The sequence below is a fragment of the Gopherus flavomarginatus genome, chromosome 6, assembly GCF_025201925.1.
Source record: "Gopherus flavomarginatus isolate rGopFla2 chromosome 6, rGopFla2.mat.asm, whole genome shotgun sequence".
In the NCBI taxonomy this organism is placed as follows: domain Eukaryota; kingdom Metazoa; phylum Chordata; order Testudines; family Testudinidae; genus Gopherus; species Gopherus flavomarginatus.
The window spans coordinates 32,772,005-32,915,555 of record NC_066622.1 but is presented as its reverse complement, the minus strand read 5'-3'; the positions used below and the strand labels follow the sequence as shown (position 1 = coordinate 32,915,555).

At 48.4% G+C, this 143,551-nt stretch overlaps 2 protein-coding genes across 2 annotated transcripts; one reads left to right on the top strand and one right to left on the bottom strand.

Moving 5' to 3' along the window:
- Positions 1-49,933: 49,933 nt before the first annotated feature.
- SCYL1 (SCY1 like pseudokinase 1) lies at positions 49,934-78,852 on the top strand. The gene is made up of 18 exons (XM_050958869.1): positions 49,934-50,108; positions 51,805-51,945; positions 53,204-53,326; positions 54,499-54,719; positions 55,627-55,717; positions 57,048-57,203; positions 57,964-58,122; positions 59,094-59,201; positions 59,807-59,920; positions 69,452-69,607; positions 70,119-70,307; positions 70,540-70,615; positions 70,713-70,895; positions 73,182-73,321; positions 76,492-76,593; positions 77,640-77,942; positions 78,303-78,369; positions 78,452-78,852. The coding sequence occupies exons 1-18, from the start codon at positions 49,992-49,994 to the stop codon at positions 78,574-78,576; spliced, it is 2,571 nt and encodes an 856-aa protein (XP_050814826.1). The 5' UTR covers positions 49,934-49,991; the 3' UTR covers positions 78,577-78,852.
- A 4,008-nt stretch (positions 78,853-82,860) lies between these two features.
- On the bottom strand, positions 82,861-142,615 carry CDC42BPG (CDC42 binding protein kinase gamma). Its single transcript, XM_050958868.1, has 36 exons — positions 142,459-142,615; positions 120,486-120,577; positions 119,995-120,078; positions 119,528-119,623; positions 118,877-119,025; positions 118,612-118,705; positions 118,136-118,336; positions 116,674-116,922; positions 116,328-116,407; positions 115,683-115,798; positions 114,826-114,947; positions 114,315-114,557; positions 112,716-112,826; positions 111,902-112,101; positions 110,610-110,703; positions 107,705-107,829; positions 106,971-107,085; positions 106,585-106,733; positions 106,017-106,105; positions 104,933-104,985; positions 104,242-104,346; positions 103,778-103,846; positions 101,875-101,980; positions 101,408-101,541; positions 100,821-100,960; positions 94,288-94,369; positions 93,577-93,793; positions 93,106-93,168; positions 90,860-91,447; positions 90,344-90,441; positions 89,808-89,892; positions 88,573-88,693; positions 87,603-87,720; positions 87,047-87,161; positions 86,537-86,622; positions 82,861-84,014 (listed from the first exon to the last, which is right to left on the bottom strand). The coding sequence occupies exons 1-36, from the start codon at positions 142,613-142,615 to the stop codon at positions 83,949-83,951; spliced, it is 4,812 nt and encodes a 1,603-aa protein (XP_050814825.1). The 3' UTR covers positions 82,861-83,948.
- Positions 142,616-143,551: the final 936 nt, after the last annotated feature.

Below are 143,551 nucleotides of genomic sequence, written 5' to 3'. Positions count from 1 at the left end.
CTTGTGGTGCATGCACACCTGATTGTAATAGACATGAACAGCACATCTCGAAGAACAACAGTTACAAGAAAGTGAGTAACCATTTTTTCTTTTTGTTGGAAAACACTGATGCATCAAAACTGAAACTTTCTGTAGAAAAAGGGCCATTTCAACCAATGTTTCGACTGGAAATTTGTTGAAGGGTTTAAACGGGAACAAGCAGTGATGGGTTGGATCACAGAAGCCCCCTGGAATCTGCCACTTGATGTGCCAAGGCTACTTCTGCCCCTGCTTTCCTGCCCTGTCAGCTTAGGACTTCAGTGCCCTGTCTGGTTTGAGCCAGTCTCGCTAGCCAGCTGCAAACCCAGACCCAGGTCTGAATCACGTCCCCTAATAGCTGTAGGCTTGACTGAAAGCAGCTAACAGAGGTGTTCTTGTCTTTAACACTCAGATGCCCAACTCCCAATGGGGTCTAAACCCAAATAAATCCATTTTACCCTGTATAAAGCTTATACAGAGTAAACTCATAAATTGTTCACCCTCTATAACACAGACAGAGAGATATGCACAGCTGTTTGCCTCCCCCAGGTATTAATACATACTCTGAGTTAATTAATAATAATATTTTATTAAATACAGAAAGCAGGATTTAAGTGGCTCCAAGTAGTAACAGACAGAACAAAGTAAGTTACCAAGCAAAATAAAATAAAACACGCAACTCTATGTCTAATCAAACTGAATACAGATAATCTCACCCTTCAAGATGCTTCAGTAAGTTTTTTCCTCAGACTGGACACCTTCCAGGCCTGGGCACAATTCTTTTCCCTGGTATAGCTCTTGTTCCAGCTCAGGTGGTAGCTAGGGATTCTTCATGATGGCTCCCTCCTTTGTTCTGTTCCACCCATTTATATATCTTTTGCATAAGGCGGGAATCCTTTGTCCCTCTCTGAGTTCCCACCCCCTCTTTCTCAATGGAAAGACACCAGGTTAAAGATGGATTCCAGTTCAGGTGACACGATCACATGTCACTGCAAGACTTCATTACCCACTTGCCAGCACACCAGGGTCGGCGCTTCCATTTAGGCGGCCTAGGCAATCGCCTAGGGTGCCAGGATTATTGGCGGGTGGTGTTTTGCCGGAGGGAGCGGCAGGCGGCTCTGGTGGAGCTGCCGCAGTCGTGGCTGCGGACGGTTGGCTGCTCCTGCAGCTCTGGTGGAGCTGCCGCAGTCGTGCCTGCGGACAGTCGGCTGCTCGCGCAGCTCCAGTGGACCTCCCGCAGGCACGACTGCGGCAGCTGCACCAGAGCCGTGGAGCAGCTGACTGTCCGCAGCCACGACTGCGGCAGCTCCACTGGTGGACCAGCGCGCAGGGTGGCGAAATTGCCGTGCGCCTAGGGCGCTAAAACCCCTAGCGCCGGTCCTGCAGCACACCCATATACGGGAAGACTTACAGGTAAAACAGAGCCATCTGCAGTCAATTGTCCTGGTTAATGGGAGTCATCAAGATTCCAGACCACCATTAACGGCACACACTTTGCCTAATTACAATAGGCCCTCAGATTTATATTTCATATTACTTGTTTCAGATACAAGAGTGGTACATTTATACAAATAGGATGATCACACTCAGTAGATTATAAGCTTTGTAATCATAGACTTTACCTTACAAGAGACCTTTTGCATGAAGCATTTTCCAGTTATATAATATTCACTAATTAGTATATTTTTATAAAATCATATAGACTGCAACGTCACGTATGCCATGATCATCTATGTATCCAGCACATGCATTGCCTGCCCCAGAGTTAAAACATAGTCCAACTGATGGCCAGCAAGCCGGAATTCCATCTGGTCCCTGAACATCATGTTCTATTGAATGGTGTCCCCTGCACAGTGTGATCTCATATGCACCATACATGCAAGGTTACACTCTCTGGAGGATGCCATTTTATAGAGCATCATAAAAAGGCTTGCAAGTATAGAACTGAATACACAGGGTTTTAACGGCGACTTTCCATTACATAAGTAAAGAAGAGGACATCTCTCTTTGCATGATTCAGTGATTCAATATTTATTAATGAGCCATCATGCCTTTGTATGTTTCTGGCAGATATTAGATTAAGTCCACTATTGCTCTCTGAGGTTTGCATTCTGATACCATGCAGCTACTAAAATTTCACACATGCACATAAAATCAAATAGATTATAGCTAGAGAGAAACATTGTGGAGTTTTTGAGGCGAGTTAATCTAGTGCAGTTCTGCATGGGGGACTAAAAATGCATGCAAGTGTAGAACTGAATCGTCCATGATAGAACAGAGATATCTTTGTATCTGTCATCTAAAAAGTTGTTGCATACCTTACAAAAATGTCTCCACACACCATTAAAACTGTTGAAATGAAGGATTTTGATGTTTTTAAAATGAAAAATTCCAGTTTTTTAGTTTGAAACAACTTTTCAAATAGAAACTTAAGCTACCTGTAGAAAAATATTTTAAAAATGGTCAAAATAAAAAATGAAATGTTTCAAATGACCCAAAGCACAAAAAAAGTTTGGATTTTCAGTTCATGTAAATTTTTGAGATTTTGACTTTTCATCCTGATTCAAGACAGGAACACTTTCCCATATCTTGAAAATTTCAATGGGAGGGGAAAACATTTCTCACCTAGGTCTTACGCTCAGGTCACATTTTCAAGCTTTGATCTGAAACCATGAGTCCTAGAAACTTTTTTTTTTTTTAATTGAAGTTAAGAATTTTGCTTATTCACATGACTCCAGGAGTTGGAAACATACCAAAGATTGAGACAATAAAAGTGCTAGAGCTGAGATCAAGTGATGCACAGGGGAACAAAGGGAGGTAGAGTGCAGAGGAACGCAAAACAGCCAGGGGGCAAGGTGGCTTCTAGCTCCAGTAATATAAGAAACATAAGAACGGCCATACTGGGTCAGACCAAAGGTCAATCTAGCCCAGTATTCTGTCTTCTGATAGTGGCCAGTGCCAGGTGCCCGGAGGGAATGAACAGAACAGATAATCATCACGTCAGGGCCGTCCCTAGCCATTTGGGTGCCCTATGCAGGCTGTATGGGGCCCCAGGCCTCCCCTGCCCAGGGTCTGGGAGGCAGGAGATGTAGGGAGCCACTTTTGGGGGCCCCACAGGCCCAGAGTGGCCTGGAGGATTAGCGGGGGGCCGGAAGCAGCCCGCTCCACTTCCCTAGCCTCAGCCCCAACTGTGTTGCTCGGGGGAGGGGGTTGGGGGAAGGGATCCCTCACACAAACTCACTGGCAATGGCGGCAAGCAGAGCAACCCTGCCCCAGCCAGCTCAACTCTGCCAGCTCCTAGCCACGGCGCTCCGCTTCCTACCGCCGATGAGACCCAGAGGCAGTCCTTTCCCCAACCCGAGCGACATGGCTGGGGCCAGGGCACGGGAAGTGGAGCGGGCTAGGGCTGCATCTCTCCGCTTCCTGTCACCGGTGAGTGTTGGGGGTGATCCTTTCCCCGCACTCACTGGTGGTGGGAAGTGGAGTGCCATGGCTGGGAGCTGGCAGAGTAGAGTGGGCTAGGGCCGGGTTGCTCCACTTGCCGCCGCTGCCGGTGAGTGTGGGGTCGCTGGGGGAAGAGGTGGAATGGGGGCGGGCCAGGGGTGGAGCAGGGGGAAGGGTAAGAGGCAGGGCAGAGGGAGTTGTCTGGGGCCCCATACCCCCTAGGGACATCCCTGCCCCTTGCAGGGGGGGCCGGCCAAGGGATAGGGCTGGTCGCCAGGGCTGGTGCTGCCACATATGCAGCACGCAGCTGCCTAGGGCACCAAGAAATCTGGGGCAATTTGGTGGCCCAAATTTCATGGTGTCCTACGCACCTGCATATGCCTAAGGACGGCCCTGCATCAAGTGATCACCCCCGTCACCCATTCCCAGCTTCTGGCACATGCTTAGGAATATGAGCAGTGGGCAACCATGCAAGGGACTCCTGGGCCACCTAATCTGCAACCCATAGCTAAAGAGCTCCATGACACTAGCCACGAGACTAGCCTTCAATGCACCTCTATGCACAGAGGAGGGGAGTGTACAGCAGGGGTTCCAGGAGAAAGCTGCCCACGTGTGGTGGCCACAGAAGACTTAACTGCAGAGATCAGATTCCAGATCCTGGAGACATGAGAGGCCAGGGTATTTGGAAGAGGGCAGGGGGTGTGTGCCTCTCAAGGTGTTATGCTGGAACCCACTGGTTGCTCTTCCTCAAGGGACAGACCGGCCTCCAGTTAGACAGCTTCAGTTGACAAGTGGTGGAGAGGGAGCAGAGGAAGAGAGAGAGAGGCAGACCCACATCTTATTGGATGACAGCAGTCCCTAACAGAGGTCTGCTCTCACATCAGGTCTTCTGGGTCCTGGGCCCTGAGGGGCACATATGATGTTACAGAATAACCACAATTTGGCGGCTCTGCTCATAAGAGACTCAGGGCTGGGGTAGCAGGAGGCTCTGGAATGGGATTGATGATCATCAGCAGAGCTGGGAGGAGGAGCCCAGGACTGGAGTAACAGCATTTTGAGTTGGGACTGAAGGGCACCATCAGAGCTGTAGAGGACAGCGGCTCTGCAATAACAGGGGACTGCAGGTCAGGACTGACTGAGAGGCACTATCACAGCTGTAGGGGGAAGCCAAGGACAGATAGCAGGGGAGCTGTGGGTCAGAATGGAGACAGAGCTCTGTGTGGGAGGAACTCAGGACTGGAATAGCAGTGGAAGTTGTGGGTTAGGATGGGGCCATCACAGGGCTGTGTGTTGGGAGCCAACAGATATCAGTATTAAGAGCCCTTTATATCAATATAAAGGGCTTCATTATGTGGACGGGTGCAGGGTTAATTCGGTTTAACGCTGCTAAATTCGGTATAAACGCATAGTGTAGACCAGGCCTGAGAGAGGCTGTGGGTCACCAGCAGGGTTGTATATGGGAAGTCCCTCCCACTGCTTGAAGGTTGTTACCTTTAGCACCAGAGCATAGAACTCTACTGCTTGAACTTAAAGGATAAAAAGTGACTTAGAGGGTGTCATAAACGGATAGTTAAGGGTTAATAGAACAGAAGTACTTCATGTCTCTTTTGCCTGTAAAGGGTTAACAAGTTCTGTGAGCCTGGCTGTCACCTAACCAGAGGACCAATCAGGGGACAGGATACTTTCAAATCTTGAGGGAGGGAAGTTTGTGTGTGTGCTGTTAGTTTTTGGTTGTTGTTCACTCTGGGGGCCCAGAGGGACCAGACGTGCAACCAGGTTTCTCTCCAATCTCTTTGATACAGTCTCTTATATGTCTAGAATAGTGAGTATTAGGTAGATAAGGCGAGTTAGGCTTATGTTTGTTTTCTTTATTTGCAAATGTGTATTTGGCTGGAAGGAGTTCAAATTTGTATTTTGCTGAAAGGATTTTACTTTGTACTTGTATACTTAGGCTGGGAGGGTATTCCCAGTGACTATAGCTGAAAGACCCTGTAACATATTCCACCTTAAATTTACAAAGATAATTTTTACTGGTTTTTCTTTCTTTAATTAAAAGCTTTTCTTGTTTAAGAACCTGATTGTTTTTTTATTCTGGTGAGACCCCAGGGGACTGGGTCTGGATCCACCAGGGAATTGGTGGGGAGAAAGGAGGGAAGGGGGAGAGAAAGGTTAATTTCTCTAGGTGTTAGGATTACTTTCTCTTTCAGGGAGAGTCTGGGAGGGGGGAAGGTGAATTTTCCTCTCTGTTTTAAAATTCAAGGAGTTTGAATCACAGTGATCTTCCAGGGTAACCCAGGGAGGGGAAGTCTGGGAGAGGCAACAGTGAGGGAAAGGGTTTACTTTCCTTGTGTTAAGATCCAGAGAGACTGGGTCTTGGGGGTCCCCGGACAAGGTTTTGGGGGGGACCAGAGTGTACCAGGCACTGGAATTCCTGATTGGTGGCAGCGCTACAAGTACTAAGCTGGTAATTGAGCTTAGATGAATTCATGCTGGTACCCCATCTTTTGGACACTAAGGTTTAGAGTGGGGAGTTATACCATGACAGAGGGTTAATGCAAGGGGATTACAACAAGGTGCAGCTGCCACTGCTGTTCTCAGGGGTCAATGAGCTACTAATCCTTCCCAGGTGCCTTTAAGCAGCTTGTTGGCAAAGTTATAAAGTCCAGGAGATGCAGAGGTTAGGTTAAGAAAACAGGCAGCTTCCTTTGCAGGCAGTGGAATAAACACACCTGAGGAATAAAAACTCTGCTCACCAATGGCAGGTGTTGGGGTTTTGTTTAGAAGAAAAAGCAACAAGTAAATGGCCTGAAAATTGCACCCTGCCATTGGAGAAAGCTCTCAAAAGTTACTTGTGTGTTGACATTAGCTGGCTGGTCCCACCTCTTTGCTGATGGAGCTGGAAAGACCTCTCAGGGAAGAAGGCAAAATTACAGCAGCTCTTCAGGGTGCTGCTGAACCCAGAAGACGGGTCTGGTAAGATTTATCTGACTAGTATCATTGCTTCCAGGACTAAAACAGCAGAACGGACAAGCTTACAATCTTGGCCCCATAGGCTTGGATGTAATAAAGAGTAGGTTGCCATTTGACACCTGCCTTCACAGAGCCTGGGGTTTTTGTTTGTTTGTTCACCACATTTTCTGTGGAGAATGGGTTGACTTTTAATCTTCATAGTGTGTAAAGCTAGAAGAGACCATTAGATCTTCTAATCTCACCTCCCGTATAATGCAGACCTTTTAATTTCACCCAGTTATCCTTGAATTGAGCCCTAAATTAGGTAGATTGTCCTTGTGGCGAAGGTACTTTGTTCCTCTCTAGGTAACACCTAAATGCCCTTAACATGTTGCTTCCACTTTAATTACTGGGGCACTGTGTGAAATGGGATGAATCTGTTTCTTTGAGGAGGGAAGTGAGGCAACTGGGAAAGCAGAGGAGGCTGGGTATAAGGGACCTGGGATGGGTGGTAGGAAGGAGCTGGAAAGCAAGGGCTGGGAGGGATGAAGTATTTGATACTGCAGTGATGGCCACAGTGCAAAGTTCTAACTAGGATAGGTGCACAATGCCAATGCCTACTGAATTGGGCCTAGAAAATGTAAAATGACTGCCACCACATCAATACCAGTGCCCATGGAAGTGTGCCTAGCCAAATTAACATGGCTTCCTGCCATCACATTGTTAGGCCTGAATAAAGATATAGCAGACAAAACCAGGTATGCCAACCTGACCAAAGTTAGGCTAACAGAGTTTTGTGGGTAATTCCTGAGTGAAAAACACTAAAAAGCAGCAGCATGTCTTACAAACGCTGAAAAAAAGTAAAATAAAAGCGAAGCTGCATTTCTGGCATAGTACCAGATGTGCTGTGTTAGGGTAGCTCCTTTAAAAAACTAATAAAAGCCCTAGTTTTCCAGCCTCCTTGTTTTTACTCCCTGGTTTTCTTTGTTGTTTGTTTTTTAACTCTCCTACATTTTTAACTTTAGGCATGCATGTATACTAAAGGTGTCTAGTTTCTAGTTGTTAGAAAAAGGGGGTGGGTTGCTCCAGTAAATAATTTATAACGCGACGGAACTGTCTATATAGGCTTATACTAAGATGTAAAAAGCAGGCTGGTTCTCTCGGAAGACGAGCTGCTCTCTATTGGTGCGTGCACTTGTCAATAAAAAGCTTTTAATCGAACCTTGCTGGTGTTGCCTGTCTCTCTCGTGGTCAGACAACAAACTTTGCCGTCAGGGTTAGAGTCCCTGACAACATGACAGTGGCCATTTTAGAGTTTGTTCGGGAGTGGGCTTGTCTTTGAAATGCACTTTCCCAAACTGCCTGTGCAGCTGGAACATTTGTGTGTAGAAAGGGAAAGCACTTAATTAAGCTACCCTGGGTGTTTGTCCATTAACTGACTGATCAGTTTCTGGGGCCATCTCAAGATAAAACTTCTTACCTACCCAGATTGCTGTGCTCTATTAGACAGGCTTGGAGACTTTAGCTATATTTACTTGTGACCAGATTTTTTTAAAACTGCTTTCACTTAACGTTTTTTTTTTTTAATTATATGATTTTCATGGCATGTCTTTTTCTCTTTGTTGCTGTTTGCAAAAAGGTGGTTGTCTCCTTAAGGTCTAGAGAACTGGGGCCAGCCTTACTTGCTAATTCAGCCAGGATTTCATCACATAATTGTGTGGATATCTCCTTTTTATTCACATGTTGGCCACAAGATGGCTCTAACTATTGGTGATTTGAAACGGCTTTAGCCTAAGCAAGTAAGATGGTGGTGGTTTTTTTAAAGTGAGTATATCTACAATCTCCATTTTATTTTCCTGCAAGTTAGACTTGCTGTTTTGTTTCTGTGATCCTTTCAACTGCAAGCAGCAATTGGCAAGTTAGACATACACATTTAGATCTTGTGTCCGAGGCACTTTTTTGGCCTTGGTTGTGTACACATATTTCAAGACCAAAAGGGACCACCATTAGATTGTCTAGTCTGACCTCCTGCATAACAAACTCTAGTATGGTCTGAATACAATTTTTGTGCTGATATAACTGTCAGTTGGGGTGTTGTGTGTTTGTTTGTTGTTTGTTTTTTTTAAACCCATATTGTTACACAGGAACAAACTGTAGTGTGGGTACAGTTAAACTGCAGCCTTAGACCAGTATAACTTATTCCCTTTCCTGCATAAACCAATATAATTTATTCCCATAAAGAGATAAGGTAGGTGAGGCAATGTCTTTATTGGACCAACTTCTGTTGGTGAGATAGACAAGCTTTCAAGCTTACTCTGTCTCTCATATTCTGTGGCCAACATGGCTACAACCCTACTGCAAATATATTCCCAGGACTTGGCTACACTCAAAACTCCAAAGCACTGCCGCGGGAGCGCTCTCGCGGCAACGCTTTGAAGTGCGAGTGTGGTCGCAGCGCCAGCACTGGGAGAGAGCTCTCCCAGTGCTGCAGGTACTCCACCTCCCCCTGGGGATTAGCTCGCAGCGCTGCCAGCGCTGGGGCACTGTTTACACTGGCGCTTTGCAGCGCTGTAACTTTCTCGCTCAGGGGTGTGAAAAAAAACACACCCCTGAGTGCAGCAAGTTGCAGTGCTGTAAAGCGCCAGTGTAGCCAAGGCCCCATAAACACACTTATACCTGTATACACCATGCTGTGGGCAGTGGTAAAGCCAAGTGGCTAGTGCACTGGACTAGGACCTGGGTTCTATTCTAGTTCTGCCCCTGGCCTGCTGGTTAACCTTGGGCAAGTCACTTGCCTCAGTTTCCCCATCGGTAAAACAGGGCTAATGATACTGACCTCCTTTGTAACCTCCCCCAATTGTGCACAGCCCAAGGAGTTGAAGGACAGGTGACTTTTTGGCTGCATGGTAAATTGTCCTGCTTGGCATATTTCACAAAAGATCACAAAACCACAGTGATAGCACACCAACATGAAAGCTCCCCTCAGTATGGAGAAGCATGTGGCCATCACCACATGGAAGCTCCTCCTCATTGCTATTGGTCAGTATCAAATCAATTTGATGTGGATAGATTGACTCTAAGGGTGATTATCACAAAGGTTGAGATCTTAAAGCGCTCTACAAAGACTGTCCTTCACCTCCTTGTATAGAAAAGGAAACTGAGGCTCAGAGAGATGAAGTAACTAGGACTGTGAGCTCTTTGGTGCAGGGACTGTTTGTTTGTTTGTACAGTGCCTAACACAGTGGGGTTTTGGGCCATGAGTTAGGGGCTTCATGGCCAAGTCATTGACAAAGCCAGGAGTCCTGACGCCCTTTCTGTTGCCTTATCCACTGGGAACACAATGCCCTCTTTATGCCCCCTTTACAAATCAGAGTCCATACCACTGGAATTAAATGCATCATGAAGTTCCTGGAGAGAGTGACAAGGTCACAGAGCAAACCCCAGGCCTGTTGCAGCTAATCCAAGGCGACAGTTGGCAAAGTCATTAATATTGGAGAGCCACTGCTGGCCTCAACATGGTAAACATAGCAGGAGGGGTATGTGGTCTCTGTGCTGATACTACTCTGTTATAGATAGCCTGCCCTCTGTATGCCCCTCTGCAAGCCACACTTTTTAGGTGATGTGAGCAAGGAAATGTAAACTAGTGTAACATATTTCCTGTCCTTTAGCATGTCAGTAACACGAGGGTGGTAGCCTGCCCTACACCAGTATTGATGTCTACAACATTGCAAACATGCCATTATTGATGTGCCTTTACACTCCTCCACATACACCACCAGCTCTTAATATGGACAGTATCTGCATATAGGTCAGGAAGGCACCTTCCTGTCTCTTTACCATGCAGCACGACTGATGCTTTGACAGTTATCCGGTGTATTAATAGCCACTGATCTTCAAGTTCTTAACATGCGGAATAAATAGGCTGTAGTGAAAGCCTGGATACCAGAACCAGACAGACTGTTGACCTCTTCTGATGGGTCAGTTCCCATTAAATAGAGAGTGGTTCTGGAACCAAAAGAGGCTCCTAGCATAGGTATTCAGCAGCTTGGGTACAAACTACTAAGGGAAGACGCTACAGAGAGATAATGGTAGAGCTGTGCAAATAATGGCTATTTTCATTGTCTGAGAGCTCTGAAAAATTGGAAAAAAAATTGTTTTGAGTCGAATCATATCCAAAATTGTTGGTGAATTGAGAAGTCAAAAAAAATTGTTTTGGGTTGAACTAAATGTTCTTTTTGTTTCACCTGAAACACGTTTCTTTCATATTTTGAGCACTCTTTAACACTTTTAAATGAAATTTCTAAGCAAAGTAATTTTGAATAAAAAAATAATGGTTAGAAAATGTCAAAACTAAATATTTTGATTTTATTCTCAATTTGAGGGATTTTTAACCAAAACAATTAGGCAAAATGACACAAATTTGTGAAGTGTTTGCATCACCAAATCTGCACTTTTTTCTTAACACAAAGTGATTGAAAAACTTCACCCAGCTCTGGTAATAAGCCTTTTTGCAGCTGCTGTTGTGGTATAACTGTGACAGTGTAGTATTTGGAGGATGAGGCACTTGGACTTGGGACTTGTGTTGAAAACTTTTGGGGGCAGGGACTGTTTTCATTTATCTGTGTTTGTACAGCAACTAGCATATTGGGGTTCTAGTCCATAACTGGCACCCTATGTCCTACTGGAATACGAATAATAATCCCAGCTCTGGAAGGAGAGTGTAGGCTAGTGGTTAAAGCAGTTGGACTGTGAGGCAGGACTCCTGGGGTCTATTTCCAGTTCTGGGAGGGGAGTGAAGATTACCACGTTTGATGTAATAATTTGAACCATCACCCAAAGTCCCAAACTTTGCAGATTTCCTATTTCAAAATACAGATGGACTTGCTCTGTTAGGTGCCAGCAAAACCCTAATAAATAGCCAGTTTTCTGGGCGTTATCTGCTGTGTTTGGGGTTTTATCTTGATCCTCTCAGATCACATAGCTATCCAACAAATTTCCATTGCTATTTTTAACTTTTAGTCCATTGTCTATTTAATCATTAACAGTGCAGATATGTTTTCCTAAATAACAGTCTGTCTGGTTATGTTACTTAGTGCCAAGCAGCACAGGGGACAAAGATCAATATATGAGCTTGGTGGAAATTTTCTGATTAAATGATTTTCTGTCAGAAAATACTATTTTGCTGAAATTTTCTGCGGGAACATGTTAATTTCAATTACATTTTACCTTTTTTTAATTGGAAACAAAGTGTTTCAATAAGATCTAAATGTTCCGTTTTGACATTTTGACACTGGTTCTGATGCGCAACTGCAATACAAATAATTTCAGAACAGAGCATTGCAATGTTTTGTTTTGAAATGACTTTTTGTTTAAATATTTCATCATTTTAAAAAAGTAAATAGTTGAAATCAAAATATTCAGACTGAAAATTTATTTTGGAAACTGGCATTTCTCACAAAATGGAAACTCCAGTTCCTGCACAGCTCTAATAATTTCCCCCATTTTAGAGGGGAGGAAACTGAGGAACAGAGATGGGAGGAGACTTGCTACCGGTCTCGCAATGAGTTGATTGCAGAGCGGAGACTATAGAAGCCAGGATTATGTGACTCCTGGCCCAGTGCCTGACTGAAATCATGCTGCCTCATCAGTATAAATGAACTGCTGACATTAGAACATGCAATTGATGCACTATTTAATGACACTTTTGCAGAAAGAAATGCTTCTTAACTGAATGTAGTCTCCCTGGATACTCCTGGGGAATGCATGTAAATAGTGCTGTAATTAATCGGTCATGTGACAGAAATCTAGGCTCTGATTCCTCCAAGGACACTGTTCTCACAACTGCACCATATTTCACCATGGGCATGTTTTCACATGATGTTCTCTTCCCACCCCCACCTTACTAATTACATATAAGGTTTGGAATTTAGGTTTCTGACCTGAAACATGTCATACTTTGGTGTGGGTTGAGGATTAGGAATGTGGTGAAAGACTGCTGCCCCTGTTCTAGTTGTAATCCAGACTTGGCTGGCGGTAGAGTTGCCAGGCATTGAAAAGGGACCCTGGCAGCTCCAATCGGCACTACTGACTGGGCCGTTAAAGTCCATTCAGCAGCGCAGCAGTCAGGGCTAAGGCAGCTCCCTGCCTGCTCTAGTTCTGCGCAGCTTCCGGAAGCAGTTGCCAAGTCCTTGTGGCCCCTAGGAGCATGGGCGGCCAGGGAGGCTCTGCATGTTTTCCTCCACCCCTAGTGCTGGCTCTGCAGCCCCCATTGTCTGGGAACTGTGACCAATGGGAGCTGCAGGGGTGGTGCCTGCGGGCACGAGGGCAGCGCACGGAGCCTCCCTGGCCACCCATGTACCTAAAGGCTGCAAGGACCTGTTGTCCACTTCCAGGAGCCACGATAAGTGCTGCTGGGACCCTGAACCCCCTACCATACCCTAACCCCCTGCCCCAGCCCAGAGTCCCCTCCTGAACCCAAACTACCTCCCAGAGCCTGCACCCCTTAAACTCTGCCCCAGCCCTAAGCACCCTCCTGCACCCTGACCACTCATTTCTGGCCCCACCCAGAGCCCACACCTCCAGCCCAAAGCTCATACCCACCTGCACCCCAGCCCAGAGCCCACCAGACCAGTAACTTGCATATGAATTGACAACGTAGATCAGATAACTCATCCCAAGTCTATCTAGCACAATATCCTGTCTCTGACAGTGGCCAAAACCAGGAGTTTCAGAGGAAAGTGTAAAAATCTTGCAGTAGGCAGATGTAGCATAATCTGTTCCCACATAGGTCTTAACCTCTTTTCTACAGGTATGTCTTCACTGCAGAGTTTACCTGGATCTGGGAACCTGAGTGTCCAAGCTTCCACACTGCTAAGCCACACTTTGGTCATACCTGTGTAGCTATGTCCATGCAGGCATGGGCGGCACATATCACAAGATGGGGAAGGCTATGCCTCCCCAAACAGCCCTGTGTGGGCCCGCCCATGCTTTGCCCTGAGGCCCCCTCCTGCTTGCTGCTAGTTAGCCTAGCCCAGACCAGGCTGGCTGCTCCTCTTCTGGGAAGCCGTCTGGGGCTAGGGCAGCCAGGACTTGGCGGGGCTGGGGCTGCCTGGCACTGGGGCCGTGATGCAAGTACTCCGTGACTGAGGCCATGCCACCTGGTGCTTTGGGGCTGGAGGGTGGTTGCAGGCCACCCGGTGCTCTGGGTCTGAGGGAGGTGTGGGAGGTTCTGGGCTGTGGCAGGAGGAGGGGGGCAGGGACTCAGGCGGAAGAGGCACCCACCACCCATGCATGCAGGTGCTTCACTAACCCTAACCAGGGCAGCGCAGAGATCTCAGGGGGACATATCCCCTGGTTCTTAGTGCTGTACTAATATAGAAATTGGTAGGTGACTTCAGTTGCAGAAGAAGGGAGCAGGTAGAAGGGCAGGAAAATATTGGCATCTCAGTTCTGAACCCCAGGTTACTTGCCTGTGTCCACATTACCAAGTGTTTGGGTTTGAGACAAAGTTAAAATGGAACCAGGGCCGTAACTTGTACTCCTAGTCAGCTAAGTGGGCCTGGGTTTGAAGCACAAATAAATCTGGGTAACAAGGTTTTGCATGTGTCTGGGAGGAGGATTAGGGTAAAACCCAGGTAAAAGTCTGGGTTACTTCAGCGAAGACATAACCTTATAATAGTTAGAGATTGTCTTAAGCCCCAAAACACAAGGTTTAATATCCCTTCCAAAATTTGTTAATTATAACTGGATATTTTATATCCATATAAATAATAATAATCCCCATCTTTTCTACAATAAACCTGAGTGCTTTACAAAAGAGGTTAGTATCATTACCCCCCATTTTAAAGATGGAGAAACTGAGACACAGAGGGGTGAAGGGACTTGCCTAAGGTCAGCCAGCAACAGTCAGGAATGGAATCCAGGTGTCCTGAGTCACAGTGAGCTGCTCTGTCAGCTAAACCACACCACTCCCCAGTGTTCAATCCCTTTAGGAGACTTGTTAAATTGTTGTCTTTAATGACTTCCTGTGTTCCATAGGCCTTAATCATACTTGTAAACTGGTCAACTCTGTGCTGCAATTACTTCATGTGGTAATGAGTTCCACAGGTTTTTAATGTCAATTTGTAAACTGACCTGCTTTGTTCCTCAGTTTTCCTCTCTGTAAAATGGGGATAACCATACTGACCTCCCTTCAAAAATCACTTTGAGACCTACTGATTAAAAGCTCTAGATAAGAGCTAGAGATTATCATCATCTCCAAAGACTGGAGAAGCTTGGGTTTGTTTTGTTTTTTTTAATCAACCAAATCACCTGCCTGTTGCTTATGAGAGGGTGTGGTGGCAGGTATACACTTATAGCTGTATCCTTCCATCCTTGCTCTGGTAAAGCATGCCATTTGCCTGAGTAACAACAACAGCAAGACATGATCTGCATTAGCTCACCAACCCATCACCTTTCTTCCTATCCCTCTGGATCCGTCTTCCCACAGGCCGCCCTGGCATATGGCTTATGAAGAGGACTCTGAGCCATTCTCTCTGTAGCACTGGTAGGAGAAGGAGCTGGCATGAGGCATCAGCAGCAGACTCTGCTTCGTGACCAGGATCCATTTTAAGCTCTGTGACTCATTCTACACCCAGCCCCCAGTGCTGAAGCAGCTCTGCAATCAGAATCTTTACGTAAAATAATGAGCTGCTGCTGTTTCTTCCTTCATATCCCCATCCCCTCCTCTTGCAGCTCTGCCTGTTTATAGCTCTGTTGACATCTGGCCCTGAGAATGAAACAGCAAGGCTAACAATTATCAATATAACTGCGCTATTATCATCCCTGCCCCTCAAGCTGGTTTGGAAGGGCGTCCTCTGCAAAAGCTGCAGTGCCAAAGATGTTGTTTTTGGTGGGGTGGGAGATTCTAGTATCCAGCTGACTGCAACCCACTCCTGATTCAGATTCTTTTTCTTAGTAGCTAAGCCAGGGATAGGGGATGTGTCAAAACTAGCATCAACCTATCCCTGGTAGAGTGTAGTCCTATTAACTGGTTAGGGTTAGGGCAATAGCCTGTGATTCACAAGACCCAGTTTCAATTCCCTGTTCAGACATGGACTTCTTGTGTGACCTTGGTCAGGTAATTTAGGTTATCCTTGCCTCAGTTTCCCCATGTGTCAAATGTGGCTATTAGCACTGCCCTACTTGACAGGATGTGCTGAGGATGAATACGTTAAAGACTGTGAGGTGCTCAGATTCTATGGTAATGGGGCCATATATGTACTTAAAATAGTTTGTCTGAATCATCCCCCACTGATGGAAAAGTAGGCTAATCAAGATGGAGCCCATGCTCTGATTCCTGGGAGCCTGGTGTGCAGGCAAAGCGAAGGGAAGCCAGTGGTCAGGCAGCTGATATGGGATGTATCAATATTTAGATTGTAAGCTCTTTGGGTCAGGGACTGTTATTTTGTTCTGTTTGTACAATGTACGGCATAATGGAGGCCTGGCCCATGACTGGGCTCCTAGGTGCTATGGGCATCCAAATCATAAATTAATGTGGGTCAGGAAAAGTGATGAGGGAGGAACAAATATATGGTAATGCTGGTGGGATGTCCTAATGTGGGCCAGACATTGGGGCATGGGAGACACAGAGTGCAGGGGGACAGCAGGGTGTTAACCTCTGTTGGCATGGACTGGGTGGAGCGCAGTCAGATGGATATGGGAGTAGGGACCACAGGTCTTGCACAGCCCATGGAAGAAACAATAATATTAAAAGGCCTTTACTGGAAATGCATAAAGATCTGCAAAGGCATCAGGCATGTCAGTTCTGCGCAGATCACTATGGCAGCCAATGCCATGGTGACAAACCATTAATGGGGAGGGGAGAGAAACCCAGGCTTCAGCCTAGCAACAGTGAGCAGACCAATCCTGTTGCCAGCACGTTGTCATAACAGCCAGAAGGCCTGTCCAATGAAAAGGATGGTGTGGGATGAGATTAAGGAGAACAAAGGGACTGTAATAGTCACGTGGCTGGTGCGGTCCAGGCATGTTTAAGGGCTCTGGGAAATTCCAGCGAGTTCTGTTGATAAACGAGATCCGGCACCTCTCTCCCTCCCTCTTCCACCTCCCTGCAGCTGGGAACCAAGAGTGCTATCCTGCTTCCTACTGAAACTATTGGGAGTTTGGCCACTGATTCCAGTGGTAGCAGGACTGAGTCCAAGACATCATGTGGCCCATCACCCTGAATTATCTTATGTAACATTATGGAATGACTCTATTAAAAACAACTGCACAGCACAGATATCACTAGCTCCCTTCTGCTCCTCATGTTACTGCAGCATTCAGGATGGCAGGACCTGAAATAATTTAACAAAATAATCTCATTTCCTTTTCACTGTGTTGTTTGTTAAAATCTAATCTTCCTCCTATCAAATATCAGTAATAATCAGTCAATATAGCGTCTAGGTGCTAAAACAGGACCAGGGCCGCCCAGATGGGGGGACAAGTGGGGCAATTTGCCCTGGGCCCCACAGGGGCCCCCACAAGAATATAGTATTGCAACTTTTTTTATGGAAGGGGCCCCCAAAATTGCTTTGCCCCAGGCCCCCTCAATCCTCTGGGCAGCCCTGACTAGGACAATAAAAATAGATGTTTAATTTATAGACATTCGTGTCACTTTTACAGTACTTTCTGGCATTAGCTCAGTGCTGCAGTGATCTGAGTTGCTTTATTACTTGTTTTAAATCAACTTGTTTCCTGATAATGTGATTTAAAAAAAAAATCCAATTAACTGGGATTAAAAAAAACACTTTTTTAATTCTTGGATTTAAGTGATTAAATTTTAGGCTGGGCGTTAGTTGGGTGGGGCAGGGGTTTTGTGCTTTAGTTTCTTCATCTCTCACAGTTGTCCTTGCCTCCTCCTGTGCGGTGAGCAGACCAAAAGGAGGTTGTGTGTTTTAGTTTCCTCATTTTTAAAATTGACGAGCGGAGATTGTATAATACCCACTCACTGTACAAGGGAGTTCAGATGCTTAACTTTCTATAAAGTGCTTTTAAATCCTCAGATTAAGGAAAAGTTCTGTCCCTTGCCCCATATCTATACATTGCTGGTCCCGAGAGCATTTTGGTCCCTGGAGTAGCTCATAATAAAGCTGCCTTTACATCCTTCCTCCCCCTGGGTTGTGCCTTCTCTGCTGCAGCACAGAATCTCAACTAAAAGGTATAAGATTGAGGGAAATGTTATTATACTGCCTCAATCCTGCAAGAAAAACATAAGCCTGTTCAAGAGAAATGAACGTGATGTTACAAATTCAGCACCATCAGGAGGAAAACTGGGTGGCAAGAGGGATGAGTACAAGTCTCTTTCAAGACCAGAGAGAATGCTGCCAACAGTCTAAAGTGAGGACTGGAGAGTCAGAAGTTTAAGGTTTGATTTCCAGTCGTACCAATGATTCATGCATAAATCTCGACCTCTGTAAAATGTGACGTTTCACATGAAGTTTTGTTAGATTTAGTTTTTGCAAAGATGGAGTTTTTCTACCCACGGGAATTCATTTAATCTATCATTTCCTTTAGTAACCAGCACTATAGTAGTAGCACCAATGTCTGATTAGGATCCTGAAGCTAGTTTATTGGACCAGTTGAAGCAGTTTGAGATGGCTCTTCATTTCTGTGTTCTTGACTTTGCTTGAGGAGGGGTAGGAGAAAACAGGAAATGAAAATTTACCTCACACACAGAAATAAGACTCTGGATCTGGTGAGTCTTTAGGCAAGCATTGGAGGTGGTTGTTAGCAAAGCTCAAATGTGGACAGACCAGACTAAACAAGCAGGAATGCAGAGGGAGAGGCAGGCCTCTCCCATGTTTATGGTTTTGTAATCATTCTTGAGATCCGAACTCCTTTCATTGGCTGTTACCACAGCAGCCCTTGCAGGAAGAGGTCAAAGGTCGATGAATGTTGGCAGGTAAATGACCCTGAGTGATGGATGATCCTATGTCTATGTTGTAAACAAAGCTTGAGATATGCCTGCTTTGCTGTGTGGGGGAGGGACTGTGTTTAGCTTCACAGCACTGTATGACTCACATGGTGGTGTAATGCAGAAGAGAGGGACTTATATAGAGCAGGAGTTCTGAGCCCGTCCCCCAACATGCGACACAAACTTCACGGCCCACCTGTGCCACAATAACTAGTTTTCTGCATATAAAAGCCAGGCTAGGGGATAGCAAGCATGGCAATTGCCTGGGGCCCCATGCCACAGGGCCCCTCATGCACCTATATTGCTCAGGCTTCAGCTTCAACTCTGGGTAGCAGGCTCTGGAACCTGGGCTTCAGCCCCATGCAGTGGGACTTCGGCTTTCTGCCCTGGGCCCCAGCAAGTCTAATGCTGGCCTGCTTGAGGCTCCCTAGGGGGCCCCAGAACCCTGTCTGAGAACTACTGATTTAGAGCATTTAACCTTCAAAATGCTTTACAGTCCTTAACTAACACAGTACTATCTCCATTTAATAGATTGACCTGCCCAGAGGTATAGTGCTGCCATTCTCTTGCCCAGACTACACCTCTCTCTTGGGAAGAAGCTTCGTTCTGAGATTAAAGCAAATATACGAGTCACAAGTCTGTTTGCTCCCAGCTCTGCCACTGACTCACTGTGTGACTTTAGGCAAATTCCTTGGCCACTCTGCACCTTAGTTTTCCCATCTGGAAAATGAGTCAGATGGGGTTGGGGATAATGACAGAATAGTGTGGTGCTTTTAAGAGAATTCTGATTTATGGCAACCATCTATCTCAAAAGATGATGGTATAAGTGACAAACAGTTCAGATACTGATTAAATTGCTAGAGAACAACGACGTGTCATTTTCATTATAGCACTTTGTGATGAGTATTGGGTATTTTCTAGACTTTAGTTGGAAGCTAAAGCCAGACAACTACCAATTAGAAATAAGGCACACATTTTTAACTGTGTAGATGATTAACCACTGGGGCAAAAACTACCCACAGAAATGGTGGATTCTCTCTCTTGTTGTCTTCAAATGCATTTCTAGAAGATGTTTTAGTCAAACACAAATGTGATATCCTCAGGGCCATGCAGGTAGTGTATGTATTGTATGGATGCGGCCCACATAACACACACAACTGCATATGCAACCCATGATGCTAAATAGGTTGAGAACCACTGAGCTATATCTTCAATGTGAGAAAAGAGAGAGGCCAGTGGGAAAAGCTCTAATTTTGAATACTGTGGGGCAACTTGTGATGGGATATGTACAAGGTCTCCTGGACTTTTGTTTGTATACAAACACAGTTTTGTTCCAGGCTAACTGCCAGTAGTGCCTTGGTTACTGACATCTGGAAGTAGCATGAAGGTCAGATGTAGGTATGTCTGAACCACCTCTACAGATTATTAGAGAACTGACCCAAACAAAGTTGAGATGTGGGTTCAAATTTCCCCCGAAGTTCGGACCTGTTTTGATCCATGGATTTTATGTGTGTTATCTCTAGTTATTATTGGGGTTGGGAGACCAAACGTCTGAAGGAATATAAGCACTTACATAATGTAGTGATAAGACTCTCATTTAGTTCTGTGGACTTTGGATCAAGTGCCATGTGCGTCAGTAGGGATAGGTGGCTTTAACGCTGTTGTTCCAATCTTACAAGACACCATTTGAAAAATGAAAAATCAGATTCGCCTTTTTTTAAAGAGGTTTCTTTAAATAGCAAGAGCTGCAGGCTGATTAGCTCACCCAACTGCTCTCACTGCATTGCAGCACAAGGAGGGGGAAGGGAGGTATGCTGCAATGTTACAGATACTGTCCTTAGCTTAGACAAGACTCTAAATTGAGAGCTCCCTTCCTCCCAGGGGTAGCTCATCCCATCTCTGTCACTTCTTCATCCTTAGTTAAGTTAATTTGTTTGAGTTATAATGAGGGTGGTGTTTTATGATGATGTCTTTAAACTGTAGCTTTATTATATTAGACCAGAGGTGGTCCAACTACAGCAGGCCCGCAGGACCATCCTGCCCAGCCCCCAAGCTCCTGGCCTGGGAGGCTACCCCTGACCCCTCCCCCACTATTTACCCTTCCCTGCAGCCTCAGCTCACTCCACTGCCGGTGCAATGCTCTGGGCAGCAGGGCTGTGAGCTCCTGGGGCAGCACAGCTGCAGAGGCCGGCCTGATCTGGTGCTCTGAGCTGCGTGGTGGCGGTGGCAGGGTAAGCATGGTAAGGGGGCGAGGAGCAGGGGGGGACTGGATAGAGGGCAGGGGAGTCTGGGGTGATGGTTAGGGGGTGGGGGTGTGGATAGGGGTTGGGGTGGTTGTGGGGAGAATAGAGGGTTGAATGGGGGCAGGGTCCTGGGGGAGGGGGCAGTCAGGCAGGTGGGGGGGTTGAATGGGGCGGCAGGGAGCAGTCAGGGGACAGGGAGTGGGTGTGTGTGGATGGGGCAGAGGCAGGGCCGGCTCCAGCAGTTTTGCCACCCCAAGTGGCAAAGCAAAAAAAAAAAAAAGGTGATTGGCACTTAGGCGGCAGCTCAGACACACCCCTTCAATCTTCTGTGGCAATTCGGCGACAGGGACTGAGGGACCCACCGTCGAATTGCTGCCGAAGACCTGGACGTGTTGCCCCTTTCCATTGGCCGCCCCAAGCACTTGCTTCCTCCGCTGGTGCCTGGAGCCAGTCCCAGGGCAGGGGACCCGGAGGGTCCATCAGGGAACAGTGGGGGTTGGATGGGGCAGGAGTCGGGGGTGCAGATAGGTGGGGGCCAGGCCACGACCCCCTCCCCTAACTGGCCCTCCCTACAATTTACTAAACCTGATGCGGCCCTCAGGCTAAAAAGTTTGCCCGCCCCGTATTAGACAGTACCTTGTTCGGAAGTGTGCTTTATAAATAAAACTATTATATTGTAGGAATGATCTATCTATCCAAGCCCAATACATATCTGTACAATCCTATTTGTACAGGACCAAAGTTTCAAAAGAGTTAAAGTGCTCAGTTTCCACAATTGGGCTCAGATTTTCTCCAAATAATTCTGCCTCCCATTTAGGCACTTAAATAAGGGCCTAGCTTTTCAAAAAACACTCAATATCCTTCTATTCCTGCTGTGACCCGTGTAGATGGATTTATTCTAAAGAGCTCATCTCCCAGTGTGCTGATCCATTTGGGAAATCTGGCCATGATTATGGTTGCTGAGCCTGGCTCAAAATTTGGCCTACATAGCCAATCACTGCGCTCTCTAGGTCCTGCAGCTCTTGCTCACCTGAGTAGCCTCAACTCAGGCTTCAATATAAATGAGTTGTATTGCAATTAAGGCAAACCCTTCATGTCCAGTCTTCCCACCAGCTACTTAGTATTAATGGACGTTGGAGGGAAAGTCCACCGTCCAGGAAGTTCTGCAGAGGTGCTGCACCAGCTCTTGTAGCTCCCACTCCAATCCCACCTCTGCTCCAACTTCCACCACCACACTTTCTCCCACCTATTTTATTCTGTATAGGTTCTTATATGTCACTCATCACAGCCTCATGGTCTCAGACACCATCCGATGGTCCAGAGACATCTACACCGAACACATCACCAGACACAAGCAGTACCAGGAGGAGTGAGCCGGAGCGACTTCATGCATCAACTATGAGAAAGGGACTGAGAGACTTTTTCCATTGGACCATATGAACTGGAACCATAAACTCACTGAACGTTAAATCTCACCAAATGAGGGTCAATCCATCCTCATCATCGTATCCACTCGTTATACTCCACACTTGAACATAGCCATCATATGAACAACATACCCTCCTAGCTCAATGTCTGTACTTTGACCCGTTAACCTTTTACCCCCAATCAGGGATATTGCAGATTATGTATTCCTTACGCCATCCGATTTTAAACTAGACTTCACACCTGCTGATAATCTGTACGTTATTCCCTGATAACCAGAAACTTCTACGCTTAAACTCTGTACCGTTAACTTTTTTTTAAAACATCATCTGAGTCACTTCTAGTAGTGCAATGTGACTTCATATCTGTCATGTGCGGTTTGTTCTCTAATCCTCGCCCCAGGGAAAGAAGCATGTGAAGTGGAATGTCTTGACAGTGTTTGTTTCTTTAAATCCATTGCTGTGTATTTATGTTAGAGAAATGCACTTGCAGTTGGAGCAGAAGACAGTAAAGCTTGAGATGGTCCTTAATTCCTTGGGGAATTAATACCACAGTCTCGGTCGGACCAGCCTCCCAAGAATGTTCTGTCTCCAGAACAGATGAGCTTTATTCTTACTGTGGAGAGATCCATCTGACCAGAAGAGTGGAGTTGTCAACAGTCTTCAGGTGTTTTTTTTAGATATTTTGGGCCCAGGCCTTCGACTGTTTCAAAGATAAAGCCTTATCCACACAGTTATACAATAGGCTGATGTCCACACATACACCCCTGTCAAGGTTCCTTCCCCACTCTGAACTTTAGGGTACAAATGTGGGGACCTGTATGGACACTTCTAAGCTTAATTACTAGCTTAGATCTGGTAACTCTGCCACCGTCCAGAAATTTTAGTGTCTGGATCACTTCTTGTCCCCCCTAAAACCTTCCCCTCCCTGGGCAGCCTTGAGAGGCTTCACCAATTCCCTGGTGAACACAGATCCAAACCCTTTGGATCTTAAAACAAGGAAAAATCAATCAGGTTCTTAACAAGAAAGGTAAAAATCATCTCTGTAAAATCAGGATGGAAAACACTTTACAGGGTAATCAAATTCGTATAGTCTAGAGGAACCTCCTCTAGCCTAGGTTCAAAGTTACAGCAAACAGAGGTAAAATCCTCTCAGCAAAAAAAGGGACATTTACAAGTTGAGAAAACAAAAATAAAACTAATCCGCCTTGCCTGGCTGTTACTTACAATTCTGAAACATGAAAATCTGGTTTAGAAAGATTTGGAGAGCCTGAATTGACGTCTGGTCCCTCTTAATCTGAAGAGCGAACAACACCCAAAACAAAAAGCACAAACAAAGACTTCCCTCCACCAAGATTTGAAAGTATCTTGTCCCCTTATTGGTCCTCTGGTCAGGTGTCAGCAGCTGCTACCAATATTTAGTGAGGGTCTTTCCCAAAAATACTCCCCACCCCCATCCTTAGCCTACAAGAAGCCCAATTTCTTGAGGGTGCTTGTGCTGACAAGTTGAGGGATCCTAGTCATTTATTTCTCCATTTAATGCTTTCTTAGGACCACCTACCCAAGGAAAACGCAGCACCCACTTTGCTGAGCCCCTCCATATACTGAGCACATTAATGAACACTGGGTTGTGTCATCCTGTGCTATCTGAAATGGGAATGAAGGTCTTGTAGGGCAGACCAGGAATCCTACTCCAGGAAATTGGTATAGGAATGCTTTTGCCTGTGGTGCATTGCAGGAATTTTTCTTTCCCCAAACTGAGCTGCAGAGGCAACAGCTGTCAGGGGCTGACCCCATCAGAGGTGGGGAAATCACCCCAACTTTCCCTTCAGTTTTCAATGGAGTTTTAATAAGCAGTTCTCTTTTTCCTACAAACCACCTCCATCACAGAGCTGGTTAAGAAGAGGTCTTACTGTGTAGTTTAGTATTTAGCAGTACCTCTAATTCCCAATTCAGTTACTGAGTCCGAAACTGAGTTGAGACAAGGACCATTTAATGGTGAGAAGTGCGGGGCAACTGACCCAACTTACAATTTAAGGTCAAAAGAACGTTCTCCTCATAATCCCTATTTTTCAGAAGTGAGTTACTACTGCTGCAGAAGAGGGAACGAGGGTTTTCTATAATACCTTTCATGCTCCAGTTGCTGCTGCAATGCAGTGAAAATGGCTGAGCCAGCCCTAAAAGGAAAATGCTTGATAAAGTTCATTATTTTATATGCACTAGAGCTGGGAGGGGAAGGGGAACTGAATCTCTGAGGCACAAATGTTAGAGATGAGGCACCCAGAGATATGGCATGGCATTTGTTCACGACTTTGCGTTCTGTTTTCATCTAGTGCTGCCAACGATTGACATGCCCAGGTGAGAGAAAGCTGAATGGGGGATGGGGAATCTGCAGACTGGGTTTCTGGTGCCTTCCTGATTGACAAAGAGTTATTGATTCAGCAGCAGAGCTCTCTGCCAGTTCTCTCCTCCCCCTCCCCCACTGCATCCTGTTTCCTCCCAACTGCTGTTTGTCTTGCCAGGTTACTCAGTTTAATCGTGTTTATAATAATGGCAGCTCCATTTTCCCTGCTATTAAATAATTAATGAGCATAAAAGATGAGGTCTTTCTGATCATTCTAGTGGTCTGCTTAGAACAATATCTTTTTTTTTAGGGGCTATAGAATATTTCCACCAACCTTTCAACAGAGTACAATTTTGACAGCATTATTAATTCTAATTATTTTTTTTGCTTTCTACAAATCAGGTTTCAGGAAGGGTTGTTGTTTGTTATAGATAGGAAGGTCAGAAAAAGACATAAAGATTGTTGTGACAAAAAGAGTGGGCTCTGAGCTCATTGTGCTGTAAATAAAGGATCCTTTGTTTGCTAAGCACAGTTTAATCTAGTCTAAGCAGTTTCTGTACCAATTTAACTATTGCAGTTAAGAGTGTGATTATGTAATTGAAAGAGTTACACTAGTATAAAGGTGCCAAAGAGCCTCCTTCTTCATGGGAAACTTAGTAGTTACAGGTTTCAGAGTAGCAGCTGTGTTGGTCTGTATCTGCAAAAAGAACAGGAGTACTTGTGGCACCTTAGAGACTAACAAATTTATTTGAGCATAAGCTTTTGTGGGCTACATGAGCTGTAGCCCACAAAAGCTTATGCTCAAATAAATTTGTTAGTCTCTAATGTATCACAAGTACTCCTGTTCTTTTTAGTAGTTACAGTTATACAGGCATAGTTATGTTGATATAACTCATTGTGGAAACCAGTATTTCCTGTGTGAAAGTGACTTTTTTTTCACTTTAGCTTAAATCTTTCCCCAAGTGATGTAAGCAAAACAAAAAAAAAAAAATTATCCTATACCAAAATGAGTATCCATATGGGAGGTTATAGCGATATAACTACTTATGCTGGAAAACCTTTCCCATTTACACAAGGCCTAAATTGTCCTCAACATGCTCGTAACACTTGTAGCTCTGTATTATAAGAACTATAATCTATTCTCATGCTTCAGAGCTTCAGCTGGTCACCTGCAGAAGCTAGGAAGGATTTTTTTTTTTCTCCTGATGCACACTTGTAATCTAGGTGGTTTGTTTTGTTTTCATCTCCCTTCTGAAGCATCATCAATCAGATCAGCCACAGCTAGAGACAGGTTACTAGTAAAGATGGACCAGTGCTCTCAGGTGGTACAGAAAATCTTCTGTCTTGGATGCCTAGCTGTGGGTCTTGCTCACATGTTAAGTGTCTAACTGATCTCTGAATTTGGAGCTGTGAAGGAATTTTCCCCAGGTCAGACTGGCAAGGTTCGGGGGAGGTAGAGGGCTTCTGCAGCATGAGGTGTGGATTGTCTGCTGTGACCATCTGGGAATGCCTCATCTAATCAATTCTATGCTATCGCAGGAGCCTTGGGCATTTGTGGTGCCTTGGTTTCTCCTGTTCTCTACCTGTGGCACACACCAGTTTAGTCTCTTAAGGACTAATTCTTTAGTTTAAGTGAAGTCATTTGGCTTGGTAGGCATAAAATTGAATGGCCTGGGTTTAGGCAGGAGCTCAGACAAGATGATTTAATGGTCTCTTCTGGCTGTAAACTCTGTGAAACTAAATGTATGAGCTCACATATACCAGTATAAACACCTTTTAAACTGGTGTACTAGATCCACACTAGAGGTTTATACCGCTTAAGTATACTATACTGGTATATTTGGAACAACTTTTATGAGTAGATGATGTCTTATCTATATTCCATATAAATGTGATGTCATCTAATTATTTTACTAGTGAAAAATACTTTCACCAGACATAAAGAATCTGAGAAATGAGGCTATAAAAAGAGTTACACTATAGGAATTAATCCCACTTAATTTCAGCTTTCCCTGCATGGATAATTTGTGTGTCCCCCAAATTTAGGCTGTGGCAAACTGAGACCTATGGCCCAAAAGTTACAGCCCAGACACACTTCCACATTAACTCAAAGCCCCCATGGTCACTCTGCCTTGCTTACTCTGTCACCCTGAAGACCACCACCCAGACCCGGTACTGCATTCTCTGTTTATTTTTTTCCTGTTACTCCTTTATGATTAGTAAATTGTGCAGGGAATCTTATAGGGTTTACAGAGAGCTGGTATATGTGAATATTTTGGAGACATCTTGCTCTAACACTGAGTAGAGAACAGGTGGGTGTATATCTAGTAACTGCACAAGTAGCTGGGATTGAGTTCATTCTGTCTCCATTTAAAAAGACCAAAACCATAGTGAAGACTGTAAGCATGCAAGTTACATGGGGTTAAAGGATCATGTATTTATTAAAATAGAAACCAGTTTGGAAAAGCTGAGCAGATTAAAGCAGAGGGGAAAATGGATGACGGAGGTCTGAAATGATTTGCAACAAAATCCTGTTGAACATTGGGCAATACCAGGAGGGATGAGCTGAAGTGCAGATGAGAAGTGCAGTAAGGAAAGTAACTGAAATACTTCCCAGATGGATTGTATTTTCCAAATGGACAGCCTAACCTAATTCTCAGTTACTGAGGGACAATCTTTTCTCGTTGATATTTTGCTTTCCACAACTACACCTCTGCACAACTTTTCATGAGTGATGTACCTGAATACTTGGATGCTAATATCTAAACTATATTCTTAAATTTATTCACCTAAGTTTTGGTTATTGCTGATTATGTACTATATGTATCATATGACTTTTAAATTTAAACTTTGTATTTGTGGATAATCTAAGCACTATCCCAGATGTACAGACACACTTTTGAGATTATAATATATACACACACACACACACATTTTTACTAATATGTGTGAACAAACAATTCTTACTAAAAACAAAGCTATTATAAATGTTGCTTTTGCCTAAACCAAATGGGCTTGTTAGTATAATAGAAACTGGTAAGAGCAGTTAAAGAGTTACTGAGCATGGTGAGAATGTAATATATGAGTGCACACTTGAAGACTGCCACACCTCCTTATCTCAAAGCAAGGTCAAGCAACGAGTCGGGAGGGGCAAGGGTTTTTAAAAAATCTGTTACACTGAATCTGAGTGAAAATATTTACAGTAAATAACAAAATGCCTGGAATTTAAGTCTCCTGTGGCAGCTAATGTTTGCATGTTGACAGAGATGTAAGTCGTTTACTGGAAGCTGGGGAGTTCAGGAACAAAGATTTGCAAGTAGAATTCGGAAGATTCTGTTTTCTTTGCAAATGTGATTTTAATGTTTGTTTCTCCCTGAGTCAGTAAAAATGGAATTAATCTTTACCCTCCTGACTTGGTGTGTAGCAGCAATTGTTTAAAAAGGCTAAAACTGCAGTTCTTACATGGTAAAAACTGTGACTTAATTTCATAACCATTATGAATGTGCTTGCAATTTTGCCATTAAAAGAATGAGAAATTAAAATCTAATGCTAATGTGCTTTACTGCATGATAAATAAAAGGCTCTGATCTACCCTTCGTGATTTTTCAATTATGCTTTTTCCTCATCCTCAAAATATGCCTTTAGCTCCCACTGTTCCTTTCAGAATTCAGTTCAAAGTTATCCTCCATCTTTTTAAAACCATCCTTTGGTTCAGCTGACTCTGCTCTTCTCTAGATTCATGTTAGAAGAAATCAGAATTTTCTTTTCTTTTTTAAATGAGTTTCTAGCCCTCATAGTTGCAGTGAAAAGCTTGAAAATTACAAACATACCCTAAAGGCTCAGAAACCAAAAGGCAAATAAAAAGAACCCAAAATGTATTTGTCTTAAAAATCATGGTATTTTTTGTTTTTTAATTAGTCTAGTGAGGTGGCTTTAGGCCTGATTTGTGAGGCTTTTGTATGCTTAGGATTGGCAATACTGTGAGTAGCTAGCATGGTATTGCTTGCCTTCTACTCCAGCTTTAGGAGAGCTTGTATGGCTACAATGTATCACTCTACACCCCAACTGGAAAAAAATGTTACTTGGCAGAGGAGCGGGGAAGGAGAATGTATGTATTGAGAAATTCTGCGGCACAATCAGATGCTTCATCTACTAGGCCACATTGCATCTCAGGAGATCTGGCTTCTAGTCCTGACTCGGCCACTGGCCTGCTGGGAAACTGAGGCACAGAGTAGGGAAGCAGTTTCCCCATTTGTAAAATGGAGATAATGATATTGACCTCCTTTGTTAAGCACTATGAGATTAAAAGTCCTATATAGGAACTAGTGTCCACGATTTATCGTATCTGGCAATATGTTTTTGCTTGGGAAAAATTATTTTTCTTCAGGATTTTGAGAGAGGAAATGCATCTATTTGGGGGAACATACTTTTTCTTGGAGAAATGCTCTTCTGGAGCAATTTGAAGTTGGGAAATACTTTCACTTGGGGAAGGTGCTTCAATTTGGGCAAATGACTTATCTTGAGGGGGATAATGCGATCTTCAGCACATTGTGGGACTGAGGAGGAAATGTGTTTACTTGGAGGTCTGGGAACTGGTGCAAATGCTTTTTCTTAAGGCAATCTTTGAGCAAACGGCTTTTACTTGCAGTATTCTGGGGGGACATTTTGAGGGAAATGCATTTGTTTTAGGTGGCATTTTTTAAATGCTTATTTTCTACTGGGGAGGGGGGGATGCTTATTGTGCTTTATGGGCAAACATTTGGATCCCACTCTCTGATTTCAGCAGGGAGAGAGGAGGTTAAGTTCCCTCTCTTGCCCTCCCCCCCCACTTCCTGAGTCATTGCAGCAGGGTGGGAGAGGAGCAGACATGCGCACTGCTTCACTGCGCCACTGCAGCTGTTGTTTTCAGCAAGCCAGGAGCAGGCTAGGACCGGTTTGAGCCGGAGAGAACCAGCCGTTCGACTCCCCCCGCCCATCGTCTGAAATAGCTACTGCGCCACAAGCAATTCGTGCTTCCTCTTGCTAGATATCCCTCCGCCACTCAGTCTCCCTTCCCCCATGCCATTCGAGCGAGACTGAGTGTAAACACAGCGCGCAGGCCATAATCCTGAACTAAAGGCCCACATTTCCGGGGGGGGGGGGCGCGCGGGGCTCAGGTCCAGCTCTGTATCAGATTTATATAAGGCTTATGCTCAATATCAGAGGGGGGGTGGCAGGGTGTATTACCTCAGAAAAGACTCCGAAATCTCATTGTTTGGTTCGTTTTGAACTAATATAATTCTGTTGTGAAGGGGATTGAATACCTTTGAGGCCTGGTCACTTAAAAATGGCAACTATGCTTGTGTATGGAAACCAGGGAGTATATTTTACCTCAAAACTAAAACTCTTGTTTTTTTTTTGGTTTGTGGGCAAAACTTTAGCTTATTGTCAGGGATTTAAAAAAGTTTGAGGGAAATTAACTCCTTAATTACTCAAAACTTCTGATTTTTGCGGAGATTTATTTTTGGCTGATTGAATTTTTGTGAAAGATTTTACAGACAACAAATGTTTGCAGAGGGGGTGAAATGCTTTTAATTGATGGGAATCAAGAATTTGAGGAACCTTGTCTTTTTTTTTTTTTTTTAAGTGACAAATGAGATTCAAATTGGATCATTTTCCTCAGAAGTAAGTCTGAAACCATCACATTTTGGAGTTCATTTTGAGGATTTTGTGAGAGCTTTAATAATTTACTGTCTTAGGTGCCCTTGAGTGTTGAAATGATCAACCACAAGCAACTGGAAAATAATGTTTTGCCCTAGCAGTGATTTTAAAACCATCCCATAAAGCCCTAGGGTTTACTTTGTGATAATTACGAGCAACGTATCTAGAAACAAACACATATATTAGAGTCATTTTACTAATTTGTAAGTGTTAAAAAAAAATGCACAAACAGGATTCAAACCAGAGAGAGAATTCACACACACACACACACACACACGCTGCTTTTTGCTTGGAGGAAATCAACATCAGACATAAGGGTTTACGAACCTTTATACAAATGTTGATTTTCCATACCTTGTTGTTTTCCAGCTATAATAATGCTTATCAGCCTTAATTTAAATAAAATACCTTTTCCAGAAAAAATGTTTAAAAAATAACTCCCAATTTGAATTAATAAGACCACACCTCATGCTTTTTGAAAGCGTGACCAGAAATTAAAACTGGAATTTTTTTTTATTTAAGCTGCAGAAATTATCTACACTCTTTTTGTGCTGTTAAAGAATTTGATGGGTTTTCACGATTTTTACAAATGAAATCTACAAGTCAGTATTTAAAAGTCTCTTTGGGTGTATTCCTTTTCTCATCAGCAGTCAAAATGTTTGTCTTGCTTAAAAATAGTAAAAGAGAGACAGTATCGCTGATATTAACAAATACAAAGAATTAGTTTCCTCATTTAACAAATTCCTTATACACATAATCAAAGTTACTAAATCTACATAGTGTCTTAATTTACCATTTAAGTTTTCAAAAATATCAGTCTTTTCACAAAGCAACAAAATAAGGTAATGAAGTTTTTAAAATTGAACCAGTGAGGTTATTTAAAAAAAAAAAATCCTCCATTTGTTTGCGATGTATTTATTTTGAATAACCTGTTGACAAAAGTCCTTGCAACATACATACTTGGTAATTTAAATATTGTAAATCATGCCTTATAATGAATGGTACAGCAAAATGTTTTAAAACACAAACTTAATGGAGAACTTTTCTGCTTAAATATCAATGGCATTATAAGGACTCAGTGGGACTGTGAATTTTTATTAAAACTCATAGACTTAGATTTATTTGACCAGATACCAAAGTCTTATAATGGCTATTGCAAGCAGTAAACAAGGATAACTATTCAGACACATAGGTAGGTAGACTGGAAGTAAAATTATTTTCAAATGTAAGCTACATAACATTTCTCTGTTTAGTTGGAATATGGAATATACACCTTTGATCAAAACCTTTGTCTAAAGGATTGTATTTGGCATTGTAGATCTTGTTTTTTACAAGAAAAAATTTAAACTTTCTATATAGATCAAAACTTACTGTCATAGACACCATGATGCTGCATAAGAAAGATTATGTTCAGACTAAAACTGTGTATGTTTTTATTTAAAACATTATAAAAATAATTGAGAAGTTATTTTCATGCCTGGCATTGTACGGAGGATTTATTCCACTCACCTTAAAAAAAGAATTCAGAAAAATGATTTAGGACCTTGTTACAAATTCATTAGGATGGCTCAGTCTAATAAACCCATTTACAGAGCAAAAGAAACTAAATTTCTCCAGTGAACTAATTTCTTTCTTTATTTCTAATCAAAAATGAATAAATCCACTCCACTCCTTTCAGTCAATGGACATTGAAAAACTTTACAGAATTTTCAGGGATTATTTTTTTGTTTGTTTTCCCTCCCCCTTAGCAGAGGAGGGGCGGAAGGAGATGCTATGCTGCAGTTAGTGAGTCTGTCACCAGTCTATAAAATGTCCTCCTCCCCACATACTGTTAGAGTTGCAGGCAGGAGAACTAGGGAGGAAGGGCAGGTGGAGAGGGAAATAAAACAGGGAAAGGAACCAGCGCAGGAATAGTTTTAAAAGAAAAGTTAAACTAGATTAATAATCTATTAGAAACTATAGCTAATATTTTTTAAAGTAAATCAGTAAAGAGGATTTTACTCTTAAAATATTAATTATAGTTTGATAATTAAAAAGATATGGTTAATTAGTGCGCCGCTGGTTTTTAAACCACTTAAAGTTCTTAAAAACAAGAAATATGAAGATTTATAATATGAAAGGCAATTGGAAGAGGAGAGAAGAATCAGAAGTATTCAATAAGTGCAGGAGGGTGATCAGTGGAGGTTTGGGTAAAGGTTGAAAGAAAAGGGGCATTTTAAATGCCTCCAAAATAAAAATTTAACCAAGAAAACCTTTGAAGATAAATTTAAGAAAAAAATTGAAGATTAAGAAAATGCTAAAATTTGAAATATAGATCTTACATTTAAAAAAAAAGCCAAAAGAAGAATTTAAAATTTGAAGATAATTGGGAAAGAAAAGAAAAAAACAAGATTTAAAAAATGAAGTTAATTTAGAAGCAAAACAAGACAAAAATAAAATTGAAGATAAATTGAAACCCCCAAAACATGCTTTAGACCACTTTGGGGTGAAAAAATAAATTAAGAAGCTGGTTGTTTTAAAAACGCCAGATTAAGTCTGCTTCAAGCAGAAGAAAATACGAAGAAACAAAGAATTTATTTAAAAAGAAGTGATTTTTAGAAAAGGAAATATTAGAAACACAAAGTTTGGGAAGATTTTCAAGACAGGAGACTGAGAAGAGAGAAGGTTGTGTTGTTTTTTTTTTTTTTTTTGGTAATATTAGAAGTCAGAAGGTAACTTAGAAGAGGACCCAGGAAAAAAGAAGAGAGAAGGGGAGTTGCATTTTAAAGATGAGCAAAATATATATCTATATATAGTAGATGGGTAACTGTGCCCTTACAGATAGTTAAAAAATGTGAAGACAGGAGGGTGAAAAGGACTTACATTGATACTTGTAAAATCTAAGGAGTAATATTTGCTGAAGAATTTAATCTCAATGCAAACTAGCTCAGTTTTTGTCATAAAAATCAAAATTACAAATTCGTAGCATACTATAACTAATTCAAAGGACTTTGTGTATGAAAATTATTTCAAGATCAAGAATAATCTTTAAAAGATGTATTTTTTGTGTTGGACTAAGTGGAAAAAATGTGTCTTGGGCTAAAACGTTTTAAAAAAATAGCTGACAAAGGACTAGAATAAAATCAGCTATTTTACATCTGATGCATTGACCAAGGTGGAATGTGGATTCAGTGAAGCTAGAAAGACAGGATTTCAAGGAGCCAGTGCAAATTGGTGAAGTTAGAGGGGAAAAAAGAGCCGGTGCAAATTGGTGAAACTAGAGGAAAAAGAATCACGGAAAACAAGATCAAGCAAGAAATTTTTGAAAGAATAGATTAGAGGCTTCTAGATCAAGATTCCTTTGTGAAAGGCAGAAGTGGAAAAATGAGTGAAGACAGCAATAATTTAACCTGTAGTTGGTAACCTACTTTCTCCTTGATTTCTTTAAAACACTATTTTCTTTGCTATACTCTTTATTAATAGTAATTTGTAAAAGTGCCTATTGTTATGAGAGGGGGTTTGTTGGAGTGGGTCAAGTCGTGGTGTGTCGTAGGTTTTTCTCTTTGCAGGCTTATTTACTCATTGCATCTTGTCTGGAAGCTAATGGGCAGTCTGCCAAGGCCTGGAGAGTGTGGTCATCTTCCCGAGTGTTTAGAAAACTTCTGGAATTTTCCTTTCGGCTTTAGGAGTGAGTTGTAGCTAGCGTCTATATTGCTGTAACCCTACCCAAATTGGGGAAGTCGTGAGCCTGGTGGAGCGACAAGCATCTCTGGTGACAGTGAAGTGTAAGCAAATCACATATAATTTTTTTAAAAGATTATTGCCAAACAGAAGAACAAACTTGTTTGTTCACGTCTTAAAATATTGTAGGTAATGTATATTATTCCCCATGTATTCTTGGTGTTCCTAGCAAGAGGAAATGTATTTTTGTCACGCATTCTAGTGGGAGGGGAAAGGCTGTTGTTAGTCTTGCTCAAAGTGTATTTTTTTCCTTGAAGGGAGGGGAAGGGAAGGGGACCAGAAACTTCTTCAGTGTTTTTCCCCCCTAGGTGTGTCTTAGATCCTAGAGCCAGACGACTGGAGAGGTGACAATGTAAAGGATAAAAGAGAACCAGTAATCAGGATAAAACCTCTATTGTATTGATGATGGCAGTGGTTTAGAAATGTGATTGACCGGTATTGCAGCTGTAGATATCAATTGAAGTGTGTGAAGAAACGGGCCAGACAGAGGGAAATGCAAGTTAATTATATTCTATTTTTATAAGTTTGGATTCTTCATAAAGTAATTTACAGTTTTTAATTATCAAACTATAAAGATACTACTTTTTTTTGGGAGAGGGAAACATTTTTGTATATGTTGAAAAGGGTGGTGGTGGTGGGTAGGGGTAAAAACAAGCTTGTTTCTAGACTCTTTGCAGATACTATAGTTCCTATTGGCTTGGTTAGAAGTGTGGTGGTTCTATCTGCTGTGCTGTTGGGAGAACATTCCCCAGAGTCGGAGCAGCTTTTGCCTTGGAAGAAAGGACAGTTTACCTAAAATGGAGTTGGAAAGTTGGATTGGAGCTTATATTCAGGATTCATGGTCGTTCAGTCATCCTCTAAGGCGAATTTAAGAAGAGCTTTGCTAGTCCAGAACTTGAAAGTTAAGTTTTCTCTAGTAAACAAACAAAACAGACAGTATGTGTGTTGGGGTGGAATTTTAGGTGCAGTTTTATATGGCTTGACATATTTGCGGGGGTGGGGCAACATAATCGTCTATATGTTCTTCAGATTCTCTCCCTAAACTGCAGAAACATCCATAACCTTAGGACTGAAAAAAAGAATGTTCAGCTTCAATCGTGGCAAGTAATTCTCATAATGTAGCTTTAAATTGTTCTTGAGGAGGTGCCCTATTGAGTAATCGGGAATGTTCACACAGAACTCATATGCATGTGTATATAATTACAGAAAGCACACATAATGCTAGAAAGAGAATAGACAAGGTTAAAACTGTAACCCAGACTAACACAAAGTAGCTTGTTTAATTTTTTTTTTTCCCTGTAGCATAAAACTTACTGAAAATACTCTCTCAGAAGTGGAAAGCTTCCACTAGTCCAGATTAACATGGACTACAGATAAAACACATATTCAAATCCTTCTGTAACTATTAGGGTTGTGGTGTCTAGACGCATATTCTGGTGCATATATGTATTTGGGGGAATAGGTTTGAAAACTTGGATATGGTGGTGTGTGGCTTTTTCTTCTTTTGGCATTTTTTTCCAGGTGCTTAATATAACTTAATGCTACTGTAGAGACTTCAGAGAGAAAGAAGTTGCTTAATGACCCTGGTGTGATTCCTTCTGATGGTAGCTTGTGTATTTTTCAAGTAAGATTCTGCTTTCAGTTGTCTGTAACCTAGAAATGTGGGTTTGTTTGAGTGTAGCAATTACACATTTTTTTTTAGATTTTTTTTGTTTGTATTAAAAAATGCAACACAGTATGTTACACCATACTTAAAATCCTGTAAAACTCTCAAGTGCACTTACTGTCATAGTAAAAAAAAAAATAAAAAATCAAAAGACCCAAGACCAGATCAGTTATCAATGTAAATACGGTAATTTTAAAATTAAAACACAGTAATTAAAAAAAGTAAGAAACCTAGTTGTAATGTGTTTAGTTTGAATGTGTCTTTCTTTCTGGGGGTGGGGCATGGTGTGGGGAACAACTTTTGTCTTGTAGACATTTTTCAGATACGCCATCAGAATCATAGCCGCCATCAGAATCATAGCCCCAACGAGCCCTGAGAAAATATGGCCTCATAAATGCAGAGGGAACAGCTTGGCGAATGATAAGTAAAGGCAGAAAAGATTCTAATGTTCCTTACTACTTGATGGAAAAGGATCCCAGATGTTAACAAGTGAAAATCCCAATGTGTCAACGGAAAAAAAAAAAAAAGCCATAAGCAATGAAACTGAAAAATTTGAAGTAATAAGCATTGACTATCAAATATCTGATCAGAATATTTGCTCTAAGAAATCTCAAAATTATATGCAGTGAAGAGCAAATGTCCTCCTTGAAATAATAATTTCATTAAAGCAGTGAACAACTACTTCCACATCATTGCAATTAAATTGAAAGAAAATACCGGCAGAAAAAATGCATATGCAAATACATATGGCTTCTACCAAACTATTTGGTATGAATATTACTACCTAAATCTTATGGATTTGAAGAAAGAATATGAATTATTTTGAAACCACAATCTAATTTGGGATCAACTTTCACTACTGTTGGATTTGAGAGGAGGCTTGTGCTGTGTTCCACTGTTTACCTGAGACAGGTTTTCTGCACTATTAATGAGGAGTTTTGCTTCATTTCATCTGGGAGCTGAAAAAAACAAGCAGGCATCTATTACAGATAAGTTTATCAATTATATCCGCAGATATTGCATGTTAGGGAAATGTACTTTTTAAATGCTGTGAAGCAGTGGAAGCCTTTAAACATCTGAACTGGCATTTCCCATTCCTAGCTTTTAGCAGTGTGTGGAATGGGTATAAGGGACTTAACCTACCCCTATGCCTAGTCAGGGCTGCACTTCCACTTTCTAAATCCCTTTGTCCTCTGTGCACAGGCCACAGTTGGATTTGCCCATCACCTACAGGCAGACAAGCATAGCAGCTATGCTGTGGTGCTTAGGAGCAAACATGCAATGTATAGCCTCCTTTGGAGGCTGAGCCTACTCTGGGCCTACAGTTTGAGAGCCTGAAATGCTATACCAAACAGCACATTATGCTGCCAAAAAAACCACCATTATTTTTCTGCTATTTTGTAGCATTAAAATATATGCAGAAAACATGGGATTTAAAAAACAAAAGGCTATAAAGGCACTTGTTAATAAAGTTACTGATGTGCTCCAAGAATAGACCGTTTGTCTCATTTTTATTAATAAAAATGTGCTGTCAATGTTCTTTGTGTGTGGTTAGCTCTGGGGCAGTGTGTTGGGGGGGATTCTTCTTTAATCTTTCAGAATCTTTCTCCAAGAACACCTGATCTTAATTGGACGGGAGCAGGAATTGAACAGAAGACTGAAATACTTTTTTTATTCAGGCAGGAAAGTCTTTGCAGAATCTTTTCCTTCCCTCCCTCTTCACCCCTCCATCGAGACAAATGTAGATCAAGGTACTTGGCAATAGAAGTCCTTTAATTAAGGAAAGTATCTGCCCAAGGAATGATTTCTAAAATGCTTTAAACTAGACCGGTGGGGGCAAAACTTACCAATTGGAGTAAGTTCATAACAAGTAAAATTTTGGCAATAAGACTTGCTCTGTCTCCAGAGCTAAAGTCATCTTAAAATTAAAACCAACTGACTTATAGTTGGGAAAACTTTTAACTGCACAATAATTTTGTTAAATTTAACACTATTCAGTTTGCATATTTAGAAATTTGCATGCTAACAATGCTTGCAACCATTTCCTTCAGTGCTAGTGACGTCTCATTTTCTACTTCCAATTAACATTAGTGGGGGAAATGGGCAATTTTTTTTTAAGTATCTTCCTTTGTAGAAGCTTCATTTCATAATGTATAGACCCTGATCCATCCCTTCATGAAGCTGTTCAGGATGATTTTGCTTGACATGCCTTGGCGCTTTCTTCTGTTCCCCACACCTTTGTGTGTGTATGTGAAGGCCCCTGCAGTGAGTTAAACCAATGTATCTTCAAACATTAACAGCATTTTTTTTTTAATATCTGGACTGTGGCTGGGGTAGGGTGGGAGGGGCTCACAACTTTGTTCTAGCTTTTCTTTTTACAGACTTCGCAGAGAATGCAGTGTCTGAAGCAGGTCTGGTCTGTTGGCAAGTAATGTGCAGTATGCTTGATCTGCTTGGGTAGAGCATTTGAATCGATTGAAATACGTGTCCCAAAGCTTGTCCATGTGTGGAGTAGTGATTGTTTGAAAGAAAAAAATACAGCTGAATGACACAAGTGCCTGTGTATTGAAAGGAGCTCTTTACCCTTCGAGTAAAATTCCCTGCAGCTTTAAGCAGTCGGTGTATGTGACTGAGATCCAAGTTCCTTTGGCTGTGCTGCTTTATTTAGGTAACTGCTTTTTGTTGTTCCCTTTCTGAAGTGGGTGGGGGTAGGGGGTGGGGGTACTGAAGCCTTTAGTCTCTTCCAGATACATCTAAAACATCTCATTGACAAGAAATAAAAGCTTCCAAACAAGCAACAATCCTCCAGGAAACTAACTGGCAAGTGACATTTTAAATTCCACCAGTTTAGTGACCATTTTCGGTACCTTGCTTTTTGTATGGGTCTCTTCCTTTCTTGGTTTTTTAACAGTTCTTTTCAAGAAAATACCAAACAAGCCAGTTCTTCATGATGGGCCACAGAAGCCAACCCAGTAAGAATAGTTCTTAATTTACTGTAGAACAAAAAACTTAATTCATTTTCATGGAGTTTACTGGGAATTTGGGGGAGAAGGGGGGAGTGCAACCTAGTTTTAAGATTACTTTTCACAGACCTGTAGAAGGAGCAGCCAGACTCAATGAATTGAAAATACCACAGTGGACAAAAAGCAAACAGGTGAATAAACTTTTCTGTATTTACCATAAAGATAAAAAGATTCAAAAAAATTGGAATCTCCTCCCCACCCCACCCACAATTTAAAAAAAAAAAAAAAAGGAGGGGAAATAATTAACTTTTATCCAGCTTTATGCTGCAATTGCATCAATTTAAAATGAGAGACTGTATCTTTGAATCTTTTTAGGGATGTGGGTGGGGGAAAATGGGTTGAGACCTCTTTTGCTTAAGACTTTTGCAGGTGTCCCCATTTAAAGACAGAAAAGGCTTTAAAAAGTAGGAGAACCATGGACCTTTACAGACATCTTGTGACAAAACTGACATGACGACAAAGCAGTTACATCAAGGTCACTCTTAAAATTACATGAGTTTATTGAAGGCAATGGGGTTGCACTTGTAATATAAATCTTGCATATATTGAGGATATGTGCCTCAAAAGATGCTCTTTGCATTATCTATATATTGAGCAAGTTAATACATTACTTTAAAAGTAATGTTGAGTACCTTTTGTGTACTTATAGCCATGTTATCACTTAATGTAACTCCTCCATTTAAAAACACTAATTTGCAGCTCATGGCTTAATACTTTAAAATGATGTAAATACTTAAGGGAGGGGGAGGCGGGGATAAACCACAACCAGTTTTCGCTAGACTTTTTTTCCAGAAACCTGCTATTCAGTACCTAGTTCAGACTACACACAGCGCTTTTCCTCTTGCTTCAGCTGGTAGCATGGATCGTTGTCACTGGTGTGCAGTTTTCTCTTAAGGTAAAATTCTAAAATGTAAGTCTACAAAAAATTGGGATAATATACTTTGCCTGGAACTCTCCTAACTTTGGAAGCTAACATCACATTTAAAAAATGTAATGATGCTTAATTATAAACTTACTAAAATAGTTTTACCTTCAAATAACACTCAGAATAATATTGACAGGCAAAACTGTCCCAAAACTAAATAGTAAATCTAGACATAAGAGATGGCAAAATACTTAACATTAAAAACCAAAACAACCTAATGGTGCTTTGGAAGAATGTTAGGGGGTGGGTTACCCGCCATACTGTCTGTAAATAAACAATTAGAAAGTAAATTTCAACTGTCTTTCGTTGTGAGGTGGCTTTTGGGGGAGGGCTTTTGCAACTCTCTGCTAAGACTTTTTCAGGTGTCCTAACAAACTCGAAATAAGTGATTTGTCAGAAGTAGAAGCTTAGATGAAGCAGATTTCTTCAGTGCTCTTTCAAGGTTTTTCTTTTCCTGAGAGAACAGATTGTTCTCTCAGGTTTTGCTTTTCACCTTTTATTATATTAACAAAAAAAGCAAAAGATGCTGGTGGTTGGCACTCCTGGTTTCCAGGATGGGGTTCAAATCCCTACAGTGTCTTTGCTTTCTTGTAGCATAGAGATGTAAATACAGACCACTTCAGTGTGGGTTTTCCTAGGTGAGAGTAACTTTTTCATGGGGAAATTGGAGCTGTTTGCCTGGACAGACAGTACTTGGATAATATTTTGCACTTACACTTTATCTGTAGGTCACAGAGCAGTTCACAATGGTGGGAGTAACTCTTCACCTTTTACAACATGGGAAACAGATGCAGAGAGGACAGTTAACACAGCCAGTCAGTGACAGAGCTGTGACTTGAACCCAGGAGTCCTAATTGACAATCCTCTCACTAGGGCAGTGGTTTGCTACCTTTTTTCATTTGCTGACCCCTATATTTTTTTGCCTTTTGGAATCTTGGACCAGAGGTTGAAAATCAAAGCTTTAATGGACACAGTGTCCTGCTGTGAAAATTACAATAGCCTTTTACAGTCCCTGACCAGCCACCCTGAACAACAACTTGTTCATGCAGAAACCAGTTTCTTGTTGACAGCATTAAATAATTTGCCTTGCTTCTAAACCAGCTTCCTACTGGCAGGTGTTTGGCAACCCAAGCATGGTAATGAACAACTGCAGAAACTCACTGAAATTTTAGCGAGTGTAGCAATAGATGTCTGCCGGCCTTCTAAAAAGTTTTAATTTAACTGCATCTAGGGCTGACTAGTCTAACCTGGTTGCTTTCAACAGCTATTACTTAACTTCATTGCAATGTGTTAGAAGTTATGAGGGTTTTAGCTTGTGATGGAGATGGAATCTCTTGCTGCCTTGTACAACTTATTTGTACTTCAACCATTTCACTATATGGGGATTTAAACAATAAATAAATCTGGAATACAATTTTTTTTTGTTGTCTTGTCTTTCTTGAGGTGCTTTGCTGATTTATATAATATGGATAATAAACCCCCTAGCTTTTATTTTTTATAATTGCTTTTTCATCAGTGGATCTCAAAATGCTTTTATCAAGAGAAAGTAAGCATTATTGTCCCCATTTTACATATAGGGAAACTGACACGCAAGAAGGTGAAGCAATTTGCCTAAGATGAACCATCAGCCCAGTGGCTGAGCTGTGAATAGAACCCAAATATTCTGAGTCTCAGTCCAGTGCTTTATCCACTGGCAACCCTCCTCTCTTAAAGTGTACCTAGTTCTGTAGAAAATGAGTTTCAAATCAAGGTTATTCATAGTAAAAGTCTCAAACCCTGAACTTCCAAAATGTGTTTTGCAGTGCAAAACAAGTGCAGCTTTCACTTGCGCCTTCTTCCCTCCACTCCCTCATTTTTTTACTGTGTAGTGTAGTGTGCCTTTTACGTATGTGGTGATCAAGAAACTTGCAAGAAAAGTTTCCTGCTGTGTTGAAGAGCATATAGTGTGAATTCGGTACTGTACAGCTTGTATTATAGAGTTGGATGGTGATCAATAATTTCTTTATTAGCATACGTACTGTCTTCCTATTCAAAAATCAGTACTTAAAAATATTAAGATTCTCTAACTTTGAAATGTAGGGTAGTATTCTTCATCAGATTGGTAAACTGAGGTACACCAAGGGAGTGATTTTCTTCCCTGTTGTAAGAGTGAGTGTTAGAACAAAGATCTTAGTCCTATGCTTTAGGCCACAAGACTACTTCAATTAGCATTGGGGCTGATCGATAAATAAAAGCCTGCATCTGGGCAGACACAAGTTGCATCGATCAATAGGGAAATAGTAAACCAGCACACACTGGGTATCCTCAAATATGGCTCGCAGCACGCAATTGCCAGTTGTTTAAAATTAATTAGCCATTGTAAATTTTAGGGGTTCTCCTTCAGAACTGGGAGCCTTGACCATATGCATTAACCAGTGTCATATGGCTGCACCACAAGTGCATCAAGCTCTGGTCATGAAAGGATTAAGGTACAAGACTAGAAAAGCCATTTTGGGGCCAAATCTTGCTCTTACTCATGAGAATAGTCCCACTGTTTGCAGTGGAACTATTTGGTAAGTAAGATTAGTAGGATTTGGCCTCTTGATAATAGGGATGCCTGGATCTTTTTAATAATCAACATTACATAGTGTTTCTTGTTTTTAGATTTCCAAGTACTCTGCAACAGGGAGGAAAGCATTAAGTGGGTGTCTGGGGTGGTGGAAACAAGTAAGTAGCAGTGAAACAATAGAATTAGTCTCTGGTCTGACTCCCACTAGACTGCACTGCCTCCAGATGTCCTTTTTTTTTTCCCCTGTGGGTGCTTTAAGTACAAGACCTACTGGCACTGAAGAGTCTTAAAAGCTTGAACCGACAGAACGTTTTGGAACAGCAGTGTGCTTTCCTTAAGGAATAATTATTCACCCTCAGTACATGGTTTTAAAACTAATGTAACTCGCTAAGATGGGGGAAGAGTTACTGGATGGTAAACTGTAAAGGAACATTGATGCCATGTGTTATATTTATTACATTTGTTCAAGAGCCAATGAGAGGCATTAGTGATCTCTAGAAATATGGCAGAGACAAAATATGGTTAATCAAAATATGTAAAAGCTAGAGATCATGATTGATGATGCCACCTTGTTCAAAACAACGATCTTTTCAGTGTTAAACACTTCTTATGAAATCAAGCAGAAATGTGTCTGCTTTTGTCCATAATGAAGAAACCTGGTTCAGAAACATACAGTGAAGGATCTTGTAGTGTTGACACTACTGTAACTCCATGTAGTGTCACTTACCTGATCAACCAGTGTCCTACACATTAGATGGGGCCCAAAATTGTCAAACTTGGGTGCTGAACATTGAACACTGAAGTCAATCTTTAGACACCTACATATAACTGACTTTCACAGATACTGTGCTGCTTCCCACATTAATTTGGATCTATGGGGGCCTACCACCTCTGAAAATCAGGCCAATTTATTTATGAAACTAACTTTAGACATTCATGTTTGAAAATATTGCCTTTTTACCCTTTGCTAATTTGCTAATTCTGTTATAGTTTATTTCCATACATGAAGAAGAATAAGCTATACTGGCATAACTGTTACATGAGGGATTGAATCAGTTAACCATATCAGTACAAAAGTCACACTCCTGAGAGCAGGTCTCACCTAGTGAGTCATTTCAGAAATAGGGTATATGAATAGCCACTCAAGGCCACAGTGTAAACTAGGTTGCACACTTTGTTGTTTTTGGCCAAGCTTATTGCACACACCAGGGGTTCCTTGCATTTCCACCATTTCACCCCACAAGTCCCCTGTGTGCCATCCTTCCATCTTCCCCTGTTTCAGGGACTTGTTGCAACTTCCTCCTACCCCAGTGCCTGGGGCTCTGTGTCCCTCATTCAGCCATATGCCAGGGACCCCAAGTCTCCCCACACTAGGGATTCTGTGTGCCCCCTGCCCCCCATTGCAGCCTTGTAATAAGGTCAGTGCAAATAATGCAGTAATGTATTTTACAATTTACAATCTTACTTTGTAATTCTGCCCTCCCTGATCTCAAGGTACTTCACACTCATGAACTTGGCATCCTAACAGTTTACCGGTGATATTACTTAGCTGAACTGTCAAGTAGGTAACAAGTGTTAGAGTAGGACATTGAGGCCCCAGCTGAGATTTCGGTCCCATTGAGCTAGGTGTTGTACACACATACATAATAAAAAGACAGTCTCTGTCCCAGACATCATTAAGAGAGAAAATACATTGCATTCTTACCTTTGTTGTATCAGTGTGACAAGGAGACTAGTATGATTAGAGCATAATAAGCAGTGGCTGAAGCACACTAACTACCTAAGCATTCTAATGTGATTTATAGGGAGCATGTCAGAAGTGAGAAGAGATTTGGAGGAGGATAATGTGTTGCCTTTACAGAATTTTATGAGAAACTCAATCTGTGCATAAGAGAAAGTGCAAAGATGCCTGCTATGTGCATGCATGTATGTGTTTTTTGTATACCTGTGCTTGTATATATACTTGTGTGTTTGTGCACCTGTCTATTTTTATATGTTTGCCTACCCTGTGTGTGCACACATATGTACATATATGTATGTTTGCATACCTTTGTGCATGCACATTTGTGGACATATGTTACATGCATGTGTATATGTACATTTACATTATATGTGTGTTTGCATATGTGCATCCGCTTGTGTTCTTATGTGAGGTCTGGTTTATGCACAGATTTTATATTGTTGGGGAGAGGTGTTTTTTACCCAAATAATTATACCACTGTAATACCTAGTTTGGATGCAGTTACACTGATATAAAGATGTCTTAGGCCAGATCTACAACAGGAGCTCTCTGACAGTATAGCTATACTGGGATACTATACCAGCAGAGCATTCCTAGTATGGACGCAATTTATACCAGAAAAACGCTAGAGGCTTCTTCTGGCACAGCTCTGTCAGTCATTAGGCGCTGTCAGAGATTAGGCCCCTGACTGACATAGCTATGCCAGCAGAATTTTGTAGTATAGACCTGGCTTTATAAGAATATAGCTTACTCTCCTTCTGATATATGAACAGCTATACCATAATAAAGCACCTTTATACCAGTATAACTGCATCCACACTAGCATGGTTGTACAGCTCTAACTGTACTGGCAAGAGGCATTTGTGTATGTCAACAAGCTTTGAGAGAAGAGGAAATTGAGGCACAGAATAGATCTTGCATTCTTTACTCATGTGTGTAATAATCCCATTCCCTTTAGTGGGATTATCTGTGTGAGTAAAGATTACTCAAGCCATGCAGAATTAGCCCCCAGGATCACACAAGAATTACTTGGCCATCTCCTGAGTACTCCGGCTCTGAACTCTGTTTCAACCACAAGGTTATCTGGCCCCTTAGATGCAAGTGTGCAATTCCCTGGGCTTCCTTGCCTCTCAGCCCACGTCCAGACTAACCCGCGGCATCGGCGGGTTAAAATCGATTGCTCAGGGATCGATATATCGCGTCTAGTCTGGACGCGATGTATCGATCCCCGAGCGCGCTTACATCGATTCCGGAACTCCATCAACCCGAACGGAGTTCCGGAATCGACATGGAGAGCCGCGGACATCGATGCCGCGCCGTCCAGACAGGTGAGTACCTCGATTTTAGAAATTCGACTTCAGCTACGTTATTCACGTAGCTGAAGTTGCGTATCTAAAATCGATTTTAATACCCTAGTCTGGACGTGGCCTCAATCAAATGTCTGAACAGTGACATTCTCTCACTGATTTAACTCTGAGGCCACGTCCAGACTAGGGTATTAAAATCGATTTTAGATACGCAACTTCAGCTACGTGAATAACGTAGCTGAAGTCGAATTTCTAAAATCGAGGTACTCACCTGTCTGGACGGCGCGGCATCGATGTCCGCGGCTCTCCGTGTCGATTCCGGAACTCCGTTCGGGTTGATGGAGTTCCGGAATCGATGTAAGCGCGCTCGGGGATCGATACATCGCGTCCAGACTAGACGCGATATATCGATCCCTGAGCAATCGATTTTAACCCGCCGATGCCGCGGGTTAGTCTGGACGTGGGCACAGTCTACAAAGCCATGTTTGTCTGTATTCACAAAAACAACTAGGAGTCCGGTGGCACCTTAAAGACTAACAGATTTATTTGGGCATAAGCTTTTGTGGGTAAAAAACCCACTTCTTCAGAAGCATGGAGTGAAAATTACAGACACAGGCATAAATATACTGGCACATGAAGAGAAGAGAGTTACCTTACAAGTGGAGAACCAATGCTGAGAAGGCCAATTCTGTCAGGATGGATGTGGTCAACTCCCAATAATTGATGAGGAGGTGTCAATACCAAGAGAGGGAAAATTGCTTTTGTAGTGAGCCAGCCACTCCCAGTCCTTATTCAAGCCCTAATGGTGTTAAGTTTGCAAATAAATTGTAGCTCTGCAGTTTCTCTTTGAAGTCTGTTTTTGATTTGTTGTTGACTACTTTTAAATCTGTTATTGAACGTCTAGGGAGATTGAAGTGTTCTTCTACTGGCTTTTGTATGTTACCATGCCTGATATTTGATTTGTGTCCATTTATTCTTTTATGTAGGGACTGTTTAAAAGTGACATTCTAGCATAAAAAGCCATACAATCATTTTCTATTTTAATTACATTGTATCTCTGGTTGAAACCAGAATTTTCTGGAATCATTGCTCTGTGTGTGAGTTGCTTCCTCTTGCTCAGACAGCCCAGATTTAGGAAGGAACAGAAATTATTTGCATACCTTTAGCTCCTTCTAGTGATCAAAGTCAAAATTGCAATGTACGATTCAGAATGCTGCTTCCTCTCACCGTGCATTTAGTACCTGTAGCTAAACACTTTTTAGACCACGGTGTACAGTGAGGTTACAGGGACTTCTCAAAAAGGAGGAGCAGATGGGGTGAGCTATCAGAGAAATAGCCTGGGTTTCAATTAAATAAGGTTGGTAGTTAGAAAGCCTGGACACAAAATCAATTAGTATTATTTATTGTGTGTACTGCAATAGCTCTTAGGAGCCTTAGTCACAGACCAGGACCCCATTGTGCTAGGTGTAGTACAAATAAGATGGTCGCTGCTCCAAAGAGTTCACAATCTAGGAATAAAACAAGGGCCAACAGATGGACAGGGGAGTACAAGGAAACAATGAGACAATATGAGACAATCTCACAGTGCCACAGGCACCAACTTTCCAGAATGGGGGGAGGTGCTCCACCCCTGGCTCTGCTCCAGGCCCCTCCCCCAATCCACCCCTCCTTCAAGGCCCCATCCCGCCCCATGTCTTTCCACCCCTGCTCCGCCCCACCGCACCTCTTCCTGGCCCGCTCTGTCTCTTCCCGCACAGTTCTATACCCCTCCCCTGAGTGTGCTGCGTTTTCAGTCCTCCCTACTCCTCTCCAGAGCCTCCCACATGCCATGAAACAGCTGATTGCGGTGGATGGAAGGCACAGGGAGGGAGGGGGAGGTGCTGATCCGCAGGGAGGCACTGAGGGAATGAGAGGGAGCTGATATGGGGGCAAGCACCCACCTTTTTTCCCCTGTGGATGCTCCAACCCCAGAGCACCCATAGAATCAGCACCTATGCTCAGTATCACCAACAACCTAACCATTGTAAATTTTTTTGTAGGCATCACAACAAAAGAGAGATTTGAAGAGGAAGAGGAAGTAGTTTGTGAATGTTTACACGGGCAGCATGGGAGGATGCACTAAGGTGTTTGCAAGGTCAGCTCCAGCATTTTTGCCTCCCCAAGTGGTGAAAAAAATAAAATAAAAAAAGCCGTGATCGATGGCACTTTGGTGGAAGCTCTACTGCCGCCGCTTCATTCGTTGTCGGCAATTGGGCCGCAGGTCCTTCCCTCCGAGAGGGACTTGCTGCTGACTTGCCTCTGAAGAGCTGGACGTGTTGCCCATTTCCATGGGCTGCCCCAAGCACCTGCTTCCTGCACTGCTGCCTGGATAGCCCTGGGTGTTTGCTAATTTAACAAGTGGGTAATGGAAGTGCAGGCACTGCGGAGGCAGGAGTCAACCTCTTGATAGTGAATGAGAGATGATAGGTCAGGTAGCATACGGCAGTAGTCCCCAAACTTTTTTGGCTACGTCTCCCCCATTACTTGGTTTGCGCCCCGCTGGAGATGGCACAAAAGCCGGGAGTCAGGCCATGGCTGGGGCCAGGACCTGGTGGCTGGAGAGGAGCCTGGGGCAGAGAGGGGCTGGGTGGCACTCCCTCCCTGCTCCCGGTGGAGGCTGGCTCCAGGCCCCATCGTACCCTACCTGGATATTCCTCCGTTTCTCCCTAGTGGGGACGTGCCCCACAGTTTGGGGACTACTGGCATAAGACATGCAGGACTTTGAAAGTGAGGACAAGTAGCTTATGTTTGATGCAATAAAGAAAAGGGAGCCAGTGGAGAGAGACAAGGAGGGGTGACATCGTCAAAGTGAAAGGCTAGAAAACGATCTTTGCAGAAGGTTTTTGAATAGATATGAGTGGGGGTAAGATTACCTTTGTCAAGAGACAATGTGGATGCAGACAGACAGTTGGGGGAGCACAAGGAAACAACAGACTATATTGGTCAGCATGACAGATCTTAAAAGAGGCTGAAAGGAATTAATTAAATAAAAATATACAAGTGAAAGGTAAAGTGATTTAACTTTTGAAACTTTGATATCTTGGGGAAACTGAATAACACAGGATATTATTATTTGTATTATGACAGTGCCTAGGTCCAGCTTTTAAGAAGTATTTAGGGATTGCTGCACTCAGTGTTTCAATGCCGAACTGATTTAGGAGACATGGCCTAAATCTAATTGTCAAAAGAGATTTAGGTACTTAGAAGCCTAAATCTATAGGCTTTTGGGTCCTAAGTGACTAAATCTCTTCTGAAAATTAGATTTCTGGTACTAAATCAGTTAGGCATTGCAACACTGAATGTAGCAATACTTAAATACCTCAAAATCAGGGTTCAGAATGCCAGAGGCCAAAGCCCTATTGCAGGAGTGGGGAACCTATGGCCCGTGGGGTGGATCCGGCCCGTTGCTTACTATCATCTAGCCTGTGTATGGGCCGTGGGTACCATAGATTGGAGGAGGCTGTGCCTCCCCAAATGGCCAGGTGTAGACCTGCCCATGCTTCAACCTGCCCAGGCCTCTCCCTCTCCTATTTACTGCCATGCAGTGTGCAGTTCCTCCAGTCCCCCTGTGCTCCAGCTGGGGCTGGGGCTGGGCGGGCTGCGGCAGTGCCGCTCATCTGCCCTCCTAGCACTCCAGGACTAGGGAGGCTGTGGTCGCGCACTGCATGTCTTCCTAGTGCTCTGGGGGTGGGGGTACTGAAGCCTTTAGTCTCTTCCAGATACATGTCTTCCTAGTGCTCTGGGGCTGGGGCCACGTGCCACCCGCCCTTCCGGCACTCCTCTGGGGCTGAGGAGCTAGTCTGGGGCAGGGCCGGTGGCGGTAGTGAGAGGGCTCAGGGCTTCGAGGCAGAAGGGGCGGGGCTAGGGGCTTTGAATCAGACTCTTGCTTTTTAGTTGTGCGTGGCCTGCGATTGATTTTTTTCTGAGTCAATGGCCCAGTATAGAAAAAAGGTTCTTCACCTCTATTGTGTGAGGTATAAATTAATAGATTTTAAGACCAGAAGGGATCTTTATAATCACGTAGTCCGACCTCCTGTATAACACAGGGTAGAGAACCTCACACAATAAGTGATTTCTGCATTAAGCTAATAATCTGTTTGCGCTTGAACAGATTGTTTAGAAAGACATCTAGCCTTGATTGAAAGACTCCAAGTGACGGAAAATCCACCACACCTCAAGGCCAACTATTCTAGTAGTAGTTAATCACCTTCCCTTTTAAAAATGTGCACTCGATTTCTAGTCTGAATTTGTCAAGCTTCACAATAATACCTAGCTCCTAGATAGCATCTCTGGATCTGAAAGTGCTTGTCAAGGGAGGTTGGTATCATTATAGGCATTTTACAGAGGGGAAAACTGATGCACAGACAGGTGAAATGTCTTGTCCAAAGTCACCAAGCACAGCTAGGAACAGAAACACATCTAATTTCTCAGTTATACTAGACAAATGAAAAACAGTTCCCCACAAAATATGTTGGGGGTGCTGGTGGTCATCTCCTGGTTAGAGCAGAGACTGGGAGACAGTTTGATTCCTGACTCAAGGAGGAGAGCCTGGGTTAGCAGTGGAGCAGAGACTGGGAGGCAGGACTCCTGGGTCCCATTCCCAGGCTGTCACTCACTTGCTGTGGGACCGTGTGGACAATCAGGTCACCTCTTTGTGCCTGGACAGCTCCACCACCAAAACAGAGGCGGCAGCAGCCAGGAGCCGCTGAGGCCCTTCTGCACCACACCAGAGTGTGCGGCTGCGGGGGGAGGAAGGGGCAGCTTCCGGGATTAGCTCTGCCCCAGGCCTTCCCCTCCCCCATCGTTGCTCCCCTGCTCAGCCCCTCCCAGCCGCCTTCCCCGCTCCCCCCACCGCAGCGCCGCGCTCTCTGCTGCCGCCTGGCGGCCCATCTGCTCCGCGCAGCCCGGAGGAGCAGGATCCCGGTCCCGGAGCGGCCCGGCCGGACGATGTGGTTCTTCTCCCGGGACCCGGTCCGGGATTTCCCCTATGAGTTCGGCGCAGAGGCGGGCGCGGAGCGGGGGGAGCCCGCGGGGCCCTGGCAGCTGCACCGGGGCAAGAGGAAGGTGAATCCCCCCCTTGGGCCCGGCCCGGTCTCCGCCCGCCTGACGTGGCGGGGCCTCCCCGGTCTGGAGCCGCCGCCACCGGGACTGCCAGCCCTGGACACGGGGAGGTTTCCAGGCCTCCTCCTTCCCAACCCGGGGTACGGGGGGAGGTTTCCAGGCCCCCCAGCCAGGGGTACGGGGGGAGGTTTCCAGGCCTCCCCCTCTCCAGCCCGGGGTACGGGAGTGGGTGTGTTTCCAAAGTCCCCAACCCGGGATACGGGGGGTGTGTGGAGAGGTTTCCAGGCTCACCACCCAAGGGTACGGGGGAGGTAGGTTTCCAGGCCTCTCCCTCCCCGTCCCGGGGTACAGGGGGAGGTTTCCAAACCCCCCCCCCAGTCCAGGGTTCAAGAGTGGGTTTCTAGGCCCTCATCCCTTGGCCAGGGTGTAGAGGGTATCCACGCTCCTCTTCCCCAGCCTGAGCTAGAGGTGGGGGATATAGTGGGGGTGGGGTTCAAGCCCTGCTCTTGGTGTAAAGAGGGAGTTTGAGAGAGCTCTTGGACGGAGGCAGGGTTTCCAGGACCCCTCCAGAACAGGTGTTTAATGATCCCCCGAGTTTTGCTTCTCCCCTGATTTATGGGAGGGTGTGGTCCAAGTCTCCACTCAGATACTGGTCTCAAGGATAGAATGGGTTCCAGGGGGACCCCACTAGGATGGAGGGATGTTTTAGGGGGCCCTCTAGGCTATTCCTTCCGCCAGTAACAAGGATTTTCAGGGTCCCTCCAAGCTCTCCCCACTCCTGAGCATCCCCAAAAATAAAGGTCCAGGGACCCCCAATTGAGGGCTTCTCTAGTTCCTGCTTAGTCCCAAGGATCTCCTGCTATACACACACACACCACTTTCTAAAGCAGCTGGGGGACATCCAAGGTCTGGATCTAGTACTAATTGTAGTCCACTAGGGTCAGGGGACAAATAGCAGCATGAAAATGGGAGGGTTTAGCCTGCTTCCAGAATGTCTGCTGTGTTCCACCCAAAGGCAGACAGTTACCCTCATTATAGGGTCCATATAATAATAATAGTAATAATTATTTAATACCTAGCTCTAGTATGGAGCTTTTCATCAGTAGATCACAAAACCCCCTTTCAAAGGAAGTTGGTATCATTATCCCCATTTTACATGTGCGGAAACTGAGGCACAGAGTGGGGATGGGACTTGCCAAATGTCACCTAGCAGGCCAGTAGTTGAGCCTGGAATAGAACCCAAGTCTTATGAGTGCAATGTTCTGTCCACTAGACTACATTGCCTCCCCCAAACAGACCATCCCTTACTTCCTCCTGTCCCACATGGGAGGAAAGATGAGCCAGCAATTTGAATGCCAGCATGGGACACAGGAGGCTTGGGTTCAATTCCACAGACCTTGGGCAAGTAAGAACATAAGAACGGCCATACTGGGTCAGATCAAAAGTCTGTCTAGCCCAGTAGCCTCTCTTCCGACAGCGGCCAAGGCCAGGTGCTTCAGAGGAATGAACAGAACAGGGCAATCATCAAGTGATCCATCCATCCCCTGTCACTCATTCCCAGCTTCTGGCAAAGTCATATCCTTTTTCTGTGCCTCAGTTTCACCATCTGTACAATGGGGATAATAGCACTGCTCAGATTCTATAGGACAATAGACACCCTTAAATAAATAGCACATAACACTTTTTTGTTTTGCTTCAGACCACAGGGGATCTGGTATCTGTTTTCGTCTATGAAGTTAAACCTAATTCAGATGAACAGACACAGGTCGCCAAGGCAGCTTTCAAACGCTTTAAAACCCTCCGACACCCCAATATTCTGTCCTACATCGATGGATTGGAGGTACTGGTTATGATTTTTATTTGTGGTGGTACCTAGAGCCTGTTATATTTATGATTCTGTATTATGGCCATGTCCACAGGCTTTGATGATTATGATTTTGATTTGTGGTAGTGTCTGAGGCCCTGAACGGGGCTGGATTTGAATCACATTTGGCATGGAGTAAAGGGTGATCTCTGCCCCAGTGTGTGTTTCCTATGCTGAAAAACACCAATGCTTAGGTTGCTGGCTTGATACTGGATGGAATTATGTTATTTATCCACTGCCTTTACGAAACTGCAGCTAATCATGAATCTGGATAAAGCAGTGTGACCCGACATGTCCAGCTTGCAGTGGGACAGCACAGTGTATTACACTTTTGTCTTCCCTTAGTGGATGCATTTATTTATTATCTGTTTACTTGTATTATGGTAGGGCCCAGCAACCCTGAACAAGATTGGCGATCCTCTTTAGGGCACCGCATGGATCCTGACAGAGATCTGGGCCTTTTGCCATGCTAGGGGCTGCATGCTGGAGCCCCTAATGGGGATGGGTCAGTTAGTGTTGGTGGTGGCAGTGGTGTCTGTGCAGTGGCTGGCATGAAGGGTCCCTTGATCTTATTTGTGGGGGGATCTGTGTGGAACCTGGCACAATGGGGGTCCTTGGTCTTGCTGGGATGTTTGTGTCTGTGCAGTCCCCTATCTTGGTTGGGAGATTCTGTGCAGTGACTGGGACTAAGGGGTCCTTGCTCTCAATTAGTGGAGGAAGGGAGAGCATTGTGCAGTGCCTGGCACAACAGGGGCCCCAGTCTCAGTTGGAGGGGGGTTGTGCAGTGCCTGGCACAACAGGGGCCCCAGTCTCAGTTGGAGGGGGGTTGTGCAGTGCCTGGCACAACAGGGGCCCCAGTCTCAGTTGGAGGGGGGTTATGCAGTGCCTGGCACAACAGGGGTCTCCAGTCTCAGTTGGAGGTGGGTTGTGCAGTGCCTGGCACAACAGGGGTCTCCAGTCTCAGTTGGGGGTGGTCTGTGAAGTGCCTCTCTGATCTCAGTTGTGGGGGTCTTTGTGGCGTCCTGCCCGACAGGACCCGTGATCTCAGTTGTGGGGGTGGTCTGTGCAACACCAGGTCCAACAGGACCTTTCGATCTTGGTTGGGGCTTCACAATGCTATTGTTATACCACTAATAACGTGCCCAGCACAAAGGGGCTCCAATCTCAATTGGAGCCTCTAGGTGCTTCTGTGACAAGAAGAAACATGGTGTTTTTTTTTTGCTGGGGGGGCTAGACAGAGAAATGTTTGCACGTGGTGACAGAGCCTGTGACATCTCTGAGTACTTACCTGAAGTCGAAAGCAGACTCTGGCGGGCTAAACGAACAGGAGATATCGTGGGGCCTCCATCAGATTGTGGTAAGATACAGTGATCTCAAGCAGATGGGTTGTCCCTGTATAGAAAATCCTAAATCACCAACTCCTTTGCCCACAGCCCCCAGTCTTGGTTGCCCCTCAGTTGTAATTAAGCTTGGCAGAATTAGATTTTTATTGTTTTTAATTTTGACAGATAATATTGATCTTTATTTTTAACTTGTTTTTCAATTTTTATTGATTTTAAAATTTCACAGTTGCAGGAAATTATGGGAGTGGGGTTAGACAATAGAGGTCTCAGGCTAATTATTTAATGGCAGTAGATGTTGAGATTCAAAAAGTTAAAGCTTTATAGCCGTTAAAACAAACTGTCAATTTTACATGTCAGAATATAAAAAGTAAATATCTTTTAATCAAACTCCACTATGTGCTTAAACAGCATTTTTCTTACTTTGCCTATCTGTAAATTTCTGTTATTGAAGGAGATATTTTTTCGTTGGTTTGTGTGTACAGTGAAATTGAGATTTACCAATAAAAATTTAATCTTTCCAAGCCTAGTTTTAATGGAGCAATGTGCTGCCATAGTAATGATGATTTATTTTGCGGTGCCCTTGTGAGTTTTCGAGTTGTGCCCATACAGAACACACCTCTTCTGCTTCTTCTTTAACCAGGTATAGCTGTTGAGGGCTGCAGTCCTGCTAATGATTCCTTGATTTGTCCAGGGGTAGAACGATCCAGGTTAGACCCAACTGAGGTTAGAAAGAGACTTCTGTCGTTCCCCACTATGCTATCATATTGTCTGATCCAGGCTGTTGGGGTAAACCAACTGTGAGTCAAGTGAATAGCATTATCCCTATTTTATAGATGTGGAAACTGAGGTGTGGAAAAGGAAAAGGGACTTGTCCAAGGGCACACAGGGAATCAGTTGCAGAGTTGGCAATAGAACCCAGGAGTCCTGACTCCGAGCTCCCCCGCTCTTCTCTCACAGCTAGGCCCCACTCATGACCTACAGCTAAGAATGGAACCCAGGAGCCTTGGCTCCCAGACTCCCCTGCTCTAACCCACCAGACCCCATTCCTGTCCTAGAACTGGGAATGGAAGTCAGAAGTTCTGACTCCCAATTCCACCCCTCAACTAGACCATTCTGTCTCTAAAATTCTTCTCACGAGGGTCCCAGCTGATTGCTCCTCTCACTTGTCCTTCCCTTGCCTTTCCAGAAAGCTCTCAGCTTCCTGGTGAATGACTGCAACCTCATCCACAATAATGTGTGCATGGCTGCTGTTTTTGTGGACCGCGCTGGTGAGTGGAAGCTGGGTGGCCTGGATTACATGTACTCAACCCAGGGTGACAACACCCCGCCTCGGAAAGGGATCTCTGAGCTGGAGAGATACGACCCACCAGAGAAAACAGACAACAGCAAAACCCCTGGGGAGAAATGGTGAGTGGGAGATGGGGGTGGGGCCCGTTCCTCTCCTCCCACCCTTTTATCTAGTTAGACTGTAAGCTCTTTGGGGGCAGAGACTCTCTCTCACTGTGTGACTGTGCGGTGCCTAGTACGATGGGCCCCCTAATCTCAGCTGAGTGAGGTCTGCGGCATGACAGAGGCCTCCCAATCTCTGTCAGGGCCTATCTAGACACTAGTGTAATACAAATAGATTTGTAGATGTTAAGACCAGAAGGGACCATTATGTCTGACCTCTTGTTTAGCACAGGCCAGAGAATTTCTCCCTATGATTCCTACATTGAGCCCAATAACTAACAAAGCCCAAGGTCTAGAAGGGAGAAGCTGTGAGCTCTGCTTAGTGTGCCATACATGCATTGCTGGCGTTTTATTGTTATTTCAGGGACCAGTTCCATATTACCCTCCTCATTGTTAACTCACTCTCTGATCTTTCTCCAGTCACCCTCCATGACCTCGTCTTTCTTTCTCCACAGTGTCCCACTGTGTGCATGTGCAAGAGCCTTTTCCTCTGCAGCCTCTTTCCCTCAGGAATCCTCCTCCCTGCATCTCTCTGTCTCTGCTCTTCTCTCAGTTCACCCGGCACCTGCTGCTTCTCTGTGTGTGCAAGACGCTTGTCTGCAAACAGAATTGCTGTATCCCCCTCTGCAGCCCCGTTCTGCCTATCTAATCCCTGCCACCTCTTGACAGTGTGTGTACACGGCCATGCAAGAACCTCTGTCTCATTTCAAGCTCCCTATGTGTTTATTTTCCTGCATAGCCCTTCTGCCTAACCCTAAAGTGTCTTGGAGTTTGGATCATGCTATGCAAAATACAGCTGGGTTGCATTTTTCTTCCCCATGGGGAAACCACTGGGAAAGTTACATCGGTTCTTCTGCTGTGCCAGGTCTGCGGACATGTGGCGCCTTGGCTGCCTGATCTGGGAGGTTTTCAATGGCACCCTGCCCCGCCCGTCCTCCTTGCGATCCCTCGGCAAGGTAATGTGATCAGTCCCCTTCCCACCCGCTGTGTGACAGAGCCTGGCAAAGTAATTAATCAGCAGATCCCCCTGGCTCCAATCCCTCTACTTGTAATATTACACCAGTGGGTGGATTGTTGGCAACAGGAAACAAACCTGGAATCAGGAGCCTCTGTGACGTGTGCTGAAGGAACCAAGCTGTAGCAGACTCATCAACCTCTGTCTTTGGCCCAGCCCCCTAGTGGCTAGAGGGGGACAGAGCACCACATGGAGTGGATCAGGGTTACACACAGAAGGGACCCAGCAGGGACAGTTGATTGCTGGTGGGTCTCGCAATATGCTGTGCGGGGAGAATGTATCTTTCAGGCCCCATTGACTTCAGTAATAATAGACCCTAGCTCTTATGTAGCATTTTTCATCAGTAGATCATAGAGGCTTTACAGAGGAGGTTAGACTCATTATTCCCATTTTACAGATGGGAAAACTGAAGCACAGAGGGGGCAAGATGTTACCCAGCAGGCCAATGGTAGATCCAGGAATAGAACCAAAGTCTCCTTTGTCCCAGTTCGCTAGGCCACATGCCCCAGAGCTAACTGTCAGCTTCACCCTGTTAATGTGAGGGTGAGTCGATGCAGTTTTCTGTAGGGGTGCATTGGTGGGGAACTGGTAGCATATTGCCGTGCATCTGTCCATCTTGTGGCTAAATAGTGGCCCTTCTGTTTTGTTTATTGGCCAAACTTATAGGAGCATGACAAGGATGGCAGATCACTCTCTGCTTTACGCAGCCTCTGTGCAGGGGCTATTCATTAAGCAGTCCCTTATGGAGCTGTGCAATTTCAGATGGGCTGGTAAAGAGTTTTGTCGTTGTGCTATAGAATAGCAGTGGAGTGCAATAGATAGGGCACAAACTGGGAGCTGGGAACTCTAGGGGGAGTGGGGTCTAGGGGTTAGAGCAGGAGAGGCTGGGAGTCAGGGCTCCTGAGTTTTACTCCCAGTTCTGGGAGGGAAGGGCAGGGAAGTCTAGTGATTAGTGTGGGGGAAGGGAAGCAGCCAGGACTCCTGGATTGTATTCCCAGCTTTGGGAGGGGTGGGGACAGGAGTCAGGATTCCTGGGTTCTCTTCTCAGTTCTGCCATGGAGTTGCTGTGTCACCTTGGGCTGCTCAGCCTGTTTTCCTGTGCCCTAGTTTCCTCATTCCTAGAACAGGGATAATGAGATCCATTGGCCATTGTCAGCTGCTTTGCCATCCAAGCTGAAAAGATCCCAAACTACTTAATATACATAGCAAATGCTTGACACACATGGGGGACTCCTCTTCCTGACTGTAGAATCTGTGTATCCTCTCTCCAGATCCCCAAGTCGCTGGTTCCCCACTATTGTGAACTGGTGGGGGCCAACCCCAAAATCCGCCCCAACCCTGCCAAGTTCCTCCAGAACTGCCGGGGCCCCAATGGCTTCATGAAGAACAGCTTTGTAGAGACCAACCTTTTCCTGGAAGAGATCCAGGTGAGAGCGATGCCTGTAGCCTTCTCACCTCCGGTCAGGAAGGGTGGAAAGTAATAGAACTCCTCTGTGTAGGCCAGAGGTGCCCAAGAGAGTGTCCAATCAATTGCTGGGGCTTGAGGACCCCCTGCTTTGGTTTATGGTCCCGTTGAACTTTGTCTTGGGTCCGTTATATGCTTGCTTGATGGGGAAAAGTGGCTTCGGGAGCACAATTAATTTTAAGGGGAGGTTGAGAGGGAACTGGCTGTGGCGGGGAATGAGATATAAGGCCCTTCCCCTCCAGAGGGCACCAGCCCTGAGGGGGAGACTAGCTGGATCAGGGAGGTGGGGAATGGGATGTGAGGCCTTTCCTCTCTAGGGAGTACTGGCGTCAATCCTGCTGCAGGGTATGGGGACTGATTGGCTTAGGGGCAGGGAAAGGGGTAAGGTGTCTTTTCATTCCCCAAGGCATTAGTTCTGATGTGATCCGAAGTTGTGGGAGGGACTGGTGGATTCAGGGTTATATAGGATAAAGACCACTTCAGCTTTAAGTCACTGGTTCAACTCCAGCCCATGTTAGCAGAGATGGAAATTCATGCCCCTGTATGATAGAACAAGAACTTGCTGTATTTCCATCCATTTCCTAGTGGGAGAGGAGACTGCGCCATCCAAGCCACCATTGTCACTGGTTCTCTTGTTGGCAGCTCCAAAGGGCAGAATGGAGCCACAAGGAGCAGGCTAGTCTGCCCAGTGACCCCATTTCCCTTTCCCCCTGTCCTGTCAGATTAAGGAACCAGCAGAACGGCAGAAGTTCTTCCAGGAGCTGAGCAACAACCTAGACACCTTCCCCGAAGATTTCTGCCGGCACAAGATCCTCCCACAGCTGCTGACGGCCTTTGAGTTTGGTAGCGCTGGTGCTGTCATCCTGACCCCCCTCTTCAAGGTGAGCTGCAATTCTAACGGTGGCATTCCTCTGTTTACGTCTTGTGACAGGATGGCGCTACAGGCCTGTTTCCAGTCTTTGGGCATTCTGAGGATTGTAGTTCCCAGAGCGAGCAAGGACTGCTGGCAAGTGGACTTTGCTTGTGGGGAGGGGAGAACAGTTGCTGCTGGAGATCTCCAGCGACTGAGCAGGACCTATGAAAGGGACAGGGAGGAGACAGGCAAACACAAAGTAACACTATGGGGACAGTTCAAAGTGGGAACAGACTGTTGCTCTGTTTGCCAGAGCACTAGAGGGCTGGATCTCCGCCTGTAACTCAGTGAAGTTGGGAGAGAGAGGCATTTTAGGGCTAAACTGCCCTATTAAGGGGTTGCGCACTTTGTAGCTTCTGTAGGCTGCACATGTTGCATACACCAGCGGTCCTTGCATCTCTCCATTTCCCGCACAAGTGGGCTGTGAACCACCCTCTCATTCAGGGACTCCCTGCAATGCCCGCCTCTCATGGCAGGCTGGATGTGCTACATTCTCTCCACCTATATCAGAGTCCTTGATTCTCCCTCCATGGCAGGGCTCTGTGTGCTCTCTCATTCCCACCCCCCCCCTTCCCGTACTTTACCCCACCCCATGCCTGGAAAAGGGAAATTGAGGCCAGAGAGGTATGCCATCACTACATATTCCTCATCAAGTGACACATGGCCTTGCAGGGGGAGAGTATGTGTGTGTGTGTGTGTAAATATGGAGACTCCATTCCCAAGATACATGGACCATGTTGGAGATGGTGCCAAGAGCTGACGTCAGTACTCCAGGAACATCTACAGATTAATTTCTCGGTGTGGCCCACCTAGGATTATTTTAGCTCTGGAAGGCTCATGGGCCCACCTCACCACTTTCCATCTCCGCACTAAAGCTTTGTGTGCCCCTCCTCTCCTCCAGGATCAAAGCCTCCTCTTTAACTTCCAGTGTTTTTGCAGGTGGGGAAGTTCCTGAACACTGAAGAGTATCAGCAGAAGATCATTCCTGTCATCGTCAAAATGTTCTCCTCCACCGACCGAGCCATGAGGATACGGCTGTTGCAGCAGGTCAGTGATCAGCCTCGCTTTGCATCTGTGCACTTGGGCGGATCCAGGGCTCAGACGGGTTGGCAGGAGCAGTATTTTTCTGTTCTTGTTAGAACTGGGAGGGGACGGGGAGTCTAAACTTTCGGGTTCTGTCCCTGGCTCTGGGAGAGGAATAGTGCCTATCTAGTGGTTAGAACCAAGAAGAATGGGAGTTGGGACTCCTGGGTTCTAGTCTCAGCTCTGGGAGGGGAATGGTTTTGTGGCTAGATCAAAGAATTAGCAGACCGGATTTTTGGGCTCTGCTTTGGGAGAGAGTACCCTTAGTTGTTAGGACAAGGGGACTGAGAATTAGATCACCTGGGTTCTGTGCCCAGCTCTGGGAAGAAGCATGCTGCAGGGGTGACTCGGAGCTAGGATTTCTGGATCTGTTCCTGGCTGTGGAGAGGTATGATGTCAATGGCTTAGAATAGGAGATTGGGAAACAGGACATCTGGGTTCTCCTCTTGGCTTTCCCCAGATGGTGTCGAGCCCTGCTAATTCTGACTGTGCATAGATCTTCCTCAGCACTAGACTAAACGTTAAGTCCTGACTGGCGGCACATGCGTGCGTGTGTGTGTGTGTTGCAGATGGAAAACTTCATCCAATACCTCAACGAACCCACCGTCAACACCCAGATCTTTCCCCACGTTGTGCATGGCTTCCTGGACACCAACCCAGCCATTCGTGAGCAGACAGTGAAGGTAGAACAACAGAAGGGCTAATGTGATCTTTGGATGTATAAATGAGAGATCTTGAGTAGGGAGGTTCCATTACCTCAGTATCTGGCACTGGTGCAACCACTGCTGGAATACTGTGTCCAGTTCTGATGTCCACACTTCCAAGAAGGATATGGATAAAGTGTAAAGGGTTCAGAGTAGAGCCAGGAGAATGATTAAAGGGTTGAAAAACCTGCCTGACAGTGAGAGACTCCAGGAGCTCAATTCATTTAGCTTATCAGAGAGAAGTTTAATAGGTGACTTGGTCACAGTCTGTAAGTACATACATGTGCCACAAATCTTTTTTAATGGGTTCTTCAGTTTAGCAGAGAAAGGTCTAACAAGACCTAGTGGTTGGAAGTTGAAGCTAGAAAAAGTCAGACTGGAAATAAGGTGCACGTTTTTAATACGATAAATAACCATTGGAACAACTTGCCAAGGGATGTGATGGATTCTCCATCAGTGATCATTTTAAAATCAAGCTGGAATGTTTTTCCAATGGATCTGCTCTGGTTCAAATAGGAATTAACATAGAGAAGTCTGTGTGTGATATAGGTCACACTAGACGAGGGGTAGGCAACTTATGGCACGTGTGCCAAAGGCAGCATGGCACGCAAGCTGATTTTCAGTGCCACTCACACTGCCTGGGTCCTGGCCCCCGGTCCAGGAGGGTTCTAGGGGGGCTTCTTAAACATTTTAAAAACCTTATTTACTTTACATACAATAGTTTAGTTATATATTATAGACTATAGAAAGAGACCTTCTAAAAATGTTAAAATGTATTCTTCTTCGAGTGATTGCTCACATCCATTCCAGTTAGGTGTGCGCGCCGCGCGTGCACGTTCGTCGGAAACTTTTTTACCCTAGCAACTCCAGTGGGCCGGCAGGTTGCCCCCTGGAGTGGCGCCGCCATGGCGCCCAATATATATCCCTGCCGGCCCACCCGCTCCTCAGTTCCTTCTTACCGCCGTGTCGGTCGTTGGAACTGTGGAGCGCGGCATAGCTGTCCTCCACGTCCCTAGCTCTCCTTGTTCTCTATCGTTATCTCTATTGTAGTTGTTAATTAGATTGTTAAGTGTAGATAGTGGTAGTTAAGTGATAAGTAGTTTGTAAATAGTTCTTCGCTGGGGGCTTAGCCCTTCCCGGCACCCGGCACCGGGCTCATGCCTGGTTCGCCGGGCTTCAAGCAGTGTGTGGCCTGCAAGAAGCCCATGCCTACCAGCGATCCCCACGACGCGTGCCTGAAGTGCCTGGGGGAATCGCACAGATCCGACAAGTGCCGCATCTGCAAGGCTTTTAAGCCAAGGACTAAGAAGGAGAGGGATCAAAGGCTCCGGACTCTCCTTATGGAGGCGGCACTTGACCCGGCGGCTTCGCAGGCCGGGATGTCGGCGCCGGCACTGGATCGCACCGGCACCGAGAAGACTCCCCGGCACCGACCTTCTCCGGCACCGGGGACAGAGCCTAGGCCGTCGAAGTCCATTACTCCGGCCAGGCAGACCCGAGTGGAGCGCCCGGCCTCAACATCGGCCGCGGCGCCGCCGGCACCGTCGACTCCGGGCCCGGCGGGTCCGTCGAGTCCGGTGCCGCCAAGCTCCCCCATGACATCTGGGGTCGAGATAGTGGTGCCATCCACACCAGAGACCTTCGCCTCGGCACGGGACCTCATAGCCATGACCGAGCCCACTCAGCTACCACCCCCGGTACCTCCGGTGCGGGTCGTGTCCAGAGGCAAGCCTATGATGTCGGCACCGTCTCGGGACTCACGTTCTCGATCCAGGTCCCGACGTCACGGTCGCTCCAGATCCCGCCGCCGCTCGCAGTCCCGGCACCGCTCCCCTCAGCGGTACCGGTCGCACTCGCGGCGCCGGTCGACATCGAGACGATCGCGGTCAGACTCCAGCCGCCGTTACCGGCACCGCGATTCCAGGAGCCGATCCAGACATTCGCCGCACCGGTCGACCTCCCGGCGCCGAGCTGGTGGCAGGTCCCGGTCCCGGTCGACCTCCCGGCACCGAACCGGTGGCAGGTCCCGATCCCGGCACCGAAGCGGCGCCCGGTACCGGTCCAGATCCCGGCACCGTGACAGAACCCGGTCCCGGTCCCGGCACCGATACGACTCCCGGCACCGGTCCCCGGCACCGTGACGATCGCCCGTGCCGGCCCGCGCGGACCCTTACCATCCAGGGTCCGCCCCGCCATGGCCCTCTAGACAGCCGTCCGTGTCTTCATTAACGGACAGTGGGTACGCGCTGGGCACCGACCGGCAGGCGGCGCTGTTCAGTGAGCCTCCACAGCAGGACCAAGGCCCGCAGCAATGGGGTTTCTGGACACCCTGGGCATATCATCAGGCCCAGGGCCCCCAACAGCTCCCTGCTAGGCCGGCGACTGCGGAGCGCAGGGCACCTGAAGCCTCGTTGTCTCGCCCCCCTCCCTCCCCGGATGGGGAGGAAGGGTCCAAGCATCAAGACTCCGCTTTGGCTCCTGAGGCAGAGGCGAGGGCCGAGGGAGACCCCCCATTAGACACTCTCTTGCCGGGGGTCTCCTCATCCTCCTCCCCTGATGAAGCGGTGGCTGGGACCTCCTCCAACAGCCCCCCCCCGCTGGACCTCAGGGCGCACCAGGACCTCCTCAGGCGAGTAGCCCAAAATCTGAGTCTGCAAGCCGAGGAGGTCTCGGAGGTAGAGGACCCTATTGTGACCATCCTCTCGGCAGACGCTCCCACCAGGGTCGCCCTGCCGTTCATACGAACCATCCAGGCCAACGCCAACACCATCTGGCAGTCTCCGGCCTCCATTCCTCCCACTGCGAAGGGCGTCGAGAGGAAGTACATGGCTCCTTCTAAGGGCTACGAGTACCTCCACGTACACCCGACTCCGTGTTCCCTGGTGGTCCAATCCGTCAACGATAAAGAGCGTCACGGTCAGGAGGCTCCAGCCCCCAAATCCAGGGAGGCCAGGCGGATGGATCTCCTCGGCCGTAAGGTGTACTCGGCTGGGGCGCTGCAGCTCAGGGTCTCCAACCAGCAGGCCCTGTTAAGCAGATACGCCTTCAACTCCTGGGTGGCAGCAGATAAATTCAAGGAGCTGCTGCCACAAGATGCTCGTCAGGAGTTTACGGCCATCTTAGAGGAAGGCAAGAAGGTCGCACGCACGTCCTTGCAAGCCTCTTTGGACGCTGCGGATTCGGCTGCCCGTACCCTCGCGTCGGGTGTAACAATGCGTCGCCTCTCCTGGCTGCAGGTTTCCGGCCTTCCGCCGGAGCTCCAGCACACTATACAGGACCTTCCTTTCGAAGGCCAAGGATTATTCTCGGACAAGACAGACCCCAGACTCAAGAGTCTGAAAGACAACCGAGTCATCATGCGGTCACTTGGGATGCACACACCAGTGACGCAACGCAGACCCTTCCGGCCGCAGCAACAACAACAACAGCGCAGGCCGTATTCCCAGTTCCGCCAGCGGCAGGACCTTAACAGGCGCCGCGGCAGGAACGGAAGGCGCAGGCACTCGGGGAACCAAGGGGGGCAAAACCAAGGCTCCTCTAAGCCCCCGCCTGGACCCAAGCCTTCATTTTGAAGGTGCGCCCGAGGGCGCAGTAACAGTTTCCCCAATGGATCCTTTCCCCCCGTTTTCCAACCGCCTTTCGTTTTTCCTCCCAGCGTGGTCCCTAATAACATCAGACCGCTGGGTCTTACGCACGGTGCAGTCGGGATACCGCCTGCAGTTTGTTTCATTTCCTCCTCCCCGCCCCCCTTCCTCGTCCCTCTTCAGGGACCCCTCTCACGAGCAATTCCTTCGGCAGGAGGTGCAGACGCTCCTCGGCAAAGGAGCTATAGAGGCGGTGCCGGAGAACGAGAAAGGCAAGGGGTTTTATTCCCGCTACTTTCTGATCCCCAAGGCCAAGGGAGGCCTCAGGCCTATCCTCGACCTGCGAGAGCTCAACAAGTACCTGGTGAAGTTGAAGTTCCGCATGGTTTCCTTGGGGACCATTATCCCATCCCTGGATCCGGGAGACTGGTACGCCGCCCTCGACATGCAGGACGCGTATTTTCACATTGCTATCTGGCCACCCCACAGACGTTTCCTTCGCTTCGTTGTGGGGTCTCTGCATTACCAATTTGCAGTCCTCCCATTTGGCTTGTCCACGGCCCCGAGAGTGTTTACGAAATGCATGGCAGTTGTTGTGGCGCAGCTTCGGCGCAGTCGTATCCACGTGTTCCCGTATCTGGACGATTGGTTAATTCGGGGCACGTCGGAACAACAAGTCTGCAGCCATGTCCGTGTGATCACCGACATGTTCGCCACTCTGGGCCTCTTGGTGAACACAGACAAGTCCACCCTGGCCCCCACACAAAGGGTGGAATTCATCGGGGCCGTCCTGGACGCCACTGTGGGCAGGGCCTTGCTGCCATTGCAGCGGTTCCAGGCCTTGTCGGCAATCGTGCAACGACTACAGACAGCCCCCTTGACGTCAGTGAGGACGTGTCTAACCCTGTTAGGCCACATGGCGGCCTGTACTTTCGTGACCAATTACGCTCGGCTCCGCATGAGGCCACTCCAGTTGTGGCTCATCAGTCATTACAGACCGACAAGACAGCCACTAGATATGTTAATCACGATCCCCCAGAGGGTCTTAGATTCTCTCGGCTGGTGGCTGGACCAGTCAGTGTTGTGTGCGGGTCTCCCCTTCCGCCCATCTCAGCCCTCGGTGTCCCTAACAACAGATGCCTCAGATCTCGGCTGGGGGGCCCACGCAGGGACCCTGAGGACGCAGGGCCTGTGGTCCCAGGAGGAGGTGGGGCTACACATCAACATGCGGGAGTTGAGAGCGGTCCGTCTTGCTTGTCAAACGTTCTGTCATCAGCTCCAGGGTTGTTGTGTCGCGGTGTTCACCGACAACACGACGACCATGTATTATATCAACAAGCAGGGCGGCACCAGATCCTCCTCCCTGTGCCACGAGGCGATACGACTCTGGGACTTTTGTGTAGCCCACTCCATTCACCTCATGGCTTCCTTCCTCCCCGGAGTACGGAACACGCTGGCGGATCGATTGAGCAGATCCTTCCTGTCACACGAGTGGTCCCTTCGCCCAGACGTCGCCCTCTCCATCTTCCGGAGGTGGGGTTATCCCCGGGTGGACCTCTTCGCGTCCAAGGGGAACAGGAAGTGCCAAGCGTTCTGCTCCTTTCAGGGCAGGGAGCCCGGGTCGATAGCGGATGCCTTCCTCATCCAGTGGTCGACCCACCTGTACTATGCGTTTCCCCCATTCCCGTTGGTCCACAGGGTCCTTCTGAAGGTGCGCAGGGACAGGGCTCACGTGATCATGGTAGCCCCGGCATGGCCCAGACAGCACTGGTACCCCATGCTGCTGGACCTGACCATAGCCGACCCAGTTCCCCTGCCCCTTCATCCGGACCTGATTACCCAGGAGCACGGGACCCTCTGTCACCCGGACCTGCAGTCGCTGCACCTAGCGGCGTGGCTCCTGCGTGGCTGACTGGCTCTGAGCTGCGCTGTTCCACGCCGGTGAGGGAGGTGCTCTTGGGCAGCAGGAAGCCGTCCACAAGAGCGACATATTTGGCCAAATGGAAGCGCTTCTCCTATTGGTGCGTGGAGAGAAATCTCCGCCCTATGGAAGTTTCAGTAGCCGACATCTTAGACTACATTTGGTCCCTCAAAGGGCAAGGTCTGGCCATATCGTCGTTACGAGTCCACCTAGCAGCTATCTCCACCTTTCACCCGGGTGCGGATGGTCGCTCTGTTTTTTCCCACCCGACGGTGTCTAGATTCCTTAAGGGGCTGGAACGTTTATACCCTAACGTCCGTCCCCCTGCTCCAACCTGGGATCTTAACCTGGTGTTGTCCCGGCTCATGGGGCCCCCCTTTGAGCCGTTAGCTACTTGCTCCCTGCTTTACCTCTCTTGGAAGACGGCCTTTCTAGTAGCTATCACCTCAGCTAGACGGGTGTCGGAACTCCGGGCTCTTGTGGTAGACCCCCCATATACGGTCTTCCACAAGGACAAGGTGCAGCTGAGACCACACCCTGCTTTTCTCCCCAAGGTGGTCTCAGCCTTCCACGTCAACCAAGAGATATTCCTCCCGGTTTTTTTCCCGAAACCTCACTCCTCAGGCAGGGAGCAGCAGCTCCACTCGCTTGATGTCCGTAGGGCTCTCGCGTTTTACGTGGAGAGGACTAAGCCCTTCCGCAAATCCCCCCAGCTTTTCGTGGCGGTAGCGGACCGCATGAAAGGGCTTCCTATCTCCTCCCAGAGGTTATCCTCATGGGTAACGTCCTGTATCAGGACCTGCTATGACTTGGCCCACGTCCCTACGGGCCGTGTGACTGCGCATTCTACCAGGGCGCAGGCGTCGTCGCTGGCTTTCCTTGCCCGTGTGCCCATCCAGGAAATCTGTCGGGCAGCGACCTGGTCATCGGTCCACACCTTTGCTTCCCACTACGCCCTGGTCCAGCAGTCTAGAGAGGATGCGGCCTTCGGATCTGCTGTGCTCCATGCCGCGACTTCTCGCTCCGACCCCACCGCCTAGGTATGGCTTGGGATTCACCTAACTGGAATGGATGTGAGCAATCACTCGAAGAAGAAAAGACGGTTACTCACCTTTGTAACTGTTGTTCTTCGAGATGTGTTGCTCACATCCATTCCACACCCGCCCTCCTTCCCCACTGTCGGAGTCGCCGGCAAGAAGGAACCGAGGAGCGGGTGGGCCGGCAGGGATATATATTGGGCGCCATGGCGGCGCCACTCCAGGGGGCGACCTGCCGGCCCACTGGAGTTGCTAGGGTAAAAAAGTTTCCGACGAACGTGCACGCGCGGCGCGCACACCTAACTGGAATGGATGTGAGCAACACATCTCGAAGAACAACAGTTACAAAGGTGAGTAACCGTCTTTTACTGGCATGCGAAACCTTAAATTAGAGTGAATAAATGAAGACTTGGCACACCACTTCTGAAAGGTTGGCGACCCCTGCACTAGATGAACACAGTGGTCCCTTCTGACTTTATAATCTAGAAATCAATTTCAGGGTTGCTCTGTTCCTCCTTCTTGAAGGATGCTCATGGTGTGGAGTTAAGGGGGAAAATGATGCTGCTTTGGACTATTGATCTTGTCAGACCCTGTTGCTAATTCTTACCTCTGCACGGGGAGGAGATTTTATGTGATATTGGTTTGCATGATCTGGACAGTCTTTCCCACAAAGAACCTCAGACAAGTCTGTCCTGAGTCCTGTCAGTTTTCAGAGGATGCACTTTTTGCTGTGTACGTTGGCTGGATTGACAGGCAATATGTAAATAGTGCTTTGGACCAAGGACTCAGGAGACCCGGGCAAGGATTTGTCAAAAGTGACTAGTGATTTTAGTTGCCTGATTTGATGCCTTTTAGAAAGAGGCCTGATTTGGAGGAAGTACTGAGCACCCACCCTCTGAAAACTAGACCCTTTTCCAATGTCTCTAGCTGAGACCTCTCCCTCCCCCACTTCCCTTGGGCCTGGATTCTGTTTCCAGCTTTAACAACGAGGAGTCCTTGTGGCACCTTGGGGACTAACAAATTAATCTCTAAGGTGCCACAAAGACTCCTCGTAGTTTTTGCTAATACAGACTAACATGGCTACCCCTCTGAAACCTATTCCCAGCTTTGCCATTCATCTCAGGCAAGTCATCCACCTGTCTTTTTCCCTCATCTGAAAAATGCAGATAGTGATAGTGATCATCCTTTGTAAACTGCTGTGGGATATATGAATGTTAGGAGCTGGATATTCCCCCTTTTTGACCCGAGTGGTTAGCCACAATTTGGGGTCCCCCAGGCTGTTTGGTTAGGAGGAGAAATTGATGATAGCATCAGGTTTTCTTTGATGCAATCCTGTTTATTTACAAAGAATGTACAGAGTGCTGTTTCTCTGAACACAGCAGGAATCAAACAACAGGACATCTTTGTTTGATGTTTCTTTGCTCCCAGCTGCTTTCAGCCAGCACTCAAAAGCTCTCTCTTGGCTTTTCCTAAGGGCCCTTTCCCAGTGCTTCTGTGTCTGGTGCATCCTGGCTGTTTTCTCTTCTCACCCCTCTGCTAAAACAATACCCAGGGAAGCCCCTCTGCCTCCTGAATGAAAATGCCTGAGCAGCCTCAGGAGCCAAAACACACAGTTTTGTTTGCAGGCCCCCTGATGTTTCAGCTCTGAGTCCATAAAGAAGCGTTAATAGCTTCTTACAACTCCCTTTAATGAAGGGCAGCAGTTACCCCCTTCTCTCCCAGTTTTAATGAGCTTTAACCCAACCCTTGCCACTATCCGAAGGGGATTCCTTGACAGACAAAGGGCTATAGAAATATCTGTCACTGCAGGACATAATATCAGATCCAAACCCCAAGGGATGTTACTCTGTTGCCTGATTTTGGGACAGTTACTACTATTATTATATGTTTGTACAGTGCCTGAAACAATGGGGCCCAGACTTGTTAAGCTGTCTGGGGGCAGGACTGCTATGTTTTTAGAGTTGGCTGGGAAATGGAATTTCCATTCTGTGGGAAATTCTGACATAATGGCATAAATGATTTTTATTCTGATTCCTAAATTTTCCACAGAATGGAAGCTCTGAAAAATTTTGATTTGGAACCATTGAAACGTTTTGTTTTGATAATGTCAAATTGTTTCATTTTAATAAGGTAAAAGCATTTAGTTCATGTCAGAACAATATATAAATTATACTATACATTAAAAATGAATATAATATAAACGGCGAAATAAAATGAAACTGAATCATTTAGCCTCTCATTTTGTATCAATAATGTTGGAATAGTTTGGTTTGTCAAAACACTATAAAATATTAAATGTAAGTCAATACAGTGCATATAATCTAATATTAAAATTATTATAATATAGAAGTAGAAACAAAATAAAGTTAAATGAATGGTTGAAACAGTCTAAACAAATCGCTTTGACTTTCTTCCATTGAGAATTTTATCAAAAACCACGTTCCCTCACATTGTTTCAGTTTCTACCAGACTATTTTTCTATGAAAAACTGTTTTGTCAAAAAGGTTTAGTCCAGCTATAATTATTCTGTTTGCCTGATGCAGTGGGGCCCAAATCCTCTAAGTTCTGTTGCGATATAAATGTTGCATAATTCTAGTGTCCTATAGAGGATAAAAGCCCTACTACAGCTGTACAACAAGGGATGCTTCAGGAGTTACTCCCTGTTATTAGCCATGCTGTCAATACATCCTATGAGCTAGGGAGGCACCATGGTCTAATGGGTTAGCATCAGACTGGAACTCAGAAGACCTGGGTTAAATTTCTGTCTCTCCCACTTGCCTGCTGGGTGACCTTAGGCAAATCACTTTAACAGCCCCTTGACTCATTTTCCTCATGTATACAATGTGGATAATAGTACCAGCCTCCTTTGTAAGGCACTTTGAGAGCTACTGATGACAAGTGCTCTGTAAGAACCAGATGTTATTAGATCTGGACTACCTCATGACCAGCGTCTTTCCTCCCCTCACAGTCAATGCTGCTGCTGGCCCCCAAGCTGAACGAGAACAATCTCAACGTGGAGCTGATGAAGCACTTTGCCCGTCTGCAGGCCAAGGATGACCAGGGGCCCATTCGTTGCAACACCACTGTGTGCCTTGGAAAGATCGGTCCTTACCTCAATGCCAGCGTGAGTAGTGAGATCGTTTCCTGCATTCCAGGAGGACCCGATGCCAGGCGGGATGGGGGAAAATAAGACACAGACCCTGGTTTCTTTCCCAGGGTGATTTCCCTTTAAAATGCCTATTTCTCACCAAAGCTTCAGATGGTGCAGAGGAAGATTGTGACCCTCTTTAAGTGGGGAATTGTGGATTGTAGATCCCAGCAGTGGTCTAGCTTTCAGGAGAAGGGGACAGGAGGGTCTTGTGGTTAAAGTACCAGCCCAGAGCCTGGAAGGCCTGGCTTTGATTCCAGGCTCTGCTACAAAGTCAGTGTAACCTTCATTGTTCTTTGGCTGTAAAACATGGATAATCTTCCTTTCTCCCACCCTGTGTCTGTCTAGTCTATTTACACTGAAAACTCATCACGGCAGGGAATGTTTTTTTATGTATTTGTGCAGGGCTAGCACAGTGGGTCTGTGACTGGGGCTCCCAGGTGCTACCATAATACACATAATAAATTGCCCATTCTCTTGTTTCCAGACCAGACAAAGAATTTTGATCTCTGCCTTCAGCCGTGCTACAAAAGACCCATTTGCTCCCTCCCGGGCAGCGGGCGTCTTGGGATTCGCTGCCACTCACAACTTCTACTCTGTGAATGACTGTGCATTCAAAATCCTGCCGGTTCTGTGTGCGCTGACAGTTGACCCTGAAAAGACAGTCAGGGATCAGGTGAGTTGGATCTGCAGTGAAATTTGCAGAGCCACCAACTCCAAGCCTCCAGCTCTGATGCCCGGCACAGTGGGGACCTCCAACCTTGGACCTGTCCACTCTAGTGCCCAGTGTGATGGTGGCACCCAATCTCAGTTGGGGGTCAGTGCAGTCACTGGTGCAACAAGGGCTCCCACTGTACGATGGGGGTATCTCTACAGCATATAATAATAAAGTAACTTAAATCTCCTAGACTTTCAAGGCCATTCGAAGCTTCGTAACTAAGCTAGAAACTGTCTCTGAAGACCCATCTCAGCTCTCTGAACTGGGTGAGTGATCCTGATATCGTGCTGAAGTTTTCAGGCATTTAAACACCAAACAGAACTAATGGACCTTTTCCTCCTTTTCTTTCTGCTCCCTTTGCAGAGAAGGATGTTCACGCAGCATCAGCCAGCCCTGGGATGGGAGCAGCTGCCAGCTGGGCAGGCTGGGCCGTGACAGGGGTCTCATCGCTTACGTCGAAGCTAATCCGAACAAACGCCGGGACCACGGTAGAACAAACAACTGTGGAAACCCCCACTGGAGGTGCACCGGAGCCACCCAGTGTCGGTCAGTCTTTGCACAGCTGTAATCTCAAAGCTTGATTTGGGCTTTATTCACCCTGGGGTTGTGGCATCAGAGAATTGAGTAGCCATGCGGCAAATCTCACTGAAGCCAGCAGCACCATCTCAAGCGATAGAAGGAAATGCTTGTTTGCATGACACACAGTTAGCCTACAGAAGACTAGCCAGAGTGTAGTAGTAAGGATGGTTGCCTCTTTGGCTCAAGCAGTTGATCAGTATTTGGGACTTTGCATGGTTGTTTCCAGAAAAAGGGAAATCAGTTACGCAAGTCAGGTATATTTTCAGTTAGAGCTGAGCGAATATGTAATTTTTTTGACGGGGGTGATGATGGTGGTTGCTGAAATGAAAAACTTTGTTTCAGCTCAAAAAAACACCTGAAGCAAAATGAAAAACACAAAACACTTTTTGTTTGTTTATTTTTTAATCTAAGCTAAATTTGTAAATGAAACTTTTCTAAACAAAAAGTCAAAAGAGTCAAAAGAAACAGTTTTGACGTTTTTTGGGGAAAAGAAATAATTTTTTTAACTGAAACTATTTGCAATCTAAGGGTGAATATGGCATATAGTTTTAGTGCCCCTCAAAATGCATTTTTAGCTAATTTACTGTTTGCTGAATTTTGTTTTGCCCAACTTTAATCTTGATGTAATCTTGTTTATTTAAAAAGAATGCACACAAAGTTCTGTTTCCCTGAACACAGCAGAACCAAACAATAGCAGGCAGTTTTCTGATCAAGATTAAAGAAAGGGACCTTGTGATCATCCCGTCTGAGCTCTGCTGTAACACAGGCCATAGGATTTCCTTGTGTTAATCCCTATTTGAAATAGAGCAGGTCTCTTAGAAAAACATCCCATCTTGATTGCCCCCCTCATAACACCAACCCATCCGACCCTCCTGTTCCTTGTCCCCTGACTGCCCCCTTCCAGGATCCCACCCCCTTATCCAGCCCCTCTACACTCTGTCCCCTGACTGCCCTCCCAACCCCTATCTACATCCCCACCCCCTGACAGGCCCCCCGGGACTCCCACTCCCAACCCTCCCTGACCCCTGTTCCCCATCCCCTGACCGCCCCACCAGAACCTCCGCCCCATCCAACTGTCCCCTCCTCCCTGACTGCCCCCCAGGACCCTTGCTCCCTTATCCAAGCCCCCTGCTCCCACCCCCTTACCAGCAGCAGGAGCTTGCAGCCATGACACCCAGCCAGAACCAGCTGCGCACCCCACACTGCCCAGCGGGAGTGGCAGGCCAGAGTGTGGGCAGCGTGGCTGCGGGGGAGGGGCTGGGGAATAGGCTCCCCGGCCGGGAGCTTAGGGGACGGGCAGGACGGTCCCATGGCTGGATTTGGCCTGCAGACTGTAGTTTGCCCATGTCTGGTGTAGTGCATCCACCCGGTTAGCAAAAAATAGCATCACATTTAATGTAAAGGCAATATTTAGTTGCAAATCAGCATGTTTTAATGATTACAACCAGTGAAAATAACTTTTGGTTAGGCAAATAATTTAAAAGTACAAATGTAAAATAAAATTAACAATGGATGATTTAAATCCAAGTTTCCTGCTTGCTGATTTAACACAGTTCTCTCTGCACCCTATTCAAAATGTGTGCTTTATATCCTGTCTCAATTTTTCTAGTTTCCACTTCCAGCCATCGGATCTTGTTAGGTCTTTGTGTGTTACACTGACAAATTTCTGTTCCCCATGTGGGGACTTAGACTCAAGGAGCTCGATCTATTTAGCGTAACAGAGAAGATTCGGAAAAAACCTGATCCCAGTTTATCACTCTGTGCCCAAGAAGCTCTGTCCCTCGCTTCCTCTCTCAAATACTCAGTGCTTCCCTGGGCTTCCTGCCGCCAACACACACAGGCTGCAACTGATCACCTAGTCTCTGCAGTCTTGGCTCTGACCTGCCAGATGCATTGGTCAATCCCTCCATTCTTTGTAGCTGTCTCTACTACATAAAGTTGCTTAATTGCTCTTTCCGTTGGGTCTGCTTGGCGCACCCATTGGCTGTAGCTAGGGCTGTGATTGTTTTTGGATCCAAGATTCAGGTGATGGCAGCAATTAGCATCCTTCAGCATTAAAATATTAAATGAACAAGGGATTTGGAAGGGATCCCCTGGGGAAATTGATCCATAGCCATAGCATTCCCTGTGTTGACAAGCCTTAGCTGTAATAGGAGATAGGAGAAAACTTGGGCGCAGTTCATTTGAAGCGCTCAGTGCTGGCCACTGTAAGAGAAAGGAAACCTTCTAATACTGTAGGCTTTTGTCTTCAAGGAGCCAGCCACATCACTTCCCCGGCGACATTGCCAGCAGCTCCCATTCCATCCAGCCGATGGGATCTGGAGGGAGATGTGACCGAGGAAGAAGAGAACTCCACAGATAGATGGGACGATGATGACTGGGGAAGCTTGGAGGTGAGCAACACACTTCTGTCTGCAATAGAGTTTGTTTGAGGATGACAGGTGGGCTGCCTCAGTGATTGGAGTAAGGACTCGTGACCTCTCTGCTGAGTTTGAGCAGATTTGGGAGCTTATAGTCTGGTGGGGAAATTAGTAGAGTGGCGGGCAATTTTTTAGTGTAACTTATTTACTTACACTGCATGCATAGTCCTGGGGCAGAGGTGGTCACAAACAGCATGCAGGGCAATCCTGTTTCAGATTTCTCAGCCCAGATGCCAGTGCCCCATGCCCAGTTCCCCAGAAGAAGTTCTGCCCCAAGAACCTGCCAAAGTTAAAAATATTCTTCTTTGAGTGCTTGCTCATATCGATTCCAATTAGGTGTGTGCGTGCTGCGTGCATGATCGTCGGAAGATTTTTACCCTAGCGACACTCGGTGGGTCAGCTGGGACATCCCCTGGAGTGGCACCCTAATGGCGCCAGATATATGCCCCTGCCAACCCAGCACCCCCTCAGTTCCTTCTTACCACCCGCTTCCAGTCCATGGTGAGCATTATCCATGGCCCTGAAGCTTCCCGACCTCGACAGCACGCATGTGCCTCGGCCTAGTGGGACACATGGCATCTCGCACCTTCATGACCAGACATGCCAGACTATGCCTCCGCCCACTTCAGGCCTAGCTCTCATCAGTCTACCGTCCAGGCTGAGACAATCTAGACATGGTGCTCACGGTACCGACGGAAGTCTTAACCTTCCTGTCTTGGTGGTTGAAATCCAACATCGTATGTGGGGGGATGCCATTCCATGCCCCATAGCCCTCCCTAGTCCTAACCACGGATGCATCATCTCTGGGCTGGGGCGCTCACCTTGCGGACCTTCGCACACAGGGCCTTTGGGAACTGACAGCAGTATGTCTGGTGTGTCAGGTGTTCCATGAACATCTTCAGGGCCGTTGTGTCGCAGTCTTCACAGACAACACAATGGGCATGTTTTACATCAACAAGCTAGGGGGAGCGTGATTATTCCTCCTCTGTCAGGAAGCCATTTGCCTGTGGGAATTCTGCATAGCCCACTCAATCGACCTGGTGGCGTTGTTTCTCCAGGGAGTCCAAAACACCTTGGCACATAGACTCAGCAGGTCCTTCCTGGCTCACGAGTGGTCGATTCGCCTGGATGTTATCCATTCTGTTTTCCGGAAGTGGGGGTTTCCCCAGATAGACCTTTTCGCCTCTTGCGAGAATCGGAAGTGTCAGGTGTTCTGCTCTCTCCAGGGGCACTATCAGATGCCTTCCTGATGCTGTGGAAAGATCATCTGGCTCTACGCCTTTCCTCCATTCCCATTGGTTCACAAGGTCCTTCTCAAATTGCGAAGAGACAAGGCCCGCTTAATCTTGATCGCCCCAGCGTGGCCCAAGCAATAGACAGCACTCTCCTCGATCTGTCAGTGACCACACCAATTCTACTCCTGTTGTGGCCAGACCTGATCACTCAGGAGCATGGCCAACTGTGTCGTCCGGACCTGCAATCCCTCCATCTCACAGCATGGATGCTGCATGACTAACTCAATCTGAGCTGAGTTGCTCCTGCTCAGCGCAGCACGTACTCTTGGGTAGCAGAAAGCCCTCTACTAGGTCCACGTATCTGGCTAAATGGAAAAGTTTCTCCTGCTGGTGTGCCCTGAGCAATACTGCCCCTCTGGAGGTGCCAATACCTACTATCCTAAATTATCTCTTGTCCTTGAAACAGCAGGGCCTAGCAGTTTCATCCATCAGAGTACACTTAGCAGCAATGTTGGCTTTCCACTCGGGTGGAAATGGGCGCGCGGTTTTCTCCAATTCCATGGTCAGCAGGTTCCTCAAGGGATTGGAACATCTGTACCCACAAATTCGGGATCCGGCTCCTACGTGGGACCTGAACCTGGTCCTATCCAGGCTCATGGGTGCCCTGTTTGAGCCAATGGTCACTTGCTCACTTCTGTATCTTTCCTGGAAAACAGCTTTCCTCATTGCTATCACCTCGGTGGGACACGTGTCGGAACTTGGAGCCCTCATGTCGGACTCACCGTATACGGTGTTTCATAAGGACAAGGTACAGCTGAGACCACACCCTGCCTTCCTTCCTAAGGTGGTATCTGCCTTCCATGTCAACCAAGACATCTTCCTTCCAGTCTTCTACCTGAAGCCGCACGCCTCTCAACGAGAGCAACAGCTGCATTCCCTAGACGTTCGGAGGGCCCTCGCCTTTTACATTGAACAAACAAAACCCTTTAGGAGGACGACCCAGCTGTTCGTAGCGCAGACCAAGTGAAGGGCCTCCCGGTCTCCACACAGTGCATCTCATCCTGGATTACATCTCATCCGTGCGTGCTATGACCTGGCTGGTGTCCCGACTACGCACCTTAGTGCCCACTCTACTAGGGCTCAGGCTTCGTCCTCCGCCTTCCTGACTCATGTGCCCTTACAGGAGATCTGTAGGGCAGCAACTTGGTCATCAGTACATACCTTCGCTTCCCACTATGCTGCACTATGTGATAGTGCAGCAGTCCAGGGGTGATGCTGCATTTGGCTCAGCGGTCCTTCACTCCGCGACATCTCACTCCGACCCCACCGCCTAGATAAGGCTTGGGAGTCACCTAGTTGGAATCGATATGAGCAAGCACTCGAAGAAGAAAAGATGGTTACTCACCTTTGTAACTGTTGTTCTTTGAGATGTGTTGCTCATCTCCATTCCAAACTCTCCCTCCTTCCCCTCTGTCGGCAGGGGCATATATCCAGCGCCATGAGGGCGCCACTTCAGGGGGCGCCTCAGCCGACCCACCGAGTGTTGCTAGGGTAAAAATCTTCTGATGATCATGCACGCAGCACGCACACACCTTATTGGAATAGATATGAGCAACACATCTCGAAGAACAAGAGTTACAAAGGTGAGGAACTGTCTTTTAAGAGTAGGCAGCAAATATTTTTGCACTGCTTGCAGTAGCTCCCCTGAAAAAAATACATGAATGCATCACCAAGTTAACAACAGCTTTGCATATTTTCCAAGACTGGCCACTGCTCGTATGCAGAAAAGTATGCGCCACAGCACCATCCAGTGACTTCTGCCAAATTAGCTGCAGGCTCTATTGCTGCCTGGTGTGAGATTTTGCTTCCTTGTGTGCTGTGCCTCATTTTCTGTGCTTTTGCTTCTAGCAAGAGGCTGAGCAAGCCAAAGGGCAGGTGAGCCTGGATGACTGGAACACCCCGGAGTGGTCAGAACCAGCCTTGGTGTTGAAGAAGCCTGGGGCCAGGATGGTAGGTGACTTTCTGCACATGCTATCACTGTGATGCCGCACCATGTGCTGTCTTAAGTGCAGGTGTCCCTTTCTTTCATTTGGTCTCCATGGTCTCTGGGAGGGAGCGAGTAACGCTCAAGCTAATACCAACTGGGAAGGTTGTAGGGGCAATAGTGTGGCCTAGTGGATAGGGTATTAAACTGGGACTTAGGAGTCCTCGGTTCTATTCCTGGATCTACCACAGCCTGCTCACTGACCTTGGGCAAATCTCTGTGCCTCAGTTTCCTCATCTGGGAAATGGGGATGACATCCTTTGTTAAATGCTTTGAAATCGACTGTTGAAAAGTGCTGTATAAGAACTAAGGATTATTACATCTAGGAACAAATAATGTAGATTACGTAATGGGGCAAGGAAACTGTATCCTGGACTACAGTGACATCAGGATAAATAACCAAGTGCTCCCAGGGCAATGCTAGAGCTGAAAGGGCGCAAATAAACTTGGACATGTAAGCAGGGGAATATTGAGTAGGAGTAAAGGAAGAGGGCATCACCAGTGTCTGCGGTAGTGGTGACACCATTACTGGATACAATGTCTGGTTCTGGTGTCCACACTTCAAAAAGGATGTCAAATTGGAAGAGGTCAGCAGAGAACTATAAGAATGATTCCAGGTCTGGAAAATCCACCTTATAGGGAGAGCCTTGTGAAGCTCAGCTTGTTTAGTTTATCCCAGAGAAGGCTAAAAGGCTATTTGATCGTGGTCTTTAAATTAAGTCTGTCAACCTTTCTCGCCTTAGTCACCATATGGCCCTCAGATGGGAATAACCATTGTTCAAGTGCCTACTAGTATGAAAGACAGTGTGGTCTAGCAGTTAGGATGGCGGGCAAGACTTTTCCCATTCCTGACTTTTATCTGTTGAGCCTGGACGCTCTAAGTCACCTCTTCTAAATCTTGCAGGTAGAATATGACTAGTCCAGAAGCCCCTTCAGTTCCTCTCTCATAGCTCATTTGTCCTCTTTTGGTGGTTCTGATCAATCCTCACCCCCACCCCCAAATCATTAACAGACCAGCAGCTCCTCCAAGAAACAGGAATCAGACTGGACCAGCTCTGGTTGGGAGGTTGGATCCACATGGAGTCACAAGAAGTGGGGCACTCAGGGACAAAGTTCCGTGGCAGAGGACAGCTGGGAGGAGGATTTTGATTCCCGGACAATGCAGAAACCGACCCCCTCACAGCAAGCTCCCTTGGCCCAGCCAGAAGGGACCAAACTGGCCAGCGAATATGATTGGGACAGCTCATCAAGTGCAGAGAAACCAGATCCTTTCTTCTCCATAATCCCTACTCAGAAGTCAACAACAGAGACCCAGGTAAGTTTCTCCATGTCTCATGATCGTGGATGGGGTTTGTGTGTGTGTCAATTCCCAGCTCTGCCACTTACTACCTGGATGACATTGTTTTGGAGTTTTTTGGGGAGGGTGTACACACCCCTCAAAGGCCAGGAAATGGCTAGTGCTATTCCCCCCCACCCCTCACCACACACACACACACCATTTAACTGAAGTTCCAGGGGAAGGCAGGGTGGGATACCCCCTCAGTTTAGGGCTTAGCTACTTCACGTCTCTTCCTTTGTGGAAAGATAAATGTGTACTGAGTGCTTCCACCAGTATAGTGCATAACTGTGAAGGACTCCCCTGAATTCTAATTCTGTGTCTAACTTCAATTGCCAGAGACGCATGGATGCCATTGGCGACTGGGGTACAGAGGAAAACTGGGAATCTGTGGACTCTGACCAGGGTGAGTTGTTGAAGCAGCAAAGTTGCACATGATTGTTCCATCCAGCCATTCCTACTAGCTGGGAATTCTTGTGTCTCCCTAGGGCTCAGCAGGGCAGAATTAGCACGCAAGAAGCGAGAGGAGCGGAAGAAGGAGATGGAAGCTAAACGGGCGGACAGGAAGGTGGCAAAGGGACCTATGAAACTGGGCGCCAGGAAGTTGGACTGACGGGCAACAGAGCAGTGGAAGCTTTAGCTATAGCTTGTACATATGCTCTTAGAATGTTAGTTTATACATACATCAGCAATAAGGACACCCCCTCAGCCAGGTACACTCACATGCAGAGCGATGCACAAACTTGTGGTTCTACTGTATTTATTCTGTACAGCTTCTCAGTAAAAAGCAGGTAGGGGTCTGTGATTGTGTGGCTATTTACATTTTTCCTGTATGTGCTGCAATCTTTCTTGTATATAAAGGGTGTAGGAATAAATTAATTTTAAATGATCTGTGTTTAAATCAGAGACACTTTACAGACTAGTCTCTTAGAGAGAGACAGTTAGCAACAGCAAGACAGAAAGTGACACACAGTCTACGCTCTTAGCGATAGAGATACACACACACTGTCTAATTCTCTTAGCAACAGCCAGAAAGAGAGAGAGACAGAGAGAGAAAGTCTAGTCTCTTAGACAGAAACTAAGAGTGAGAGAAACATACACACAGTCTACTCTCTTAGCCACAGCTAGGCAGATAGAGACAGAAACAAACACACACAGGCTACGCTCTTAGCCATAGCAAGACACAGCCACTAAGAGTAAGAGTGAGACAGACACACACAGTCTACGTTCTTAGATGACAGCCAGTCAGCCAGAAAGAGACAGAGAGACATACACAGAGGGTACGCTCTTAGCTGCAGCCAGCCAGAAAGAGAGAGAGACACACGCTACTCACTTAGCCAGCCAGAAAGAGACAGAGAGAAAGTCTGAGTGAGACAGAGGCTCTGCTCTTAGATGACAGCCTGAAAGAGAGTGAGACAGAGAGAGGCTATGCTCTTAGTGATAGTGTCTGTCTAAATAGCCTCTCTGTGTGACTGTCTGAGCCCTGGTCGGTCTACACCAAGAGGTTAGATCAATTTTAATACATCTACACAACCAATCCTGTTCCATTGACCTAAAGGGCTCTTAAAATCGACTGCTGTACTCCTCCCCGGCAAGGGGAATAGCGCTAAAATTGACCTTGCTGGGTCAAATTTGGGGTAGTGCATGCAGACGCAATTCAACAGAATTGGCCTCCGGGAGCTATCCCAGAATGCTCCAATGTGACCGCTCTGGACAGCACTTTCAACTCCGATGCACTAGCCAGGTACACAGGAAAAGCCCCAGGAAATTTTGAATGTTCTTTCCAGTTTGGTCAGCATGGCGAGCTCAGCAGCACAGGTGACCATGCAGTCCCCCGGGAACTGCAAACAAGTTCCAGCATGAACTGAACAGGACTGTGCAGGCTGAACTCTGATCAAAAAGAAGAAATGCTAATATAAATGTCAAAATCGCACAGGGCATGGTGGAGCGAGGCTACACTAGGGACACCCAACAGTAGGTCAGAGCTCCATACATGCTGCTTCTGTGATCAGCTGCATGCCATTCTGGGGGGAACCCTACCACTGTCCATGGACACCTGCAAGGGGGGAGTCTCACGCAATACGGAGGATGATTTTATGGATGAGGAAGAGGAGGAGAATCCATTCTCCCAGGAGCCAGGCTTTTTTCATCACCCTGGAGCTGATACCCTTCCAAGGCAATTTCCCGGACACTGAAGCTAGAGAAGACACCTCTGGTGAGTGCACATTTTAACCGCTGTAATGTAGTTACAAAGCAATTTTGTTTACTGTTTGATTTTGCTGTGAAGAATTGGGCAGCATTTGTGGCCAGTACAGCTACTGGAGAAGTCTGTTTTAACATGGCTGGGGATGGAGCGTGAATTCTCCTGGAGGTACTCTGAAAGCCTTTGCAGAAGGTTTCAGGGGAAGGCTGCCTTATTTCATCCTCCATGGTAGGACACTTTGCCATGCCAAGCCAGTAGTCTGGAATCATTGCAGCACACAGCATGGCAGTGAATGGTCGTGGGTTTTGGTCACCTTCAAGCAAGATTCGTTCTTTGTTAGCCTCAGGAGAGTGATATCATTCAAAACCATTCCCACCTGTTATGAAGGCAACTCTGCGTACTCTTTGGATTACCGTGGCTGCCTGGAAACTGAATTCTGTTGCCCAGCCGTGTGTGATGTGTCACCATACTGGCAGGTGTTCAGTATGCAAGACAAAATGCGACCTTCTACCTAAAGCACATGTGCTGTCTGCTGTGAATTGCTTGATTCACTGTGAAAGTCTCTTTCATTTGTTCTCAGAAATGTATCATCTTAAATCTTACTCTCCTTTTTTATCCCCCCCAGCAGGTGCAAATGTTTCCCCTATCTTCTCTTTGGGCACAGCTGAATGGATGGAGGCAGACAGAGGCCAGGAAAGCATTAAGCGAGCGTGATCAGAACCCAGCCACTCCACTCCAGTGGATGGCCCAAGCAACAGCAGGCTGTCATTTAACCATCTTTGATTTGTAGTGTGGCTACAATAAGCAATGTAGCCTTGTTCTTCCCACCCAGGCTACTTTGTGTGTGATCTCCCTTTTAAAAAAAATAAAGAAAGAAAGAATGCATGGATTCAAAACAATATTCAACAAAGGGGACAGTTTTGCATCAAAGAGAAATACACACAACTCTCACCCCGTACCATCTTCCCCTTAATCTCCCAGATATAGATATTATGGAGCACCCGGCAAGCAGCAATAAGAATGGGAATATTGGTTGCGATGAGATCTAAAAAGGTCCATTCTGCCACCATTCCTACTGTCCAGGCTGCCTGTGTATGGCTTCGTGAGCCATAGGAGCAAGGGGTAGGCTGAGTCCCCAAGGATAACTATTGGCATTTCAACATCCCCAATGGTAATGGTGCCAAGATAGAACACAAATCCCTATTACCCCATTGCAGCAAAGCTGTCCACAATTCCCAGAGTCACTACCCTTGTTAGCTGAAGTTGAGTGCTTACTGGGCTCATCGCTTCTCAGCTGTCAGGGCAGCTTTCATCGTGGTATTCCTGCGCTTCAGGGCAGGGGAGAGCAACTGACAAAAGTTCCAGGAAAGTGGCCGTACACTTGTGAATGTTTCGCAGCCCTTGGATGGGACTCATCCCATACCTATATGGTCCCACTTGTCTGTGCTTGTTTGCTGGCCCCAGAATGGGCGTTCCACTCTATCAACCAGCTGCATCAGACACTGGGCGCTTAACCCAGAATTCCAATGGGCAGTGGAGTCTGGGAGATAGCTACCCAGAGTGCATCACTCCATGAGTCAATAATTTCATAGTGTAGCCATACCCTAGAGACAGCAAGGCAGACTCGCTCTGTCTGTGTCTCTAAGAGTAAGCATGAGAGAGAGAGACACAGTCTACTTGCTTTTACACACACAGCGACAGAGAAGCTACGCTTAGTGACCGCCAGAGACACAGTGTGTACATCTCTAAGAGCATAGCCTCAGTGTCTCGCTCTCTTAATGACAGCCAGAAAAAGACACACACACAGTCTACCTGCTTAACCACAGCCAACCAAAAAGAGGCAGTCTATGCACTTAGACAACAGCCAGCTAGAAAGAGAGAGACACACCGAGTCTTAGAGACAGAGAGACACACACACACACTGAGGCTAGGCTCTTAGCAACAGAAAGAGCGTTAACATGCACATACTGAGAGGCTCTTTAAGAGTGAGACACACATGCAGGATACTCTCTTAGCAGAGCAAGCTGGAAAGAGACACACCAGGTCTAGTCTTTAGAGGGCCCTGGCGGGGAGGGGAGAAAGGTGAAGGCATCGGAGGTGGGCTCAGGACTCCGCAGCAGGGCTCCAGGGTGCTCAGACCCGCCCGCTGCTCCAGCTCCACCCACCTCTCACTCACAGGCTATATCCGTGTTTGTACCCAGCTCCTGCCTCCCCATTGTCTACAGCCATGACCAATAGGAGATACTTGCTATGGTTCAAGGGTGTTGGCTCAGCTTTTGGCTGCAGGTGGGAAACGCCACTATGGGGGGGGGGGTGTCTCCCTAAGGCCTGGTCTCAAACTAGCCCCTGCACATAGGAGGCAGCTGAGTGCTCCACACTGATCAGCCCCCACCCCACGAGCAAGTTTTAACGCCATCATCATCTCAGCACTGAAAACTAGAAGAGCCCACTAATGTCATCTCTTCTGGCCTCCTGTCTAATGGTCCCAGAATTAATTCCTGTTTGGTGTAAAAACTGCCAGCAATGGAAAATCAGTCCACAATTCTTGGACAACTGTTCCAAAGCTTAATCACTCGCGCTATTAAAAACCTGTGCCTTATTATCAACCCCCCCACACCCAGGGAGGATCAATTGCCTCTGTCCCTCTTTCAGCACATCCTCCCTTGCTGTATAGAACAGAGCAGACTGCAAATCTTTGCACAGCATTTAATGGTGCAGTTGTCCAATTATTTACATGTTTGCTTCCTAAATAAATCCGGTCTTTGACCCACCCTGTACCTTTAAATAAGTGTCCTCTAGAAATTGAATTCCTGGAAGGATTCGCTCCCCTTTGAGTAGAAATAGATAATCTTTGGTTTCAGCATCTCTTGGTTCTTGCAGAACTATGGCAAAGTTTAAGGAAACACTGAAGGAAATACAACCAGGATTAAACAATGTCGTGACCATTCAGCAAAGCAACCCAATCCCTGAGTAGTTCAAAAAGAACCCTGGATATACAGTGGCACAAGACGATCCAGACAGAGCCCTGTGAAACCAGATTTATGCCAATGGATCGATACAGGTGATAATTTGAGCTCAGAATCTGGCCCAAGCTGGACTCATTTCTGTTAAACAGCAGTAAAAACAAAGCAGAATCCATCCCTGATTCAGATGGCTGCTAAATTTGGCGATTTCTGGGAGACGCAACACCCCCCCCCCCAATCTTTGATGCTTTCTGCTCTAGTGGTTCCAAGTACTGCAGTAGTACCATCCATGGCCAGCAGGGTGTGCTCTTCAGGCGCTGCAGCTCCGACTCCCCAGGTAAGTTAGGGTGTACCTTCACCTGTTTCCTTTCAGGCTTTTCACCACTTGGGGCATCATCCCATTGCGCTATCCAGAGGCAAAGACTGGAATGCAAGCAAGGAGGCGCTATTCTCTCTGGTGAAAGCATGCATGTGTGAGGGGGATCTGTCTTCACTTCTTTTAACACTTAGCTTCCTCTCTACAGGGGTGTCTCAGAGACAGTAAGTGGTATGTCCTGGGGCAAAGGTTTTTTGGGTGATGCATGGAGGGCGGAGAGATAGGGGAGACCAGGTGGAGATATTTTGGTACCACCATTTATGTATTTCAATACAGGATGGACAAATTCCCCAGTTGCAGAGCACAGCCTCAGTGAGGGGAATGTTCTACTGACGGCAGCAGCAGCAGCAGCAGCATTACAGCACCTTGCGGTGACGTCTCCAGCTAAAATACACAGATTATCATGTGCAAGAGGGGCTGGTTTGTGGCATCGGTCCTGCCACTTAAGAACTGGAGCTCCCCTGGCTGGAGCTGACAGAGAGGTGGAGGCTGCGGGTCTGATCCGAGATCTGCAAGGAGACAGAGAAGAGTTAGGGTGGAGGGGGACCACCAGAAGCAAGGAACTGGCACAGCAGGGCAGCCTGTGATTACCACCACGTGGGTTACAGAAACACCCAGAGGCACCAATCAAAATCAGGACCCCAAGACAATTATTGTTTGCTTCATCCTTAAAAACATCCCTGGTGACCAGATACTCAACTAATATTAACAACAAGGGGGAAGGAACACTGGCCAAAATAGGGAAAGAACAGGTTAAAGAATATTTGGCGAAGTTCGATGTCTTCGTGTCAGCAGGGCCTGATGAAATTCACCCTTGGATGCTTAAGGACCTAAGTGAAAGCAATCTTGGAACCGTTAGTGATTATCTTTGACAACTCATGGAGGATGGGTGAGCTCACAGAGAGCTGGAGAACGGCAAACTAAGTCCCTATTTTGGAAAAAGGGGATCAAAGAGGATGCAGGGCGTTACAGACCAGTGGGGCTAATTTTGATACCTGGAAAGATATTCTAACAAATTATTAAACAATCAATTTGTAAGCATCTAGAAGACTAAGGAATAGCCAACATGGATTTGTCAAGAACAAATCATGCCAAACCCACCTAATTTCTTTCCTTGACAAAGTTATTGGCCTAGCGGCTAGGGGGAAGCAGAAGATGGGATTTATCTTGATATTAGTAAAGCTTTTGACCCAGTCCCACATGCCATTCTCAAAAACAAACTAGGGAAATGGAGTCTAGATGGAATTACTGTAAAACTGGATGAAGACCTGAACTCAAAGAGTGGTTAACTATGGTTCACTGTTAAACTAGGGGGATGCATTTAGTGGGGTCCCGCAGGTGTCTGCCTGTCTGGGTCTGGCACGATTCACTATTTTCACTAACGACTTGGATAATGAAATAGAAAGTCTGCTTATAAAACTTGTGGATGACACCAAGCTGTGGGGGTTGCGAGCACTTTGGAGGACAGGATTAGAATTCAAAACTACCTTGATAAATTGGAGAACTGGGCTGAAATCAACAAGATGAAATTCAATAAAACAAGTGCAAAGTATTATGCTCAGGAAGAAAAAAAAATCAAACAGAACTATAACATGGGGAATGACTGGCTGGACAGCGGAACTGCTGGAAAGGAGCGTGGGTTGAATCACATTCAAGTTGTGATCCACTCTGGGATGCGGCTGTGAAAAAGGCTAATATTGTGGGGTGTGTTAACAGGAGTGCCGCATGTAAGGGACACAGGAGGTAACTGTCTCGCTCTGTTCAACACTGCTCAGAATTCAGCTGGAGTGCTGTGTCCACGCTTTACGAAAGAGGTGAACAAATTGGAGAGAGTCAGAGCAGAGCAACAAAAATGATAAACAGTTTAGAAAACCTGACCTATGAGGAAAGTAGTGGGGGCAAAAGACATATCTGGCTTTAAGAGTAAGCTTGATAAGTTTATGGAAGAGATGGTCATGATAGGAGTGCCTAATTTTGGCAATTGATCTTTGATTATCGGCAGATAAGTATGCCCAGTGGTCGGTGATGGGATGGGATGGGATGTTGGATGGGATGGGATCTGAGTTACTGCAGAGAATTCTTTTTTGAGTGCTGGCTGGTGAGTCTTGCCCACATGCTCAGGGTTTAGCTGATCGCCATATCTGGGGTCGGGAAGGAATTTTCCTCCGGGGCAGATTGGCAGAGGCCCTGGAGGTTTTTCGCCTTCCCCTGCAGCGTGGGGCATGAGTCACTTGCTGGTGGATTCTCTGCAGCTTGAGGTCTTCAAACCACAATTTGAAGACTTTAATAACTCAGACATAGGTTAGGGGTTTGATATAGAAGTAGATGGGTAAGGTTCCGTGGCCTGCTTTGTGTGGAGGGTCGGACTAGATGATCACATTGGTCCCTTCTGACCCTAGAATCTATGAATCTATGAAAGGTTAAAAACCTGGCTATGTTTAGGCTTGAGAGAAGAAGACAGAGTGGGGACCAGGTAACAGTCTTCAAACATATTAAGGGCTGTTATAAAGAGGATGGTGAGGAGGACATGAAGTAACGGGGTTAATCTGCAGCAAGGGAGATTTGGTTACATATGAGGCAAAACTTTATAATTCTAAGGGCAGGTAAGCTCCTGAATCACTGTGGTTGGAGGTTTTTGAGAATGGTTTGGACAAACAGGTGTCAGGGATGCTCTGGATTTACTTGGTCCTGCCTCAGTGGACCAATGCTTCAGTAGTAGCACGTAGAGGCCCACACTGAGATCGAGGCCCCGTCGTGCTGTCTGAGGTGACGAAGGGTGAGAGGGGAATCGAGGCACCAAGAAAGGAAGGGACTTGCCCAAACAGCAGGTCAGTGGCAGACCCAGGAACAGAGCCCAGGAGTCCTAACTCGCAGCCCAGGACCCTCACTACCAAACCAGGCTGTCTCTTGAAAAACAGCTTTAAATATTAGTGTGCTGCAGCCCCTCACCTCTCAGTGGGGTGACTCTGAGGGTATTGGCAAGGGAGGCCTGTCCCTCCTCGGACAGGTCTGGCTGCTTGGGGTCTCTTACCTCCGTCAGCATGTCAGTGCCTGTGAACAGGCCCTGTGGGGAGGTGAAGGAATCATCAGAGATGGAGCTGCCCGACTTACGCTTCGCTGCAAGGGGACAGAGAGCTGTAGTCACTGGCTGGTGCAAACCTTCCCAGCTACTGCACAGGGAATCTGGGACCACCAGACTCCCAGCCCCCACCTCGCTCTAACCACTAGACCCCACTCCCCTCCCAAAGCTGGGAATAGAACCCAGGAGTCCTGGTTCCCATGCCTCCCACTCTAACCACTAGGAATCCTTGTTCTGTTCTAAAGGGCTCAGGGTCCCATTGCAATTCTGGGTCTTTGAACGTGGCCTCAGGGGATTTGGGGTGCATGGGGTTGCAGCAATCCCCAGTAGTTAGAGCTGAGAAGCACAGCTAGTCTCACAGGACTTGCTGTCCTCTGGGAGAGTAATTCCCCTCTGGGCCAGACAGGACCTGAGGGGTGTCTCCCTCCCTGATTCATTCCCCCTCCAGTTGGGTCCCTTTACCAGATGCAGAGTCCCCCAGGGCGGTGTCGCTGCCCGAGGATGATGGGTGCCGGGTCTCGGTGAAGCTGCGTCGACGCAGCTTGGCCTGTGACTCCCGTTTTTTCTCCTCCTGGGCCTGCGAGAGACAATCAGCATAGGGCTGAAAGCCCGGAAAGGGGAAGCACAGGGCCGGGGGGGAGCCTGGCTTAGCGTGGGAACATCAGCAGGACGGAGAGCATAGGCAGGGGGTGCTCGCCAGGTAACCCCTCCCCCCACACCGCTCTCACTATTTGCTTACATCCCTTCAAAGAGGTGATACCTCCAAGCCAAGGGTGAGTTGTTACCATAGGGTCACCAAAGGCTCACTGCAAGGGCAAATTTGTTATTATAGGGCTGCTCCAGCTCAGCCAGGCTGGCTTGTTATTGTAGGGTCTCCTGCGATCACGAGGGCTAGATTTTGGTAAACGCCACCTTGGCAGAAGATCCTGCCCTCTCTGCAAACTCAGAGCTGGTTGTAGCCTCACCCCTGCCCTGGGCAGCACCTCACTGGCTGGGTTGCCACCCCCTCAGTGCTCACCGTAGGCAGGTCCTGCAGCCGGTGCTGCCCGTCGCCCGGCCCCACGTGCACCAGGTGGTTAAAGTTGGTTGGGCTGGAAATGAGTTTTGACCTCACATTGGGGTCTCGCATCATCTCCCTACAAGGTAACAAAGAGAAGCAAAGAAGAGCTGGAGTGTGCCCTGACCGTGGGCTCTGCAACACCCTTGGTGCGGGGGGAGGGGGGGGCATGCTGACAGACAGACACACATGGGGGTGGGGGACATGCTTTGTCAGCATGTCCCCCCTGTGTGTCTGTCTGTCTGACAGATATGACCCAGTGTCCCAGATGGCAGCACCCAGCATGATGAGCCAGGCCCAACCTGGCTGGACAGGAGCCAGCACTGTGGGGTGAGTGCGGGCAGGCTCTCCAGCTGTGTACAGCATGAATGTTCACACCTCCATTTGTCACCTGCATAACGTGCTCGGAAAGGCACCATACATACACCTAATGGTTTCGGGGGGAAGTGGGCAGTCACTTCCCTGCCCCCATTAGCTCTGCCACTGGACTTAGGGTGCTGGCCATGGGTTCAGAGGACCTCACTTCAGACTTCCTGTGTGACCTTGCCCCAAGTCACTTTTCCTTTCCTATGCCTCAGTTTCTCCCCCCGCCACCCCCCGCAGTAACATGGTGAGAACTATCTGCTTGTCTGCTCAGCCTGTGAGCTCTTCAGGGCAGGGACCATCTGCATTGCACCAGGCAGGATGAGTTGTAGGCCTGGAGGTACTACCATAATAGTACTAACACCACGCACACCACAATGGGACCCTTATCAGGATTGAGGGCTACAGGCACTATCGTGTTCCGTACAACATTCCCATGAATACAAACATGTGCACCATACTAGCTAGGATGGAATGACAAGCCTCCCTCGCCCTCCAGGCTTCTGGGTGAGGACAGGAGGGTAGTGCAGGACACACACACCTCCCCCCTGCCCCGCCCTGGCCTCACCTCCTCTGCTGCTGCCACTCCTCTGCTGATATACGGAAGGAGAATTTCCGCTTGTTCTTGGTCCTCACCAGCTGCCGCCGGGTGTTGTCTGTAGTCTCGGGAACATTGAATTCATCCTGGTCTGGAGCAGAGGGGCAAAATGAGGTTGCGATGGTGGGTCTACTTGCAATTACACAATTCAGCCACTAGGTGCCTGTCCCTCCTGGACTAGTGGCTTGAGGCACTGGAGTGGGAATCATGAGTCCTGGGTTCTATTCTCGTCTCTGCCATTGACCTGGGGCAAGCCCCTCCGACCCTCTGCGTCTCGGTTTCCCTTCCCAGCTGTGTCCATTCAGGCTGTGAGCCCTACCAGGCAAGGACTGTCTCTCACTCTGTGGCACAAGGGAGCCCCCTAATCTCAGTCAGTACCACAAGGCACTACTGTAATATTAGCTTTGGGACCCCAATCTCAGCTTGGACTACTAGACTCTACCATAAAGTTACTAATAATGGAGAACACATAATGGGACGCTGATCTCTCTCTGGTGCCTCTAGATCAGTGGTCCCCACAATGGGGTGCATCCCACAGGGGAGCACAGAGGAACATTTGGGAGGGTGCGTGGCGGGGGTCTGGGCCAGTGCGATGAGAGAGCGCCACCCAGCCCTACTCTTCCCCCAGCCTCGGCCCCCAGCTCCTGACTGTGACCTAGCCGCAGCCCCACCCCCAGCTGTAGTCCCTGCTCCCAACCGTGGCCTGGCTCTGCTCCTGGGTGCAGCCCCAGCCGCAGCTCTTGCCTCAGCCTCCAACTGCGGCTCCCGGGAGGGCAGGAGAGATTATATTAGGGGTGGGGCTGGGGGGGAAGCACTGCTCTAGGTGCTACCGTAATACTTTTAATAATGTGCACACGGTAATAGGACCCTAATGGGGCCTCTAGGAGCTGCCATAATACAGCTACCACAATGTTACTAGCCTTTGCTGTATGGAGTTCTAGATGGCAGTAAGATTATCAGCCCAGGTGCACTGCCAGAACCAGAACCGCCCCATGAGCCCACATAGCCTGATCTCCCATCCCTGACAGCAGCCAGTGCCTGTAGCTGGTATGCTGGTATCAATCTGGAGTAACTCCAGTGACTTCAATGGCTCTAGTCCACATTGAGGTCAGTGTAAATGAGATGGGAAGCCGCTCTGGGGCTGAGCCCCCAAGTGTTCTGACTGGGCAGCCTGGAACAGGGAGCAGGAGGGGGTGGGTGGTTACCTGCAGACTTGTTCCTGAGATAGGTCAGGCGCACCTTCTCGCTGCCGTAGGTGCAGAGGGAGCCCTCAGAGTTCAGGGACCGCACCTGAGTAAGAGAATAAGAGTCATTTCCGGAAGGCTGCTGTTCCCAAGGAGCTGCTGGGTGGCAGGTCATCGCAACCCCCATGCTGAGGTGCAGGGAGGTTATGGCAGTGCCCAGACTTCAAACAAAGAGATGGTGGCAGAGCCAAAAAGAGAACCCAGGCTCCCAGCATGACCCTTTTCCAATCACTAGACCCCATTCTTCTCTCACCACTGGAAATATAAACCAGGAACTCTCCCAGGCCGTCTCTGCTCTAACCATTAGAAACTGCTCCTCTCCCAGAGCTGCAAATGGAACCCAGGAATCCTGGCTCCCAGCCCCATTTAATGGACCATTAAAATAAGAATGAACCACGAAAAGTTTTGCTGAGCTTTGTCAGCCTATCCGTCCCACATTCACCCCAGACTTTGCTAAATCCTGGGTCCCGGGGCTTGTTTCCCTCTAAAAGCCTCACCTTCTTCAGAGGGACTGTCTGTATCCATTCAGCCTTCCGCACATCAAACACATCCAGGGCGTTCTCACTGAACACACTCAGGTAGGGAGTGCTGTAGCCTAGGAGTTGAGAGACCAAGGGCATTTTAAACCTGCATGCAAATCCCAGCCAGTACAGCTGTCAGTTCCCTTGGGTGCCCACTAGAGGGCATCTGGTGTTGGCCTGTCAAAGATGGGATACTGGGCTAGATGGGCCCATAGGTCTGATTCGGGGCAGCAGGGAGGTTGTGGTGTGACAGTACTGGGCTAGATGGGCCCACGGGTGTGATCCAGGGTGGCAGGCGAGTGGAGGAGGAAGCTACCAGGCTAGATGGCCTCATGGATGTGATCTGGGGCAGCCAGTTCTGGTGATGGGGCATTTGCTGCCCCCTGCTGCTCTCCTCTGCTCCATGAATGCAGCATCTTTGAAAGCAGGAACCACCCCCATCTTCCCTTGCCTGCCCCCAACCTCCCTTCACCCCACAGACCCACCACTCACAGCAACTCAGGGGGGTTGCCGGCCACATCAGCTCCTGTTGCCGTGTTCTCCGACCCTGCCCGTCCACGTAGAGCCCCAGCCCACTGAAGCACAAGATCAGCTCACTCAGGCTGACCTCCACGGCCCGCAGGGCCTCCATCTGGGCCACGGCTGCTCCACGGGGATCCTCGGGGTGGGGCAGGTGGAGGGGTGCCCCCTCATTCAGCAGGGGGTAGAGGGAGAAGCCCGAGGGGTAGCCTACGCAGAGCCGGTCGCCCATGATGTCCAAGCACTGCACATAGCCCTGGGCCTGGATCTCCTTGATGCGCCGGGAGTGGGGCCGGGAGTGGGTGAGCTGGTAGCACAGCACCTGGCGCTTGGAGGCCACGCACAGCACGGAGGTGGTTCCCCGGCAGATCAGCCCTGACACCATGGTCTGGCAGTTCTTGGTCTCGGCGATCTTGGTCCCTGGGGACTCTGGTGTCTCCAGCTCGACCCAGGAGAAGAGACGCACACTGTGGTTTTTGCCACACAGGACTGAAAGCACCTGGGCCTGGGGGGAGACAAGGAGCAGCTGGACCCGCCGGCAGTCGCCCAGCTGGAGCACCTCTGCAAACCAAGACAGACAAAGGATGAGAGTCAGATGTACAGTCAGCATTGCCAAAGTGCTATGGAGGCTGCCCTGGGAAGGGAGATACTTATCTCAGGTACTCACTGGTGTAAATCTGGAGCAATCCCTGATTAAATCCAGAGTAGCTCAAGCAGTCACACTGGTTTGTAACTGAGATCAGACTAGGGTGACCAGATGTTAAGGGAAAATATCGGGACCACTGCAGGGGGGGCTTTTTTTTGAAAACACACGTCCGGGAGTTCGGCGGTAATTCGGCGGAGAGCCTGATAGTCGCAGCTGGTCTTCGACGGTATTTCGGCGGGGGGTAATAAACCTTGCCGCCAAAGACAGAAGCACCTGCTGCCAAAATACTGCTGAAGACCCTCCGCAACTGCAGGACTCTCGGCCGAATTGCCGCTGAAGACCAGGAAACAAAATATTGAGACAAATGGCATCCTGGCCGTAGTCTGGTTGGGACGTGGGACAAACTCCTCAAAATCGGGACAGTCCCCATTTTATCGGGACGTCTGGTCACCCTAGATCAGACTCTGGCTTGGCAGAGTTACAAACAGGTGTAAACCCAGAGACTCCGATTAACTCCATGAGCTACTCTCCCTCTGGAGTCGTTTGTAACCTAGATCAGAATCTGGGTCGGTGGACTTCTGTTGAGTTACAAACTGGTGTAAATCTGGAGTGACTCCATGAGTGACTCCAGATTTACACCAATTTGTAACAGAGACCAGAACTTGGCTCGGTGGACTTCTATCAGATTATACATAATGTCAGGGTGTGACACAATGGTCCAAAATAAAGTCAGTGTATAATGGACTTCGGTAGAATTAATCTTGATCTACACCAGCATTTAGAGGTCAGACCAGCATCTGGCTTAATTACCTAGAACAGATTACTCCACATTTACTCCAGTGTGCAACTGAAATCAGAATACACCCCAGTGACTTCAGTGGAGCTACTTCAGATTTACACCAAGTCTGTGACCCAGGCTGGAATCTGGCTCAACAAGTTGACTGCAGCTACTTCAGACAGCACGTAGCCGTGGTTAGAATGCAGTTCTGAGCCCCGTGAAGTCAATGGAGTCACTCCTGATTTATACGAAGGTGTAACAGAGACCAGCTCTGTTTTAATTATCTCAAAATGAACTACTCCAGACTTCAACCCAGGTCACTGAAATCAGAACATCGTCCCTAAACCTAATTCATTGAGTGAAGTTACTCCAGATTCACACCAGATTTAACAGAATCTGTCTCATACCCAAGATGTACCCCCCGTTCATAATAGATTATCTATATATCAGAATGACTTAATGGACTTACTCCTGACTTATTGTTGGTTACAAACTGGAGTAACACGTGCTCCTAAGTCCACAGACCTAAGTGCAGCTACACCAGATTTACTAGCCATTTATATATAACAAGCAGTATAACTAAAATCCAGTCTGCCTCAAGGATTTCTCTGGGGTAGCTCCAGATTTACACCAGGATGTAACCAAGATCAGAATCTGATCCAGAGTCTTAACTAGTGCCAAGTTAGGCCACCCAACTCTTCCCCTGCTGGGCCTCGGACCAGCCCAGCTGCAAGCGTGTGTCATTCCAACCACCCTTCCCATACGCCTGCGAACTCAGCCTGTGACAGCTCTTACCATTGGTGTGCAGATGAATCACAAACAGCCCCTCTTCGGTTCCCAGCGCGATTCGCTCCCGATCTGCAAGCAGGACAGGGACAAATGTCAGAGCGAGGCAGCCTGGACGTGGAAAAAGCTAGGCTGCACAGGCTGGCTCCTCCCTATGGGCCCTGACTGCTCTCAGACGGCAATACCTCCTGGGAAGCTGGGGGATTTTATTATTCCCCATTTACAAAGTGGGAAACTGAGGCAAAGCAGGCGCAGGGACTTGCTCAAAGTTATAGAAGTCAGTGACATAGCAGGACATAGAATCCGTAAGTCCTGACCCTCCCCTCCCCCAGTCACCCCCTGCTCTAACCTACTAGACTCCACTTCCCCTCCCAGAGCTGGGATAGAACCCAGGAGTCCTGGCTCCCAGCCCCTCCCCTCACCCAGCAGACTCCACTGTCCTCCCTGGGTGGTCTGTCCTTGCCTCCTATGCCAGCTCACCAATGACAGCAGCGGAGAGGGCCTGTGGTATTAGCGGCAGGCCATTGTCATAGGCTTCCTTGAGGATATAGACGGAGCGGTCATGGTGCCGGTTCTCCTGCAGGATCCGGTGCAGCTCCACCAGCACCTGCACCCACTGTTTCATCTCGGCCTCACTGTCAGCAAGGAGCAGCAGGGAGCTGGTGGTGAGGGGCGTGGCCAACTGGGAGGATGTGATCTATGGGGAGCAGGGGAGGGCAGCTTAGCGTTGTTCTAAAAGATGCAGATGTTTAGTGCTGGATTCGGAGCTCAGCTCCCACGAGGTCAATCTGAGGTCACCTCCTGACTGCAGTGGGTTCAGGGCCAGATTTGGATCTAAACTCCCACAAGTCAATCCGGGATCAAGCCCTGACTACAATGGAGTCAGGGCCGGATTCAGATCTCAGCTCCCCTGGGTCAATCTGGGATTCAAGCCCTGACTACAATGGGGCCAGGGCCAGATTCTGATGTCAGTTACTCCTGGTGTAAATGCAACAATGCCAGCTCTGCACCAGTGATGTAACCGAGTAGCACTTGCCCATTGCAACAAGGATCTGACACACAAGATGACTGAGATGGAACTTGCGGGACTGAGTCATGTGACCCAGGCTGGAGTGACATGATTGCAGAGCTCTGCTGCTCTGGCCCTGAGGCACACCCAAGATTGCAAGTGTCCCAACTCCCAGAACTTACCCGGAATATGCAGGGCACATCCTTGTTGCTGGCGTGGATGACGTCCGAGGCCAGAACCGACGTCACCGAGAACTGTTCGTCCCTTTAAAGAGAAGACGAGAGGCATCAGCACCAACTAGTGCAATCTCCCCAGCTGCACACTACAACACCCCCGTGTCAGCCCTCACGGAGCAACTGTAAGCCTGGGAAAGGAAGGGATGTAGATTTGCTCACTACAGTCACAGATTTTAAGGCCAGAAGGGAGCGCTCAATCATCTAGTCTGACCTCCTGTACAGCACAAACCAGAGAACATCACCCAGTTACCCCTCTATGGAGCCCAGTTGCTTGTGGATCTCTTCCACGAAGGCAGCCAGGCTTGATCTGAAGACATTCAGAGATGGAGAATCCACCACCTCCCTTAGGAGTTTGTTCCAAAGATTAATCACCCACACTGTGGAAAAAAAATGTAGCTTATTTCTAATTCATTTAGCTTTAACTTTCAGCCATTGGTGGTTTTTCTGCATTTCCCCGCCAAATTAAAGTAACTGGTAGCAGTAGTAGGCTTTATCCTCAGAGTGGATGAGGCACATGCTTTGCCACTGGGTTCTGCTGCTATTTGCTGAAAGCATGCTCTGTTGGTTACAAAAACCTCCTGCCCATTACCTCCTCAGCCTCTCTGTATTATCCTCTGCTCCTATTCCCCATCAACAGCAGAAGAGGGGCATCAAGAACAAACAAGAGAGAGCAGGTGACTGATAGGGAGTGTGGATGGGGTGGGGGACAAATAAACAGTGACAAGTTTTTAAAGTGCTTGTACACAAATGCTAGAAGTCTAAATAATAAGATGGGTGAACTAGTGTTAAAGGAGAATATTGACATAATAAGCATCACAGAAACCTGGTGGAATGAAGACAATCAATGGAACACAATCATTCGGGGTACAAAATATATCAGAAGGACAGAACAGGTTGTGCGGAGGGTGGGGGTGGGGACACTATATGAAAGAAAATGTAGAATCAAATGAAGTAAAAATCTTAAATGAATCCACATGTTCCATAGAATCTCTATGGATAGTAATTCCATGCTTTAATAAGAATATAACAGTAGGGATCTATTATCGACCACCTGACCAGGCTAGTGATAGTGACTAAGCTAAGAGAGATTAGAGAGGCTATCAAAATAAAGAAATCAATAATAGTGGGGGATTTCAATTATCCCCATATTGACTGGGTACATGTCACCTCAGGACGAAATGCAGAGACAACATTTCTCGATCCTTTAAATGACTGCTTCTTGGAGCAGCTGGTACGGGAACCCACAAGGAGAGAAGCAACTCTCGATTTAGTCCTGAGTGTAGCACGGGATCTGGTCCAAGAGGTAACTATAACAGGACCACTTGGAAATAGTGACCATAATATAATAACATTTAACGTTCCTGTGGTGGGAAGAACACCACAGCAGCCCAACACTGTAGTATTTAATTTCAGAAAGGGGAACTATGCAAAAATGAGGTTAGTTAAATCGTACAGTGACTAGAGTGAAATCCCTGCAAGCTGCACGGACACTTTTCAAAGACACCATAATAGAGGCCCAACTTAAATGTACACCCCAAATTAAAAAACACAGTAAAAGAACTAAAAAAGAGCCACCGTGGCTTAACAACCATGTAAAAGAAGCAGTGAGAGATAAAAAGGCATCTTTTTAGAAGTGGAAGTCAAATCCTAGTGAGGTAAACAGAAAGGAGCATAAACACTGCCAAATTAAGTGTAAAAATGTAATAAGAAATCCAAAAAGGAGTTTGAAGAACAGCTAGCCAAAAACTCCAAAGGTAATAACAAAATATTTAAGTACATCAGAAGCAGGAGGCCTGCTAAACAACCAGTGGGGCCCCTGGATGATCAAGATAAAAACGGAGCACTTAAAAACGATAAAGTTATTGTCGAGAAACTAAATGAATTCTCTGCTTCAGTCTTCACAGCTGAGGATGTTAGGAAGATTCCCAAATCTGAGCCATCCTTTGTAGGTGACAAATCTGAGAAATTGTCACAGATTTAAGTGTCATTAGAGGAGGTTTTGGAATTAATTGATAAACTTAACAGTAACAAGTCACCAGGACCAGATGGCATTCACCCAAGAATTCTGAAAGAACTCAAATGTGAAATTGTGGAACTATTAACTAGGGTTTGTAACCTGTCCCTTAAATCAGCTTCTGTACCCAATGACTGGAAGATAGCTAAGGTAACATCAATATTTAAAAAGGGCTCTAGAGGTGATCCTGGCAATTACAGACCAGTAAGTCGGGCAAATTAGTTGAAACAATAGTAAAGAATACAATTGGCAGACACATAGAAGAACATAAATTGTCTGGCAAAAGTCAACATGGTTTCTGTAAAGGGAAATCATGTCTTACTAATCTATTAGAGTTCTTTGAAGGGATCAACAAACATGTGGACAAGGGGGATCCAGTGGACATAGTGTACTTAGATTTCCAGAAAGCCTTTGACAAGGTCCCTCACCAAAGGCTCTTATCTAAATTAAGTTGTCATGGGATAAGAGGGAAGATCCTTTCATGGATTGAGAACTGGTTAAAAGACAGGGAACAAAGGGTAGGAACAAATGGTAAATTCTCAGAATGGAGAGGGGTAACTAGTGGTGTTCCCCAAGGGTCAGTCCTAGGACCAATCCTATTTCACTTATTCATAAATGATCTGGAGAAAGGGGTCAGCAGTGAGGTGGCAAAGTTTGCAGATGATACTAAACTGCTCAAGATAGTTAAGACCAAAGCAGACTGTGAAGAACTTCAAAAAGATCTCACAAAACTAAGTGATTGGGCCACAAAAAGGCAAATGAAGTTTAATGTGGATATATGTAAAGTAATGCACATTGGAAAAAATAACCCCAACTATACATACAATATGATGGGGGCTAATTTAGCTACAATTAATCAGGAAAGAGATCTTGGAGTCAGCGTGGATAGTTCTCTGAAGACGTCTATGCAGTGTGCAGTGAAAAAAGCAAACGGGATGTTAGGAATCATTAAAAAAGGGATAGAGAATAAGACAGAGAATATCTTATTGCCCTTATATAAATCCATGGTATGCCCACAGCTTGAATATTGCATACAGATGTGGTCTCCTCACCTCAGCAAAGATATACTGGCACTAGAAAAGGTTCAGAGAAGGGCAATTAAAATGATTAGGTGTTTGGAACGGGTCCCATATGAGGAGAGATTAAAGAGCCTAGGACTTTTCAGCTTGGAAAAGAGAAGACTAAGGGGGGGACATAATAGAGGTATATAAAATCATGAGTGATGTGGAGAAAGTGAATAAGGAAAAGTTATTTACTTGTTCCCATAATATAAGAACTAGGGGTCACCAAATGAAATTAATGGGCAGCAGGTTTAAAACAAATAAAAGGAAGTTCTTCACACAGCGCACAGTCAACCTGTGGAACTCCTTGCCTGAGGAGGTTGTGAAAGCTAGAACTATAACAGGGTTTAAAAGAGAACTAGATAAATTCATGGAGGTTAAGTCCATTAATGGCTATTAGCCAGGATGGGTAAGGAACGGTGTCCCTAGCCTCTGTTTGTCAGAGGGTGGAGATGGATGGCAGGAAAGAGATCACTTGATCATTACCTGTTAGGTTCACTCCCTCTGGGGCACCTGGCATTGGCCACTGTCGGCAGACAGGATACTGGGCTTGATGGACCTTTGGTCTGACCCAGTATGGCCATTCTTATGTTCTTATGGGGGCTAGAACCCACAGAATCTGAGAACAGTACCTACAAATTAATTTCTCAGACACCTAAAACAATTCTACCTCTTTGTCTAAAAGATCATACGTGCCTCTATTACCTGGGTGAGGAGCTGTATTAATAATAGAGCTGGACAGGACCTGGAATTTCTGTTCCCACCATTTCAAACTTTTTTCAGTGCAAAACTGGGGGGAAGACAACAAACTATGAAGTTTTCTGCAAAATAAAATTTTCAACAAAATAAATAATCTTTAACAAATGTAGTTTAAAGAAATCAAAATGTTTCAACTGGATTCTGACTTCTTGTATTGATTTATTTTTTAGAAAGTGATTTTTAAAGAAAAAGTCATTTCAAAACTCAAGGTTGAAATGTTCCATTCCAAAAATGTCAAAATGCTAATGCTAACGTTCCAAGCTAATGGACATACCGTTCCCATGCCCCTTGCAATGAGATTGTGTCAAAATCAACATGCTTCCTGCCCTGGGAAGTGTCAGCATTTTCAGTTGGACAAACATTTCACAGGGAAATTTTCAAGTGCATCCAATTTTTAATGTGGATAAATGACATTTTCAGGTGAGCCGGCAGATGTCCTCCACCTGCTAACCTCTGTGGGGGCGCCTCTCCTTAGCAGCACCATGCCCCTAAGAGCAACGCCTCTGACTGAGAGCTCTGCTAGCCTTTTAGCATAGCCAGGTGCTCATTAGTCAATTAGCTGCCAGCCAGCCACCTAGACAGTTAATTGCTCACAAGTTGGCTGAGATGGGCTCATTCCCCTTAAAGAAGCCCTAAACAGGGCCAACACCCATTAAAGGGACCAGCCACCCCATGATAGTTACACACAGGAGGTCAGCGTCCTGCTCTGCTCAGCACGGGCGAGGCCTCAGCTGGGGTATTGCGTCCAGGCTGGGCCCCGCATTGTATGAAAGAGGTGGACAAACTGGAGAGAGTCCAGAGAAAAGCAACAAAAACAATCCGAGGTTTAGAAAGCCTGACCCATTGGGCATGTTCAGTCTAGAGAAGAGAAGGCTGAAGGGGGACTTGATAACAACCTTCAATAGGTAAAAGATTGTTACAAGAAGGACAGTGGATTAATTGTTCTCCGTGTCCACTGAGGGTGGGACAAGGAGCATGTGGCTTGGTTTGCAGCAAGGGAGATTTAGGTGAGAGATTAGGAAAAACTTTCAGAATGGTTAAGCACTGGAACAGGTTACTAGGGAGATGGCGGAATCCCCATCACTGGAGGGTTTTAAGAACAGGTTGGACAACATCCATCAGGGATGCTCTGGGTTTACTTGGCCCTGCCTCAGCGCAGGAGGCTGGGCTTGATGATCTCTTGAGGCCCCTTCCAGCCTGACATTTCTATGTAACCCTGTGCCGGGGGAAGAGATTGCTATCGCCCATGATTTGGACATGCTGCCTTCATTGGCATCAGAGTGTAGCCTCAGCTTTAGCTTCGACCTGAACTGATCTGACCCTCCCAATATCGGCCATTCAACCAGAATATACGTGTGTCAAGTGGCACTGGACCCGGTAAAGCCCAGTCACTTAGGGGCTGAGAGCTAAACAAGACTGCTGCTCTTCTCACGTACGAGGTGGTGCCGCTCCAGAATTGTGGGTTCATTTGAAACACAGAAATCTTGACTCAGAATAGGGATGTTCAGTTACCTCCGTATTTGGCCCTGGTGTGACCACTGCTGGAGTGCTGCGGCCCACAATTCAAGCAGGATGTGGATAAATTGGAGAGGGGTCAGAGAAGAGCCACGAGAAGGATTAAAGGGTTGGAAAACCTGCCTTGCAGTGAGAGACTCCAGGAGCTCAAGCTGTTTAGCTTAACAAAGAGAAGCTTGAGGGATGACTTGATCACAGTCTATATAGCATGGGGCTCTTCAGTCTGGCAGACAAAGGTTGAACAAGAACCACTGGCTGGAAGTTGAAGCTAGATAAATTCAGACTACTGATGAGGTGCACATGTTTATCAGTGAGGGGAATGAGCTCTTGGGACACTTGATCTACGGCTGGAGTGGATTCTCCATCACTGGGAATGTTTAAATGAAGGTTGGGTTTGTTTCTAACACATCTGCTCTAGTTCAAACAGGAATTAATTCAGGGCTGGCCTACGGCTTGGGCAACACAGAAGGTCAGACTAGATGATCACATTGGTCTCTTCTGGCTTTATTGTCTATGCGCATGGTTTAATCAATCTGATACGGCAGTTGATTTGGTATCAACCCGTTCATACGGATTATTTACGTCATGCTTTTTGCTTCATTATTCGGTTTAGTGAATAAAACTCGTACAATTGGAAACCCCGAGGAAGCAGAAGTTTCTTTCCCAGACACCAGGATCACAACCTACATGAGCTCTAGGGAGAAAACAGACAACTCGACGACTCACCCAGCAGTGATTTTCATATCTGGAGGGGTGGTAAACCCCTTGGGGCAACAGTGACCTTATGCTGCAGGAAGGGTGGTTGAGCAGGGGGCACTCTTGCCTTGCACTCAGTCCTGTGGGCTCATTGGTCTGATCTGGGGCAGCAGAGCCTGGGGGGGATACCAGGCTAGTTGGGCCCATTGGTCTGATCCGGGAAGGCAAAGAAGGGGGTGACACTGGGCTGGATGGCCCCAGGGATGTGAGCCAGGGTGGCAGGAAGCGGGTTACTAGGCTGGCTGGGCCCAGGTGCTGATCTGCGATGACAGAGAGGGATGCAAGGCTAGGTGGGCTCAGGGGACTGACCAATAAGGCACTTTATGGGTCCCCTTTCCCTGCATTGTGTGGGGGCTGGTCGTGCCCCTCCCTACCTCATATCTACGACCTGCATGACGTTGACACCGCACTGGGAGCCCCGGCCTTCTGGCACGTCGTAAAGGAAGAGTTTGAAGTCGCTGACCATGGCGAATGCCCTCTGCCAGCCCTTCTTCACCCCCGCCGGCTTCGGCACCTATGGGGATCGGGGAGGGGAGACAGTTACAGCCCCATTCGCCACAGGAAGATTTGGCCTGTTGTTGGTGCACCATCCCGGGTGCTAATAGTACCCAGCAGGGCTTGACCCTACCTCAGTTTCCCTTGGGACAGGGTGACTGTCACATGGGAATTGGATACAGAGAGGGCGAGTTACCCAAAGTTACACAGCACATCAGTGGCACAGCTGGGGATAGAACCCAGGAGTCCTGGCTCCCAGACCCCTTGTGATAACCCACTGGACACCACTCTCCTCCCAGAGCTGGGAAGAGGACCCAGGCATCCTGACTTCTGTGCCCCTGCTTTAATCACATTCACCACAGCTGAGAAGATTGGGGGAAGGGTGCTTGCAGAATCATCTCTGCCATGCCACATCAGACAAAAGCCAGCCTGACACAGGGCACCTGCGGAGGGTGGGAGGACTTACCGACAGATACCCCTCAAATGCTGTGCCTGTCCCAGTAACCGGGTTGACCCCCATGGTTTTCCGGAGCTGTTCAGGGGGTGTGGGGCAGATGGCCATGCCCCCAGCGCAGGACACATGGCAGACGTAGTTACAAGCTGCAGGAAGAAGCCAGGATGCAATGCATGAATGAGGGGAAGGAGACGGACTCTGACAGGCACCTCGTGCATGGAGAGGGGCCAGAGACTCAGGCACCCCCCCAAGGCCCAGCATCCAAGTCTGCCTGGCAGGAGACCCAGGTGCCAGGCTCCAGTGCCTTATCTGGTAGAAGACCTGGGTACCAGCCCCATGGCCCAGCACTCAATGCCCAGCCTGGCAGGGACCTGGGTTCCAGGCCCAGAGGCCAGTGCTTAGCCCCATTCAGGAATTCACCTCAGGGAAGCAATTGCAACAGGGCCCGCACGAGGCAGAGCCAGCCTGGCCTCACTCACCCTCACAGGCGTAGCCCTGGCGCAGCAACCCCACCATGAGCGCGGTGCAGCGTGTGCATTTGGTGGGCACGGCGAAGCTCCGCATCTTGAAGCTGTGAGATTTTGGCTGGAAAATGGGGGGGAAACAACAAAACGGGGTTTCAATCTGCGGTGGGGGAGGGATTTCGGGAAGCCAGAGACACGGGGATAAACGGGGATTTGTCCAGTGTGTGTACACAGACCCACGCAATGCACTACACACACATACTAACCACCCACATTTATCTGACACTCACAGCACAGCCCCATGCACACCTAAATACACCCCTAGATAGACATCTGCACACACAGCATACAAGTATGCAACAAACAAGCCACACATACATCAGGCGCACATGCCACATCCCCATGTTCACCACATACAACTGTACAACACACTGACACACACACCTCCATGCTCACAACATACATATCCAGAGAACACCCCATCTGCACACAACACATCTATAATAGACTGACATACCGCACACTCCGGGCATTCTAAATACACCCCCACACTCTCAACACACGCAGAAAAAAAAATACAGTATCAGGGAAATTGCAGGGGATTTATGTCACCTGCACACATACCCAAACACTCCCTGCCATGCAACAGGCAGATATACAAAGCAAATGCAACACACAATGTAGTAATGTGTGTGGAAAAAACCTCCCATGGCAGCTGACTAGACAGGGTTTATCTGACACTGGCAAGTATATACACACTTACCCACACCACCACACACAGGAAACACACACCCACACAATCCGTGGTATAAATCCTCTCCATCACACCCACCCCACACCAAACATATGGACACCTCAACACCACACAACAAATCCTCTCTACACAAGCAGCAAAGAATCCTGTGGCACCTTATAGACTAACAGACGTTTTGGAGCATGAGCTTTCGTGGGAGAATACCCCCTTCCTCAGATGCATCTGACGAAGTGGGTATTCACTCATGAAAGCTCATGCTCCATAACGTCTGTTAGTCTATAAGGTGCCACAAGATTCTTTGCTGCTTTTACAGATCCAGACTAACATGGCTACCCCTCTGACACCTCTCTACACAAATGCTCTATTTTCACATGTATCTCATGCCATATGCCAGAGAGACACCACAACCACATGCCTATATAAACACAGATTCACACCACACACGCACTTACGTAAATCCATTAGAAAAGGGCAAGAGAGGATTTCTCTGCTAGCCACGTGTGCAGAAGCAAAGATGCCTAAAAACGTGTGCACACACCCCAACTATCACAAACAAAGCCCACCTTGCACCATCAGGCTGAGGTGGTTAAAGCCCGTCAGTTTCTCTAGCCAATGGTACACGCGGGCTAGCATCACATCCAAACACACTCCCCTAACCTGATGGATCAGGTACCCAGCTGTAGCTGAGTGGACCAGAGGTGGCCTGTCCGGGTGAGATCGAGCAAGACTTGAACCCACAACTTCCCGGGCTGTAGCCAAGCACCTGACCCACTCAGCCACGGCACCACATGTTGAGAAATCACCTGGCTAAGCGTGGAAACGAAGAAGGCTCTGATCTTATGTAGCAGCACAATCACATATCATGACCGCAAACATGCGCCTGAAACACGGAGAGAACTTGAACACACAAAACCTTCTCCCACGAACAAACAAAACCCACACACGCACACAGTAGCAACACACGCTGAAACGCCACAAACACAACGCTTAGTCCTGGCTCCCAGCCTGACCCCACACCCTCCCAGAACGGGGGGTAGAACCCAGGAGCCCTGACTTCCAACCCCCAACCCCCTGTTCCAACACACACAACTAAAACACCCCATATACACACACTCCACGCCCTCCCCCGCACAACAGAGCAAACACACACAAGCCCCAGGTTACCTTGAGTGCACCTGAGCTGCTTCCTTCTACAGCAACAGCTACCTGTGCTGGGGGTTTGCTCAGAGCCAGCTGTGAGGATGCAAGGAGAGAGAGGGCAGAGTCAGCACAGAGCGCTCGGAGGGAAACTTTTCAAAAGGAGCTACAAGTAAGTGTCTTTTTCTAAATCAAATCTGGGGAAGAGCTGGGAATAGCACCCAGGCATCCTGCCTCCAAACCCCACCCTGCTCTAACCCACCACACTCCCTCCCACTCCCAGAGGTAGGATAGAACCCAGGAGTCCTGGCTCTCAGCCCCCCACTCCCATCCATTAGACTCCCCTCCCCTCCCCTCCCAGAGCTGGGGACAGACTGCCATGGGCTGGGCTGGGGTAGAAGTGTGAGCCCTGGCAAGCCAAGAGCTACATACTCCATCTGAGTTCCTCATTGGGGCATCACACAGCAAGGCTGTTAGCATTTACAACTCACGTTGGCTCGGAGGCTTCGCCTCCCTTCTGGGCGCAGCTGGGCCTCCTCGGCCGATCTCCGATTCTCCTGTGTGTCTGGGGGGCTCCCAAAACTGATCGCATCCTTCTGCCAAAGAAAAAGCACCATGCAAACCCAACCCTGCGGCATGTAAGGCAATGAGGCAGGATCTCTCTCCCTTGGAGTCAGTGCTGGCCTCAGCATGGCACTAGGGGGTGCTCTCCCCTCTGAGTCAGTGCTGGCCCCCGTATGGCACTAGGGGGTGCTGTGCTGGAGGGAATGGGGTAGTGGCTCAGTAGGGGGCGCTGTTCCTTTCCAGTCAATGCTGAACCCAGAGCAGCACTGTGGGGCGCTGTGGAGGCTCAGTAGGGGGCGCTGTTCCCTTGCAGCGTGGCACTAGAGGGCACCATATGAATCAAGGAGCTATTAATTCCCCCGGATGGGTGGGACCATCATTGCATGCAGCTAAAACACAAAGTTCCCTGTGTCAGTGTCTTGAGAGACCAGAGCCGGGAAGAGAACTCAGGAGTCCTGATTTCCAGCCCCCCCAGCCTAACCAACAAACCCCATTCCCCGCCCAGAACTGTGGACAGATCCCAGGAGTCTTAACTCCCTCGACTCCCCGAGCCAAGATATAATCCAGGGGCCCTGACTCCCAGCCTGCCCTGCTCCAGCCACAGCCTGATGGACGCACCTCCGCACTCCAGAATGATAGGAAGGGAATTAGCGGCCCCTGTTGTTTTGTGCCTAGAAGAAAGAGAAAGATTCACACGTAGCACTATAACACCTCGACAGCCACCTGTCTATGGCCCAGGGTGGACCCCAGCTCCTCCCTCCCAAAAGCACAGACTCTACCTATTTGCGCTAAAGGAGAATCTCCCCATTAGCTGCTAGCAGTACAGGTGATTTGACACATGGTAGAGAAGTTCCCGTTGCATCCTGCAAAGGACAATGGCACATAGACACACACAGAAGCCAGTTCACACAACCACTGTGTTAGTCAATGAGAACATGACGTGCTGGTTAGGGCTGGGAACTGGGAGTTTTCACTTCTAAGTGTGTCCCACCAGAACTGAATTATTACAATAGCGTCTATAGACCCCAAATGACATTGAGGTGGGCCCCCACGCAGGCCTCTCCCACCAGTCGTTGCACACACTGCGAGAGTCTCAGTCCCCCAGAGCTGACAGCCTGGCCAGACAAAAGATGGTTTCTCCCCACTTTACAGGTGGGGAAGCTGAGGCCAGAGTGACTCTGTGACTTGCCCAAGGTCAAGCCATGACGGAGCTGCTAGTGGAATTAGTGAGGAGGGAGCAGGACACCTGGGTTCTATTCCTGGCTCTGCCAGCGACCTCAGGAGAGTCCCTTCTCCTCTCTGCCCCTCTCACCCTCTGTTTAGGCCTGGAGCTCTCGGGGACAGGGACTCTCTTACCATGGGTCCGTTTTGTGCCCAGCACGTCACGGCCCCTTGATCACAGTCTGTGTAGCGCCTGGCACAACTGGGTCCCCCAGTCTTGGTGCAGCGCCTGGTACAACAGGCGAGCCTCTGACCTCGTTCAAGCATGGGCCTGATAAGGACCAAGGGCAGCCCCCCTGATCTCAATCGGAGGGTCCATGCAGCCCCTGGCATGGTGGGGTGTCCCTGATCTCATTTGAGGGATCCCCCCCATGACCCGAAGACCCCTGATCTCAGCTGGGGTGCCCCAGGCTAGAGCAGTAACCACACAGCAGCCATCCTGTGTGTGTACTCAGCCAGGCTGGAAATTCCAGGGCCTTACCTTCCACAGACCTGACCTTCAGCTCCTCCTTCAGCTTCTCCAGCTCCAGCTGCAGGGCCCGGTTCTGCGCCTCGGCCTCTTGCAATTTCCTTGTCAAAATATCCCAACAAGGGAAACCCTTGTCTTTATTGCTCCAAAGGTGCCACGGGGCCAAGGCAGCACAACGCTGTGCTCATGCAGCTGACGGCAGAGGCATCAGCCCCTCCCCCGACAGATTTTACCCTGATGAACATCTCAGGGGGTGAAAATTGTTGAAGCAGTAGCATTGTCAAGCCATTGTAGCAGGGGGCTGTGGGTTCCTCTGTCCTATCCCCAGCTCTGGGAGGGAGTGGAATCTGGTGCTTAGAGCAGGGGTCCTGGGAGCCAGGACTCCTGGGTTCTAGTCCCAGCTCTGGGACAGCAATGGCATCTAGTGGTTAGAACAGGAGGGGCCGGGAAGCCAGGACTCCTGGGTTCGAGTCCCATTTCAGCCACCGACAGTCCCCCAGCTGTCTGAGGCAAGTGTCCCAAGGCATGGGGCTCCCACCCTTTCCCCGGCTAACAAGTATCAGCTCCCCACCCGCCTCACCGCTCGGTGGCCAGGTGTGCAGCCTTCATCTCAGTCAGCTCCTCCTGGACACCCTGCTTGGCCCGGATCTCGGCTTCCAGCGCTGACTGCAGCTCCAGCTTGGCCGAGGCCTCCATCTTCTGCAGGCGCCTGGCCTTCCAGTGATTGTCCTTCACATTCAGAGAGAGGAAGGGTTGAGCTAGGAGCAGGGAAACCCCAGGGCTGGCTGGATCAGAGGGAATAGGACCCCTGGCCTTCCCTTTAGGGGGTGCCGCTCCAATCCCAGCACCAGAGCAGGGTACTGGCTGGCTCAGAGGGGTGGGGAATGGGATATAGGGCTCCAATCCAGCCCCACCAAACACATGCTGGCTCCAATCCAGCCCCACACAACCCTGTTGAGCTCATACTGGGCTTCTGGCGTCTGAGGTTTTTGTGCTGATGTGTTTCAGGGATTCCAGCTCCTCGGTCATCCGGGTGGCCAGAGCCTGGAGATAGCCCCTGGACTCCTTCTCGTCACTGACCCTGGGGGAGGGGGAGAGAGAGTCAGGAGAAAGCCCTGCCAGGACCCAGCTAGACAAACCCAAGTGGGACCAAGATGGCAGCAGCATCTGCCCCTGAAACCTATTTCCCAATCCCAGGGAAAGAAGCTCCCAGCCCAACACGTTCATGTCAACCAGGTGAGCGGTAAGTGATCTGGGGCAAGTCACACAGCCAGCAACACAGCCGTAAATAGAACCCAGGAGTCCTGTTTCCCAACCCTCTCTGTTCCAACAACTAGACCCCACTCCCCTCCCAGAGCTAGGGATAGAACCCAGGGGTTCTGACTCCCAGCCCAGCTCCCTGCTCTAACCACTAGACACCACTCCCCTCCCAGAGCCAGGGATAGAACCCAGGGGTCCTGACTCCCAGCCCAGCTCCCTGCTCTAACCACTAGACACCACTCCCCTCCCAGAGCCAGGAATAGAACCTAGAGTCCAGGCTTGCAGGCTGTACTGTTGTTCCCTGGTACGATGGGATGCTGTCTCATTCTAAGAGCAGCATAACCCTCATGTGCTCTCACCCCACCCCACCTCACCCGACAGTGAGCCCTGCTAGGGGCTCTAATCCCTGGACCACCCGGCTCAGCATGCGGGGCTCATACCACTTCAAAATGTCAGAGATCTGGGCCTCCCAGTTAGTGACTGTTTCTCTCCGGTCCTCCAGTGAGCGCAGCTCCTGCTCTAGCTGCCTGTTGGTTGTATTTAGCTTCTCCACCTGGCCTAGGAGCTGCGAACAGGTAGAGAGACCAGACAGCAAATGTGAAAAATCGAGACAGGGGGCGGGGGACAATAGCAGCCTATATAAGAAAAAGACCCCTGAATCAGGACTGTCCCTATAAAATCGGGACATCTGGTCACCCTACAAACAGGAGAGGAAGACAATGCCACAGGGACCTTGGAAGGAAGGACCCTGCAGTTAGAGCTGGGTGGAGAATGGACTTTCATCCCCTCTCAGTTCCAAAGTCAGAAAAAAAATTGTATCAAGTCGACCCAAAACCAAGGTTTTTTGGAATTTTCGATGAATCAAAAAGGCAAAAAAGTTTTATTTTTATATAGTTTTATTTCAGGTCAATTGAAATGTGTCATTTTCGAGTCCCTCTCTCTCCTTCAAATGTTATTTTAAATAAAATTAAAGGCAATTTCAAATGAGAATTCATTTCACATCAACAAATCAACATGTTCCATGTTTTGGAGCTTTTGATTTGTTCGATTTCAACCAAAACAATTTGCTGAAGTCAACCCAAATTCACAAAATGTTTCCATCTGCCTGAATCTGCATTTTTCACTGAAAAAAAGTTGTGATGGAAAAAGTTTGGGCAGATCTACCTCCCCCCTCCCCTCAAATCCCTCCTATTCTTTTAACTCAGGGTGCCATGAGAGCTAGGTCTGTCCACAGGTAGCTAGCTGGTTCGCTGAGTGTCCCAAGCATGCTCTATTCACTGGCCAAAAACTTGGCTAATGCAGAGTTACGACTGATCTCTTGCTGTTCCAGAACATCAAATTTAGCAAAACTCAAACCTCTGGAAACTAGGACATCCAGAATTAAGGCATATGCATTTTCCTAATTATCTGGTGTTCTCAGATTACATTTCCCCAAATAACCTCAGCTTGCTCCCCCTCCCTCGGATGGAGGCAGATTGTATCAACATGCCAGCAAATCTTTCTCTGACTTCTCGGCAGAGCAGGTTTTAAATGCACATTGCCTATTGCCTAGGTGTATGCTCAGGTTCAGTACCCGCAGCATGTCCCCTTGGTCCATCCAGGTCATGTGAATAGTGAGTGACAAAACCCTCTTGGCTATTCTCTCTGCACACGTACGTTGCAATGCATTCAGAGCACGAGTCTAGCCAGACAGCTTAACTCTTTTCCAAATAACATTTTCAATATTGCTTCCCCCAAAAAGCAGTGGGTGCCAATGCCATGCACTAGCAGGGACAAATGACAAGTGTTTGAGAATCAGAGGGGTAGCCGTGTTAGTCTGGATCTGTAAAAGCAGCAGAGTCCTGTGGCACCTTATAGACTAACAGACGTATTGGAGCATAAGCTTTCGTGGGTGAATACCCACTTCCTCGGATGCATCCGAGGAAGTGGGTATTCACCCACAAAAGCTCATGCTCCAAAACTTCTGTTAGTCTATAAGGTGCCACAGAAGTGTTTGAGACAATCAGACCCACAGTGTGAGTCCCAGATCTGCACAATCAACGTTGATGGAAAAGTGTCAGAATAAAGAAATGCTGGGGAACTGGGGGGCTGTATCTCCGGAATCTCTTGTTTGAATGCCCCCAAATTTGGATCACTAACCACATCCCGTACCCCCATGAGGCAATCCAAATTTCAAGGCAATTCAATTAAGTATGTGAATTTTACAGCACCTGATAGAGTTGACCTTTAAACAGAAAGAGCTTCTCAACTTTAACTACAGCAGAGCTAATGGTGGGCTATAACACATGGGAGAGATCTGTATATAGCCAACTAAGGAGTATCTTGAGAGTGCGCTGTATGTGGGAGAGTTCTGTCTATATACAACAGCTATTTAAATTTCTAGTAGAGGGTGCTCCATGCAGAATTGTTCCTGGGCTTTTCAGGGCCAATTCAAGCCGTAGTGCACCATTGCAAACAGCTGCTCATGTACAGCTCTGAGCGCAGGGCAGAGCTTGCTCTGCTGGCCAATGAGATGAGATAGACCGGCCCTCAGGTACCAGCTAGGGCATGCGGTAGGGCTCTGTGCCTCCTCCTGCATGCTGCAGGGATTCCAGCGACCCTGTACTCTGCCTCTGGGGGCTAACATCCAATAGTCCTACTGCAGCCTGCATTCACTGCTCCAAGACCCCTTCCTCTGCTACCTGCAGCCCACGTGCAATCCCTCCAGCTGCAGCAGGCAGACCACAGCACTCTCCCATCAGGAGACGCCCCCTGTGGCATCAGGCGGTACTGCACCTTGCAGGATGCAGCCCCTGCAGCTACTCAGGCTACGTCTACACTACAGGATAAATTCGAATTAGCTTAAACCGATTTTATAAAACAGATATTATAAAGTCGATTGTGCACGTCCACACTAGGCACATTAATTCGGTGGTGTGCGTCCATGGTCCAAGGCTAGCGTCGATTTCTGGAGCGGTGCACTGTGGGTAGCTACTGTAAAATAATGAGGCCAATAACTTCGATTTGCATCCACACTAACCCTAATCCGATATAGTAATATCGATTTTAGCATTACTCCTCTCGTTTTGTAGGAGTACAGAAATCGATTTAAAGAGCCCTTTAAATCGATATAAAGAGCAGTGTAGTGTGGACGGGTGCAGCGTTAAATCGATTTAACGCTGTTAAAATCGGTTTAACAGCGTAGTGTAGACCAGGCCTCAGTGACAGCAGCCGGTAGTACAGCCCACAGCACATCAGCCATGCAACCCAGCAGCAACCAGATTGCAAGAGGCTGAGCCCCATTAACTCTGGAAGATCCAAATCAAGCCCACCTTGGAGAAATGGAGAGATTCAAGTTCCTCTTACCCTCTCCTGTTCCTGGACGAATTTACTGTTCTCTTCCTGCAGCAAAGTCCTCTCCCGTTCGTTCTGGTCTTTCAGCTCCTTATGTTCCCTTAAACTAGAGCCCAGGGGTTGGAAAGGAACATTAGAGCCACGACTAAAAGAAATAATGATATTAATCCCTAGCTTTTATCCAACACTTTCCACCTGTAGCTCTCAAAGTGTTTTACCACAGTGCTTCTCAACCAGGGGTATGCAGAGGTCTTCCAGGGGGTACATCAACTCATCTAGATAGTTGCCTAGTTTTACAACAGGCTACATAAAAAGCACTAGCGAAGTCCGTACAAACTAAAATTTCATACAGACAATGACTTGTTTATACTGCTGCATATACCATACACTAAAATGTAACGACAATACCTATATTCCAGTGGAATTATTTTAGAATGATCTGGTACAAATTTCTCAGTAATAGCGTGCTGGGACACATTTGTCTTTTTATGTCTGATTTTGAAAGCAAGTACTTTTTAAGTGAAGTGAAATTTGGGGGTATGCAAGACAAATCAGACTCCTGAAAGGGGTACAGGAGTCTGGAAAGGTTGAGAGCTACTCCATGAAAAATCTGGTCGATATCATTATCCCCATTTTACATATGGGGAAACTGAGGCACAGAGAGAGGCACTGACTTGCTCCAGGTCACCCAACAACCCAGTGGCAGAGCCGAGAACATAATCCAGTCTAGGGCTGTAAGCGCTCAGCCACACAACAGCAACTGTGTCTGAAGGACATTTCTTTACCAACTCCTCCCCTTTTATCTGGGTTTAAAAGTGTGGATTTTTAAAAAAATAATTTTCTTCAAATTAGCAATTTTATCCTTTCCCCTCCTTTTAACCATTAAATGGAACTGAATAAATGGTCCTTCCCCCTCCTCCTTCATTCGGTCACTCTCGCTATCGGAAACTCCTCAAATTCCTGAAACTCGACCGAGCAGGGAAAAGGGAAAAAATTCCTAGGATGCAAAAATAAATGATTATTGGAAAAAATGGGGTGTCCAGGTCTGGGGCAGAAGTGGAGAAATGAAATCAAAGAGGACGAGAGAAGAGGGAGGAAAAAGGAAATAGGAAAACGAAGAAAAACTCCAAACATTTTATTGTGGAAAAAATGTCTCCAAATAAAAAAAGAGAAATTATCTCACAGGAAAAATCCACCTTCTTTCTCCCTCTCCTCCCTCAGAAAAAACATAATTTCCCTCCCTGCCCCTGACCAATGGGGATGCTGAGCCCAGGAGAGGGTTCTGGGTTCAAATTACCACTCACCTCTCCTTCCTGGCTTTCTCCAGTTTTCCCTGCAGTGGGATAAGCTCACCCTGCAGCACCCCCTGCTGGCTCTCCCTCTGCTGCAGTGGCTCACGCAGGCTCCTCCGCTCCCCCTTGGGCTGCAGGTCCCCTCGCAGGAGTGTGGGGTCCTTGGTGTGGTTGGGGCCGGCAGAGTCCAGAGAGGCCGTGCCATGCTTCGCCTGCAGGGGGCAGGAGAGTTCAGCCACAGGCACCCACTTGCCCATTACCATGGGGGGCGCTTATGTAGTATATCACTAACTATTCAAAGAGGAGTGCTGATACCTAATCCTGCAAGGGGCCCTAATGCTCCTCACAGGGACCCCAACTGATGCGTCAACGGGCCCTCATACACTCATCAACTGCCCCCAGGGATCCCCTCTGACGGGGCAAGGGTCCCTTGTGTTCTCACCAACCAATGCCCAAGGACGCCTCTGACCAGGCAAGGGGCCCTCATGTGCTCACCAACCACCCCCCCCAAGGGATCCCGCTGACTGGGCAAAGGACCCTCATGCACTCACTAACCCCCCTCCCCAGGGCCACAATGACTGAGCAGAAGCCTTCATGCACCTGCCAAACACTCCCACAGGGACTCCCACTGACCGGGCTAGGGGCTCTCATGCGCTCACCAATTGCCCCCCCCAGGGGTTCCCACTGACCGGTCAAGGGGCCCACATGCTCTCACTGACCCTGCCGGGCAGGGGAGGGAAATGCTCTGAAGGCTGCACTCTCTGCCTACCTGGGCAAGGGGCCCTAGTGCGTTACTCCCCACATACCCAGCCCCCTTCCTCCTCACCTTCAGCCCCTCCAGCTCCTGCCTCATCTTCCTCGCCTGCAGCTCACTTCTTTCCTTCAGCTTCTGCTGCTTGGACACCTCGCTGGAGAGACCTTTGACCCGAGACTCCAGCTGTGGGGGTGGGGGGCCATCAGCCTCCAGCACCCCCCACAGCCCCAGGGCTGGGAGAACAGCGGGCCTGAGGCGAGGGCGCTGGGGGACCTGGGCCCTTCCCCGGTAGTGAGACCTGGGCGAGGAGGAATGGCTGGCTCGGGGGGTGGGGAATGAGACATGGGGCCATTCCCCACTGGGGCCCCCTGGCTCTGACCCGGCCCCAGGGTGTGAGGGGCCTGGCTGAGGGTTGGCATGGATCACAGCCCACTCCCAAATCATTCCCCCACTGCCAGCCCCTGGTGACATGGGCTTGCAGGGCCCAGCAGAACCAGGACTCAATACCCAGCCTCAGGCAAGAGATGGGACGACAGGGCCCAGAGACTGAGTCCCAGTAGAAGAGGCTTAACCCAGGACAAGGAGGGGAGGCCAAACACTCCCTGCCGGTGCCCCCACCCCAGGCAAGCACACAGGAGTCAGGTCCAAAGGCAGCAGGGACCCTTTTCTAACCCTGGCACACCCCCTCTCTGTTTGAGATCACCCCCAGGGGTGCCAGCCCCTCTTGACCTAAGGCAACTCACAAGGGGGCTGGATTCTGCCCCTGCATCCTCCAAGCCAGCCAGAGAGCCTCAGAGACAGCACAGGGGAAACCAGGATTACTGGGGGACACAGCAGCAAAGTCCTTTTGATGGGAGGGGTTATTTTTATTTTTCAGGTGCACCCCTAACCAAGCCCACAGCACAGTCCTGCCCAGAGCAGTCCAGGTAACCCCAGCACAACTCTGCCTTGCCTGTTCTTAAAGGTACCCATCTTAATTATGCCACTGCCACTGATTGCCAGATAACTGGGATATAACCCTTGCCCTGTCCCCCAGTTGCCAGCTGGGGAATGGAGGCAGTGCTGGCCAGCAGGGGGCATTGTGCATTCAGCACAAGAGGCATGTGGCTCAGCATCATGCACAGCTGATGGGCTGCCAGCAGAGGATGTTGGGGGAGTAGGGGGGGATGCAGTCAGTGCTGCAGAGGAGCGGCACCAGGGTTTCTGACGCCCTAGGTGGACGGCCATTTCGCCATCCCCCGCGGGTCCGATGGACCTACAGCAGTCATGCCGGCGGACGGTCCGCTGCTAGAAAGGCTCTGGTGGAGCTGCCACAGTGATGCTAGCGGGCGGTCCACTGGTCTAAACACTCCGGTGGACCTACCGCAGGCAAAATAGCGCCCCCCAAAAATTCTGGCACCCTAGGCCATTGCCTAGGTCACCTAAATGGTAGCGCCGGCAGTGGTGCTGCATGATGCATGGGTGCAAGGAACCACCAGGCAAAGTTCCACTCGTAGCACTGGGAAGCTGAGGCTGGTGCTGCACAATGCAAAGCTGCAGGGCAACCCCCAGGGGGCATCTTATGCACACAGCAGGGAGGGACATGGCCTGGTGATGAGTGCACGCAAGTTCCTCACTAGAAGGTGTCCCACGCTTGGCGCAGCCAGGAAGGGGCGGGCACTGCCCGGTTACCTCCTTGCGCCCACTCTCCACCCGGGCCAGCTCCTTGCGCAGGCCATCCACACGCCGGGCAGCTGCCTCGGTCTCCTCCTGACGTTCCCGCAGCTGGCGCACATGCCGGAGTAGCTGGGCCTGCAGGTCCCCGCACTTGGCCTCAGTGCAGCGCAGTTCCTCTGCTGTTTGCTTCTGCCTGGCCAGGAGCTCCTGCAGCTCCTGGCGCTGGGCCTTCAGCCGCTCCTGGGCCTCTGACAGTTCCTGTGGGGGTACAATCACTGTTAAAGACAGCTGCTGTGCTTCACCCTGGAGGCAGCTGCATCTCAGCACCAGGTGAGGGATGCCTGTATGAACAGCCCCCGCACTCCACCGCAGAGACGGCTGCATCTCAGCACCAGGAAAGGGCTCTCTGTATGAACAGCTCCTGTGCCCCACCCCAGAGGTGGTTGCATCTCAGTGCCAGGTGAGGAATCCCAGTTATTCTATACAGGTGGAAGGAGCAGTAGCAGGACTCCTGGGAGTGTCTCACCTTACGGGCCTCGTTCCTCTCCTGTCTGAGCAATTTCAGTTGCTTCTCCAGGATTTTCACCTGCCCAGATGCCTCCCCCTCCAGCCGCTGCTTTACCATGTCTTCGGCTTCCAACTGGTTCTCTGAGCATGAGAGAGAGACCAGGGAATTTACTGGGATTCCTTACCTCTGATCAGACCCATGGGCCCATCCAGTCCAGTCTCCTCTCTCACAACCCCACTACCCCAGATCAGATCCCAGATCAGATCAATGCCCCAGCTGATCCATGGCTGCTATCCTACAGGCATCAGTACCTGTCAACTTTCTACAACAACATCTCTATTTCTCTCTTCAAGCTCCCTATTTCTGAGTTCTTGGCCAGGGCTTTGGAAACTTGGGGTGGGGGTAGGGGTAGGGGTGGGAATCTGGGCAGCATGTCTGTATGGGGAAATGCCAGGTGGAAGCAAACTGGGTCAGCCCCCAAAACTGGGTGAAAGGGACTAAACAGGAAGGAGAGGGATGGCGGCAAGCTCCCTCCCGGGGCATCCCTCATACACAACTGCTGGATTCTCTCCCCAGCTCTGGGAGGGGAGAGGGGTGGAGTGGAGCAGGGGGCTGAGTCAGGACTCCTGGGGTCTATCCCTAGCTCTGGGAAGGTCAGGGGTCTAGTGGGTTAGAGCAGGAGGTTGGCAGGCAGGGCTCCACCTTGGTTCTGTTCCCAGACTCATTGTCACTTTCTCTGCCAGATGGGGATGATGCAGATACATTCATGACCAGGTGTGTGGAGACCACAGGGATAAAGGTACAAGAGGGGGCAGCTAAGCTGCTAAACAGGGCAGATCTTTGGGATTTAACCCTTGGCGCACCACCTGCCTCACCTTGAAGTTTCCGGGCCAGCTCCAGCTTCTCCCGCTCCAGGTTCCGGATCTTCTTCTCCAGCTGGGCCACGGCAGGTGATGTGAAAGGGGACGGGGGCTTCTGCTCGGAGACTGGGCTGCAGGACACGGGGAGGAGCGTGCGTGAGCTGGAACTGGCCCGGAATGCCCAAAGGTCAGCTTAGCCCAGGATGTGACTCTCTGTCTCCCCCGGTGGCTGCACCAAGTGGCAGAAGTCTCAGCATCCCCAGATTGGATGGTCCTTCAGCCCAACCTCTAGAGTCTCATGTCTCTAGATCTCAAGGTGATGAGTTCAGTCCTGGCCAGAGAGCGCTGAGTTCACATGTGGCCCAAGAGGGGATACCAGGCTGGATGGGCTCAGTGCAGCAGAGGGGGGCTCATGGGTCTGACCTGGGGCAGCAGGGAGGGGGGCTCATGAGTCTGACCTGGGGCAGCAGGAGGGGGGCCCATGGGTCTGACCTGGGGCAGCCCAGAGGAGGCATGCTGGGCTGGATGGGCCCATTGGTCTGATCCAGAGAGAGGGGATCATGGATGCGCAATGAAGTGATAACAATGCTGGCTGCTCTGGCTCCCAGGGGAACAGCTGTGGAGGGGGACGGGGTGTCCCTGCCAGGGGCTCGTACTCACCAGCCGGAGGTGAAGGTGAACCCCACAAAGGGGAGATGGTGGCCAGTGAACGCACTGTGAGAAACAGGGGGCAGCGTCTCCTGGGAGATGAGAGAGGGGACGACACACGTCACAAAGAAATCACGGCAGCCAGCATGGATAAACTCCCACTCCTGGGGTGGACACGGGGGCTGTTTACATAGAGTCTGAGGAACCTCAGTGAACCTTTGTGCCTCAGAGGAAAGTAGGCCCTGCCAGCAGCACAGCACCCCATAGCATAGCACTGGGGCCAGCACCGACTGTGAGAGCAGAGTGCCCCCTACTGAGCGCCCCCCCGCAGCACAGTGCCCCCTAGCGCTGCGCTCACCAACTCCTTGAGCGTGTCGTCGTCCACATCAAAGTTGGAGGTGTCTGCAGGGCTGTTGACCTCGGGCACGTAGGGGGGCGTGCTGGCTCGGATGTTGTCCCAGTCGATGCCCTCAAAGAAGGGGTGCCGCTTGAAGTCCTCAATGCCGTTCTGGCCCAGTCGCAGCTCCTGGCGGCACAGAAGCCCCTGGATCAGGTCCTTGGCTGGCTCCGACACGTCCGTGATGTCCGTGGGGAACTGCAGGTGGTTCTGGAGAGGGGTGCAAGGCAAAGGGGCTCAGTGCGGAGGGACTGATGGGGGGAGTCAGGCTGGAGTTCCTTGCTGGCTTCCTAGCTAGATGCCCCTTTGTCCATCACATTATCTGCACCTCTGGACAGAGCTATCAGCACACATGCCAAATGATCACAATGTATGCAAATTAACATGAATACACACAATTGATCGAAATGGCCGCACAAATCAGTCTCCTGTATGCACAATTTATTCAAGTACATGCAGATATGTTCATATTTATCCCCCTCTACCCACCCAGTTATCACAATACATTCCCATGTACCCATCCTACCTCCATTCTATTCATGAAACATCCCTTTCCTTCCTTCCACTCCATCTACTCACCCACACCCATCTACCCTTCCATTCCTCCCTTCCTTCCCATCTGCCCATCCCCATCCATACACCCATCCATCCACCTTACCATATTAATCTATGCATCCATCTATCCATCCACCCATCTTCATCTACCTATCCATCCATCTACCTATCTACCCATCTATCCATCACCATGCCCCATTCATCCATCCGCCTTACCATATTAATCTATCCATCCATCCACCTACCCATATTCATCTATCCATCTTCACCTACCCAACCATATTCTTCCATCCATCTGTATCCATTCATCCATCCATCCATCCATTCAGATATCAACCCATATTAATCTACCCATCTATCCATCCCCATTCCTCATCCATCCATCTACCTACCTATCCACCCATATTCATCTATCCATCCCTAACCGCATCCACCCATCCCCATCCACCCACCCATTTTCATCTATCCATCTTCATCTATCCTCCATCTACCTATCTACCCATATTCATCTATCCATCACCATGCCCCATCCATCCACACACCTTACCATATTAATCTATCCATCCATCCATCTTCATCTACCTATCCATCCATCCACTCATATTCTTCCATCCATCTGTATCCATCCATCCATCCATCTAGATATCAACTCATATTAATCTACCTATCTATCCATCCCCATTCCTCATCCATCCCTCCCCATCTACCCACAGATTCCCCCAACCCTCCTCACAACCCTACCTCCTCTCAGACTCTCCTAAGCATCCACCTCTTTGCAGCAAAGCCTGCACCATACATCCCCTGTTCCAAAGCCCCCTCAGCGAGCTCAGGGAGGCCTGGCCAGGGCACCCTACCCTGTCAAGCTCACCTCATGGTTCATGATCTTGCCATAGGTCTCCACCAGGGACTCAGCATAGAAGGGTGTCTCCCCGAAGAGCAGCTCGTACATGCAGACGCCCAGGGACCACCAGTCGCACTCGGGGCCATACTTCCCCTTTCCGTCCTCCATGGCCTGCAGGATCTCAGGGGAAATGTAGTCAGGGGTTCCCACTGCCACCGCAGACTCCACCTGGCCAGGAGGGGAGACAGGGTGTCTATCTCCGTGTGTGGCCATGACAGACCCCATCCCATGGGATCCACCTCCCGGAGCAGAGAGGAGCTGGTCAATCCACCTCCATCTCCACACAGGAAGGGCCAGGAGCCTCATTGCCCAGGAGCAGTAACCCTAGACTGACCGGAGTCCTGGGCAATAGGCTGTAGGGACTGACCCAGGCCTGGGTCTCTGAGGGTTCCTGTTCTGCAGGCAGCACACACTCAGTGCCTGTGGCAGCTTGTGCCTCTCACCGTCCCATCTGGTCGCAGTCGAAGACAGGAACCAAAGTCAGCCAAGCGGATGTGCCCATTCATGTCGATCAGGATATTATCTGGCTTGATGTCCCTGTGGGGAGAGGGGGGAGAAGGTAGAGAGGGACCAGCCACTGATAAGTAAACAGGGCTATATGATTACAGCAGGGGGCTGTGAGCCAGGAGTCCTGGGTTCTATCCCAGCTCTAGGAGGGGAGTGGGGTCCGACGGGTTAGAGCAGGGGGGTCTGGGAGCCAGGCTGTACCTGTGCACGTATTGCAGCTGGTGGATGGAGTGAATGGCCAGGACCATCTCAGCCAGGTAGAAGCAGGCCATGTCCTCAGGCAGCCGGTCCTCGAACTTGCTCAGCAAGGTCAGCAGGTCCCCACCCACGTAATAATCCATCACCAGATACTGCAGACAGGGGGCAGCGTTAGTTGGGGAGCTGGGGCGGGGAATCCCCTCCCTGGAGGCTGCGTCAGTCACCCGCAATGAGCCTTGCAGGACATGCAAAATAACTCACGGCAGCCGCAAGCAAGGCAGCTGTATAGCGCCATCGGCTGGGAATATCCAGCACCTGCAGCTCATCCAGCAATGCCAGCCACCCATGCCATGCCCCCTGCTGGCAATACCCAGCCTGTCTCACACAGCGCCACCTGCTGGCAATGCCCAGCCTGCCCCACACACTTCCTGTTGGCAATGCCCAGTACCCACAGCACCACCTGCTGGCAACCAGATGCATACCGCCTATAAATTTCCTCTGGTTGCAGCCAGAGCAGGATTTAAACCAGGCCTATGCAGCCGCTTCCTCCAGGGAAGGGTCTCTGGTCCATGGGAGCAAGGAGATGGTGCTCAAGGGACCAAGGGTCTGCTTGCAATGCAGCACCGCCCTCCCCCCACCAAGGGAGAGTCTTACCAGGTACTGCTCATCCTGGAAAGCGTAGTGCAGGGCAGTGATCCACTGGCTGTCCCCTTTCACCAGCACGTCCCTCTCTTCCCGGAAGCAGGCTGTCTACAAGAGGATTGCAGGGAGATGGCGAGGCCTCAGGGGATGCACCCCAGAGCAGGGAGGTTGCAGGGCTCTGTCATAGCAAGGCCACTGCAGAAAGTGCTGCTGCACTGGGGCAATGGGCCCATCCAACCCAGTCTCCCCCCACCCCCTGCTGTTCTGGACAGACCCATGGGCCCATCCAGACTGGTATCCCTCCCCCGTCCTCTACCATTCCAGATCAGACCCATGGGCCCATCCAGCCTGAAAATGGGATACCTGCCATTGTTCACTGCCACTAGCCCGGGAATCTGTGGGATGGGAGGGAGGGGAGCATGGGTGGTGAGTGTCCTGGGGTGGGGTGCGGGGGGGAGTCTGAGGGTAGGGTTAGGTACCTCTGCTCTCTTCAGCATCTCCCACTTGTGCAGTATCTTCATGGCATAAACCTTCTCACTGTTCCGCAGCCTCACCACTGCCACCTGGCGGCCAGAGAATGGGATCAAAGAGGAGACCTCCAGGAGCCGGTCTGAATTGGCCCCGAAATAGCTGCAGGGGTAGCAGGAAGGGACCATGGGTGCATGGATCCCTACCCTCTCCCCCTGTGGGAATAACCTGCTACAGCTCCACTCCCTGGTCTTCCCTCTGCTACCTGAAGCCCACGTGCGCCAGGACCTCCCCAGCCTCCCAGTGACAGCAGGCGGTACTGTGCCCTGCAGGGCTCCAACAGCTCCAGCCCCAACCAGTGACACCAGGTGATTCTGCAGCCAGTAGGATACAGCTGTGGCAGCAGGCGATAGGGTGCCTGGCACTGCACCTGGGACTATAGCCAAAACTGAGGACCACGAGCCCCTCGTGAGTCCAAGCAGGGATGGCTGGCAGCACTCACCTCACCAAAGGCCCCTCGCCCGATGACCTTCAGAAGCTCAAAGTCCTCCCGGCGCAGGCACATCTCTTTCACCTTGGTGACGAATGGGGTGGCTGGACAGGGAGACACAGAGAGAGACCTCAGTTTGGGCAGCACTGCCCAGGTGCTTTGCAAATGAAGGGAGCTGCGTGGAGACAGACGGGTGGGCTAATGGCTGGAACCCACAAATAGAAATGGGAGCCAGGATTGAGGGTTCTATCCCTGACTCTGTGGGGGGGAGTGGGGTCTAGTGAGTTAAAGCGCAGGGGGAGGGAGGGCTGCAAGTCAGGCCTCTTGGGTGTATCAACAGATTGAAAGAGGAAAGCTGGCACTGTGGTTAAAGCACTAGGCTGAGGCTTCTGGCTCCAGCATTGACTCCCCATTTGCCCTTGGCAAATCAATGAATGGCTCTGCACTGATCCTTAGCTGCTGTAAATGGTTGTGACTTCACTGACCAGTGGAGCTGTGCCCATCTCCATCAGTCAGAGATTTGGCTCTCTGGGACTTGGCTCCTGAACCTGTAAAATGGGGCAAACAATCCTTCCCTTGTCTAGTTATATTGTGAGCTCTGGCCAGAGACTCACTCTCGTGTGTCTGTGCAGCGCCTGGCACAATGGAGCCCTGATCTCAGTCAGGGTCTGTGCAGCGCCTGGCACAATGGGGCCCCGATCTCAGTGGGGGTCTGCACAGCGCCTGGCACAATGGGGGCCCTGATCTCAGTCGGGGTCCGTGCAGCACCTGGCACAATAGGGCCCTGATTTCGGTCGGTGTCTGTGCAGCGCCTGGCACAATGGGGGCCCTGATCTCAGTTGGTGTTTGTGCAACACCTGGCACAATGGGACCCTGATCTCAGTCAGGGTCTGTGCAGCGCCTGGCACAATGGGGGCCCTGATCTCAGTCGGTGTCTGTGCAGTGCCTGGTCTTGGTCAGCATCTGGGCAGCACAATGGGGCCCTGATCTCTTTTACAACCTCTGGGCACTACCAAAACACAGATGTATCTGGTTGGGTTATTTATAGGGAATTAGAGCGAGAACTGCTTGATTTAAAACTATCAGCCTCTAACCTTAACCTTTGGGCACAGCGCCTCTAGCTCAGAGCAGTAGCACACTCATTAGCCCCTAGAGGGGGCAATGACCCACACTGTTGGGATTGGTGGGGTTACCCCAGTAAGAGTAACATTCAAAGGCTGCAGAGAGGATGAGTGTGACAGGCTTATTGCTAGAAGTATTACGGTAGGGTGCAGAAGCCCTGACTAAGGCTGGGGCCCCATTGTGCCAGGCGCTGCACAGACCCAACAGTGAGGGACAGATAGTCCCTGCCCCAAAGCTCTTACAGCCAAGACAGGCACGGGTGGCAGCAGAAACAAAGGCCCTGAGAGGGGAAAGGACTTGCCAAGGGGTCACACAGCCCAGGGAGGTGGTCTGCAGATGTGCATCAAAGGCTGGGCCTGCCGGGCAGGGCTGTATAAATCACCCTCCCACCAGTCATCAGTCCTGACTCCCAGCGTCCCCTGCTCTAACCCCTAGGCCCACCCCCCTTCCAGAGCCAGGCACAGAACCCAGCCTCCCTGCCCGCTCACAGCAGCAAGCACAACGCAAAAGTGATTTACGATGTTGTAACTTTTCCAGATTGTCTCCAATTAGGCGCTTGTGGTTGCTATGCACCAACTTGTTCACCTGCCTGAGGTGCCCCTTCCCCCGCCTCTCTGCAGCATCCCAAGGCACAGCGTGATCAGGGCATGCTCCATCATGCCATGCCCCCTCGGCCCAGGACAGAGATTGGGATAGCTCGCCTGAAGTGAAAAGAGAGTGTCTGACTCTGAGGTCATTTCAGCCCCCGATCTCACCAAGGAGACTGAGGGTGAGGAGAAAAGCTAGAGCACGGGTGTCACTAGGAACACAGCTGAGACCCATCAAACTCGTTGCAGACGTGAGACACCCAACAGTGGCCAGATGGGAAATCTCTGGGTGTGCACAGACCTCTGCAGGCTATCCTACAATAACAAACCAAAGCTCATGATCCTTGCTTTGACAGGAGAGTGGGGTCTTGTGATTGGATTAGAGGAAGTGGGAGCCAGGACTCCTGGGTTCTATCCCAGCTGTGGGAGTGGGGAATGGAGTCTAGTGGGTTAGAGCAGGTAGGCTGGAAGTCAGGACTCCTGGGTGCTGTCCTCAGCTACTGCAGACGCCAGTGAAGGAGTCTTGGGTCTTCACACTTTTCTTTCCCACCTGTGCACAGCGATGGCAACGACATCTAGTTTAAGCAGTGTGGAGGGTGTGGTCTGGCCTGGATGTGCCTGGGAGAACCTGCATCGCTGCATTCCTCCCTCAGGGACAGAACTGGGTCTGGAACCACACAGGGCAGGCTGCCAGGCTGCAGATCTGCTTCCCACAGCCCGGTCACAGGCCCTCACCTAGCCACTAGGATCCCAGCTACAGAGTGACAGACATTACCAGCTGGATGGGCCCTGCGTCTGATGGGGGGTGGCAGTAAGGGTGTGGGGAATATCAAGCTAGGTGGAACTCTGGGTGTGATTGGGGGTGGCAGGGAGGGTGGGCGGGGATACCAGGTTGGGTGGGCCCCAGGTCTGAGCTGGGGTGGCAGGGCGAGATATCAGACTGGGTGGGCCCCTGGTCTGAGCTGGGGTGGCAGGGAGGGTGGGGGGGATACCACACTGGGTGGGCCCCGGGTGTGATTGGGGGTGACAGGGAGGATGGGAGGGATACCAGGCTGGGTGGGCCCCAGGTGTGATTGGGGGTGGCAGGGAGAGTCGGGGGATACCGAGATAGTTGGGCTCACACAATCACAGTGTTCCAAGCTCAGAAGGAGCCTCCAGGCACTACTGTAACCCTAACAGTAATGTGCAGGACATAACGGGGGACTCAACTCAGTTGGGGTCTGTAGCTGCTACTGTTATAGTACCAACACGGCCACGGGGGTTCCAAAGAGGACGGATCTAGACTGGTCTCAGTGGTACCAGATGACAGAACAAGGAGTAATGGTCTCAAGTTGCAGTGGGGGAGGTTTAGGTTGGATATTAGGAAAAACTTTTTCACTAGGAGGGTGGTGAAGCACTGGAATGAGTTACCTAGGGAGGTGGTGGAATCTCCTTCCTTAGAGGTTTTTAAGGCCCGGTTTGACAAAGCCCTGGCTGGGATGATTTAGTTGGGGATTGGTCCTGCTGTGAGCAGGGGGCTGGACTAGATGACTTCCTGAGGTCCCTTCCAACCCTGAGATTCTATGATTCTATGAACACTGCACACATCTGATGTTCTACCGTAACGTTAATAGAAACACGCATCCTGTAATAGGGCCCTGATCTCAGCTGGGCCAGTTAGTATCTACCGTAATACTACAAATGACGCACACACGATAACGGAGCTGTGCTCTTGGCTGGGGCCTGTGGGCAGTACCGTAACCCCGGCCCAGCTCACAAAGACCCTGACACTCGGTTGGCATTTCTGGGTCTGTCTGTGGGCCAGGCTATAAGTTATGAGCACTGCAGCCAATCGCTTCCAGCAATTCAGGGAACAGTTGAGGCATCATTGCCCAGAATCTTCTGGATTCTGGAGCAAATTAGGAAACCAGAAGGGGAAAAGAGGGGACCCACTGAGCCTCTGCACAGCCACAGCTCCGAGCTCCTCTGAAGTTGTCTACAGAGCTAAGCACTGGTTGAGGGCACCTATTAATGCTTCCAGCATAACACCAGCCCTGCTCAGCTCAGCCTCCCAATAGAGTGTAACATGGAGACGCCCCCACACCCGGAGTGACATTGCCCAGACAAATAATAAGTGGGGGACAGCGGGGGGGTGGAATGTGGGCCTGCACTCAGCCTCTGGCGTGGGGGGAGAATGCGGGAATGGGGTATGCGAGGGAGCGAGACATGGGAGGCACACAGAACCCTGGCAAGGAGAATAATAGGGGATCTTGGGGTGGGGGGGGCATACAGAGCTCATTGCATGGGGAGGAGTAAGGGGGCACTGTGTATGCCACTGAGGAGAATGCAGGGTATAGCTGGTGGGACTGGGGGCACACACAGAGCTGCTGGCAGTGGGGGGAGAAAAGGGGACCCTCTTATGGGAGTGGGATGAGCATATAGCACCCCTGATGGGAGGGGTGGGGGGGTTGCAGGGAGTCCCTGATCTAGTGGGGGCTGGGAAGGTGGCCCAAGGCAGCTGCTGGGGGATGGAGGGAGGCAAGGAGCTCTGGGGTAGGCAAGGAGCTTGGCCTACACAAGCTATGATACATGAGGGCCCGTCACACCAATATCTAACAATAACGCGGCTTGGCATGCTAAGGCCACTCAGCATTTCGCAGCGGCAGCGAGGAGACAGCTCAGCTCCTCCTGCTGCCAAAATCCTGCGTCCTTCAGCTAATGGACAATTGCCATTAGCCCCTAGCAGTATGGAGCTGATGACACACAGCTGAGCAGGCCTGATGCCAGCCAGCAAAGGGCAGCAGTGACTCAGCTCTACTGACCAGCATACTGCATTCCAGCCCTCCCTGCTCCTACCACTGGACACCACCCCCGCACCCCGAGCTGGGGATCAATCTCAGGAGACCTGACCCCCATCCAGCCCCGCACCCCTGTTCCCACAGCTAGACCCCACTCCAGAGTTCTAGCACCAGGTCTGTGAGGGTCGGGGATCTAGGGGTTAGAACAGTGGGGAGCAGGGACTGGGAGCCAGGACTCCTGGGTTCTCTCCCCAGCTCTATGAGGGCAGTAGGATCTAGTGGGTTAGAACAATGGGGAAGCTGGAAGTCGAGACACCTGGGTTCTATTCCCCCATGTTCTGGAGGCGCACCTAGCACTGGGAGGAGTCCAGCTCCCCAGTGGGGCGATAGGAGAGACGGCCAGTGCCCGGGCACGTTGGGGCAGGTGCCAGCTGAGTCACAGAAGAACAGGCGCCAGTAGTGTAAAGAAAAAACAAACAGCCTCTCTGCTTCAGCCACACACACAGGGACGCTCCCTACAGAGTAGATTTGGAGGCTGCTGAGAGACGAGGGGGGTTAGGAGCAGGAGGTGCTGGGGTGCAGAAGGAGGGACCAGAGACACAGAATTAGGGGGGCGGGCAGGGGCAGCATTAAAAGCCGTGGAGGCAATGAGGAGGGAGCAGCATTAGATTCATAGGTTCCATGGGCAAACAGGACTGTTGTGATCACCAGGTCCAACCTCCAGTCTAGCACCGACCATGGAGCATCCCTGCATTAATTCCCTGTTTGAACCAGAGCAGATCTGTCAGAAAAGCCTCCCATCTGGAGTTCCAATTGCCAGTGCTGGAGGATCCACCCCCACCCTGGGTGAGGTGTTCCAAGAGTTAATTTCCCTCACAGTTAAATGTTTTTATTTCCAGTTGGACTCTGTCTAGCCACTGGATTTCATTAGACCTTTGTCTGCAAATCAAAAGGCCCTCTGTGATCACATTTCTGATCCCCACGTCGGTTCCAGCCACCCCTTAACCCTCTCTTTGGTATACAGAGCTCCCACTCGTTTAATCTCCATCATGGATCTCTTCTGACCCCCTCCATGCCAGTGGCAGGTCCACCGAAGCTGCGGGACCAGCGGACCCTGTGCTTGGCGTGCTGGGGCCTGGAGCCACCCCTGACAGTTACACCAGTTTAAGCTTGAAAGAGTGAATTTACAGCAGTGTAGTTAAACCCATTTCTAAGGACCATGTGGGTCCTGACTGGTGGGGAGCACAGGGGTGGCAGGGGCAGCATTAGGAGGCACAAGGAGGCAATGGGGAGGGGGCAATATTAGATTCATAGACCCTAAGGCCAGAAGGGACCACTGTGATCATATTTCTGGTCTGACCTCCTGCATAACACAGGCCAAAGAACTTCCCTGAAATAATTCCCATTCAAACCAGAGTAGATCTATTAGAAATACATCCCACCTTGATTTTAAAATGGTAAGTGATGGACAATCCACCACCGCTCTTGGGCCGTTGTTCCAATGGTTAGTTACTCTCACCATTACAAATTTGCACTTTATTTCCAGCCTGCATTTGCCTAGCCTCAACTTCCAGCCACTGGATCTCACCAGACTGAAGAGCTCTCTATTATACGATTTCTATTCCCTTCCCCATGTTGGTTCTTACAGACTATGACCAAGTTCCCCCTTAACCGTCTCTTTGTTATACTAAACAGACTAAGCCCCTGATGTCTCTCACTATAATCATTCTCATGGCTCTTTTCTGACCCCTCTCCAATTTATCCATATCCTTCCTGAACTGTAGTCCCTGGAACTGGAAGCAGTATTCCAGCAGCGGCCGCACCCGTGCCAAATTCAGAAGTAATATGACCTCTCTACTTCTACTCAAAATTCCCTGGCTTGTGTGTGTATTTTTACCAGCACAAGTACAACTTCAGGTGTTATCTTGTTGTTTGTGGGAAAGGTGTGTCAGTATCAGATCAAGTATGAATTAAAACCAATATAGTTCTACCACTGTAACCCCCGATGTGGGGACACTCGTTCTGGGATGAGTGACCTTTTTGGTTTAGTTTTGGTTTCTTGGGAAGGGATTTAAGCTAATCCCAAAAAAGCCATTCTTCTACCAACAGAAGGCATGGTCTCCACCCAGACTGTGCCCTGGTACATATAATTATGTCTGCTAGGGTGTGATTTGTTTAGTTGATATCATTGTACTAGTACAACCCCTAGTGGTTATGGCTGCCTGGATTGCAATGCTTTCTCTTTGCAGTTTGAAAACAAACCAGCAGCTGTTTGAAAACAGCACTGGCTCATGAAAACCAGATGCATTATGGGATAGCTGGAGAGGACTCATGGGAGAGCCAAAGACCCACCATGTGAAAAACTCCAGAAAGCCCATCAGTGGAACATTGCACCCTGGGATACCTGTGTGCTTACTTACATACAAGTAGTTTTGTGGCAAGACAAGATTTACTAGTGTCCTTGTCTGCAGCAGCAGCTCTAGCTTTTTTGTCGCCCCAAGCACGGCAGGCAGGCTGCCTTCGGTGACTTGCCTGCGGGAGGTTCGCGGTCCCGTGGATTCAGCGGCTTGCCTGGGGGAGGTTCCCAGTCCTGCGGATTCAGTGGCTTGCCTGTGGGAGGTCTGCCGGGCCCGCAGCTTCAGTATAGCCGCCACCGCCAAATTGCCGCCGAATCTGTGGGACCAGCAGACCTCCCACAGGCAAGCCACCAAAGGCAGCCTGACTGCTGCCCTCGCAGGGACTGGCATGCTATCCCAGGCATGCACTTGGAGAACTGGTGCCTGGAGCCGCCGCTGCTTGTCTGACCCCATCTCCGTAATATCTGAGCACCTAACCAGTTTCAATGCCTTCATCCTCACAACATCCCTATGAGCACAATGCTGTTATCCCTATTGCACAGGTGGGGAAACTGAGGCACAGAGTGGCTAAGTGACATGCCCTACATCTCATAGGAAGGCCATGGCAGGGCAGGCAACGTGGGTCTCTTAAGTCCCAGACCAGCCTGCTAACCAGCGGTACATCCTTCCCCATGCGGGTAATGCTGGAGTAACTAGAGCTGTATAATGTAACACTTTCCCTAAGTGAAGCCCCTGCAGCTTTCCCATTTAGACAAGTCCTACATCTCCTTCACTGCCGAGTTACTAACTGCAACCACAGGCCATCTGATCAGTTCTCCTCCTCCAGCCAGGCCGGTAGGTGTCTCTCAGTCCCTGGTGTCTGTGCCGGGCTGTGGATTTCTGCAGCAGGCGCAGAGAAGATGACAGGATGCTTGGGCGTGGGGCACGCCCAACACCCACCCCTGGGCACTGTGCAGCACGTTAATGAGTGGCTCTCTGAGGTCAGGAGGGGCATGAAGCCCGGGCCTGCTGGCAAGTGCAGAGCAAACCACAGCCCTGCCTGTGCCTGAGGAACATTGCTAAAATCTCCCAGGTTGGCAGCTCCGGCAAATGACAGCCATAGGCTTATGCAGCTGAATTAGGATGCAGGACATCTGAAGTAGATTAGGGCACCCAGTCTGCAACCTGGGTTCAGACTGGTGCCTTAGATACGCAACTTAAGTCCCAGCCCAGCCTGCTAACCAGCAGTACATCCTTTCCCATGCTGGTTATGCTGGAGTAACTAGAGCTGTATAACGTAACACTTTCCCTAAGTGAAGCCCCTGCAGCTTTCCCAGCACTACCAGCTCTACCCAGCACTACCCACGGCCTCCCTGCATGACCTTAAGGAAATCATTTCCCTGCTCTGGGCCACAGGTTCCCCCTCTGAATACTGCACCCTTTGTCCATTCAGACTGTGAGCTCTGCAGGGCAGGGACTGTGTCTCACTGTGTGTCTGTGCAGCGCCTGGCACAATGGGGCCCCAATCTCTGGCAGGGTCTGTGCAGTGCCTGGCACGATGGGGAAGTGAAGACACAGAGAGGGGAAGGGACTTGCCTAGGGTCACAGAGGAAGTCAATGGCTGAGTTGGGAACTGAAACCAGGTTTCTTGCATTTCAGGCCAAGGGCTAGCTCCTAGGCCATGCTTCCCCTCCTCCTTCATTCTTACTTTTTGTGTGTACACACACACACACACACACACACACACACACACACACACACACACCCCTCTCTCTCTGAAGCACCGAGGCCCAGATCCTACCCAATAGGAGTCAGCTGCCTAAATAGCTCGGAGGACCTGGTCTGAGACACTGTTTGCATCACTGATGCTATATAAAAATAAGGTGCGTTAGTTTCACAACCAGCTTGCTTTACCCCCACTACCTTGCACACGGAAGGACAAACATTGCTAACTCACACTTTGAACTCTCCCTGTGCCTTTCTCATGGAGGATCAGAGCCCTTTACAGTCTAGCAGGACATCCATTAGAGGAAGGGAAATAATCAGTGTAAACTGAGGCATGGGGCTGGGAAAACCTCTCTAGAGTGACTGCTGGTGGCAGCAGCATCTGTGTGTTGTAGCTGACAATGCAGAAGAGAGAGAACTGTGAATAAAACCCAAGAGTCCTGACTACCACTCTGCCTGCTGTAGCCATTAGACACCTCCCAGAGAACCCCAGAGTTCAGCCTCCCAGATCTAGCCACTAGACAGCACTTCCTGTCTCTTCACCATCAGCATCCTGTTCCTTAGGCCTTATCCAACCGGGAAAGCTTTACCAGTTATAGTTTATCAGTCTAGTCATAATATACAATCCCCATGGGGACACATCGCACAAAAGTGGCATTTGAGGTTTTGACTTAGACCCTTTCCCAAGTGACATTAACTAACCTGAAAAAAGTTCCTCTTCTACTAGAACATGCGTGTCTAGCTTCAAAGCCGTCAAGGGACCATAAGATCATGTCATCTAACCTGTATATCCCAGACCAGCGAGTTTCCCCCACTTGGTCCCCATGTACTGAGCCCAATAACTTGTGTCTGGCTAAAGCATCCTCCAGTAAGGCAGCCAGACAGGACATGGCAACATCGGGAGACTGAGACTCCACCACTTCCAGTGGCTAATCACCTTCATAGGGAATTATTGCTGCCTTGTTTCTAATTGCAGCATGTCTGGCTTTAACTTCCAGCCATGGGAGCTTGCTCTACCTTTCTCTGCTAAAGAGCCCTTTAGTATCTGGGATTCCCCCCACTCCCATGCAGGTGCTCTACCCTGTGAGCAAGTCACCTCTTGATTTTCTCTCTGCTCTCACTGGCTGGCCTTTTCTGCAGCCCTTTGGGTCATTGTTGTGGCTCTTCTCCACACACACTGATTTTTCAACATCCTTTTTAACCAGACAACACACGTGAAGCTAAACCAGCATAACTGTATCGGTTAAAATTCACGCCTTCACTTACACCCTTTTGGGTGTCAACGAAGCTGTCGATAAAATAGTTCCAGGTCTCCCTCTTGCTACAGCTGTGCAGCTTCCTTTAACAACCATTCAGTTATTGAAAAGTTCTCCACCAGGTCAACAAAGCTCCTGCATCATGGTGCTGGAATGTCCGGCCAGACCAGCCAATTCATTCCTGGCTTATCATTATTACTGGGAAGTAGAGAGCTGACATACATGCTCCCCCGTGAGTCACAAGGCTGAGGCGGCATGTGAGGGAGTGGGGTTTCCTGTACGATCAGTATTATGCTAGCTCATTGCAGCCCTCACCAAGATTGGTGCTCCCCCATCACGCTGGGCATTGCAGAGATTCCCATTCACTCACTGGGTGGCCCCCACTGAAATTAGGGACCCTGTTACACAGACATCCTCCAACAAAGATTAGCCCCCATCATCCCCCAAGATCAGGGCCTCTGAGTCGCATCAAGCCGTTCCTGCCCCCAGGACTTTATGCTCTCCCTAGACAAAAGAAGGATTCTTCTCCGTGTTTCACCAATGGGGAAACAGATGCTGAGAGGAGGCCTGAGTAGCCCCAGGCCACATAAGAAGCCTGTGGCAGAGCAAGGAACTGAAAACATGCCTGTGTGACTTACCCACAAGACCACCCTTCTTCCTGCTGCTGTGCTTAGACTACTATCCGAAAGATGGCAAGAGAAGTCAGGAGTCCTCGCTCCCAGTCCCCCTGCTCTGACCACTAGACCCAATACGCCTGGTATCTAATCTCATGCTCTAACCACAAATTGCTGCCCCACGCACATCCCCTCCCATGCTGGGAATAGAACCCAGAAGTCCTGATTCCCACTCCTCGCTTCCCTAAAGAGTAAGCCCCACTCTCTGGTGCAACTAGGGATGGAACGAACCTAGAGCGCTGACTTCCCGGCCTGTATTTTAACCACAGCTCCATTTCCCTCTCCCTTCTCTGCACTTACTCTTCAAGCCACAATGACTTTCCGACTAACCAAATGCATCCTAGGGCAGTGAGCCGCTACAGCTGCCATCTTGTTAGTGGTTAAGTTAGAGGTTTTGGCAGAGTCCTGACTCATAAGAGCAGCACTGACTCCTGCGAGAGCCCCGATGACCAAGCCCCAAGCCAACAGGTTCCAGTGTGACTCACATTTGCCCTGCTCTGTACAGTTGATCATTAACAACCCCCTTCAAGAGACATTTAACAGCTCGAGGCTTGATGCTGCTATCCCAGCGTGCACGCTCAGCAGGGCTGCAAGATGGTGTCTTAACACAGGGCTTCCTGCACTGACCTGCATTAAGGAGGAGGATTCCATACCACAGATACCCCCAGTTATACACCCTTTACCTACCCTTTCTGCTGTGGTGGGGAAAGTGAAGTACATACATGTGCACGCTCTCACACCAGCTGTGTATATACATACATACATGCACATGGCCATACTCCACCCATTACATAGTTATATCCACACACATGCTCTCACACCAGCTAAATACACACATCCCAGCTACACACACACACCAGCTATCCACACATATACTCTCACTAGCTCTATTCTCTCTCTCTCTCTCTCTCTCTCTCTCACACACACACACAAAATCTCACACCAACTACTTCAACAGTGAACTCCGGACCCTAAGGAAAACAAAAAACAGCCCTAACACCCATCTGAGACATGCAACACAATTCAAAGGCCTCCAGAGGGGAAGGTTGGCTCAGTGGTTAGGACACTAACCTAGGCCTTGTAGGATAAGGATTCAAGTCCCGACTCTGCTATAGACTCCCTGATTAACCTGGGGCAAGTCCCTTCCCCCCTTTGTGCCCCAGGTTCCCCTCCCACTCTATACTGCGAGCGGGAGTGCTGCTGGGCAGGGATGGTTTCAACATACGAGTGCACAGCACCTAGCCTGATGGGGACCCCCTCTCAGGTGGGGTCCCAGCTGCTACTGTAATGTTACTAATAATGTGCACCCTATAACAGGCTCCCACTCTTGGTCTTTCATGTGCTACCATAACACATCTAGTAAGTGAGCTACGCTTATTAACCTCGCTGAAGGGGACACTAACATAGTGACAAACAGCTGTTCTCAGCACATCAGGGGCACAGGCAGCATGTGTTATCACTGTCTTTAACCCCTTGTGCGAGGTGTTTATAAGCAGCTGTAACAATTCATCAGCTATTCATTAAAACAGCGAGTGATTTATTAACCCTCCACATGCCTGTTTTGAAACGGAACTTGAACACAAAACATTGGCAAAGGGCCCCGGATTCCTTTCTCACCGAAAATCCAGGAGTGCTCCAGCAAATTCAGTGCAAGGCTGAGGCAAACCAGACACTGATGTAGCCGGAGCTGGACGGGCGATGGTAAAAAAATTGGTAGTGTCCCTTTTTAACAGCTCAGAGTTCGCAGGAAGCCTCAGTTCTTTCACCAGTCAATCAATCACTCGACACAGAGCGAGCCCTCTGAAATCAACAGGCAGTGCTGGATCCAAAAATTACCTGCCAACCAAGATTCCAGCCAGGTTACCCTGACGACAGGAACAACACGCACTCACACACAGTTGACACTTGTGCTATTTTTTTTTTTTTAATTTAGTAGCTATCATCCCCACTCAGCCCTGGCAGTTACTCATTGATAGCAAAAGGTACAGGGAGATGTTTGTATTGCAGCAGTGCTGCTGGGGGGCTGGGGGGTGCAAGTGGGGCAATTTGCCCCAGGACCCGGGTCCTGCAGGGGCTCCCATAAAAATATAGTATTCTATAGTATTGCAACTTTTTTTATGGAAGGGGCCCCCCAAAATTGCTTTGCCCCAGGCCCGCTGAATCCTCTGGGCAGCCCTGTGCACCTGGGCGGCCAGGCGCTGCACAGACATCCTCCCCCTTCCCCAACCAAGATCTGGGGGCCCTAGCTGTGCCAAATGCTGCACACACACCCCTGACCAAGATCTGGGGAAAATCCCTGACCCCCTCAAGCTGTGCTGCACAGACACAATGGGAGACCAGCCTTGCCTTGAAGAGCTCACAGTCCAAGCAGATGGGGTGAATAAGCCATCCCTATTTTACAGACAAGGGAAACTGAGGCACGGATGAAGTGACTTGTCTGAGGATTCCCAAAAACTGTGCAGTAGAGCCAACCCTTGAAGCCAGGTGTCCTGCAGGTTAGTGCAGTGCTTTCACCAGAAAGCCATCATTGGCCTGGCTTTGAGATGGAGTATGAGTCACTCTTACCTAGGAGAAGGCGTTAAAACAAAACAATCAAGGGATTTTGGGTGTGTGCAGGGCTCCCCACGCCAAGGGATCTCCTTTGGGCCCAACTGTAGTGCAAGCAATGATACAGATGCCATAAATAGGCCTCAGTCTCAGCCAGGGGACAACACCTGGCCTGACAGCAGGCCCCTTAGTCTGAGTTAGAGCAACATGGCAGTATCATGCTACTACTGCATATCATAGAATGGGCCCCTGCTCTCACTGGGACCCTTTGGGCATTACCACAGTACTATTAATAATGTGCATGTCATAAGGGAACCCTGATCTTGGTCGGCATTTTTTGGCTGTACCTTACTACTATTGCTCACGCACCTGCCATAATGCCTCTCCCACCCCTCTGCATCCAGATCAGGGTCTGTGCAGTGCCTGGCACATCAGGGCCCCCCTCCTCGTCTCATAGGGCTTCCAGCCCCTGCTGTCATACAAACCAAGGTGCAGTAAAAATGAGGGGATTTCAAAAGCTGTTTTTAAACAGCCGATCATCTCTGAAATACAGATCATGAGCTGAAATCAATCGTTTCCTTTCAAGTTAGTCACACAAGCATCTGCTGTGGTCCCACAGAGAATATGCCCTGCCGCTAAAATGATTGATTAACTTTAACAACAAATAAAAGGTAATTTCCTGCCAAGTATCAGGCATGGTTTTCTGAGGTTGTTGGCTCCTACAGCCAGATCAAGTGCTTTACCCAACGCAGCCAGCGCCTAAACCTGAAAAACGGGTCCTGTGCAGTTGGGGAGCGTGAGTAATCGTATTTCCACTGCCTCGCAAGAAGGAGCCAGCAGAGGTAAGAATTACATCATAGATGTTTTTTAAAAAGGCTGGTACAGCCGAGCGTTTCAGACAGGAGTGGCAGGCGGCACGCAGTGAGCTGCTGCCTTGGATGATTGCGATTCTCAGATCCCTTTCTGGTGTATTACTGTGGTAGAAAAAGCAAAGTCTTGTCTCCACTGGGTGATTCTATAGGCTGCTGGAGATCTCAAGAGGTTGGTCAAATAAGGAGCCAAGGAAGCAATATTTAGATTATTATATGTATCGCAACAGTAACAAGGAGCCCCACTCATGGACCTGGACCCTTGTGTCTGGTACTGTCCAGACACAGAACAAGAGATGGTCCCTCCCTCAAAGATTTTTTTAGATCGATTTAAAATTGCTGTTCTTCCAAACAAATTTAAAAAAAACCACCCCAAAACCTGCTGAAGATTGAAGCAGACACACACACAGGGAGGACAAGCTACTGTGGCCAATTTCGTTATTGCGCTAGGAGACACAATATGTGGTTTTCCTGTTATTTCTCTACATCAAGCAGACACTGAACAAGAGCGTTCTCCATGCTGTGTATTACAGGAGTGGCAGAGGCAGGATTAGAACCCAGCTGTCTCAATTACTAGCCTAGAGCACGTGCCTTCTCCTTAAGCCAGGGGTAGTCAATTATTTTTTCATCAAGGTCCAGACACCAGAGAAAATAATAAAAACCCAATAACGATCATAAGTAAACAAGATTTCATAGTCCATCCAAAAGCATCTGCTGGTCTGGATTCAGCCTGGAGCCCATCTATTGACTACCCCCGCTTTCAGCCCTTGTCTGCATACAGTAGTTGTATCGCTTTAATGCTGCTGTAGTTAAAGTGGCACAATGCACTTGACATAGCCAGAGTTTTACTCTCATCAATATATATATACTAGGACAATTATTCTCATGGAACAGTGGCTTTCAAACTGGGGCACGTGTAACCCTAGCTACAGGAGTTCTCACCAGGGGTATGTGCAAAAATTCCTGTAATGGTGGACAACACATTTATTAAGAGTTGGCAATGGAATTGTAGGTATTTTATGACCCTATCAGATGAGGGTATACAGTAGACTCCATTTGGAAAAGGGTACACAGCCTAGAAAACTTGAAAACCACTGCCACACAGGAGGGGGAATAAGATAGACCAATCTAAGGCACGAGGCACCTGCAGAACAGAAAAGGAAATTTTTTTCCATTGCACAATTGGCCAAATGTAGCTGGGATTTTCTCACCTTCCTCTGACAGATCAAAGATCAGCTACAGCTAGAGACGGGACACAAGTCAAACTAGGGCTCTGAGGTGGTCCACAGAATTTGCTGGCTTTGATGCCTGGTGGTGGATCTTGCTCCCATGCTCAGGTTCTTACTGATCAGCAGATTTCGGATTGGGAAGGAATTTCTCCCACATCTGATTGGCAGGGACCGGGGTGTGTGTGTGTGCCTTCCTCTGCAGCATAGGGTGGGGGTCACCTGCTGGGATCATCTAGGCCTCATTCAGGCCTCTGTTATGGCAGGGGAACAGGCACTGGTGGTCTCTCCTGTTCCGGGCCCAGGGCTCACAAGGGGTCAGGTGCCCAAGGACTGAAATGCACTAGTCTAACTAAAGTACAGAGGTGGCTGGGTTAAGTTAAAAGGGCCTGAGATACACCAAAGATCAAACTAGATGACCTCACTGTCCCTTCTGGCCTTAAACTCTATGAAAGAGCATCCACACTAGCTGATGTCATGGCACGTCTCTCTCACACATACCCCCACAACCACCAGTACGAAATCTGTGCGTAGGCCAGGCCTGAGTAATAAGATTGTACAACTATGTTTTTCTTTAGCCGACTGAAGCCTCCACTCCTGCATGTGTTTAACATGCCTCATCCCCTTGCTTGCCCGGTGATGACACCCCTCTCTTTCAGGGACCAGGTCTTCCATCCACAATGGCTTGGTAAACTAAGAACGATTCTCAACTGGGAGGGCAAATGACCCCCAGTTTAACCCAGAGAGAGGGTTTGAAGAACCAGCAGCTGGAAGTGGAATTAAAATTCACACTGGGAATGCAGAAGCAAATTGTCTGTTGGAGACCCAGGGAAAGGGGGATTCCTCCGTCACCTGCAGAGCTTTTAAATCAAGCCTCGATGTTTTGTCCCAATGCGCTAGATCTGGGTCCCTCCCCAGCCTGTCGGCTCAACACAGGAAGCGGCAGGTGTTCCAGCCAGGGTGCTGCATACAGCCCAATTAGATTATAACAACCCCTTTCTGGACTGGAAAATTCATTAATTATGAACTCTGCTTGGACTGGAAGCTCTCTGGGGCAGGAAGTGCTTCGTGGTAGGAGGCTGCACAGAACCTAGCCCCATGGGGACATACCTCTGTTGGCAGGCAGGTCTGGGCAGCGTCTAGCACAACAAGGACAGCCCCATGCTCTTAGTCAGATGGAACAGGACATCTCCCTCCATTTCAGTGCAGGGGTCTGGGCAGCAACTGGCCCACCCCTGCTCCCTGCCCCCACTCCCCCAATCTTATGCTCAAATAAATTTGTTAGTCTCTAAGGTGCCACAAGTACTTCTGTTCTTTTTGTGGATACAGACCAACACGGCTGCTACTCTGAAACCTGTTTGGAAAATGTCAGTTATTTACAGGGGAGAACTTATGATGCCCGAGGAAGGAGGCCACTGGCCTGAACCTTTCAGAAGAGCTTGTTTTTGACTAACCCGAGGTTTTCCAAAAATTCACTCACACTCCTTTAAAATAACTAGAAGCAGGCTGCTGGGCCAGAGCCAGACTAGCGGGAGTGTGAGCTCTTCGGGGCAAGGACCGTCTTTTGTTCAGTTTGTACAGAATTTAGCGGAGGGAGTGGCAACCTTTCAGAAGCGGTGTGCCGAGTCTTCATTTAGTCACTCTAGTTTAAGGTTTCGCATCCCAGTAATACATGTTAATGTTTTTAGAAGGTCTCTTTCTACAAGTCTATAATACATTAACTAAACTATTATTGTTTGTAAAGTAAATAAGGTTTTAAAAAATGTTTAAGGAGCTTCAATTAAATTAAAATGCAGAGCCCCCAGACCAGGGCCAGGACCCAGACCCAGGCAGTATGAGTGTCACTGAAAATCAGCTCATGTGCTGCCTTCGGCACTCGTGTCTTGGGTTGCCTATCCCTGACCTAGCACAATGGGTCTTGATCTATGACTAAGGCTGCTGGGTCTGACTGCAGTATGCATGAAGACAGATCTATTATGGATAGAAATAGTCTAACAACTGGAGGCATTTTCACAACTTATCACACATCCCTTAAAGCCCCGGTGCTCACTCTGCTTTGGTTACAAAAGGGAAGGTGAAGGGGTGACTTGGTCCCAGTCTAGCAGTACCGACATGAGGAATCCTAATTTGAAAATGGGCTCCTCAGTCTAACCAATGAAGGTCGACCATGAAGCAAGACTAATTTAGAATGAAACCAGGTGCCTGTTTTAACAAACAGGATAATTAACCAAGGGCTGTGGTGGATTCACCATCACTGGCAATGTTTAAATCAAGACAAGATGTATTTCTAACAGAGCAGTCCTAGTTCAACCAGGAGTTACTTCAGAGACATCCTAGGAGCTAGGATATACAGAAATCAGACTAGAGAACCACAACGGGTCCTTCTGGCTCAGCTCTCTCTTGCCAGGACTTTCAGGCTCCCTACTATTAGCCAGCGTCTTGGGGCAGCTGGCTCCCCAGGTAGCCGAAGGAACCAGCTGACCTGGTAAGCTGGAAGTCCTGGGTCCCCAGAACCAGGGCAGATACAATCCCCAGGGTCCTCAGCAGCTGCTCACATGATTCAGGTTAGTGTCACCTGTCATTCAGTTGAGAGCAGAGTGAAACTGACAAGAATCATGTCAGTTTCCCCTGAGGACCTGCTGGGATAGGTATTACATTTTGAAAACAGTGTTTCCGTATTTCTAAAATTAACAGTTTTCAGCAAGTCTGACATGTCCTGCAAAGCAGAAATCCCAAATTTCAGTCACTCTAGTGCTAGAGCAATGGTATTGCAAACGGGGTAGAGACGCCCACACGGCAAGACATTAGGGCCTGATGTGGCTCTCACGTTCACACAGGAGGAGGGCACAGAGTCATGTCTTCTCATTTTGAATCTCTCCCACATTTTCACTTGTGAAGAAAGGACTTAAAACAAAAACAAAGAACACGGAAGCAGGATCATTCCCCCCCACCTCCTCCAATCTTCATTCCTGCAGCATAAATCACTCCTAGCATGGAGAATACACGTAAGCAGTGGGAGTGGATGCAAACTCACACAGCACAGAGATTCCTGTTTTCCTGCAAACCAGCTCTCAGGGAGTGGAAGGAGAGAACACAGCACTTTACAATTAGCTAACGAAATGTCATCACCCACCCTTTGCAGCTGCTGAATTATCAGCCTCAGTTTTACAAGGGAGGGGCAGACCCAGGGGTTAGACCTGGGAAAATAGGTATTGCCAGACTAGCTCAGACCAGAGGGTTGTCTAACCCAGAACTCGGATCATCATAATTTGGGGGCAGGAATAGAGTTGTTTAGTGTTTGTACTGCACCTTGCCCATGACTGGGACTTATAGGCACTATAGCAATACAAAAACACTGTCCGTTAATGCTTCACAGGAAGATGCAGGAACGCCAGAGGGAGCTGATGTAGGATAATATATTCCCAGTGAAGGTCTCCTCCTGATTAGTAATCAATTAAAAAAAGATGGCTATTAAACCTCAGGCTTCAGAGTTTAAACTCCTGCCAAAGTTTGCTAACATTAACTATAGCTGGATATTCTTGTTATCCATATAACCTGTCCAATCCTTTTTGGAAGGTTGGTAAATTCTTGGCCTCGGTGACTTCCTGTGGCAGCAAGTACCATAGTCTAAAAGAAGTACTCTATCCTTTGATCCGGTGCGAGTTTCATAAAGTCATAGAAATGTCAGGCTGGAAGGGACCTCGAGGCGTCATCAAGTCCAGCCCCAACACTGAGGCAGGATCAAGTAAACCCAGACCATGCCTGATAGGTGTTTGTTGCAACCAGTTCTTAACTCCAGTGATGTGGATTCCACAACCTCCCTCAGAGCCTGTTCCAGAGCTTAACTCCCCTAAGAGTTAGGAAAAAATGTTCTAATGTTTGAAATAAAATCTCCCTTGCTGCAGATTAAGCTCATTATTTCTTGTCCTACCATTAGTGGACATGGAGAACAATTGATCAAATACGTTAAGGGCTGTTTTAAAGAGGATGTTGAAGACTTAGGTCCCCACTCAGTCTTTTCTCAATACTAAAGATGCCCAGGTTTTGTTGTTTTTTTTAAACCTTTCCTCACAGGTCAGGTTTTCTAAAGAAATTTACCATTTTGGTTGCTCTTCTCTGGACTCTCTCCAGTTTATCAACATCCTTCCTAAAGCCTGGCCCCCAGAACTGGACCCAGCACTCCAGCTGAGGCCTCACTAGTACCAAGCAGAGCAGGACAATGACCTCCTGGGTCTTACATACAATACACCCCAGAATAATATCAGCTTTTTGAAAAACCCACACAACTGCACCACACTGTTGGCTCATTCAATTTGTGATCCACTACGACCCCCAAATTATTTTCCAGCAGTACCACTGTCTAGCCATCTATTTCCCATTTTATAGCTGTGCATTTGTTTTTTTCCCTTCTCAAAGTGTAGTGCTTTGCACTTGTCTTTACTGCTACCTTCAGACTTCACTGTGGGCCCTTGTTCTTGTGCTATGAGGCCAGAAGATCCTGATTTACCCTCTCCCTCCCATTTATTAGCTGATCGACTTATCTCAGGAGGCTTGGTCTGTGGTGCGAGAGCAGCCATCCTCCACTGGAGTGAGCATGGAACTACAATGCACTCTTTACTAGGACCTACAGGCTTCAGCCAGAGTTGGGGACAGATCCACAGCTGGTGCAAATGAATGTAGCCCTGGGGCTTCAGAGACTGGCAGCAGGTGGCAGGACACAGAAAAAGACCTCCAAGCATTGGCGATGCTGCGGACAACCCATTGCAGTAGATGTACAAATGACTCTCAGAACCAAAGTTCTGCACTTGGCAGCATCCCTCCCCTGTCCTATTTTCCTCTGTTTAGACCAAGCTTTGGGGCAGGGACCTTCCTTTGTCAACAAAACAGCTTCAAATCGCCACTTAGTTATTTGGGGGCTGCCCAACTGGATGTGCCTTAAATGGACCCCTTCCATCAGGCTCCTTTAAGGAAGGTCTCCATTTGTGCACCCAGAAATCCTTATGCACTTTGGAAAAAACTGAACCCTCCATCATTCGCTCTGTATGTGGAGCATGAGAGGGACCAGTTTCCTAGGAGCCAATATACTGGTAGCGATGGGTCAAACAGGAAATTTACAAGCTTTCTACAGCTCTGGTACCAAAATGTGTAGGTTTCCTTCTGTGAGAAAGGTGGCCAGATGCTACAGCAAAGGCTCCATAAGAACACAGCTGGATGGGTAGAAGGCAGGTCTTCTGTATTTTTAAATAAAGGCAGCAGGTGGATTTTTGAGCACTTAGAAAAAGCTGGCTGTTAAACAGCAAGAATGTCTCAGCCTGAACTAAAATGGAGCTCCTGCCACACTACGACAAGAATATTCATAGATTCAGGCCAGAAGGGACCATTAGACCACCAAGTCTGACCACCTGTATAACACAGGCCAGAGAATACCACAGCAGTTATCCCTGTACTGAGCCCCATCACTCATGTTTTTCTTAGCTGCTCTAGGAATGATACTGGGGCTGTTCTCTGGCCTGTGCTATACAGGTGGCCAGACCAGATGACCACAACATTCCCTTTAGGCCATGGAGTATATAAATCTACATTTGACTGGAGCACCTTCCAGCTGGGTAGCCAGTTTGGAGTGGGTGACATCAAGACATGGAGTATCCCTCTCTCCCACCCTTGCTTTCAGAGTTTGGTCCCTGAGAAACACTGGAGTCTTAACTCTAACTTGAATGTTTCTGACTAATCTAGTGGAGAACAGTAGAATAAGAACCAACAGCTAGAAATTAAAGAGCCCTTTAGTACCTGCTGTTTCCTCTCTCTGAAGATACTTGTACACTGATCTGGAGCATGAGAGGGACCTCTCAATCCATCACCGTCCAAAGCAGTGCCACACATCTGGCACGGATGGACTTGTGGTTAAGGTTCCAGAGACCTGAGTTCTATCCCCGGCTCTGCCACTGACTCCTTGTCTCACTATGGGCAACACACTACAGCCTCTCTGCCTTAGTTTGCCCCATTTGTAAGTGGTTCGCTAGCCAACAGATGCTTTGAAGATAAGCCAGCCAGACTGAGAGGCTCTGATACTGTAATGACAAGAGCCCTGCAAGGCCAGGGTGGCACAGGGCGATTGACCAGCACTGCTAGTCCAGAGTAAGAGTGAACTATTCCACAATAACTATTGGGCTTTAAATTCACACCCTACCTTACTTCAGAATAGCTTCCTTGTATTGACAAGCCCCAAGCACCTAGCAGTGATCCAGACTCAAGCCAACTGCTTGATGGGGCTGAATGAATGGGTTTGCCAAGTCTCAGACTTGTCCCCAGTGGGTCATTTAGTGCCCACTTCCTCATATAAATAAAAGCAGCTACTTTCTCGATCAGCACAGACCCAGGGAAGAAAGGGCAGGAGGTAGGGTAAGCATTGCAGGGAGCAGTGTGAAAGTTTGTGCTACACGCTTGCACCTCTGTTTCCTCCCCCTGCCCCTTCGTGAACGGGGGGGGGGGGAACCCAGGCACAGCCACTCCTGCCTTGCCCCCACCCACCACAGGGATCCCCCACCTTGTGTAATGGGTGACCCATAGCCATCACACCTGGTGTGGGCAAGTCCTCTCCCCTTCCTGACCTTCCAATATCCCACCCCACATTGCAGAGTGCTAGGTGGCGGTATATCCTGCTATTGCACCCCAGGGTCAGCTCTCCCTTTGCACCCTGAGGGCAGCCCCCGCAGCCTACAGCTTCCCTCTAATTGCACAGGGCGGGGGGGCTTACAGGACAGGCTTCTTTCCTTCACTGCAAGAGCTATGAGGGGCAGCCTTCTCTAACATGTGGGACTCTAGGGCCCAGCCCCCATTGCACGGCGCTTTGGGGGCAGGAGACTCACCCCACTCCAGGAACTGCTGCACGCTACGCTCCCGCCGCAGGGGGGCGCCGCTGCACTCCCGGTACAGGCACAGCAGCACGTCCAGCAGTGACTCGAGCCCAGGCCCCTGCAGCAGCTCCCGCAGCCCGGCCAGGCGCCGCTCCACCGGGCTGCACATGCTGCCCCACTCCAGCCGCTCCAGCCTCGCTGCCTGCTTGCCCTTCCCCACTCCCTGCAGCCCGGGCCCGGGCCCCGCCCCTGCCGGCCGGCCCCCAATGGGGAGGGAGCTACCGACACCTGGGCCAGGTGGGGAAGGGGCGGGGCCAGCTGTGCCAGATGTGCTCTGACAGCTCCACGCCCCCAGGGCTGGGGAGGGAGAGAAGGGGAAAGCGGGGCAAAGACCACAAGAGGAGGAATGGAGGGAGACCGACGGATGTGGTTGGAGGACGGATGGACAGACAGGAGCCGGGGGGTGGGGGGAGAAATAGAGGGAAGGAAGGTGTGTAGGGGGAGGAATGGACAGATGGCAGGAGAGACGGGCGCAAGTAGGGGGGGCTGGATAGATGGAGGACGGCCAATGGAAAAAAGAGGGGGTAGGGAGGGGGTGGCTGGAGAGGCAAAGCTGAAAACAAGGAGAGTCACGGGGAAGGCTGGCTCCAGAGAAGGGATGAAGAGGTGAGGAGTGACAGCCAGCCGGGGCAGGGGTGGATGGACTGACAGGAGAGCAGAGAACAGAAAGAAAACAGAGGGGGAGGGAGAGAGAGAGAGAGAGATTAAGCTTAGCATGAAAAAGAGGCAGATGGAATGAGAGGTATGGCACATGCTTGTTCTCACCACCTCTGCTCTGCCATGGAGGAGCTAGGCCAACCCCACCAGGGCCAGGCTAAGATAGATCCCTTCCTCACTGGCAACCCAAACGAGACATAAGAATGGCCATTCTGGGTCAGACCAAAGGTCCATCCAGCCCAGTATCCTGTCTGCTGACAGTGGCCAATGTCAGGTGGCCCAGAGGGAGTGAACCTAACAGGCAATGATCAAGAGCTCTCTCTCCTGCCATCCATCTCCACCCACTGACAGAGATTAGGGACACTGTTCCTTACCCATCCTAATAGCT

What these genes read in the sequence shown, in the direction of transcription:
- CDC42BPG (XM_050958868.1), bottom strand. Translation starts at nt 142,615, where the DNA reads ATGTGCAGCCCGGTGGAGCGGCGCCTGGCCGGGCTGCGGGAGCTGCTG. An exon ending in CCTCAGACGCCAGAAGCCCA is followed by an intron (nt 106,734 to 106,970) that starts GTATGAGCTCAA and finishes CTGAATGTGAAG; the next exon opens with GACAATCACTGGAAGGCCAG. An exon ending in ATGTGCCCTGCATATTCCGG is followed by an intron (nt 93,794 to 94,287) that starts GTAAGTTCTGGG and finishes TGCTCCCCATAG; the next exon opens with ATCACATCCTCCCAGTTGGC.
- SCYL1 (XM_050958869.1), top strand. Translation starts at nt 49,992, where the DNA reads ATGTGGTTCTTCTCCCGGGACCCGGTCCGGGATTTCCCCTATGAGTTC. An exon ending in TTCGTGAGCAGACAGTGAAG is followed by an intron (nt 59,921 to 69,451) that starts GTAGAACAACAG and finishes CTCCCCTCACAG; the next exon opens with TCAATGCTGCTGCTGGCCCC. An exon ending in AGAAGCCTGGGGCCAGGATG is followed by an intron (nt 76,594 to 77,639) that starts GTAGGTGACTTT and finishes AATCATTAACAG; the next exon opens with ACCAGCAGCTCCTCCAAGAA.